The sequence below is a fragment of the Pan troglodytes genome, chromosome 9 (genome assembly GCF_028858775.2).
Source record: "Pan troglodytes isolate AG18354 chromosome 9, NHGRI_mPanTro3-v2.0_pri, whole genome shotgun sequence".
Taxonomy (NCBI): Eukaryota; Metazoa; Chordata; class Mammalia; order Primates; family Hominidae; genus Pan; species Pan troglodytes.
In genome coordinates, this window is record NC_072407.2 from 51796964 (window position 1) to 51941142 (window position 144179).

The following is a 144179-nucleotide window of genomic DNA, read 5'->3' on the forward strand; positions in this document are numbered from 1 at the left end:
TCAAGTGTACAATACAGTATGATTAACTGTAGTAACCATACTTATGTAAGTGAGTGCAGGTCTGGTGGCTCGCCACTTGGAGAGCCCCGAAACAAGAGCAAGGTATGGTGGAAAGAAATTTACCAAAACCAGCAATGGGGAAGTGGCTAGATTCACATCCAAAGCAACCACTTCAAATTTCTGGGGAGAAGGCAAGGGTTTAAAAAGGGAAACGATATTGGTGGCATGCAGGAGCTGTGCTGAGTACAAGGTCCATGTGTCTCGTTTTGGTGGCTATCTTGGGTCTGTCACCTGGAGTGCAGGCACTGGTGTCATCTCAACAATGGCCAGGTGGTATTGTAGACTAACTACCTCGAGGTAATCTCTGGATTTTTGCAGCTGGGTCTCCATACTCCGTCTGTCTCGAGATTAGCCCGTGGGTAAGCACATAATTAGATACAAGCATGCAAAGTTAGATAAATGTGCATGGTATAATGGAGTGTATGGTGAGAAAGGGAGGAACATGATATTTCAAAGAAAGTACATTTCAAGGCTAATATTTTAAGACTAAGGAGAAGAAAAAAAGATTTCTGCAGTAAGCTTCAAGGTTACATATTGAAACTAGGGAAAAAAGAGAAAAAATGAAATAAAATGCATTTTCAGGCTAGACTGGTTATGAAACTGTCTTTGCAAAAATCATTAACTCAGAAAATTATGACAGTGAAAGGTGTCAGAACTAACTGACCCTATCGTGCTTCTAACCTCTAAACTGTCCTTGTTCATTCCTAGGCATAGGCCAAACTACCTTTGGGAAGGAATTTAGTGTATAGTTTATGTAACAGTCCTTCCCAAAAAGCTAAACTGTTCTTGTAAAACAAATGAAAGGCCACCAGCCACGAAGTCAAGATGAGAGGGGCTAGATTTCTAAATATTACCAGCCATTATTCTGGAGGTCATAAGATTTGCAACTTTCCTAATTATTCTTGAAGGTAACATCACTATTGTCAACCTAAGATGGGCCTTTTGAGATGTCTTTTCAGGTTTTTCATTTCTCACAACCAGACGGCGCCACCTGGACCTGCCAACCAGTTCTGTGCCCCCACCCAGGAATTGACTCAGCAGAAGACAACAGCTTCGACTCCCTATGAGTTCATCCCCAAGCCAACCAATCAGCACTCCTGATTCACTGGCCCCCTACCCACCAAATTATCCTTAAAAACTCTGATCCCTGAATTTTCAGGGAAACTGATTTGAGTAATAATAAAACTCCAGTCTCCCGCACAGCTGGCTCTGCGTGAATTACTCTTTCTCTTTTTTTTTTTTGAGACAGAATTTCACTGTTGTTCCATGCTGGAGTGCAATGGCGCGATCTCGGCTCACTGCAACCTCTGCCTCCCAAGTTCAAGCGATTCTTCTGCCTCAGCCTCCTGAGTAGCTGGGATTACAGGTGCACGCCACCACACCTGGCTAATTTTTGCATTTTTTTTTTTTTTAGTAAAGACGGGATTTCACCATGTTGGTCAAGCTAGTCTCAAACTCCTGACCTCGTGATCTGCCCGCCTCGGCCTCCCAAAGTGCTGGGATTACAGGCGTGAGCCACTGCGCCCGGACATGAATTACTTTCTCTGTTGCAATTCCCCTGTAATCCCAGCACTTTGGGAGACTGAGGTGGGCAGATCACATGAGGTTGGGAGTTCAAGACCAGTCTGCCCAACATGGAAAAACCTTGTCTCTACTAAAAATACAAAATTAGCTGGGCGTGGTGGCGCATGCCTGTAATCCCAGCTCCTCGGGAGGCTGAGGCAGAGAATCACTTGAACAAGGGAGGCGGAAGGTGCAGTGAGTGGAGATCACGCCACTGCACTCCAGCATGGGTAACAAGAGTGAAACTCCGTCTGAAAAAAAAAAAAAGCAGACTCAAAGCTGTGAGAAAAGTGAAGTGGAAGTATGGGGGCATGCTCTGTTCTGGTCGGGACTCAAAATGAGGAGGGTAGAATACAATGGACAGAAGAGCTGGGCTGGGTTGAGCATGGGTTCTAGGCCTTGAACCTAAACAACAAGCACAGGAAAAGTTGGTCAGCATCTTGTGAACTGCCACCATGGAAACCACTGCATTGATCAGCAACACAAATGGGGGGAGTGGGGGTTTCTGGAATAGGGCTAGTCTCTCACTACTTCTTGCCCTCCAGAGATGGCTACAATAGGGTTTGGTCTCATTGTCGCCCAGGCTGGAGTGCAGTGGCATGCTCAAGGCTCACTGCAACCTCTACCTCCCAGATTCAAGCCATCTTTCCGCCTCAGCCCCTCTAGTAGCTGGGACTACAGGTACGTACCACTGTGACCAGCTAATTTTTTTTTTTTTTTTTTGAAAGATGTGGTTTTGCCATGTTGGTCTTGAACTCCTGATCTCAAGTGATCCGCCTGCCTCAGCTTCCCAAAGTGCTGAGATTATAGGAGTTAGCCACCACGCCTGGCCCTTGATGTTTTCATACTATGGGTTATGATCCATTAGTCACTCATGAAAACATCAGGATACACTGTAGGTGAGGATACAAATTTTGTGAAACTTTTCTTTTGGTTATATATGTGTATGTAGGTCAAAATGTCTTTCTTACTGTCATTGAAAGCCACAGGTTTAGAGAGCTGGGAGGACAGGGGCTCTCCCAGTCCCTAATTGCACCAAATGCCTCGTATTAATCATAGTAGAGCTAAAATGAAAAAAAAAAAAAAAAAACAACAGAAACACACACCTCAGTATCTATCAACAACAGTACCACAGAGAAACTCACATTGTTAATTAAAGTATATAATGTAAATATGGTATTGAAAGTATAAAAATTAAAGGCTTCTGAAAAACTCAAGAAGGGTCAAAAGGCTATACAAGTAAGTAGTATACAGATTGTTTCCTTAAAAGATAAATTTTAATATACAGAATAAAATCCAAGATGATTTTATTATTTTTCACTTTCCCAAAACTTGTGAGCATGAATGCTTCTGAATCTGACCAATGAAGTTTACATTTTGGTCCAATACATTATGAGACTAACTTGTATGATCAAGTCCAGCTTGATTATCATAAATCATAGAAGTTAACAATTTACTCTGAGAATCTGTTGCTAATATAGATGATGGATTTCCAATTTTTTCTTAGCTAAGAATTTACTCAACTTTAGCTCAGAACCAGATTCAAAATATCTTCTTTAATTAGCTGGTCATCATTTTAGGCTTAATCTAGGCAAATTATTTAATACTCAATTGAAGATCATATAAAACCTCCAAAATAAATAAAAAGTACACAAAATTATTAGCTTTTGTGTACAATACAGAAAATACAGGTCAGTTCTGGACCAAAATAATTGCATTAAAATACAAAAGGTGATAGGGAAGAATTAAAAGATTTGCAGTGACTGCTTTTGGTGGTCAGCTACAACAAGCCAACAACCCTCAGCTATTTTGGAAAGTGAAGGTGGGTCTTAATTTGCAGATAATGAATGTCTTCGGTAGTTTAAAAAAATATAAACTCTAAAAAAGCTTGTGAATCATATACAAAAGCAGCTATTTGAGACCAAGGTTGAACACCAGAAATTGTGTTAGCACCACCAGCAAGCACAGGGTCCTCTGACTCTTCCACCCTCCTATCTTGTGCAGAATGCAGACTTGAATGTTGTACACATCATTTACAGTTACAAAAATCAGCCTTGAGTACAGGGTTCCTGTAGGGTAGTCTTAAGCCCTAAGAGGCACCAAGCGGTTACAAAGGCTAGGTGACAATCCGGATCACAAGGTCCGACGATATAATAAATCCCGTGTTGCCTTATCAACTTTTTGCTGGTAGTCCTCCAATTTGTCAAGTATTTTCTGGGACAGCTATAAGAGAAAAGAAGGAAAATATTACATAACAGCTCAACAATGGAAAAATATTGAAGTTATTAATAACTTTGACTTCACCAAGTAGATTCCACCTTATAAAGATGTTAGCCACTCTGCTTCATAAAATCACCATTTGTTATAGGAGTCTCCTCTGTGACTCTACTGATAAAACTAGGCCTCTCTGTTATATACATTTCAGTCTCATTTTCTGAATGAATTTTCTAAGTATGGAAATCGTACCAGTATTTCTAATAAAAGGATCACTAACTCTTTTCTCAGAACCAGAAATGCTGCATCTGATATAACTAGTTATTAGCTGCCAAGTGAAATATAGAACTAATATTTTAGATAGGCTCAGGAGGCACTCTATCTCACTGGTAAACAAAATAAGCCATCACTATAATGACTCAAGGAAACACTATTGTTTTTTATGTTAAGGCAAGCAGGGCGAATATATGACTCCTGAGAAATGTTGTCTTATATGCCAACTTCCCTCAGGACAGTGATAATTTATCACACTGTATTTCTTTCTTTTTCAGGGTGGGGGAATGGAGTCTCACTCTGCTGTCTAGGATGGAGTGCGGTGGTGCGATCTTGGCTCACTGGAACCTCCGCCTCCTGGTTTCAAGCAATTCTCCTGCCTCAGCCTCCCGAGTAGCTGGGATTACAGGTGCCCGCCACCATGCCTGGCTAGTTTTTGTATATTTAGTAGAGATGGGGTTTCACCATGTTGGCAAAGCTGATCTCGAACTCCTGACCTCTCAGGTAATCTGCCCGTCTCAGCCTTCCAAAGTGCTGGGATTATAGGCGTGAGCCACTGCGCCCGGCCTATCATTGCTGTATTTCAAGTACCTGTTTACCTTGTAGGGTCTGCCCTACCAAATTAAAAGCTTTAAAGGATGGACCGACTGCTTGCCATTTGTCTCTGTATAATTAACACTTACACAGTTCCTCATTATGTTTTCTTGATCCTGTTACTTAGATCCTCTGCCTTATCTATAAAGGGACTGGGCAGTTTGTTAAGGGCCAAAAATAGGCTTTTGTCTTCCCTTTCTAATCCCGGAGAACTGAAGATCAAGCTGTAAGGTGTAACTGCTAGTGCAGGGGCTTACACAAGACGTCTCATGAAAGGGCTGACTTACTGCGATGTTGTGACTGTTGGCACTGTTCTCTCCCAGAGCTTGGAGAAGCTGATCAATAGAGGAGTATGGAAGCCACACCATTGGGGCTGTTGCGGACAGTGGAAACTAAAAGGAAAATGTTTATTTGAAAACAGTCTGCAAAGTGTACCATTTCTTCTGGGTAGTTGCTTTCATAGGACTCTGTAGAATAAAATACCCTTTTTTTTTTGAGATGGTCTTGTTCTGTCGCCCAGGCTGAGTGCAGTGGCACAATCTCAGCTCACTGCAATCTCCGCCTCCTGGGCTCAAGCAATTCTTGTGCCTCAGCCTCTTGAGTAGCTGGACTACAGATGTGCACCACCATGCCTAGCTAATTTTTTTATGTTTATTTTTAGTAGAGATGGGGTTTCACCATGTTGGCCAGGCTGGTCTCAAACTCCTGGCCTCAAGTGATCCACCTGCCTTGGCCTCCGAAAGTGAGCCACTGTGCCTGGCAAAATAAAATGCATTTTTCCCCCCACCACAAGAAACTGTGTGTATACATGTGCATGCACACAATGGGAACCCTCTTTTCTCCAACTGGGAAACTTGTCATTTTTTCGGTTAAATATATTTAAAAATTCATGTCGGCTGGGCCTGTAATTCCAACGTTTTGGGAGGCTGAGGTGGGCGGATCACAAGGTCAGGAGTTCGAGACCAGCCTGGCCAATATGGTGAAACCCCGTCTCTACTAAAAATACAAAAACTAGCCAGGTGTGGTGGCACACATGTAGTCCCAGCTGCTCGGGAGGCTGAGGCTGAAGAATTGCTTGAACCCGGGAGGCGGAGGTTACAGTGAGCCGAGATCATGCCACTGCACTCAAGCCTGGGCGACAGAGCGAGACTCCGTCTTGGAAAAAAAAAAAAAAAAAAAAAAAAAAAATTTCATGTCAACTTTCTTTTTTTTTTCAAACAGGGTCTCACTCTGTCACTCAGGCTGGAGTGTAGTGGCATGATCATAGCTCACTGTACCCTCAACCTCCAGGGCTCATGTGATCCTCCCACCTCAGCTTCCCACATAGCTGGGACTATAGGCACGCACCACCATGACCAGCTAATTTTTTTCTATTTTTTGTAGATAAAGGTTCTCACTATGTTGCCAAGGCTGGTCTTAAACCTCTGGGTTTAAACAATCCTCACACCTTGACCTCCGAAAGTGCTAGGATTACAGGTGTGAGCTATTGCACCTGGCTGATTTCATGAGGGTTGAAGCTGTAGTTAACTACACCTATTTAGACCTGGCTCTTCTATTATATTTACCATCTGTATGAGCCTGTGATAACCTCTGAGCCTGTTCCCTCATGGGTTAAAAAATAGAAAATTAAAACATTCCTTCATAAGGCTGCTATAAGGATTAAATAAAAAAATGCTTGTAGAGACTTAACACAGTCCCGGCACACACACAATACCATTTTGTTTATCTCTCTCCACTGAATCCTAACTAATGCCATATTATTTTGATAGAGAAAGATGAAATTCCTATTTTATAAACAGGAGACTAGAGATTCCTAGAGTGTCAATATTTAGTTGTATAACTACAGATAGTAAAGGTTAAATACACTAACATATAGTTGAATTTACTCTCAGATTCTCACCTTACATAGCATGATAATAAAAAGAAATGCCTAGGCCGGGCATGGTGGCTCACATGGGTAATCCCAGCACTTTGGGAGGCCGAGGTGGGTGGATCACTTGAGGTTAGGAGTTCCGAGACCAGCCTGGCCAACATGGTGAAGCCCCATCTCTACTAAAAATATTAAAAAATTAGCTGGATGTGGTGGCAGGTGCCTGTAATCCCAGCTTCTCAGGAGGCTGAGGCAGGAGAATCACTTGAACCCGGGAGGCGGAGGCTGCAGTGAGGGAGTAAGCGGAGGCTGCATCACTGCACTCCAGCTTGGGCGACAGAGCAAAACTCAGTTTAAAAAAAAAAAAAAAAAAAAAAAAAATATATATATATATATATATATATATATATATATATGCGCCTATACCGATGTTCCTCAACTTATGGTGGGTTTGTTTTCCAATAAACCCACTATCAGTTGAAAATATCATAGGTTGAAAATACATATAATACATCTAACCTAATGAACATCACGGCTTAGCCTAGCCTACTTAACCATGCTCAGGACACTTAATGTTAACCTATAAAGTTGGGCAAAATCATCTAACAGAAAGCCTACTTTATAATACACTGTTGAATATCTTGTGTAATTTATTGAATACTGTACTGCAAGTGAAAAACTGAACGGTTGTATGAGTATTTTATTTATTTATTATTTATTTATTTATTTATTTTTGAGATGGAGTCTCGCTCTGTTGCCCAGGCTGGAGTGCAGTGGCATGATCTCGGCTCACTGCAACCTCTGCCTCCCAGGTTCAAGCGATTCTCCTGCCTCAGCCTCCTGAGTAGCTGGGATTACAGGTGCGTGCCACTGCATCTGGCTAATTTCTGTATTTTTAGTAGAGACGGGGCTTCACCACGTTGGCCAAACTGGTTTCGAACTCCTGACCTCAGGTGATCTGTCTGCCTCGGCCTCCCAAAGTGCTGGGATTATAGGCATGAGTCACTGTGCCCGGCCATGAGTATTTTAAAGTATGGTTTCTCATAAATGTTCATCACTTTCAAACCACTGTAAAGTTGAAAAATCGTAAGTCAAACCATTGTAAATTGGGGACCATTTGTATATGCCTACCTCAATTCCGAAGTATTGATGTCCTTTTCCCAATACAGCATCCACATATTCTGACACCAAATCCACAGCTTCTTCTAAAAGGTCATAGTTTAAGTATAAACGAAGCAATTCAGCAGCATCAACCTTCTGTGAAAAGTCAGTGATTAAGAATATGTACCTATTTCCCTCCTACTAGGAGTACTGACCAAAGAATGTTGAGTGGCTGATTCCCTAACATTTATATTTCTCAATATAATTAAACCAGTGGCTTGGTTTACTCATCTGTATCTTAGGATAAGAGCTGATAACAAATCTGGGGAGTTAGGAAAAAAAAAAAAGTTAAATCCCTAAGAGCTGTTACCTCTAGGCAGTTTGGGAGGCCCTTATCTGTTAAATAGCCTTCTTCCCCTGTTTTATGACCTAAGACATATTTTAACTTCTCTCCACTTCAGTTTCCACAGTTGTAAAGTCAACAAGCTTTTCCTGAACACTAAAGTGACAATATATTCACATAATAAGAAATATATGAATGACAAATGCAAAAGAAGTTCAAAGAATCACCAGCTTTAAATCTGAAGTCTCTATTTGGAAGAGCTCTATTAATTAAGCATGCTTTCTATATTCCCATTTGATCACAATCTTACCTTTACCATCTTAGCTGGCTTCCCTACTTTCCTATTTATTTATTTTTTTTGAGACAGAGTCTTGCTCTGTCGCCCAGGCTTGGGGGCAGTGGTGCAACCTCAGATCACTGTAACCTCTGCCTCCGGAGTAGCTGAGATTACAGGCACGCACCATCACATCCAGATAATTTTTGTATTTTTAGTGGAGATGGGGTTTCACCATGTTGGCCAGGTTGGTCTCGAATTCCTGACCTCAGGTGATCTGCCTGCCTTGGCCTCCCAAAGCGCTGGGTTTACAGGCGTGAGTCACCGTGCCCGGCCTCCTTTCTACCTTAAAAAAAAACAAAAACAAAAACCAAAAAAACAAAACAAAACAAAAAAAACAAAAAAAAAACTTTCCTGATTTTAAGCTTTAGATTTTCTCTTTCCTTATCCTACTAAAGGTGGTTCAGATGCAGAAGTTCTCAAACTTTAGCATGCATCAAAATCAAATTAGGAGCTTCTTAAAGTGTAGATTTCTGGCTCCTAGCCTGAGATAATCTGATTCTGTAAGTCTAGGATGAGGAATCTGTATTTTGAAGAAGACTGCCATCTGAATAATTCTGATGCAGACAGTCTAAGAACCCGTTTTTGATTTTTAATAGGTGAAATAGTGGGAGTGGAGAAGGAACCAATCGGAAACTGGTTGTGCTCAATTAGTTGTACACTCAGACCAGCCATAGTGTTATATTATTTGAAAAGTACTCCACCGACTCCTGTGAGTTTTTTGAGGTATGAAGAGTAAATCCTGTGTCATGCATATGCTCATTGTTCTAAATATAAACTCATTGTTCAGTGAATATAATAGTAGTCATTAACCTAATTACTAACCTATGAAACTTCAAATCTAAATACACAGTAGTACTGTGGAAATGAATTTGAATTGTTCTTATGGTTTTAGCTATGATGAAAAGCTTCCCAAAGTACGTAAGTCAATATGTTCCCATAAGTTATCACCCCATCTTTTTCTTTTTCTTTATATATTTTTAAATTTAAATAGAGATGGGGTCTCCCTGTGTTGCCCAAGCTGGTCTCAAACTCCTGGGCTCAAGCCATCCTCCCCTGTTGGCCTACCAATGTGCGGGCATGACAGGTATGAGCCACTGCAATCAGTCCATATTTTTAATCATCTCATGAAGTTATCCAGAATGATAAAGAGTGGGTTCTTACTCTGTACAAGTTATAATCCGTTTACCTTGTAACTGTTTATAAGCCAATTAGGCAGAGGCACTCCATGAGACAAGAGCTTGTTGATTACACAGTGGTGATACAAGTTATTCTGGACTTTGTACCTCTCCAGGTAAGTGGATAATAGTCGCCATGCTTCATCTGTAGCACTTGAAAAAAACAAAAATGACGAATGAGTTTCAGATTCTTAATAGCTATTTAGAGTACCATTCAAAGCATGTATTTACAAGGAAAACTTTTTTTTGAGACAGGGTCTTGCTCTGTCACCCAGGCTAGAGTGGAGTGGTGTGATCTCAGCTCACTGCAGCCTCAGCCCCAGATTCTCCCATTTCAGCTTCCTAAATAGCTGGGAATACAGGCATGCACCACTATGCCCAGCTAATTTTGTTTATGTTTTGTAGAGACAAGGACTTGCTATGTTGTCCACGCTGGTATTAAACTCCAGAGCTAAAGTGATCCTCCGACCTTGTCCTCCCTAAGTGTTGGGATTACAGGCAGGAGTCACCATGCCCAGCCTTACAAGGAAAACTTTAGAAATTAACAACTGAATCAATAATATAGCTAAATGGGAACAAATATTATTTGGGCTAATGTGACTTATGGGGATAGCACTAGAAACTAGATGTCTTGGGTTCGTATATTCCTCTCCCACTAACGTATTTAGTATTTAGTAAACAAACGTATTTAGTAAATGAACGTTATTTGTTTGGCTATTAATGCATAATTCATTTAACTCCTTTGTTTCTGCATTTCTAAAACAAGAAACTGGTTCAGAACACTGGTTCTCAAACCTGATCAAGCATTAGAATCATGCAGAAGTTCTAACTTAGAAGACTAGGGTGATTTCTCATAATCTGTATTTTAATAAGTTATTCTGATGTGCTAATTTAGGGGTTGAAAACTAATGTCAGAGAACTTCCAAATTCTAAAGTGCTATCACTCTAAAGTGCTAAGCTGTATAATACCAAGTGCAAATGCAGTTCAGAAAGGGAAGTTTACTGAGGGTTAGGAATGTTAGAGAAGGTTTCTGAAGAAGCTGAAGTACATTTACGTGGACACAAAGTGGATGCACTGGGGAAGTATACGAACAGAGGAGATCTGAAGAAGGTATAGTGGATGATGGGGGCTGATGGGTGACAGACTGCTGAACAGCAGCTGGAGACAAGATATAAGAGGACACTGTGATGAAACCATGCAGTGACTGCTCAATGGAAGAAATGGGGGAAAAAAGGAGGATAACACTCCGAAACAAGTAAATACAGATTTTTGCCTGTAAGAGTACCCTTTCCTGATATGAAACAGTAAGTCTTTGAGGAGGGGGATATGGAGAAGGAGACATTTCATAGGCAAAGACATCCTAGTTTGGACAATAAATGACATGATGTCACCTTAATTATAAACTTTCCAGCCCCTATAAAAACTTAGCCAAAAAGAAAGAAAAAAGTGAAATGATCTATGTAGGACAATTTAGTCAGAGAAAGACAGTTACAGCTTTTAGAAAGGCAAAACCACCCAGGGCTGAACACCAGGGTTGTACCTAGACTCCTTAGTAGTGATGACAGATGAGAGCTGATTGGCTGCTAGCCAGGCCCAGGCTTCTGCTTGTGCTGCCTCTCCTCCAAATTGCAATTTGATGCATCTGGAATGAAAATGGTTCCACACTTGAAAACTGAACGCTGAAACGTACCACTTTAATTTGATACTAAAACTAGAGAGATAGATGACAACTTCATCTCTAGTCTTTTGCTGAATTCACTACTGGAATATTGGCTCATCTCTTCCTCAAGTTACACAACTGGATACCTACAAGAACATGAGTAAGCATTAAGAGACAATTTACTTCCAAGATAAAATTAATGATGAAAAATTCTTTTTTCTTTTCTTTTTTTTTGAGATGGAGTCTTGCTCTGTCACCCAGGCTGCAGTGCAGTGGCACAATCTCAGCTCACTGCAACCTCTGCCTCCCAGGTTCAAGTGATTCTCCTGTCTCAGCCTCCTGAGTAGCTGGGACTACAGGCCCATGCCACCATGCCTGGCTAATTTTTTGTATATTTAGTAGAGACGGGGTTTCACTGTGTTAGCCAGGATGGTCTTGATCTCCTGACCTCATGATCCGCCCGCCTAGGTCTCCCAAAGTCCTGGGATAACAGGCATGAGCCACCGCACCTGGCTTTTTTTTTTTTTTTTTTTTTAAATTAAGATGGAGTCCCGCTCTATTGCCCAGGCTGGAGTGCAGTGGCGCAATCTCAACTCACTGTAACCTCCGTCTCCGAGGCTCAAGCGATTCTCCTGCCTTAGCCACCCAAGTAGCTGGGATTACAGGCACACGCCACCTCTCCTGGCTAACTTTTGTATTTTTAGTAGAGATGGGGTTTCGTCATGTTGGCCAGGCAGGTCTTGAACTCCTGACCTCAAGTGATCTGCCCACCTTGGCCTCCCAACGTGATGGCATTACAGGCGTAAGCCACTGCACCTGGCTGAAAAATTCTGAAAGTTCAAAATTATTTCTAATTCACAAACTTTTTTTTTTTTTTGAAACAGAGTCTTGCTTTGTTGCCCAGGCTTGAGTGCAGAGGCGCGATCTCAGCTCACTGCAACCTCCGCCTCCCAAGTTCAAGAGATTCTTGTGCCTAAGCCTCCTGAGAGGCTGAAATTACTGTTGTGTGCCACACCCTCATTTTTGTATTTTTAGTAGAGACAGGGTTTCACCATGTTGGCCAGGCTGGTCCCAAGTGATCCACCCGCCACAGCCTCCCAAAGTATTAGTAGGATTACAGATGTGAGCCACCGTGCCTGGCCAAGAAATTCTTCTTCTTTTTTTTGAGACAGAGTCTCGCTCTGTCGCCCAGGCTGGAGTGCAGTGGCGCGATCTCGGCTCATTGCAAGCTCTGCCTCCCAGGTTCACGCCATTCTCCTGCCTCAGCCTCCCGAGTAGCTGGGACTACAGGCGCCCGCCACCACGCCCGGCTAATTTTTTTTGTATTATTTTTAGTAGAGACAGGGTTTCACCGTGTTAGCCAGGATGGTCTTGATCTCCTGGCCTCGTGATCCGCCCACCTCGGCCTCCCAAAGTGCTGGGATTACAGGCGTGAGCCACTGCGCTCAGCCTGAAATTCTTTTTAAGAATGCTTGGATGGATTAAACAAAACACTTCTTCGAATCATAAATGATATATGGGCTACTTGGCTTATGACGACTGTTTCACACTGAGCAAGAGGATAATATATTTGCATTAGAAAAGACTATAAAAAAATAATTTTATACATACTTGAAGGCAAGCCCTTCAAAGACTGGCGTTAAGGGAAGCTTAAAAGTCTGACAGAGTGATATGGCAGTGTCAAAGAGGCCCGCCTGAACCAAGAGAGTGACCATTTCCTCTGCTGATGAACTTCCTGTGAAAATGGAAAAAGATTATTTCGTGTAGCCAAGGTATACACAAATGAAACCAAAGATTTTGTTTTGTTGATGAGTATCTCTGAGTAATAACCCATGCTTTATACCCATCTACCATGCTACATACACTGCCTGGACCTAAAATGTGCTCGTGGTGCTGACAAGTCAGAGGCTTTAACTCTTGAATTCCTACCAGCAACTGCAACCGCTGATGGATCATGCTGAGCCAAAGTGAGGCGGATGCGAGCCAAGGAACACTCTTTCTCCAGATCTTCCAGTTCCAGGATTTCAATTTGTCGATTTGCTATACATCAAAGAAAAATATTTTGAACTCCCAAAATACAAAGAAGTATCCATCAGATTAACGTAACCTGTCAATTTCCACTGAACATTAAGTAACATTCAGTCTAATTTCCAAATGCTTGAAGGAGAAAATAGGGCACTAAATAAATGCTAACTTAAACAAATTATGCAATATCCCATGTCAAATCAAAGTATTTTAACGACTGCAGTTGAGGAGGTGCTTACAAGGTACTACATGTAATTTCATTTAACTCTTTAAACTTTTTTTTTTTTTTAAGGAAACAAATCTCAATCTGTCACCCAGGCTGGAGTGCAGTGGCATGATCTCGGCTCACTGCAACCTCTGCCTCTTGGGTTCATGTGATTCTCCTGCCTCAGCCTTCCGAGTAGCTGGGATTACAGGCGTGCACCACCATGCCCAGCTAATTTTTGTATTTTTAGTAGACACAGGGTTTTACCATGTTGGCCAGGCTGTTCTTAAACTCCTGACCTCAGGTGATCCAGCCACCTCAGCCTCCCAACGTGCTGGGATTACAGGCATCAGCCACTGTGCCCGGCCTAAAAAATTTTTTTTCTACAGGGTCTTGCTATGTTGCCCAGGCTGGTCTTGAACTCCTGAGCTCAAATGACCCTCCTGCCTTGGCCTCCCAAAATGCTGGGATTACAAGGCGTGAGCCACTGCACCTGGCCTCATTTAACTATTATAATTGTGAAATACTGTCTGTCATCTCTATCAATAAGAAAGAAATATGACCAAACTGTGAGAGGCAGAAATAAAACCAGGTGTGTCCAAATCTAGAGCCTCGGCTCTTTATGGAAGGATATCATGCCTCTGTGGAAATAGCAAAAGAACCTGATTAAAAAAAGCTTGGAACTAAGCTGATTTAAATACAACATACAAAAAAAAAAACCACACTCTTATTTAAGCATTTTCATTTCTCTTACTGTTGTACAACATTTTCGAAGTGCTACCAGACAACCTTTAGCAGATTAGAATGCTGAAAATAAACTAAAAAGAAGGAACTTTACAATATTTTTACAGCAATGTAATTATTATATATAATATATAGTATATAACGTTACTACTATGTATAGTATATAACAATGTAACTGTATATGTTACAATATAACTACTGTCTAAATTACATGTATAGTTGACCCTTGAACAATGCAGGGGTTAGGGATGCTGGCTCCTGAGCAGTTGAAACTCTGCATATAACATTTCATTACCCAAAAACTTAGCTACTAATAGCCTACTACTGACCAGAAGCCTTACTGACAACCTAAACAGTCAATTCACACATATTTTGTATTTTATATACTGTACTTTTTTTTTTTTTTTTGAGACAGAGTTTTGCCCTTATTGCCCAGACTGGAGTGCAATGGCGCGATCTCGGCTCACTGCAACCTCTCCCTCCTGGGTACAAGTGGTGTTTCTGCCTCAGCCTCCCAAGTAGCTAGGATTACAGGAATGCGCCACCACGCCCAGCTAATTTTTTATTTTTAGTAGAGACAGGGTTTCTCCATGTTGGTCAGGCTGGTCTCAAACTCCCAACCTCAGGTGATCTGTCTGCCTTGGCCTCCCAATGTGCTGGGATTACAGGCGTGAGTCACTGTGCCTGGCCTATATACTGTACTCTTGATTGTGGTTGTTTTGAGACGGAGTCTTGCTCTTGTTGCCCAGGCTGGAGTGCAGTGGCGCGATCTCAGCCCACTGCAACCTCAGCCTCCCGAGTTCAAGCAATTCTCCTGCCTCAGCTGCCTGAGTAGCTGGGATTACAGGCACCCGCCACCACACCCAGCTGATTTTTTGTATTTTTACTAGAGACGGGGTTTCATCATGTTGGCCAGGCTGGTCTTGAACTCCTGACCTGAGGTGATCCACCCGCCTCAGCCTCCCAAAGTACAGGGATTACAGGCATGAGCCACCGCACCTGGCCTATACTGTACTCTTAAAATAAAATATTAAGAAAATCATAGGGAAGGCAGGCACAGTGGCTCATCCCTGTAGTCCCAGCACTGTGGGAGTCCGAGGTAGGAGGATTGCTTGAGTCCAGGAGTTTGAGGCTGCAGTGAGCCATGATTGTGCCACTGCATTGCAGCCTAGGCAACACAGTGAGACCCTGTTTCAAAAACAAAAACAAACAGGTTTAGGCAAGTGTCCTTTCCCCTCAGTGATTTTCCTTAATGGTGTCTGGGAACTCTTCTGCTGCTCCTTGGTCAGCAGAAGCTGCTTCTCCTGTATCTTGACATTTTAAAAGCCATATCTCTTTCTTAAATTGTCAAACCATCCTTTGCTGGCATTAAATTCTCCAGCTTTAGATCTTTTACCTTCCTTTTGCTTTAAGTTGTTGTATAATAACCTTTTTTTTGCAAATCATGTTAGAGTCTATAGATATGCCTTTTTTTATAGCAATACTGTACCCACATAAAAGCTGGATTTTCAATATGAGATAAAAATGTATTTTGCAAAAAGCACAAGGTTTTTGTACCTACTGGCGAAGCTGAAGCAACAGCTTCACAAATTTTCTCTTCTTTTTTTTACAATGTTCCTTACACTGGATTCATTTTTCTTGAAATGGCAGGCAACCTCAGCTGCCGGCCTCAATCTGCAGTAGACATCAAGCAGTTCAACTCTTTCTTGTCATGTTATGACTTTTTTCTGCTCTTTGGGAGCACTTCCAGCGTCACTAGTGACACTTCGTATGGGTCCCACTAAACATTATTTTTTTTGAGGCGGAGTCTTACTCTGTTGCCCAGGCTGAAGTGCAGTGGCATGATGTGTGCTCACGGCAACCTCTGCTTCCTGGATTCAAGCAATTCTCCTGCCTCAGCCTCCTGAGTAGCTGGGATTACAGGTGAGGGCCACTACTGCCCAGCTAATTTTTGTATTTTTAGTAGAGATGGGGTTTCGCCACACTGACCAGGCTGGTCTTGAACACCTGACCTCAGGTGATCCACCTGCCTCGGCCTCCCAAGGTGCTGGGATTACAGGTGTGAGCCACCACACCCGGCTTCCTTAACTTTTTCAATATTTCTAGGCTATGTGGTTCAACTGGGAGTTTTTTCAAATTGTGACAATCTCCAGAAAAAGAATCCAATATACTTATTGAAAACAAAAATCTGTGTATAATAGGTGCCTGCAGTTAAAACTTGTGTTTTACAAGGGCAACTGTTACTACTATAACATTTATATATTACTATTATATGTAGCTTATTTAACTACATATTTCTATCATAATACAACTAACAATAACAATATTACTACTGTCTAGCAAAGAACCAGTGTGAGACTCCTGACTCACTGGGGGCAGCTGTGCATTCTCCATCATGATTCCTCTTAGGGGATGCTCCAGGGCGATCATACTGATAAAACAAAACAAGCAATTTAACTGTGAAAATCAGTATTTTATTTTGATATCATTAACGGTGATTCAGAGCTTTTATGCTTAAATTTTCTCAATGGAAATTATTTTTGTTTCGACCAGCAGAGCTCTTCTTACAGAGGTACTGTAACTATGCGACAAAGAAAGAAGTTCTTTGCCAAGTTGTTAACTTAACCATAACATGTTACTGAGTCCAAGGACAGGGATTTGATCTCCATGTAAATCAACTAATTTTTCTCAGTTCCAGAGTTATATATAACAGAAACAGCTGCATGTATCTGACCCATCAGTATGATAGGAAAAACTCAAAGTGTGTGTGCTTTAAAACAGTAACTGTAGACTGCATTAACAAACACAATAGAAATAAAAGCAGCTACCATTTACTGAGCACAGTTTGTGGGCCAGGCACTGTTACTGTTCTAAGCAATCGACTTGAATTATCTCATTAATACCCAAACAATCCTATAAAGTAGATATTATCCGTATTTTATGCCAGAGAATGACAAAAGATTAAGTAACTTGTCTGAATTGGGTCAGGTCTAACTCCAAAACCACTCTGCAATATTTCTTCCTACAATAATTCTGAACTTGAGAACTAAAGGGGTAGTAATATACAACAATTGAATTGTAAACATAGATTTTTTTCACAAATATCCCAGTAGAAATTGTAAATCAAAAGAAGCAAAATGACACCATAGTTTTGAAAGGACCAAAACAAGTAGATTTACTTGTTCCAGGATGAACCCCAAAATTCCAGGATGAAATGTTTTCATACCACTGCACCAGACACTGGCTGCACAATCCACGCATATTCTGGACGAATAAGTCGTAAACAATTGAGAGCAGCCAGATAACAGTTGCCTTGTTTCTCAAGTCCCTGGAGAGTTCGAACTTCTCTGCCAAGCCGCATTCCATACTCAAACATCACTGTGCCAGCTATGAGGAGATAATAAATTAGACTTTAGAACTTCCAAATTTTTTTTTCTTTTTTTTGGAGACAGAGTCTTGCTCTGTCGCCCAGGCTGGAGTGCAATGGCTTGATCTCAGCTCACTGCAACCTCCGCCTCCCTGGTTCAAGCGATTCTCCTGCCTCAGCCTCCTGAGTAGCTGGGATTATAGGCACACGACCACCACGCCTGGCTAATTTTTGTATTTTTGGTAGAGAGTTTAGTAGAGAGTTTCACCATGTTGGTCTCGAATTTGTGGCCTCGTGATCCGCCCACCTCGGCCTCCCAAAGTGCTGGGATTACAGGTGTGAGCCACCACGCCCAGCCTTCCAAAATTTGTTTCTCTAGAGATAGGCAGGGAGAATGCTATCCCTAATTGAATGTTAAAATTTAAAACAAAATTGGGTTTGATGTAACCCCTGCCCCCACTCCCCAAAATCAAATGTTGGTGAGGATGTGGAGAAACTGGAACCCTTTTGTACTGTTGCTGGGAATGTCAAATGGTGCAGCTGCTATGGAAAACAGTATGGCAGTTCCTCAAAAAATTAAAAGTGAAATTATCATATCATTCAGTAATTCCACTTTTGGGTATATACCCCAAAGAATGAAAAGAGGGGTCTCAAAGAGATATTTCTACACCCATGTTCATAGCAGCATTATCCACAATAGCCAAAGGTGAAAGCAATCCAAGTGTCCATTGATGGATGAACAAAATTTGACATATAAATACAACAGAAAATCATTTAATTATCTGTAAGATATCTGTTTTTTTTTTTTTTTTTTTTTGAGACGGAGTTTTGTTCTTGTTGCCAAAGGTGGCATGCAATGGTGCGGTCTCAGCTCATTGCAACCTCTGCTTCCTGGGTTCAAGCGATTCTCCTGCCTCAGCCCCACAAGTAGCCATGATTACTACAGGCACCCACCACCACACCTGGCTAATTTTTAAAGACATTTTTAAAGAAGAAAATTCTGACGCCACTACAAGGATGAACCTTGAAGACATTATGCTAGGTGAAATAAGACAGTCACAAAAAGACACATACTATATGATTCAAGCAGCCAAATTCATAGAGATGGGCGGTAAAATGGTGGTTGCCAGGGAATCAGGGTTGGGAGGAACAAGTAGTTGTTTAATGGGTATATAGCTTCAGTTTTGCAAGATGAAAAGTGTTCTGGAGATTGGTTACACAATATTGTGAATGCACTTAACACTCCTGAACTGTACACTTAAAAATGGTCAAGATAGCGGGTGCGGTGGCTCATGCCTGTGATTCCAGCACTCTGGGAGGCCAAGACGGGCGGATCATGAGGTCAGGAGATCGAGACCATCCTGGCCAACAGGGTGAAACCCCGTCTCTACTAAAAATACAAAAAAATAGCCAGGCATGGTGGCAGCCTCAGGAGGCTGAGGCAGGAGAATGGCGTGAACCCGGGAGGCGGAGTTTGCAGTGAGCCGAGATTGCGCCACTGCACTCCAGCCTGGGCGACAGAGCGAGACTCCGTCTCAAAAACAAAAAAAGTTGGGCACAGTGGCTCACGCCTGTAATCCCAGCACTTTGGGAGGCAGAGGTGGGCAGATAACCCGAGTCCAGAAATTCAAGACCAGCCTGACCAACGTGGTGAAATGTCGTCTCTACTAAAAATACAAAAATTAGGGGCTGGGTGTGGTGACTCATGCCTGTAATCCCAGCACTTTGGGAAGCTGAGGCAGGTGGATCATTTTGAGGTCAGGAGTTCAAGACCAGCCTGACCAACACATGGTGAAACCCTCTCTCTACTAAAAATGCAAAAAAAATTGTCGGGCGTGGTGGTGCATGCCTGCAGTCCCAGCTACTCAGGAGTCTGAGGCAGGAGAATCGCTTGAACCTGGGAAGGCGGAGGTTGCAGTGAGCCGAGATTATGCCACTGAACTCCAGCCTAGGCGACAGAGCGGGACTCTGTCTCAAAAACAAACAAACAAACAAAAACAAAACAAAACAAAAACTAGCTGGGCATGGTGGTAGGTGCCTGTAATCCCAGCTACTCGAGAGGCTGAGGCAGGAGAATTGCTTGAACCTGGAAGTGGAGGTTGCTGTGAGCCGAGATCGAGACACTGCACTCCAGGCTGATCGATAGAGTAAGACTGTCTCAAAAAAAAAGAACATAGATTCTCATTTTTATAGTACTTTAGTTGCACATATTCAATAAGATTCTGAAAAGTCCATTGTTCTGGAACAGCATGGGACTCCAGAAATTAAAATATCATTAAAAATTCTTTTAGTTTTCAAATAAAGCTATTTTTCATTTCAACAAATATTTTTGAATACCTGCAATATGTAAGGCGCTTTCAGAAGAACAGCCTTGCTCTAGAAAAACCTGAACATTAATCTTGCTAAACTGGTACTAAGCAGGTTGATATAATGTTATTGTGAAAGCAGATACTGAGAGATCTTTAATAATTTTTATTTCCCTTCCTATATGATTCAAGAAAATAAAGAATATGCAAATATGTTTTACTATTAGGAATGTTAAGAACCTGCCTATGAATAAACCCCGTCTATTTTTTTCCAATGAAAATCAGCAAGAAACCAAAGAAAATTCTAAGTAAAAATGGTACAAAACTGTTAGACATTCCACAGTGATTATATTGTAAAATATAATCTTAAAACAATCTCACATTCCGCTCACATTCCGTTCATTTTAGCTGTTCTGATAAATAATTCATTGTTAATATAAGTCCAAATTAAGATACATTCTACAAAAATGACTGACCTATATGCTTCAAAAATATCAATGTCATCAAAGGCAAAGTGAGGCTCCAGATTAAAGGAGCCTAAAGACATCGCACAACTAAATGCAGTGTGTATTCTAGATCCAGGGTGAGGGCAGTATGTGAGGGATGCGCTATAAAAAACATTATTGGCCAGGCGCAGTGGCTCACGGCTGTAATTCCAGCACTTTGGGAAATGGAGGTGGGTGGATCACCTGAGGTCAGGAGTTCAAGACCAGCCTGACCAACAAGGTGAAACCCCGTCTCTAATAAAAATATAAAAAAATTAACCGGGCGTGGTGGTAGGCACCTGTAATCCCAGCTACTCAGGAGGCTGAGGCAGGAGAATAATTTGAACCTGGGAGGTGGAGGTTGCAGTGAGCAGACACGGTGCCACTGCACTCTACCCTGGGCAACGAAGTGAGACTTCATCTTAAAAAAAAAAAAAAAAAAAAAAAGGAGCAGCTGCGGAAGCCCAGACACCAGGAAGGTGAGATCTTCCACACAGAAAAAGAGAAATACGAGATTACAGAGCACAGTAGGATCAATCAGAAAGCTGTGGACTCACAAATTTTACCAAAAATCAAAGCTATTCCTTAGCTCCAGGGCTACCTGTGATCTGTGTTTGCCCTGACAAATGGAATTTATCCTTACAAATTGCTGTTCTAAATGTCTTAAGAAGAACCTAATTAAATAACTGATGACATTAAAAAAAATCATGATGTCTTTAACTTCCTCCCAGAAGGACCAGCAAAAACAAACAAGTAAGTAAATAAATAAATAGGTATTGAGAGAGAGAGGAAGGAAGGGGGAAGAAAGGAAAGGAGGGAAGAGGAGATAAGAAAATGATGTAAAATATTAACAGTTGGGGAATTTGGATGAAAGGTATATAGGGTGATATTCACTGCGTTAATGTTTTAACTTTTCTGTAGACTTGACAAATTTTACATTAAAAAGTTGAATGAAGAAAAAAGAATTCACCAGGATATCATTTGATAACTTCTAAATGTAATTTTTTTTGAGACAGGGTCTCGCTCTGTCACCTAGGCTGGAGTGCAGTGACATGATTTTGGCTCACTGCAACCTCCACCTTCTGGGTTCAAGAGTAGCTGAGATTACAGGCATCCGCCACCATGCCCGGCTATTTTTTGTATTTTCAGTAGAGAGGGGATTTCACCATGTCGGCCAGGCTGGTCTTGAACTCCTGACATTAAGCGATCCACCTGCCTCAGCCTCCTCAAGTACTGGGATTACAGGCGTGGGCCACCGCGCCCAACCCTAAATGTAAATTTTAGTCCCCTCTTTAAGGACTTTGCATTTAATTGAGGGGATGTGGGACAATCTAACCACAGCTAATGCGGAATATCATCTATTATACTCATAACCTAAGCACATTTAAGCAGTCAGAATTTTGCTCTAAGAACTGAAATGTGGAAAGGGAGAAGGCTAATGGTGAAATAGCACAGGAACTCAAACCCAGTCTCAAAAATTCATGCTGTCTCTAGTGAAAAAGCTAATTTCCTTTATTTATTTATGAGACGGAGTTTTGCTTTTCGCCCAGGATGGAGTGAAGTGGCATGATCTTGGCTCACTGTAACCTCCGCCCCCCGCCCCACCCTGTTCAAGCAATTCTCCTGCCTCAGCCTCCTGAGTAGCTGGGATTACAGGTGCCCACCACCACATATGGCTAATTTTTGTATTTTTAGTAGAGAAGGGGTTTCGCCATGTTGGCCAGGCTGGTCTCGAACTCCTGACCTCAGGTGATCCACCTGCCTTGGCCTCCCAAAGTGCTAGGATTACAGGTGTAAGCCACTGCGCCCAGTGCTAATTTCCTTTATAATTGTACAGAAGATGCACACAGAATGCCATTTTAGTGGCAACGCCTTGAGAAAGTTCTAGAATGGAAGCAAGGGCCTATCTTCAAGGTAATCTTCACAAGGTTTAAGCTAATCTTGTACTTAAACACATATTAAAAATTACCTAAGTCCAACACACAATATTTTGGTAAAACATGATTAAACTAATAAGGCTGTCTGCAAGATACTGTCTGGTTACATTGCTCACCCTTGCGGTAATTGTGGCGATAGATGTGAAAGGCATACAGAAGTTCATAGTAATTGTGAGTCATAAGGTCCACAGCTCTAGCACGTGACTCAATTATTCCCACAACCTAGGGAGGGGGAAGCAATCAGATAACTAAGTCAGTAGCAATCATGGCAACCACCATACTTGTTGAAAGCCATCACTGGATAAGTAAAATTACCTCATTATGCAGATTCACATAGGGAAACTCTACAAGATCCTGTAGCTGTGAGCGTTCACAAAGAACTACCACCAACTGCCGTAAACAATCTAATTGCCTAGAAGGAAAGAAAGGAATATGAGGGCAAACTATCTTAGTAGGTTAAACAGAGTTGGTAAATTGTCTTCTCTAAAAAAGGCCATGAAATTACCTGCTGGAATCAGGAATTTGGGTTAAGGCTTCATATGCTTGGCTATTGTGACCCAAATCCAAATGATGTTTGAAAATACATGTCCTTAGAGTAGCCTAAATATCAAATGTAGATCAAATATCAAAAAGAGCAATAGAAATGAACATACCACACCCACAACAAACCTTAAAGAAAACAACCAAATTGCAGCCAATTCTTACCTGACTTTTCCAGTCATCACCTGCTTCAGTTATGGCTGATGTAGCCAACTGAATAACCAGTTCAGGCAAACCAATGACATCTAGTAGTCGTAAAACCTAACGAGAAATAGAAGAAATTTCCATTAAAATTAATATTGTAATGTACTTCAAACTCAATTATGGTTTAAAATTATTGAGAAAGGTTAAGTAGGCCGGCATGGTGGCTCACACCTCCAATCCCAGTACTCTGGGAGGCTGAAGCAGCAGGATTGCTCAAGGCCAGCCTGGGCAATATGGCAAGACCCCCATCTCTACAAAAAAATTTTTTTAAAAATTAGCTGCGTGTGGTGGCATGTGCCTGTAGTTGTAGCGACTTGGGAGGCTGAGGTGGAAAGACTGCTTGAACCCAGGAGTTCAAGGTTGCAGTGAACTTTAATCCTGCCACTGCATTTCAGCCTGGGTGGCATAGCACGACCCTGTCTCTATCCTCAGTGCCTAGTATACAGTAGTCTCTCCATAAATACTTGTTGAGGCTGGGTCTGGTGGCTCACACCTGTCATTCTGACCAACATGGCGAGACCCCATCTCTATTATTAAAAAAAAAAAAAAAAAAAAAGCAACCTTGTTGAATGAAAGAATAAATACAATTTCACTACTAACTGTTCAAGTCACAGATGAATGTAAAGAATAGTAAATAAACACCATAGTTTTATAAAAACCCTAAAGATAATTTACTAAATGACTGACATAATCCTTTTTTTTTTTTGAGACAGGGTCTCTGTCAATCAGACTGGAGCACAATGGTGTGATCTCGGCTCACTGCAACCCCCACCTCCTGGGTTCAAGTGATTCTCCTGCCTCAGCCTCCTGTGTAGCTGGGATTACAGGCATGCCCCACCACGTTCAGCTAATTTTTGTGTTTTTAGTAGAGATGGGGTTTCACCATGGTGGTCAGAGTGGTTTTGATCCCCTGACCTCAGGTGATCTGCCTGCCTCAGCTTCCCAAAGTGCTAAGGTTACAGGCGTGAGCCACTGTGCCCGGCCTGACAAACATTTTTGATTGTCCACCCTGTCAACGTCTGCCCGCTACCCTAACCATGCACATTTCCCTATCTCATATACGTGCAATTCTCTAATACATATGTATGATACATCCAAAATACGCATTTATAAAGGATGAAGATAAAATAAAAAGTTTTAAAATTATTTTTATTAATTTTTTGAGACAGGGTCCTGCTCTGTTGCCCAGGCTGGAGTGCGGTGGCATGATCATAGCTCAGTGTAGCCTTGACCTCCTGGGCTCAAGTGATCACCCCATCTCAGCCACCTGAGCAGCTGGGACCACAGGCATGCACCACCATGCCCAGGTAATTTTTTAATTTTTTGTAGAGATGGGGTCTTCCTATGTTGTCTGGGCTAATCTCAAACTCCTAGGCTCCAGTGATCCTCCTGCCTTAGCCTCTCAAAGTGTTGGGATTACAGGCGTGAGCCACTACACCCACTATAATGGACCTGGAAAATTCTTATCTTCTAGTGACATCATAGCCACCGCATGTATTGCTCACATGTTTGTGGTGATGCTGGTGTAAACAAACCTACTGTGCTGCCAGTCATATAAAAAGTATAGCATGGCCAGGCACTGTGGCTCATGCCTATAATCCCAGCACTTTGGGAGGCCGAAGCAGGTGGATCACTAGAGGCCAGGAGTTCGAGACCAGCCTGGCCAACATGGTGAAACCCTGTCCCTACCAAAAATACAAAAATTAGTGGGGTGTGGTGGTGCACACCTGTAATCCCAGCTACCTGGGACACAGAGGCAGGAGAATCGCTTCAACCTGGGAGACGGAGGTTGCAGTGAGCCCAGATCGCACTACTGCACTGGGCAACAGACTCCGTCTCAAAAAAAAAGGAAAAAAAAAAATATAGTATATACGATTATATAAAGCATGTAATACTTTTTTTAAATTTTGAGACAGGGTCTCATTCTGTCACCCAGGCTGTACTGGAATTCAAAAGAATTGTCATTAGTAGGAAAGTAGAGGGTGTTTTTTTTTTTTTTTTTTGAGGTGGAGTCTTGTTTTGTCATCCAGGCTGGAGTGCAGTGGCATGATCTCAGCTCACTGCAACCTCCGCCGCCTCCTGGGTTCAAGTGATTCTCCTGCCTCAGGCTCCTAAGTAGCTGGGATTACAGGCGCACACCACCATGCCCGGCTAATTTTTGTACTTTTAGTAGAGATGGGTTTCACCATGTTGGTCAGGCTGGTCTCGAACTCCTGACCTCGTGATCCGCCCACCTCAGCCTCCCAAAGTGCTGGGATTACAGGTGTGAGCCATCGCGTCCGGCCAAGGGTTATTAAGAGCTACAAATCTACTTCAGTGTAAATTCATTTATCTAATAAGCAATTAACAAAACAGTGAAGACTGCTTCTGTGGCATTTACTTTCTGGTGGGAAATCCAGATAAATTCTAGTCTAAAATATAAAATCAAGTATGGTGAAATGTTATACAATCTGGAAGTGTGCACAACAGGATGAATAAAAAGCTTTTCTGCACAGGCCAGGCAGAGGGCACTATCTGAGGAGGTGACAGATAAGCAGAGACCTGAATGGAATGAGGGTGTGAGGAAGGGCATTTCAGGCTGACAGAACAGCAGGCAGAAAGGCCCTAAGAGAATAGAGCATGCGCTTGACTTGAATGAGACAGTAAGAAGGTCACCATTGTTACAATGGAGTGACCAGAGGAAAGAGGGGCAGGAAACAGGTCAAGAGGACCCTCAAGTCCAAATTATAAACTAAGGCTAAATACAGCATTACTAGTCAATTCCCAGAAATATCAGCAAGACTAGTAAAGTGCAAATTAAATAATAAAATTCTAATGGCAACTGGGCTAATAAAATACCATGACGAAAATTTCATTTCAGTTAAAAGTATTTATCACATTTCACCATTTAACCCTAATTATAGATCCTGGGAAAAAATTTTAACTTAAAATATGTTTCTTTAATTTCTTTTTGTTTTTTTTGGAGACGGAGTCTCGCTCTGTCACCCAGGCTAGAGTGCAGTGGCACGATCTTGGCTCACTACAACCTCCACCTCAAAGTTCAAGTGATTCTCCTGCCTCAGCCTCCCAAGTAGGTGGCATTACAGGCACCCGCCACCACGCCAGGCTAATTTTTGTATTTTTAGTAGAGGCAGGGTTTTGGCATGTTGGCCAGGCTGGTCTCAAACTCCTGACCTCAGGTGATCTGCCTGCCTTGGCCTCCCAAAGTGCTGGGATTACAGTCATGAGCCACCGTGCCCGGCCATGTTTCTTTAATTTCTCTAGGCAAATTCATTTTTTTTAAATTTGGAAGTTCAGGGAGCAACTAAATTTTTATAGTATTTTTCTCCAAAAATAGCAAAGCAATGTATTTCAGATGTGTTTTTACACAGGGTGGTATAAGGCCAAACCAAGACATGATGTACCTTGTCATAATACTGCAGCCTGGGGGTAGACACGATCTCCCCATCCTCTGAGCGAATCAAGCGATCCAAGAATTCCTCTTTGCCTACTTCAGATGCTGCCTGACAAAAACATTCCAGAGCCTGGAGAAATAAAATATAAAATGACTTGTAACAGATCATTCAAATTCTAGGTGCTATGAATCAGGGGTTCACATGTAAGGGAAAGCAAAAAAAGAAACAAGATTACTTAACATGGTCTACTCTATGTATAGTTTCTGACACATATGAATTCTATGTGATGCATTCATATTTTTAAAAACGTATCTCACACTTAACTTAAGTGCTACCAATTAAAAAGTAAACATTGGCCGGGTGGGGTGGCTCACGCCTGTAATCCCAGCACTTCGGGAGGCTGAGGCGGGTGGATCACGAGGTGAGGAGTTTGAGACCAGCCTGACCAACACGGTGAAACTCCATATCTACTAAAAACACAAAAATTAGCCGGGCGTGGTGGCGTGCACCTATAATCCCAGCTACTCAGGAGGCTGAGGCAGCAGAATCGCTTGAACCTGGTGGGCGGAGGTTGCAGTGAGCTAAGATCATGCCACTGCAGTCTAGCCTTCCAGCCTGGGTGACAGAGCAAGACTGTCTCCAAAAAAAAAAAAAGAAAGTAAACCTTAATAAGATGATTGACACATACATACATAATAAGGCAACTGTAGCAATATGTTAACAATTGTAGAATTTGAGTGATAGGTATATACTGTTCACTGTAAAAAGTCTTTAAACTTTCCTGTCTGTTTGAAAATTTATGTAATAGAACATCAGGGAAAAAATTAAAACTTTAAACTACATAATGAGAAAAAAGCAGCATAAAACAATAAAAAAATGTAATTAATAAGTAAATTTAGGCTGTGTGCAGTGGCTCATGCCTGTAGTCCCAACACTTTGGGAGGCTGAGGTGGGCAGATCACTTGAGCCCAGGAGTTCGTGACCAGCCTGGGCAACATGGGAAAACCCCATCTCTACAAAAAATTAAAAAATTAGCCAGGAATGGTGGCTCACGCCTGTAGCCTCCAAGTACCTCAGCTACTTGAGAGGCTGAGGTAGGAGAATCACTTGAGCCCAGGAGGTTGAGGCAGCAGTGAGCTGTTGATTACACCACTGCACTCCAGTCTGGGTGACAGAGCAAGACCCTGTCTAAAAGAAATAACAAAATAAGTAAATAAGTTTGATTTATAAAAATGTATCCTGGCCAAACGCGGTGGCTTATGCCTGTAATCCCAGCACTGGGGGAGGCCAAGGTGGGAGGATCGCTTGAGTCCAGCCTGTGCAACATAGTGAGACCCTGATTTTACAAAATAATAATAATAATAATAAAAGGAATCTCTAAAAACACACAGGGGCAGGAGAGTTCTAATATTTTCTTATGTTCCTGAGTCCTATCTAAATTGCAGAATACAAGAAAGTAGTCCTTACATGTATATAATGCCTTTGACTGGCATTAGTACAGTCTTCTTTAACTTTATCTAGAGGATTCTATGTCTCCCATCCCCTAAAACCTAGTCAAATGGAAGCTAAGCAACTTCCTTGCGTTAAAGTTTATAAAGTTTATTTGCCATTCAAATGTAGTTTACCTTCTGTCCTTCTCCTGTAACTAGGTAACACCTTCCCAGCATAAATCGACAGGAACCAACATTGACTTGACACCAGGGATGTAGCAGTTGAATATAATCCTTAAAGGCATAAAAGGTGCTTTCTGATTAGAAAATAAATGTTACTTAAGGAGATACTCATTCCCAAGTTCTTCGTCACAGAGGATGAAAAGACAGTGTTTGAACAAATGTTTTATTTCCTGACATAATTCTGATATTAAAACCTACCCCTGTTGCCTTCCTTCTTCATCCATTCCCCCTTTCCTTACACAAACAGGAGTCCAGTAACACACATACACATACTTTACATCTCAGCAATTTTCCAATTTTTGGTATTTATTGGTTCAATGACTAGATTCCAGTAAAGGATTTATATGAAAACAATAGTACATTTGTATTACTATGAAGAAAACCTAGCAGAGACAATTTCTTAAAAAGACACTCTAGAGGCCAGGCACGGTGGCTCATGCCTGTAATCCCAGCACTTTGGGGAGACGGGTGGATCACCTGAGGTCAGGAGTTCGAGACCAGCCTCGCCAACATAGTGAAACCCAGTCACTACTAAAAATACAAAAATTAGCTGGGCGCGGTGGCATGTGCCTATAATCCCAGCTACTCGGGAGGCTGAGACAGGAGAATTGCTTGAACCCAGGAGGTGGAGGCTGCAGTGAGCCAAGATCATGCCACTGCACTCCAGCCTGGGCAACAGAGTGAGACTCCGTTTCAGGAAAAAAAAAAAAAGATACTCTAGAAAAAATCATGTTAGGAATTATACTGTCCAGAGAGAAGTAGAGAAAAATCTCTCTCTTTAAAAGTTTATTTTATTACTTTCTTTAAAAGCCTTTAGAACCAGGTATTCTCTCAGCCAAGTACTAACCATGTCCAACCCTATTTAGCTTCGTAGATCAGACAAGATCAAGCAAGTTCACGATGGTATAGAAATAGAGAACAATCTCTTTGGGGTATGTCTTCACATAATCGAGTTTAAATTATTGTGGTTCTTTAAAATGCAGTTAACATTTACAACGAAAAAAATTCAGCAATCCCATGCTTTACAAGAATGTGTAGACATGAAATGTTCAAAGGAACTCACCTGCAATTGTACGTATTGGCAATTTCCCATCAAACATTCTAGAAAGAGACAACCAGGATTGCTAGGCCATCTAGTCATTGGTTAAGGATATTTCTTAATTTTTGTTGGCAAATCTTAAACATATACATTGGGCATCAAATTCAGAAAAGTCCATAAAATAGCTTAATTTACAAAAACAAGGCAGAGAAGTTGGCCAACCACATGTTCTTTCATCATCACTAGAATACAGTTAAACAGTTACTTTTATACCAGGAGACTTGTTATAGTGCTTAGAACTCAGATAACTATGGAATAAAGCATCTATTTCACCAGGCACAGTGGCTCACTCCTGCAATCCCTGTACTTTGGAAGGGCAAGGTGGGAGGACTGCTTGAGCCCAGGAAATCAAGACCAGCCTGGGCAACACATAAGAGTCCTGTCTTTAAAAATAAATAAATTTTTAAAAGCCTGTATTTCATTCCTGGGTGTTCATTTTCAATTCCAGCTGGTGTACCGCAGAACACAGTATTGGTGCCAGTGGACATCCAGCACATAACATGGTACCTGGCATATAGAGCCATTCAATAAATATTTGTTGAATGAATGTTTTTTTTTTTGAGACAGAGTCTCACTCTGTCGCCCGGGCTGGAGTGCAGGGGCATGATCTCAGCTCACTGCAACCTCTGCCTCCAAGGTTCAAGTGATTCTCCTCCCTCAGCCTCCTGAGTAGCTGGGACTACAGACGCATGCCACCAAGCCCAGCTAATTTTTGTATTTTTTTGTAGAGGCGAGGTTTCACCATGTTGGTCAGGCTGGTCTTGAACTGCTGGCCTCAAGTGATCTGCCCGCCTTGGCCTCCCAAAGTGCTGGGATTATAGGCATGAGCCATTGCAGCACCCAGCCAAATGAATAATGTCTTTTTTTTTTTTTTTTTTTTGAGATGGAGTCTCACTCTGTTGCCCAGGCTGGAGTGCAGTGGCGCAATCTCGGCTCACTGCAAGCTCCGCCTCCTGGGTTCATGCCATTCTCCTGCCTCAGCTTCCCAAGTAGCTGGGACTACAGGCGCCTGCCACCACGCCTGGCTAATTTTTTTTTGTATTTTTAGTAGAGACAGGGTTTCACCGTGTTATCCAGGATGGTCTCGATCTCCTGACCTCGTGATCTGCCCACTTCTGCCTCCCAAAGTACTGGGATTACAGGCATGAGCCACTGCGCCTGGCCGAATAATGTCTTAAAACAGACCTAGGTATTTCATTACATAGGCAGAATAAGAACCTTAGACTATTTAGATAGAAGAGAGCTGCTTTTTTTTTTTTTTGAGGAGTCTTGCTCTGCCGCCCAGGCTGGAGTGTGGTAGCGCGAGCTTGGCTCACTGCAACCTCCACCTCCCAAGTTCAAGCGAGTCTCAGCCTTCCGAGTAGCTGGGATTACAGGTGCAGGCCACCACGCCTGACTAATTTTTGTATTTTTAGTAGAGGTGGGGTTTCACCATGTTGGCCAGGCTGGTCTCGAACTCCTGGCCGTAAGTGATAAACCCGCCTCTACCTCCCAAAGTGCTGGGATTACAGGTGTGAGCCAACATGCCCGGCCAGAAGAGAGCTTTTCACTGGCTTCTAAATAAAAGGATACAAAAGCTGCAATAAATAACTGGTAATTGCAGTAATCATTTCAGGCCAGTTCAATCCAGTTTGACTCAGAGGTGCCTTTGGCTGACAGAAGAGGTGAGATATAATGTGTTTTCTTGCAACTTCTTGGAAGAATAACTCCACAATAGTCTGAGGACTAGATACTTAAAAAGAAAAAGTTATGACAGTTTTGTGTAGTGGTAATTATCAATTTTCAATTAAAATAGTCTATCAATTCATTTTATGCTTGTAACAAACAATTTAGCACTTCAAAACAGAAAATGTATCACGGGTATATATCCAGTGGCAATATAAATAAAAGTAGTCTGTAAATTGTGAGGCACTATAAAAATGCAATAAAAACACCATTCACATCAAAGTTATAGTCATTTCTTTTCACTGATCTCACAAGACTTAAGTGCCTTCCCTAGAAATTCTTCATGATAAATACAATTAGCCCCAGGATTTCAACTTTTATACCAGAACAATACAAAATAAATTCTCCAGAATAATGGTTTTCAAACATGAGGGATACTTTTAAATATCTGTTGACTAAGATTACAAAAGTTACCATGAACGAATAAATTTTTAAATGATTTTGTTAATCACTGGAGCATCAAAACAGAATGGGAAAGCAGCTATATATATATATATATATATATATATATATATATATATACACACACACACACACACACACACACACACACACACACACACACACACATATATACCATATCCTTAACATATGCCTGATCTGGTACTACAGTTTCACAGACCCCATGCCACAAACGGAGATCTCAGGCCACAGCTTACTCATGCCTTCTGAAAGCAAAGAGCCTAGCCAACCTTTCTATGGCAAAGGTGGCAAAAGACCACTTTAATGAATATGCAATAAATCCCCAGTTTAAAATGAAATGTGTACATAGTCCACTCCTTACCAAACCTATTTGCCATTAAAGCACCAGAGTCTGTTAATTCCAGTACTGATAAGTGTTGGAGATTAGACTCCCTGTGAGAAAAGGGGAAAAGACAGCTTAGTAAATTCTCCTATGCTAAACATTACTTCTACAAGCTCTTCTACGAAGAACACTGTCAATTTAATTAATAAATTGCACATAAAAGCTCCACTGAAAGCACAAAAAAAATTGGAAATCATTATAATATAGATTGTTGCCCATAATATCACTTCGTGACCCTTCAATGAGGAGCCAGAGCAAACAGGATGGTTTATCTTATTGAAAATGTGAATCTCGGCGGGGTGTGGTGGCTCATGCCTGTAATCCCAGCACTATGGGAGGCTGAGGCGGGTGGATCACCTGAGGTCAGGAGTTCAAGACCAGCCTGGCCAACATGGTGAAATGCCACCTCTACTAAAAATACCAAAAATTAGCCAGGTGTGATGGCAGGCGCCTCTGAACTCAGCTACTCTGGAAGCTGAGGCAGCAATATTGTTTGAATCAGGGAGGTGGAGGTTGCAGTGAGCCGAGATCGCACCATTGCACTCCAGCATGGGCAACAAGAGCGAAACTCCATCTCCAAGAAAAAAAAAAAAAAGTCAATCTTGTAATTCTTGAATTTGGCTATAAAGAAGCTCAGCCTACCTAAAGTAACAAGCGTAACATTTTGTGTATGGTCTTTCCTTCTGGTTTCATCGTATTTTATATTCAACATAATTTATATGTACATACAAACGTGTAGTACATAAGTATATATAATCTAATACATAATTTATTTGTACACATACATACAGTCTATGATTACATGTGACTTATTTTCATTCTTACAAGTTGCCTTCAACCTGTAACAAATAAAGGCACCAAAAAGCTCTCTGAATCTTAATGGCATATAATTTTACGGCATCCTGTTAAAAATCTTTTTCCCGGCTGGCGTGGTGGCCCACGCCTGTAATCCCAGCACTTTGGGAGGCCAAGGCAGGCAAATCACCTGAGGTCAGGAGTTTGAGACCAGCCTGGCCAACATGGTGAAACCCCATCTCTACAAAAGTACAAAATTAGCTGGGCATGATGGCAGGTGCCTGAAATCTCAGTTACTTGGGAGGCTGAGGCAGAAGAATCACTTGAACCTGGGAGGCGGAGGTTGCAGTGAGCCGAGATCATGCCACTGCACTCCGGCCTGGGTGAGAGAGAGTGAGACTCTGTCTCAAAACAAAAACAAAAACAAAAACAAAACACTAAAACTTTTTCCCTTTAAGACAAGGGGAAAAATAATTAAACTCACAATTTACATTTTAAATAATTGGGATAATGAAACTCACAGTGTGTCAAGTGGAACATCAGTTGCCAAGCACTCACTTCCCCATTTAATGAGGTAATAAGATAAGAGTAGGGGAGCTGTTCGATGTAGTAGGTCTTGCTGAGCTTGAAAGAGCTGACCAGTTCCCCAAATCACCTATACATTATGGGTAGGTGGACCAGACAAGAAATTATAGCAATTAGTAATGGTAACTCTTACGGCTCAGGTGGAGGTAAAATAAAATAACAAATACAAAGGTCACAATACTGTAACAGCAACACGTTTTACATTTTACGGTAGCAAGTGGCAAAATATCTTCCCAAACATTAACAGTCAAAAAATAATCAAAAACAGCTCACCAAGTAACGGAAGCTGATGATGAAAAGAAACCAACAATAAAAAGCTTAACTTTCATTAAATCTGTGGGTTCAGAATTAAAGAAGAGGGCCAGGCACAGTGGCTCACACCTGTAATCCCAGCACTTTGGGAGGCTGAAGCAGGCAGATCACTTGACCCAAAATTTCGAGACCAGACTGGACAACACAGTGAAACCCCGTCTCTAGTAAAAATTACAAAAATTAGCCAGGCATGGGGGTGGGCGCCTGTATTCCCAACTACTTGGGAGGCTGAGGCAGGAGAGTCGCTTGAACCCAGGAGGCGGACGTTGCAGTGAGCTGAGATCGCGCCACTGCACTCCAGCCTGGGTGACAGAGCAAGACTCCGTCTTAAAAAAAAAAAAAAAAAAAAAATTAGCCTGAGTGGTGGTATGTGCCTGTAGTCCCAGGTACTCAGGAGGCTGAACTGAGCCCAGGAAATCAAGGCTGCAGTGGGCCGAGATCGAGCCACTGCACTTCAGCCTGGGCACAACAGAAGTGAGAACTTGTCTCAAAAAAAAAAAAAAAAGAATTGAAGAGACACAGGGAAATCTAAATTCTCTCATATACTGCTGGTGCTGGGTAAAAAAACAGGTATGACCATTATTATAAGCAAATTTGGCAGTACTACCAAAAGCCTTAAAATGTGCATTACCTGTAGACCAAATTCTAGTTTTTAGAACTTATTCTAGAGATATAATTAAAGATGTACAGAAAGCGGCCAGGCACGGTGGTTCACACCTGTAATCCCAGCACTTTGTGAGGCTGAGGCAGGCAGATCACTTGAGGCCAGGAGTTCGAGACCAGTCTGGCCAATATGGCGAAACCCCATCTCTATTAAAAATATAAAAATTAGCTGGTGTAGTGGTACGCATCTGTAATCCCAGCTACCTGGGAGGCTGAGATATGAGAATTTCTTGAACCCAGGAGGCGGAGGTTGCAGATTGCACCACTGCACTACAGCCTGGGCTACAGAGCAAGACTCTCAAAAAAAAAAAAAAAAAAAAAAAAGATGTGCAGAAAATTATGGACATAAAGGAAAAACTGGCAACAAAAAGAAAAACGTTGAGATTTATAAAGTGGAAGAACAGAACAACCAGATTACAAAAAATACTATGTAGTTTATTTAAATTTTACAAACAAACCAAAAAGAATGTGCATGGAAAAAACGTATATAGCAAAATTTAAGTAGTAATCACTGGGTAGAAAATTATAAATTTTTAAATTTTTGCTGATATATATTTTGTAAAGGTTCTACAATGAATATCTTATTACTTCTGTGTTCAGAAAAATTGACAAAAGTTATAATTTAAAAAACAAAAAACCTGAAAAAAATGGAAGAATCTACATAGATCAAAAAGAACTTAGTAAAGGCTAACCAACCTAACAGACTTTCAGGAAAGGTTCATTTTTCAACTTGGTGATCTTAAACAAATTATCTTCCCAATTTTTTTTTTCTTTTTTTTGAGATAGAGTCTCACTCTGTCATGCAGGCAGAAGTGCAATGGCGCAATCACAGCTCACTGCAGCCTCAACCTCCCAGGCTCAGGTAATTCTCCCATCTCAGCCTCCCAAGTAGCAAGGACTACAGGCTTGCTGCACCATGCCCGGCTAATTTTTGTATTTTTTTGTAGAGATGAGGGTTTGCCCAGACTGGTCTCAAACTTCTAGGCTCAAGCAACCAGGCCACCTTGGCCTCCCAAAGTGCTGGGACTATAGGTATGAGCCACCACATCTGGCCTTTTTCTTACTCTTGCTTGAAATTCTACCATTAGCGATGTATCTGGGTTAATAATTTCTTTTCTTTTTTTTTTTTGGAGACAGAATCTCGCTCTGTCACCCACGCTGGAGTGCAGTGGTGCAATCTTGCCTCACTGCAAACTCTGCCTCCTGGGTTCAAGTAATTCTCATGCCTTAGCCTCCTGAATGGCTGGGATTACAGGAGTGTGCCACCAGACCCCGCTAACTTTTTTGTTTTAATAGACATGGAGTTTGGCCATGTTGGCCAGGCTGGTCTCGAACTCCTGGCCTCAAGTGATCTGCCCACCTCAGCCTCGCAAAGTGCTGGGATTACAGGTGTGAGCCACTGTGCCCAGCCTGAGTTAATACATTCTGACTTAAAATGTATAAGTACATTTATACATTTTAAGTCAGAATTAAAATGGGAGCCCCAAAGGACTTTTGGCTATTTACACATTAATATGAATTGCTTTAATTAGATTGCTTCTTTGACAGGCTCAAATGAGATTACTGACTTAGAAAAAAATGGGACGTCTGACTGTGGGGAGAAAAATAATTTCTTAGCATGGGACATTCAGTAGGGTGGGTGATTAGGACTATATATTAGCAACAAGAGTCTGGTGGTCTAAGAAGAACAGAATGAAAAAGCAAGCACAGAATAGAGTTAGGAGGACCACAAAGATAAACCTGCATCTCAAAACTGTGTTTAGGGTAAGCCTTGCACTGTAGAGAGTTCTTAGGTTGGGCGAGGTGGCTCATGCCTGTAATCCCAGCACTTTGGGAGGCCGAGGTAGGTGGATCACCTGATGTCAGGAGTTTAAGATCAGCCTGGTCAACATGGTGAAACCCTGTCTCTACTAAAAATACAAAAATTAGCCGGACACGGTGGCACGCACCTGTAATCCCAGCTACTCAGGAGGCTGAGGCAGGAGAATTGCTTGAGCTGAGATAAGGCCACCGCACTCCAGCCTGGGCAACAGAGCAAGATTGTCTCAAGAAAAAAAAAAAAAGAGAGAGAGACAGGAAAAAAAAGAGAGTTTTCTTCCTCCATACTAAAGGGTACGCTTACCACATTCATAGTTACTAATAATACTACATTTTAGGAGAGCCAACTTGGGAAAATTTTCCACTACTACACATACAAAGGTTAAGAGTAAAGCAATCTGCCTCATATATGTTTTTTTAAATCTACTGTTAAGTTCCAGGGTACATGTGCAGGATGTGCAGGTTTGTTACGTAGGTAAACGTGTGCCATGATGGTTTGCTGCACAGATCAACCCATCACCTAAGTATTAGGCCCAGGATCCATTAGCTATTCTTTCTGATGTTCTCCCTCCCCACCGTCCCCTCCATATATGCTCTTAATCTATACTCTCACAAGGATTACAATGCTTATTTATTCTTAATTCAAAAATATTTATAGAGCATCTCATAAGGCCAAGCTTGGGGGAATAAAGCAGTGAACCAAGACAAAAGTATCTGTGCTAGTAGGGCTGACATTTTGCTCCTAAGTGCTTGTAGGCCTATAACAGGTTTTAGATTTTACAAGTTTTCCCTCAAGCAGTACTTACAGCATCTCCAAGCCTCATTAACAGCTGCTGTAAGATCAAAAGATCTCTGCAGATCAGGAAACGAGTACTGGCGATTTTATGCACCCCTCTGCACACAATATACCCTGCTGTGTTACTACCATAGAGCTGGGAAAGATTCATTCGAATATTCAAAGGCTGAGCTGTAAAAAGAAGAAAAATGGAGTTGAATGCATCATTGTTTTAATCAAAGAGGCACATTTGTTGTTCTGTCATTTACCTGGATTGAATCCCTTTTCCATTTCCACTTCTGTTTCATAATCCATTTCCCGTATAAGTAGTCCAATTGCATGGATTGGGTTCCTAATCTCTTGCAGTTTACTACAAATATCCTCCAACACATTTTCTCTATAAGGACAATTACAAAACTCTTATTACTACCGAGAATACGTAAGGCAAGTTCTATATGTCCTATAAGCTAAATACAATATGAAACAAGAGGACCAGATAAAGGAATGAAGATAATCACTCTGGCATATAAGATACAGTCCCTATACATAGCAAATTTCCTCTCAGTTTTTCATAAACAACACACAAAACAAACATGAGAAGAACACTTTTGCTTTTTAGAATTTTTAGCTCGGTTAATTGTTAAAGCATATTTTATAAGTCTATTTCTAGACTTGAAGTCGTGTTAAATTTTCTGTTAAAAGTAGAAATATGTACTTAGAATCATGGCACATCAGTTTGACTTTAAGCTACTATTCTGTACGCTCTGGAACATACATTAAAATTCTAACTTTGGCGCTAAAAATGCTGAATTTCCATTAGGAAATGCACTTTTCCCTAATTCTCCTTACACATCAATAGTGATCATATCTTCCAGAATCTGCTCTGCAGCCTTTTCCGGAGACTGTAGGTTATAACAACTCATTTCCATTATAACTGACATATCCACAGTTACTGACTCTTCAATCAGCCGGAGGCATTTTATAAGACACATGACATCCCGAGCGATATCCACATCTACAAATAAGAGAAAGTTAACATTTATGTCTTAAGCCAATGACAATCTATTGATTGATATTACATTAAAATGTTAATAATTAAATGACAAGAAATCTATCTGAGGTCTCAGAGATGCTTTGGTCTCTTAAGTGTTCATTAAAATATTTGTGGTGTGGTAAAGTGACCAAGACAGGTGTGGCAATCGATATTTTTTGTATCCATGTGAAACGAAGCATAGGGTTTATATAGGAAGGGGATTAAATATGGACATAACAATTACTATTACCATCAGATATGGTTGTCTCATCTTCTGTCAAAAGGTTCTCATAAGGCAGGAGATACAAATGATCCACTAAGGACGAGGGAATAAGGAAAGACAGGTACCCCTGGAAATACAAATTTTCCAGTTACATTTTTTTCAGTAAAATTTTAAAGGTATAAAATAATTGAGATGTGCATCTTATCATGAGGCAAACCCAAGTTGCAATACACTCTATAAAATAATAGGTGTAGTCTTGGCTGGGCACAGTGGCTCACATCTGTGATCCCAGCAGTTTGGGAGGCTGAGGTGGGAGGATCACTTGAGCCAAGGAGTTCAAGACCAGCCTGGGCATCATGATGAAACCCCATCTCTAAAAAAAAAAAATTAGCCAAGTGTGGTGGCACACAGCTTTAATTCTAGCTGCTAGGGAGGCTGGGGTGGGAGGATCACCTGAGTTTGGGAGGTTGAAGCTGCAGTGAGCCTTAAGAGTGCCACTGGGCCGGGCGCAGTGGCTCACGCCTGTAATCCCAGCACTTTGGGAGGCCAAGGTGGGTGGATCACGAGGTCAGGGGATCGAGACCATCCTGGCTAACACGGTGAAACCCCGTCTCTACTAAAAATACAAAAAATTAGCCAGGTGTGGTGGTGGGCGCCTGTAGTCCCAGCTACTGGGGAGGCTGAGGCAGGAGAATGGCATAAACCCAGGAGGCAGAGGTTGCAGTGTGTTGAGATCGTGCCACTGCACTCCAGCCTGGGCGACAGAGTGAGACTCTGTCTCAAAAAAAAAAAAAAAAAAAGAGTGCCACTGTACTGCAGCCTGGGTGACACAGCAAGACCCTGCCTCAAACAAACAAACAAACAAACAAACAAAAGAAACAAGCATAGTCTTCAAATAACATCATTCTCATGAAAGACAAAGAAACGCTGATAACAGTTTGAGGTTAAGCTAAAGAGACACAATAACTAAATACATATATTAGATTGGATCCTGGACTTTGGGAGGCCAAGGTGGGCGGATCACCTGAGCCCAGGAATTTGAGACCAGCCTGGTCACAACATGGCGAAACTCCGTCTCTATTAAAAATACAAAACTAGCCAGGTGTGGTGGCGCGTGCCTGTAATCCCAGCTACTCTGGAGGATAGGCAGGAGAATCGCTTGAACTCAGTAGGCGGAGGTTGCAGTGAGCCGAGATTGCACCACTGGACTCTAGCCTGGGCGACAGAGCAAGACTCTGTCTCAAAAAAAAAAAAAAGATTGGATCCTGGATCAGGAAAAAAAATTATGGGCACAATTGGCAAAATCTGAATATAAACTATATATATATGTTATATTTGGCAAAATTTGAATATAAGCTGTATAATATTATGTCAATATCAAATAACCTGATTTTTAAGTTGGGCTGTGGTTATTTAATATCTGTGTTCTTAGATACATGCCGAAATATTTAAGGATATTTAAGGATAAAGGAGCATGATATCTACAACTAACTTCTCAGTAGTTCAGGAAAAACTGTTTAGAGAAAGAAGAAAAGCATATGGAAGTTAACAAATGATGAATCCAGATGAAGGGTATACAGGAATTCTTTGTGCTATTCTTGTAACTCTTACCTTAAGTTGGAAATTACTTCAATATAAAAAGTAAATAGGCCGGGTGTGGTGGCTCACGCCTGTAATCCCAACACTTTGGGAGGCTGAGGCGGGTGAATCACCTAAGGACAGGAGTTCAAGACCCGCCTGACCAATATGATGAAACCCCACCTCTACTAAAAATACAAAAATTAGCCGGGTGTGATGGTGTACACCTGTAGTCCCAGCTACTCAGGAGAATTGCTTGAATCCCGGAGGCGGAGGTTGCAGTGAGCTGAGATCACACCACTGCACTCCAGCCTGGGTGACAGAGCAAGACTCCAACTCAAAAAAAGAGAAAAAAAGAAAAAGAAATAAATACAATAAAATACAAAAAAAGTATAGAGAATAACACAGAAAACTATTTAAATGAATGAATCACAATTTTAGGGGAAAAAATACAAATGCAAAGTCCTAAATGCTAACCGCAACATTCACCAGACTAACATTCGGCAAGAGCCACTGAACTTTTTGTTTTCTGAAGGCATTTTGTTATAACAGCCACTGAACTGTCTCAAGAAGGTCTTCTCTATGCTTTAGCTCACTTACTTTTTTCAGCAGGCACACCATGTTTGTGTGTGGATTCAAATGTAGGGCAAGAGGGTGAGAGAGGGCTTCTTGATACTGAAGACAACAGGCATAGAACTTGCACCAGAATTCTTGTTGTAAATTTCGAAACTCCTCCTGGGAGAATTCATACTCTGTTACACTTCCTTGAAGCTGGCAAAGAAGAAATGAAAGAAATTAAACTTTTGATGCCATTCAGGATCTTTGTCCACAAAAAACATAATTGTCCAATATCATTATACTAAGCTACAGCCAAATGAATATTCCTTACGTATTAAAGGCCATAGACTATGCAAATGTGTATCTGATTCTCTAAGTTAAAAGGTTTAAACATTTATATGTTCCAACAAACAAGGTCAAGTGAAGAATTCCAGTAATTCCTCGGTCAGTACCAATCTGCCCTATATCAAGATGGAAGGAATTCTTATTCTTTCTCTACCCAAGCCTCACCTCATTTTCAACAGCTAAAGTAACTTCTTTCTTCAGTTCACTCCAGGAAAGATCCAAATTCCTCTCAGTTCCTCGGCAGAAAATCTAACATTAAAAGACATTTTAGACTTCTATATAATAGGCAAAACTGAATGAAAAACATTTCAGTTTAGAAGACATAGAGGCAATATAAAACTATATAATAGAGATTTGGCATACCTGGAACACACATCACCTGAGAGAAAGTTAAGAAACTGGGTGTATTTAGTCTGGAGAAAGGTGACCTGGAAAGATTCTTAAAATACCTGAAGGGTTGATTTACAGAAGAGAGGCTTCCTTTTCAATGACACAGTTTGGGAATAATAACTCCCACAAGAGGTAGTGACAAAGTGGTCAGTGGAGGTAGAGACAATTAAAGGCTGAATAACTATCACAAAAGCCTCAGAAGGCATTTCTGTTTTATGTGGGAGGTCAGTCTAAAATATTCTAATATAATTTTCAATTATATGAGTTATTGTATTTTAAATCCATCCATGAAGCTAAGTAGTAATTTAAAGAAGCCTATGCAAGCTGGGTGTGGTGGCTCATGCCTATAATCCCAGCACTTTGGGAGGCTGAGGCGGGTGGATCATTTGAGGCCAGGAGTTCGAGACAAGCTTGGCCAATATGGCAAAACCTTGTCTCTACTAAAAACTACAAAAATTAGCCGGGTGTGGTGGCATGCGTCTGTAGTCCCAGCTACTTGGGAGGCTGAGGCAGGAGAATCACTTGAACCCAGGAGGCGGAGGTTGCAGTGAGCCAAGATCGTGCCACCGCACTCCAGCCTGGGCAACAGAGCGAGACCCTGCCTCAAAGGGGAAAAAAAAAAAAAGTCTATGTAACTTTTTTGTTGTTGTTTTAATAGAGATGGGAATCTTGCCATGTTACCCAGGCTGGTCTTGAACTCCTGAGCTCAAGCAATCCACCCCCTTGGCCTCCCAAAGTGCTGAGATTACAGGTGTGAGCCACTGCACCCAGCCAGAAGCCTTTGTAACCTTAAAAAATCCTTTCAGTTTTTTTTTTTTTTTTTTTTTTAAGATAGGGTGTCACTCTGTTTCCCAGGCTGGAATGCAGTGGCATGATCAAGGCTCACCACACCCTTTACCTCCTGGGCTAAAGCAGTCCTCCAACCTAGGGCTCCTGAGTAGCTGGGACCACAGGTGCATGCATGCCACCACACCTGGCTATTTTTCTATTATTATTATTATTTTTTTAGAGATGGGGTCTCCCTCTGTTGCCCAGGCTGCTCTCAAACTCCTGGGCTCAAGTGATCTTCCCTCTTCAGCCTCCCAAAATTTGGGGATTACAGGTGTGAGTCACTACCGTTGGCCAAAGAATCCTTTTGTAAAGCACTGGGCTTCTCTTATACAATGAATTTGAAGCCAAAAACTTTTTTTTTTTTTTTTTTTTGAGACAGAGTCTCACTCTGCCGCCAGTTTGGAGTGCAGTGGCACAATCTTGGCTCACTGCAACCTCTGCCTCCCGGGTTCAAGAGATTCATTCTCCTGCCTCAGCCTCCCGAGTAGCTGGGACTATAGGTGTGTGCCACCACGCCCGGCTAATTTTTGTATTTTTAGTAGACACGGGGTTTCACCATGTTGGCCAGGATGGTCTCGATCTCTTGACCCCGTGATCCATCTGCCTCAGCCTCCCGAAGTGCTGGGATTACAGGCGTGAGCCACCACGCCCGGCCTAGAGTTTTCTTGAATCTGAACCAAGTCAGACCTTCACTGTCCTAATAAAAAGGTTAAAACAGTATAACCAAAACTAAACAAAAAACCACTTTAAGTTTCTCTCAAGTACAGAGATTCTATGCAGTGCAGTATGGTATCTTTTTACAGTACTGTAGGTAGAGGTTTCTCTTTCTAACTCTGGCATGTGTCACTGATTACTGGGAAAGTGGTCCCCCCTCCAACCTCTCCACCATGAATACTGTATTTAATGGAAAGAACATTAAAAAAATTATAAAAGTATTTACAATCACACATATGTATGAATACAGAAGTACATTCAGTGTTTAATATATGCAAAAACTTAATAGTAATTATATACAGTAATAAAATAAGAAATAGTCTTAAACAAACAGTAAATTTTTTTTGCTGACCTGTAAAGCCTTACATAAAGCTTCATTTGTGAATTGTCCTGGTGTAAAAAGACTTTGCAGATACATCTCCTATTAGAACATTAAAACAAAAGTTACTATTGTCCTAAACAAAATTTGGAATTCAATACATAACACCAAAGTTTGAGTTTCTACTATATGAACATTGCCATTTTGCCCTTCTATATGTGGGCGATAACAGTAGTGCGGTTACATGTTTTCACACTGAAAGTGAAGACTGCAATGTCTTTGAGTCAACTAGAGGTACTATACTTAAAATGGTGTGCTCCTCACGGAGAGCTTCATTGGGTTCCGGCAGAAAACAAGCTTTGTCAAATGCCAATCTTAAATGGAAGAAGTAAATCTAATTGGTGATATACATTGGTAAGAGAACAAGTAAACGAAGCTGGTTTCTACACCATCTATGGTATTCATTTTATGACTCACATGTAAAAGAAATGGAACCAGTAATAATAGGTATTATATGCAAACAAAACAAAACAAAACAAAACAAACAGCAATAAACTCTCACAAGTAGGGAAATGAAGTAGAGAGAACAACATGGAAAAATCTCATATTGCCTAATGATTTTGACCAACTCTCCTAAACCAGATTTGCCCCCAAGTAGTAAATCTGACTAACAGTCATTCAAGTTTCCTTCCTTCTACTGAGCTTTTGGTAGATGATAAAATGACCAAATGAAGGAGAAAAACAACAGTTTTAGTAATCAGCATATGATTTTGGCTTTTAGACAAAAGCCAAGTGCCAGTAGTTAACTGGAACAATAAATAACTACCACCAATAAACTCTTGGGATTAAGAGTGCAGTAATATTCAATTTAAGATTTTTGAAGTATGTTTTCTACTCCTGCAAATAGTCATTGTTTCAGATCCCAAGCCCATAATCTTTAATGTCATTGTAATACTAAGGCATCAACTGAAAGCTTTTTTATTTATCCTGAGGGTGTCCCTTAAAAATGTGGAGATTTGGCCGGGCATGGTGGCTCACGACTGTAATCCCACCACTTTGGGAGGCTGAGGTGGGTGGATCACCTGAGGTCAGGAGTTGGAGACCAGCCTGAACAACATGGTGAAACCCCGTCTCTACAAAAGTACAAAAATTAGCTGGGTGTGGTGGTACATGACTGTAGTCCCAGCTACTCGGGAGGCTGAGGCAAGAGAAATGCTTGAACCTGGGAGGCAGAGGTTGCAGTGAGCCAAGATCATGCCACTGTACCCCAGCCTGGGCCACAGAGCGAGACTCTGTCTCAAAAAAAAAAAAAAAGATCAAAGTAAATCATTCCCTTATATAACATTTGAGCATCTACTTACTCTGGGGTCTTGATCATCTCTGATGACAATCTCTTCCTCTGGCAGAGGCTGCATAAAAACTGGATTCCACTGACCTGCAACATTACTAGAGACAAAAAAGTCCACCCGTTTATACAGAAATGATCACTAAAAATGAAATGTATGCTGTTGGCAGTATCTGGGCAGGGAGGACCCCATCACGGAACCCGGCAATGACTGCTTCATCAATTCTATTAAAAACATTTTTTTTTAAATAAGAAAGAAAGAAACATTTTTAGCAGAGCCTAGTTTTTATACAAGTTTGCTTACCATGTTTTAATAAGTATCTTCCTAAAATTGAAACTCATTGTTTTAGATCTCAAGCCCATAATCTTTAATGTCATTTTAACACTAAGGCATCAAATACAAAGAATAGCTAACTTTTATTCTGCATTTATTATTTGCTAGATATTATGCTAGATGCAGTTTTAGACATTATTCATGTATGCCTTATAATTCTTTGGATATAGTACTCCCATTTCACAGATGTACACAGTGAGGCTGAGGGTATATCACAGCTAGTAAGTTGCACAACTAGGATTCCAACCCTGCTCCAACTCTGCAGCCTGTGCTTTCTGACTACTTTGCTCAAATGCCATCTACAAGGAGTACTTTTTTTATCTTCCCAGGTATGGCTTGAGGTCAACCTGGAGGGCAATCATTCCCAGAATTCTACCTTAGGCTCTAGGGTTATCAGGGACCCAGAGGGTTCAATTAGTTCAGTGGTCTTCAAGCTCTGTCCCAAGGGAGCCTCTACAGATGTTTCAGGGGTTAGACAAGTGTTTGCTTCAAAATGGTTTGTTTTTTATTTTTGGCCAAATTTAGCAGTGGAGGGCTGTATGCCAACTTTAGTGACACTAATGTTAAGTTCTGACAATCCATTATCATGGGACCAGCCAAAAATTGTTTTGTAAAATGTATTTTTAACTACCTAAAGCTTGCAAACTAATATCATCTACATTAAAAAATATTAGATACCAAATATATCTAACATTAGGTATAATCAACATTAAATTGTGTTATAATTTTATACTCATAAAATACTACACATTCATAGCTCACTGAAGCCTGAACTCTGAGGCTCAAGTAATCCTCCTGCCTCAGTCTAAGGTGCATGGTGCCACCACACCTGGCTAGTTTATTTTATTTATTTATATTTATTTATTTATTTTTGAGATGGAGTCTCACTTTGTCGCCTAGGCTGGAGTGAATGGCATGATCTTGGCTCACTGCAACCTCCGTCTCCTGGGTTCAAGAGATTCTCCTGCCTCAGCCTCCTGAGTAGCTGGGATTACAGGCACATGCCACCACGCCCGGCTAATTTTTGTATTTTTAGTAGAGATGGGGTTTCACCATGTTGGCCAGGCTGGTCTCAAACTTCCAACCTTGTGATCTGCCCACTTCAGCCTCCCAAAGTACTGGGATTACAGGCATGAGCCACCGCACCCGGCCACTAGTTTATTTTTTATAGAGACAAGGTCTTGCTATGTTGCCTGGACAGGTCTTGAACCATGGCCTCAGGCAATCCTCCCACCTTAGCCTCACAAAGTGCTTGGATTACAGGTATGAGCCACTGTGCCCAGCCCTGTTTTAAAATAAATTTGAGAAGCACTGCACTTGTCCAATCTATTTCTCATCTCATGATGAGAAAATTGAAAACACAAAGGCTATAGTATCCTAAGGAAGTTGCAGGAATCAGGAATAGTCTTAGCTTAGAAACAAAGAAAACTCCCAGATTAGAGGTATTTTGGATATGTGCTATCTCTCCCAAGAAATATGACATTTTATCTTAGTCCAACCCCCAAAATTCTCATTTTGTCCTAAAACAAAAATGTAAAAAATAACACAAAATGCACAAGAGGTATTTCAGGAAGACAGTAACAAGACGAAAACCCAGGGCTGAATTATTCGAATGAAAACCCTTGACTTGGTTCTACATAAAAAGCTCCCTTGTCTTTTTTTTTTTTTTTTTTTTTGAGATAGAGTCTTACTCTGTTGCCCAGGCTGGAGTGCAGTGGAGCAATGTTGGCTCACTGCAATCTCCGCCTCCTGGGTTCAAGCGATTCTCATGCTACAGCCTTGCCTCCCGAGTAGCTGGGATTATAGGCACCTGCCACCAGGCCCAGCTAATTTTTTGTGTTTTTAGTAGAGACGGGGTTTCACCATGTTGCCCAGCCTGGTCTCGAACTCCTGAGCTTAAGTGATTTGCCTGCCTCGGCCTCTCAAAGTGTTAGGATTACAGGCATGAGACACGGCGCCCGGCCTCTCGTCTTCTTAGCATGAAATTGCTTGGGGTGAGGTAGGATGACAGAATTAAGTGACCCATACTGTTCAAAGTTGATGTATTTCACTACTGTTTGGTTCTCAGCATCATGCCACAGGGCCCAGATATCCGTGGAAGTTAAGGCAAAGTCAATCAGTGTCTCCTAGGAGGAAATGTGGGAAAAAAAGGGATAAAATAAGAAAGAAAGTAGTAGTTCACGGTGACTTACTTTTTCATCAGTAGGAGAGGTAAATGTATGAAAACAAAACATGGTACCACATGAATTTGGTAAAGTCTAAATGAAATTTTGTTCCATATATCATGAAATAATTCCATTTTAAGACTACAATCCCATTATACCATAACAGAGTTAGCCAATACTTCTTTTTCTTGTACTTATGTGATATGCAAAGGATGAATCAACCTACCTGAGAAGTGAACAGTGAAGAAATATGATCGAGACTATAGCGATTACTCTCAGTGCTCACCAACTGGAAAATGCAGAACTGTTAAAACACAAGATGATCATTTATTACCTGAAATAATCAACATGTTACTTTTCGAAGCAAGGGCTATTACCATTCAGAAACCTTTAAAAAAAAAATTTTTTTTTTTTTTGAAAGAAGAATCTTGCTCTGTCGCCCAGGCTGGAGTGCAATGGCACGATCTCAGCTCACTGCAACCTCCGCCTCCTAAGTTCAAGCTATTCTCCTGCCTCAGCCTCCCGAGTAGTTGGGATTACAGGTGCCCGCCACCATGCCCGGCTAATTTTTGTATTTTTAGTAGAGATGGGGTTTCACCGTGTTGGCCAGGCTAGTCTCGAACTCCTGACTTCATGATGTGCCTGCCTCGGCCTCCCAAAGAACTGGGATTACAGGTGTGAGCCACTGCACCCGGCCAAAAAATTTTTTTCTTTTCTTTCTTTTTTTTTTAATACTTTAAGTTCTAGGTTACATGTGCACAACGTGCAGGTTTGTTACATATGTATACATGTGCCATGTTGGTGTGCTGCACCCATTAATTCATTTACATTACGTATATCTCCTAATGTTATCCCTCCCCACTCCCCCTACCCCAGAACAGGTGCCAGTGTGTGACGTTCCCCACCCTGTGGCCAAGTGTTCTCATTGTTCAATTCCCACCTATGAGTGAGAACACGTGGTGTTTGGTTTTCTGTCCTTGTGATAGTTTTCTCAGAATGATGGTTTCCAGCTTCATCCGTGTCCCTACAAAGGACATGAACTCATCCTTTTTTATGGCTGCATAGTATTCCATGGTGTATATGTGCCACATTTTCTTAATCCAGTCTATCATTGATGGACACTTGGGTTGGTTCCAAGTCTTTGCAATTGTGAATAGTGCCACAATAAATATACGTGTGCATGTGTCTTTATAGCAGCATGATTTATAATCCTTTGGGTATATACCCAGCAATGGGATGGCTGGGTCAAATGGTATTTACTGCAGAAATGATCCCTGAAAGTATAGTCTTCAAAAATTTTTTTCTTTTTCACCCACACAGGCCAGGTAGAACCACTTTATTTTAATGTAGTAAAATACACATAATGTCAAATTTACCATTTTAACTATTTTTAGCAGTGTTAAGTATATTCACACTGTTGTACAACCAATCTATAGAACTCCTTTCATCTTCACCTTGCATAACTAAAACTCTATACTCAATAAACAATTTCCCATTTCCCTTCAATTCCTAGCCCCTGGTAACACCACTTTACTTTGTCCCTATAAATTTGACTACTCTAGGTACTCCATGTAAGTGGAAGGGTCATATATTATTTGTGTTTTTGTGACTGGTTTATGTCGTTTAGCATAATGTCTTCAAGGCTCGCCCATGTAGTAGCATGTGTCAGCATTTCCTTCCTTTTTTCTTTTTTTTTGATAAGGAGCCTCGCTCTATCGCCCAGGCTGGAGTGCAGTGGTGCGATCTCGGCTCACTGCAAGCTCTGCCTCCCAGGTTCCTGCCATTCTCCTGCCTCAGCCTACCGAGTAGCTGGGACTACAGGCGCCTGTCACCACGCCTGGCTAATTTTTTTGTATTTTTAGTAGAGTCGGGGTTTCACCGTGTTATCCAGGATGGTCTTGATCTCCTGACCTTGTGATCCATCCGCCTCGGCCTCCTAAAGTGCTGGGATTACAGGTGTGAGCCACTGCTCCTGGCCTTCCTTCCTTTTAAAAACTGAAATATTCAACTGTACGTACATGCAACAGGTTGTTTACCTATTTGTTGTGGATGGACACTTGGGCTGCTTTAACTTATTGCCTATTGTGAGTAATGCTACTATGTATATGGTTGTACAAATATACCTTTGAGACCCTGCTTTCAATTCTTTTGGGTATATATATATATATATACACATAGAAGTGGAATTTCTGGAATATATGGTAATTCTATGTTTAATTTTTTGAGGAACCACTATATTGTTTTTCATAATGGCTGCAGCATTTTACATTCCCACTAGCAATGTACAAGAGTTCTGATTTCTCAACAACAAAAGAGTTCTAATTTCTCCATATCCTCGCCAAGACATTTATTTATTTATTCATTCATTCAATTGTAGATATCCTAATAGGTGTGAGGTGATTATCTCACTGTGGTAAAAAAAATTATTTGTTGGCTGGGTGCGATGGCTCACACCTGTAATCTCAGCACTTTGGGAGGCCGAGACAGGTGGATCATGAGGTCAGGAGATCGAGACCATCCTGACTAACATGGTGAAATGCCATCTCTACTAAAAAAAATACAAAAAAATTTAGCCGGGCGCAGTGGCACGTACCTGTAGTCCCAGCTATTCGAGAGGCTGAGGTAGGAGAATGGTGTGAACCCAGGAGGCGGAGCTTGCAGTGAGTCAAGATCGCCCCACTGTACTCCAGCCTGGGCGACAGAGCGACTCTATCTCAAAAAAAAAAAAAACAAAAAAAACCCAAACTTATTTATTTTTATTTTTAGAGACAGGTCTTGCTCTGTTACCCAAGCTGCAGTGCAGTGACATGATCGTAGCTCAACGTTAACCTCCAACTCTTGGGCTCAAGCTATCTTCCTACCTCAGCCTCCCTAATAGCTAGTAATGCAGGCATGTTCTACCCGACCCAGCTTTTTCTTTTGTTTTTTTTTTTTTTTTCACGTTAATTTAATTTAATTTATTTTTTGAGATGGAGTCTCGCACTGTCGCCCAGGCTGGAGTGCAGTGGTGTGATCTCAGCTCACTGCGAGCCCCACCTCCTGGGTTCACGCCATTCTCCTGCCTCAGCCTCCCGAGTAGCTGGGACTACAGGCGCCTGCCACCACGCCCGGCTAAGTTTTTGTATTTTTAGTAGAGACGGGGTTTCCCTGTGTTAGACAGGATAGTCTCGATCTTCTGACCTCGTGATCTGCCCGCCTCGGCCTCCCAAAGTGCTGGGATTACAGGCATGAGCCAACCGCGCCCGGCTGGACTTTTATTTTTTGTAGGGACGGAGTCTCACCATGTTGCCCGAGCTAGTCACAAACTCCTGGTATCAAGTGATCCTTCTGCCTTGGCCTCCCAAATTGCTGGGACTGCAGGAGTGAGTTACAGTGCCTGGCTCGATGAACTTTTTAAATAACTTTTTTTTTTTGGAGACGAGTCTCACTCTGTTGCCTAGGTTGAAGTGCAGTGGTGTGATCTCGGCTCACTGCAACCTCTGCCTCCCAGGTTCAAGCAATTTTGCCTCAGCCTCCCAAGTAGCTGGGATTATACGTCCCCACCACCATGCTCAGCTAATTTTTGCCTTTTTTTTTTTTTTTTTTGAGATGGAGTATCGCTCTGTCACCCAGGCTGGAGTGCAGTGGTACGATCTCGGCTCACTGCAACCTCTGCCTCCTGGGTTCAAGCAATTCTCCTGCCTCAGCCTCGCGAGTAGTTGGGATTTACAGGCACGCACTACCATGCCCAGCTAGTTTTCGTATTTTAGTAGAGACAGGGTTTCACCATGTTGGTCAGGCTGGTCTCAAACTCCTGACCTCAAGTGATCCACCCACCTCGGCCTCCCAAAATGTTGGGATTACAGGCATGAGCCATACAGCCTAATTTTTGTATTTTTAGTAGAGACAGCGTTTTACCATGTTGGCCAGGCTGGTCTTGAACTCCTGACCTCAGGTGATCTGCCCACCTCGGCCTTCTAAAGTGCTGGGATTACAGGCGTGAGCCACCAAGTCCAGCCTAAATTAACTGTTTTTATAAAGAAAATTTACTGTAAATTGATAAGAGTGATGATGACCCTTATATGCAGCTGTTCACAAAAAAGTATTAAAGAAAAAAAAGCAGCAAAATTCCCTTTTGAGAAACATAGTGTATGAAATATGAAAAAAAATATGTAGTGCTTATATCCATTGTAGCCTGAACCTGTGTTTTAAAACCTACAAATCTCAATCCATTAGTGGGACATAAAATCAATTTAGCAGGTCTCAAACAGCATTAAACAAACAAACAAACAAACAAAAACCCAACAGTCCAAGCTGGTCTTAAATTCCTGAACTCAAATGATCCTCCTGCATCAGCCCCGAGTAGCGGGAACTATACATGTGCACCATCAGGCCCAGCCGAAGATCAGTTTTTGTGAAGAAAAAAGAAATAAAATACTACAAGTTCACTATAATCTGGATAGGCTAACAGTGTTACATAGCTGTCAAAAAAGTTATTCTGATTTTAGGCTTCAATGAAGAATCATAATGCTCAAAACAAAGGAAGTAATAGCTCTGCTCAATTTGACACACTCCTGAACTACTACATTCATTCCAGATCTGACCTTTAGAGCAGTGGTTCTCAAAATGTGGTCCACAGATTCCTAGAGGTCCCTGAGACCATTTCAGGGGGTCAGTGAGGTAAAAATCCCCCCCCCCCTTTTTTTTTGAGACAGAGTCTCTCTCTGTCACTTAGGCTGGAGTGCTATGGCACAATCTCCGCTCACTGCAACATCTGCCTCCTGGGTTCAAGCAGTTCTCCTGCCTCAGTCTCCCGAGTAGCTGGGATTAAAGATGCCCGCCACCACGCTTGGCTAATTTTTGTATTTTTAGTACAGTCGGGGTTTCACCATGTTGGCCAGGCTGGTCTCGAACTCCTGACCTCAGGTGATCTGCCCGCCTTGGCCTCCCAAAGTGTTGGGATTACAGGTGTGAGCCACTGCACCCAGCCCCAAACCCTTTGCATAATAACACTGCATTATTTGCCTTTTTCACTTTGTTGATATTTGCATCAATGATGCAAAATCAGTGGTGGGTAAAATTACTGGTGTCTTAACATAAATCAAGGCAGTGGGACCAAACTGAACACCCTTTCAAGAGAAAACCACTCAAGAAACTAGGAAGAAAGGGGAACCTCCTCAACACAATATAAAGGGCACTTACGAAAAATTCAGGCTGGGTGCTGTGGTTCACACTTGTAATCCCAGCACATTGGGAAGCCGAGGTGGGTGGACTGCTTGAACTCAGGAGTTTGAGACCAGGCAACATGGCGAAACCCCGTCTCTACCAAAAATACAAAAAAATTAGCCATGCGTGGTGGCACACACCTGTGGTCCCAGCTACCTGGGAGGCTGAGGTGGGAGGATCGCTTGAACCTGAGAGGTGGAGGTTGCAGTGAGCTGAGATTGCGCCACTGCACTCCAACTTGGGTGAGAGAGAGACACTGTCTCAAAAAAAAAAAAAAAAAAAAAATTCACAGCTTACTGTTGCATCACAATGAAAAAAAAGAAAAATTCACAGCTAGCATTATACTTAATGGTGAAACACTGGTAACTTCTCCCTTAGCAATACAAATCAGGAATGAGGCAAAGATGCATAGCATGGCCAACATGGTGAAACCTCGTCTCTACCAAAAAATAACAACAATATAAAAATTAGCTGGGCATGGTGGCACATGCCCGTGGTCCCGGCAACTCTACTCAGAAGGCTGAGGTGGGAGAATCGCTTGAACCAGGAGGTTGCAATGAGCTGAGAGTGCATTCACTGCGCTCCAGCCTGAGTGACAGAGAGTGAAAAAAAAAAAAGACGACAAAAAAGATGTAGGTTCTTGCCACTTCTATTCAACATTGTACTAGAGGATCTAGCCAGGACAATTAGTACCCACCTCCCTCCAAAAAAATTTTTTAAAACCCTACAAGAAAGAAGGAAAAGAAAAAAAGAAAATGCATCTAGTTTAGAAAGGAAGTAATAAAACTAACTTTTTTGTGAGACAGGGTTCCGCTCTGTTGCTCAGGTTGAAGTACAGTAAGGCAATCAGGAATACTGCAGCCTCAACCATCCAGGCTCAAGTGATACTGCCATCTCAGCCCCTCAAATAGCTGGTACTATAGGAATGAGCCACCATGCTCAGCTAATTTTTGCTATTTTGTAGAGACAGGGTTTCGCCATGTTGCCCAGGCTGGTCTGGAACTCCTGAGCTCAAGCAATCCGCCCACCTTGGCCTCCCAAAGTGCTGGGATTACAGGTGTGAGCCATTGTAATCAAAAGTTTATTTGCAAGTGACATTATCTTGTATAAAGAAAATCCTAATGAATCCATTACAAAATCTATCAGAACTAATAAATGAGTTCAGCAAAGTTGCAAGATACAATTATGAATATACAAAAATCAACTGTATTTCTATCAACTTCCAATGAGCACTCTGAAAATGAAATTAAGAAAATAATTTCGTTTATAATAGCATCAAGAAAATTTCATTTACAATAGCATCAAAAAGAATCAAATATTTAAGAAGAAATTGAACCAAAGTATAAAACTTACACTCTGAAAACTAAAGCATCCCATGTTCATGGATCAGAAGACTTAATATTGCTAAGATGGCAATATTTTATAATATCATCTATAGAGGCAACACAATTTTTATCAGAATCTCAGCTAACTTCTTTGTAGAAACTGACAAGCTGATTCTAAAACTCATATGGAATTGAATGGGACCCAGAATAGCCAAAACAAGATGACAAGGTCAGATATATAGATCAATGGAACAGAATTGAGAGCCTAGAAATAAAACCATGTGTCTAAGGTCAAATGATTTTGAGAAGGGTGCCAAGACCATTCAATGTGTTAAGAACTATCTTTTCAACAAATGGTGCTGAGAAAACTGAATATCTACAAGCAAAAGAATGAAGTTGAATGCTTACCTCACACTATTAAAAAAAACCCCACAAAACTAAAAAAATGAATCAAAGTCCTAAATATAAAAGCTAAAAGTATAAAACTCTGAGAAGAAAACATAAGAGTAAATCGTTATGACCTTAGGTTTGGCAAAGGATTCTTAAGGTATGACACTATGAACAAAAGCAACAAAAGAAAAAATAGATAATCTGGACTTTATCAAAATTAAAAACATGTGCTTCATGGGACACCATCAAGAAAGTGAAAAGACAGCTCACGTGGTAGAAAATACTACTTGCAAGTCATAAATCTGATTAGAGATTTAGATCCAGAATAATACAGTTACATACTATATAATGATGCTTTGGTATATGGACCACATATACAATGGTGACTCCATAAGATTAAGTTTATAATACCATTTTGTTTGTTTCTTTGTTTTTGAGACAGAATCTTGCTCTGTTGTCCAGGCTGGATGGTGCGATCCCGGCTCACTGCAACCTCCACCACCAGGTTTCAAGCAATTCTCGTGCCTCAGCCTCACAAGTAACTGGGATTACAGGCACGTGCCACCATGCCCGGCTAATTTTTTGTATTTTTATTAGAGATGGGGTTTCACCATATTGGCCAGGCTGGTCTCAAATACCTGGCCTCAAGTGATCTACCCACCTTGGCCTCCCAAAGTGCTAGGATTACAGGCATGAGCCACCGCACTGGCCTGTTTACAGAATTCTTACAATTCAATAACAAAAAAGACAAACTAATTAAAAAATGGGCACATGAGAAGACTGAAGCTGGATCCCTTCCTTACACGATATACAAAAATCAACTCAAGATGGATTAAAGACTTAAACATAACACGCAAAACTATAAAAACCCTGGAAGACAACCATAGGCAATACCATCCTGAACATACGAACGGGCAAAGATTTCAAGACGAAGACACTAAAAGCAATCTCAACAAAAGCAAAAATTGACAAGTGGGATCTAATTAAACTTAAAAGCTTCTGCACAGTAAAAGAAACTTTCAACAGAGTAAACAGACAACTTACAGAATGGGAGAAAATATTTGCAAACTATGCATCTGACGAGGGTCTGATTTCCAACCTCTATAAGGAACTTAAATTTACAAATGAAAGGCAAACAACCTCATTAAAAAGTGGGCAAAGGACATGAACAGACACTTTTCAAAAAAGAAGTATGCAGCTAACAAGCATATGAATAAAAGTTCACTATCACTGATCATTAGAGAAATGCAAATCAAAACCACAATGAGATACCATCGCACAGCAGTCAGAATGGCTATTAAAAAGTCAAAAAATAACAGATGCTGGTGAGGTTGCAGAGAAAAGGGAACATTTATACAATGTTGGTGGGACTGTAAATTACTTCAACCATTGGGGAAAGCAGTGTGGTGATTCCTCTAAGAACTAAAAACAGAACTACCATTCCACTCAGCAATCCCATTACTGGGTATATAACCCAAAGGAATACAAATCATTCTACCATAAAGACAAATGCACATGAATGTTCATTACAGCACTGTTCACAATAGCAAAGACATAGAATCAACCTAAATGCCCATCAATGACAGACTGAATAAAACATGGTACATATACATCATGGAATATATGCAGCCACAAAAAAGAACGAGATCATGTCTTTTGTGGAAACATGGATGGAAGTGGAGGTCATTATCCTCAGCAAAATAATGCAGGAACAGAAAACCAAATACCACGTTCTCACTTATAAATGGGAGCTAAATGATGGGAACTTATGAACACGAAGAAGGAAACAACAGACATTAGGGTCTACTTGAGGGTGGAGGTTGGGAGGAGGGAGTGGAGCAGAAAAGATAGCTATTAGGTGCTGGGCTTAATTCCTGGGTGATGAGAAAATCTGTACAACAAAGTCCCATGACATGAGTTCACCTATGTAATAAAGCTTCACATGTACCCTCAAACCTAAAACAAAAGTTAAAAAAAAAAAAGGGCAGCCGGGCGTGGTGGCTCATGCCTGTAATCCCAGCACTTTGGGAGGCTGAGGCTGGTGGATCACCTGAGGTCAGGAGTTCGAGACCAGCCTGGCCAACATGGTGAAACCCCGTCTCTACAAAAACACAAAAATTAGCCAGGCATGATGGCGTGAGCCTGTAATCCCAGCTACTTGGGGGGCTGAGGCAGGAGAATCACTTGAACCTGGGAGGCGGAGGTTGCAGTGAGCCGAGATCACGCCACTGCACTCCAGCCTGGGCGACAGAGCAAGATTCCATCTCAACAACAACAACAACAATAAAAAAGCAAATGATGTGAATAAACATTTCTCCAAGGAAGATACACAAATAACCAATAAGCACTAAAAAGATGCTTGGCATCATTAGTTATCAGGAAATTAAAACAAAAACCATAATGAGATAATACTTCATACCCACTAGGATATCTAGAATTAAAAAGTCAGATAACAACAAGTGTTGACAAGTATATAGCAGCAGTATTCATAATAGACAAAGGGTAGAAACAACAAAAATGTCCAACACAAATGAAAAAATTCCAACACAAATGAATAAATAAATGGTGGTATACAACTGAAAATTATTCAGCTATAAAAGGAATTGAAACCACCTTCGCAAAAATCATAACAGTGAGAAAATTATGACAATGAAAGAGGTCTGGGCCAGGTGCAGTGGCTCACGCCTGTAATCCCAGCACTTTGGGAGGCCGAGGCAGGCGGATTACCTGAGATCAGGAGAGACCAGCCTGGCCAATATGGCAAAACCCCACCTCTACTAAAAAAATACAAAAACTTAGCCAGGCATGGTGGCATGCGCCTGTAATCCCAGCAACTTGGGAAGCTGAGGCAGGAGAACTGCTTGAACCTGGGAGGCAGAGGTTGCAGTGAGCTGAGATCGCGCCACTGTATTCCAGCCTTAGTGACAAAGCGAGACTCTCTCTCAAAAAAAAAAAAAAAAAAAAAAAAAAAAAAAGAGAGACAGATCTGATCTAATAAATTCCTTTTTTTTTTTTTTTTTTGAGACAGAATCTTGGTCTGTCACCAGGCTGGAGTGCAGTGGTGCAATCTCTGCTCACTGCAACCTCCGCCTCCCAGGTTCAAACCATTCTCCTGCCTCAGCCTCCTGAGCAGCTGGGACTACAGGCATGCACCACTACGCCCAGCTAATTTTTGTATTTTTAGTAGAGAAGGAGTTTCACCATATTGGCCAGGAGGGTCTCGATCTCCTGACCTCATGATCCGCCCGCCTCAGCCTCCCAAAGTGTTGGGATTACAGGCGTGAGCCACTGTGCTGGCCCACAAATTCCATCTTGTCTTTAATCTCCAAACTGCCTCTGGTCATTCCTGAGCATGGGCAAGGCTCACCTTGGGAGAAATTTAATTTATAGTTGAAATAATAATAGCCCTTCCCCAAAACCAAACCACCTTGGTAAAACTAATGAAAGCCCACCAGGTTAGGAAGATGAGAGGGGCCCGAATTCATAGTTAAATGATTATCAGTCATTATTCCGGAGGTCATAAGATTTGCAACTTCCCCAATTACTTCTGTAAATAACATCACCATTGTAGCACCTTACACTGGCCTTTTAAAATGTGTTTTCGGTTTTTTACATTTCTGGCCCCAGCCAGATGAGCAACTCTTCTGTGGCCCCGACCCAGAAGCAGACTCAGCGCATAGGATGGTTTTCCACACTCCTACAATTGCATCTCCAACCAGTCAGCAGCACTCATAGCCTCGCCCTGCCTGGCAAACTATCTTTGAAAAACCCTAGCCTCTAAATTTTCAGGGGGGCTGATTTGAGTTAACAGTAAAACTCCGGTCTCCTGTTTAGCTGGCTCTATGTGTATTAAACTCTCTCTATTCCAATTCCTGTCTTGATAAATCAGCTGTATGTATTGGGCACTTACAGAATGAAGTGCTGACAACACATGCTACATGGATGAACCTTGAAAATATTAAGCTAAGTGAAAGAAGCCAGTCACAGAAAACCACTTATATGATTCTACTGACATAATATGACCAGAATAAGTAACTTTATAGAGACAGAAAATAGATTAGCAGTTGTGTAGAGCTGGGAAGAAATGGGGGAAGGGAAGAATGATAGCTAAAAGGTATGGGGTTTCTTTTTGAGGTGATGGAAATGTTCTAAAGTTGACTATGGTAATGGTTGCTCGTATCTGTGGATATACTAAAACTCATTGAATGGTATACTTTAAATGGGTGAGTGAATTACATCTCAAGAAAGCTGTTTAAATAAATGAATAGGCTGGGCGTGGTGGCTCACACCTGTAATCCCAGCACTTTGGGAGGCTGAGGCGGGTGGATCACCTGAGGTCAGGAGTTCAAGACCAGACTGGCCCACATGGTGAAACCCCATCTCTATTAAAAATACAAAAAATTAGCCGGGCATGGTGGCAGGTACCTGTAATCCCAGCTACTGTGGAGGCTGATGCAGGAGAATTGCTTGAACCCAGGAGGCAGAGGTTGCAGTCAGTTGAGGTCACGCTACTGCACTCCAGCCTGGGTGACAAGAGCGCCAAACTCCATCACAAAAGAAAGAAAAAAAAAAAGAATAAAGTGAACCTGTCATTTCAGGGAAAACAAATGACAGTATTTGTTGCCAATGATACATTTCAAGTTTTAAAGTGAAAACTATGATTTCAGAAAACTTCGTATCCACTAACATGAACTCCAGAGCTTCTCAAGGCTCTTCTGAGAGATCACCAATGATAATATCATCAATGATAATAGTTGTGCAGAAAGGGTTAACATAGCAGGCCTGAGGCTGCTCTCCTTAGAAAGTCTTGCTTGTACTCTGGGAGGCCGAAGTGGGCAGATCACAAGGTCAGGAGTTCGAGACCAGCCTGGCCAATATGGTGGGCGCTGTGCCTCTAGCAAGCTTTCCTGGGAAACAACATTTTACACACATCATCACAATTCAGTGCTGGAAGAATTAAGCATGTCCTGTGAGACTCTACTGGGAGGGGACTCTTAGACGATTGTGTCTGGCTTCAGACTTCACTCCATGTGCCTTTTCCCTTTTTTCACTTTGCTTTGTATCTTTTCACTGTAATACATTTTAGCTGTCAGCACAACTACATACTGAGCCCTATGAGTCCTTTCAGAGTATTACTGGACATGGAGGTGAGGTGGTCTTGGGGATTACCCCCCAAAACAGTAATTTAGATACTGCATAATAAAATGTGTCAATCCACATCCAGCCAGTTTTAATTTCTAATAAATTATAGATATAACCCACATAAACAAAAGCTCTTTGCAGTTCTCGGTAAGAGTATAATAGGGTCCCGAGACCAAAAGTTTGAGAACCACTATTTTAGTGTGACAAACTAATTGTAACATGTCGAGGAGACTGATCAACAGGATGTTACATGAATAACAATGGAAGGAACTAAGGAAGTTAGAGCAGGGTCAATTCTCCTACCACCCACAACCTACATGCAGAGAAGAGTGTACTTAGAGGAGATAGATAGGTATGTTCAAATAGTTCAAGGGTTGTCCTCCAGAAGAGAGAATAGAACAATTATGTGCAATCAAGATAAATGTCCAGATAGCATGATACTTTTGGGCCATATTAGGAAAAAACTGCAAGAATGAGCTCTTCCTCTTCCCTTCCATTCTGTTCCTGAGCAATCCAATCTAAAAACCTAGAGCAAGGTAGATATCCTTGCTGGCCAGAAGGTAAGGGTCGGGGACCTGGGGGGTTGGGGTTCGGCATAAGGAGTCAGTCTGAACAGGTTGAAGAGAACATCGGTGCAGGCATGTCCCAGCACAGGAGTGAGAACACTAGTGAGTGAGAAGGGCGTGCATGCAGGGGTGATATGGCCAGGTGTGATGAGGCAAGAGCCTAGGGACCTAAGAAGACTGTCCACATTTGGGACTGCCTGACTTCAGGGGGAGGAGCAGGAACAGTTTGAGATGGCTTCCACATGGACAGAAAGCTTGGTGCAGGATGGAAACTCAGGTTGGGTGAGGAGGAGGTCCATTGCATGGGGGCAGTCTGGTGGTCTCAGGGCCCAAACAGGGTAAGGAGGGCACCCACATTGGAGGAGCAATGTGGAGTGGGCTATGAGATCCCAACAGAAGTGAGAAGGGCATCCAGGAAGGGCAGTGGCCTAGTGTGGGGACTCAGTGGGGGAATCAGAGCTCCTGCATAGTAAGGGAGACAGACCCTACCTCACTGGGCTGTTATTAGGATTAAATGGATAAAACGCATATAGCATATGAGCCCAGAGTAAGCATGATCCCAGTGTCTGCTATTATTAATGTGCATAAAGGGACTGGCACAGCACCAAACACACAATACTCAACAAATGGCTGTTTATTAAATGATTACACTATTACATCACATCCTACGTATCTCATCTACAGACAGCAGCTACTGTCTGGATGCTAAGCAAATTTATTTAGAAAAATTAACTTAACACCACATAACACCTACATCCCTTTCAGGAATTCTGTTTTTTCACCTAGAACTCCTAATTTGCTCTTCTTGTTTAGTTTCTGTTAACTTTTCCTTTCATGTTACTTTAAACTCTCTACTTCCTTTCATACTGACCCCTCCTTCAAGATCTTCTAATTCGCATAGTAGCATGAAACCCAACCATCACCTCAGAAACACATCTAGGTCGGTGAAAAGAGCTTGAACAGACTCACTGAGTCTACAGCCATTTCTCCACATCAGTACACACAGAATAACTTGGTATGTATCTTATTTGTTTCATACCTGTCCTCGTTTTGGTGCATGCATGTATATCCCCAGGTAGAGTCCCATGGTGGGGGAATAAGCAAGCCGTAATTTGTGTCCAGTTCCAGCAGTAAGCCGAAGGTCTTTCTTCACAGGGACATACTCCAGCATGTCAGCTACCATTAGGCACATTTGCTCCTGTCCAAGAAAATAGTTAATAGGTGATATTCAAGGGATATTCAGGCTAGAAGAACATACCTTTTGAAAGGATGGACCTTTCATTATATCTACCGCTCTATCTAGTTTATCTGCTAAAAGACCTTACAGGTTTTTGTTTTAAAAGGGCTAACACAGGCTGGGCGCAGTGGCTCACGTCTGTAATCCCAGCACTCTGGGAGGCCGAGGTGGGTGGATAACCTGAGGTCAGGAGTTCGAGACCAGCCTGGCCAACATAGTGAAACCCCATCTCTACTAAAAAATACAAAAATTAGCCAGGCGCAGTGGTGCATGCCTGTTATCCCAGCTACTTGGGAAGCTGAGGCAGGAGAATCACTTGAACCTGGGAGGCGGAGGTTGCAGTGAAGTGAGACTGTGCCATTGCATTCCAGCCTGAGTGACACAGCGAGACTCTGTTTTGGGGGAAAATAAAAAGAGGGAGGGAGGGGCTAACATGAAAAACATCTCTTCAGTCTGAAACATAAGATCAGACTTATATAAAATATAAGCTGTATTTTTTAGATGAATCTTGAAAACCATTTTACCAACTTACATTTTAAAAACATATTTGTTGCTCTTAAATGAAAGGTCCAGTCTGGGTAACATGGCAAAACCCTGTCTACAAAAAATACAAAAATTAGCCAGGTATGGTAGCGTGCCCCTGTAGTCCCAGCTATTTGAGCAGCTGAGGTGGGGAATTGCTTGAGCCCGGGAGGCAGAGGCTGCAGTGAGCTATATTCATGCCACTGTACTCCAGCCTGGGTGACAAAGTGAGACTGTTTCAAAAAACTAAAAAATTTAAAAAATAGTGAAAGGTGTACTTTGTACTACTCTTTCAGTGTTCCTGTTAGGTTGATAATTTTTCCAAATAAAAAGACAGTAAGTTAGGAGGAAAATATATGCAAAATAAAGCTAAATGAAACTGTCTGAATCTGGCAGTGACCAATAAGTTCCAAACCAATTGATCTAATAATCTTTAGAGAAACAGCAAAATTTACTTCAATTCTCATGATTCACAATCCTGTTTTAACTTACAGCAACTATAAATGTAGCACTTACCTTGTAAGACCACATTCGTAGTTTATGATCCTGACACAAAGCAAAGATGAAGGCATCATGCTCCACACAATGAACAGCAAGACTGAGGGGACGATCTGAAGGCGACTGGTCACCCCTAAAACATAAGACCCAGTTTTAGAGTTTTACTGCTGCAAAGAATCTGATCATTAGAATTTGCAATTCAAGAAATATAATAAAATTATAAATGTACACTCTTAGCAGAAGGACCAAGAGCTTATATGCTGGTATAAGACAACTACATTTCTATTTGGTTTATCGCCAATTACTATAATAAAATTTAAAAGGCTCTACATAACAACGGAAGACTGTTTCCTTTTATATTGTTTTCCTGTAACCATCAAAAACTTTCTATTTCTAATAATTTTACACGAAACTGGATTTGGGTAAGTCAGGGCAGAGCACTGAACTGGATATTGTGAGAATATAAACAAGCCGATTTATGCTGACAAGGCATCCAATTGCAGATGAAAGGGACTTGGGAGTGTGGCTTTCCTCAGATGGAATTTAATGTTATTCTGACCGTTCTCCTTTCCAGTATAATGTTTGCCTTGGAATAAGACTGGAAACAATAACTGCCGACCAGTGCAAAAAGATTAAATTCTTGGGCCCTTTGATTTACCTGCCAGACACCACTCACCTGATAGCTGTTGGCATCCAGCCTGTAAGCAATCGTTGCATTACTGAACTCTGTTTCAGTTCCACAACTGACACCATACCTGCAATGATATCCAAGGCACCTCTTGAACACACTTAGAGAAACCCAAAGGCAAGAATGATGTAACCATGAACAAGGTCTTTATAATAGGCAACAGACTTCCGTATTTCTGTACTAACAAAGGTTTAGGATGTAACTTTCCTGCATATATCACACCTAAAATATTTTGAATCATTATTAGATCCATAAAAATAGCATTTTTATACTTCTCGTGGAAATTTTTGCCTTTTACAGACAGTAACCCATATTGCCACCCAGCAGAATCACTTCATTCTTTCTAAAACAATCACTAGGTACCTTTCATGTGCCAGGCACAGTTCTAGATGGTAGTGACATAGCAGTAAACAAAACAAATTTTAAAACTCCTGTCCTCCTGGAACTTATATTCCTTTGGGGGAAGGGGAGAAGCAGAGACAGTTAAATTAAGTAGAATGGTAGTAAGTCAGAAAAATAAGACACAAAAGGAGTACAGAGAGTGCCAGGATATAGGGAGGGCAGGCAGGGGCACTGCAATTTTGAAAAGGATGGTCAGGGAAGGCCTCAACAAGGTGACATTGAGTAAAGACCTAAAGGAGCTGAGGGAATGAGCCAAGCTAGTAGCTGACAATACCAAACAAATGCCTTGTTGAAGTAGGGGTGTTCCTGGCATATTCAAGGAATTACAAGAAGGCATGTGGCTGGTGAAGAGGGGAAGAGTGAACAGATGAAGTTGGAGACAGCAGTGGGTCACTCTAGGCCAGTGTAAGGACTCTGGGTTTATTCAGCATAACATGATATATTTGAATCCCACCTTGGGTCATGTTGGCCAGGTGCGGTGGCTCACACCTGTAATCCCAGCACTTTGGGAAGCTGAGGCAGGCAGATCACTTGAGGTCAGGAGTTCGAGACCAGCCTAGTCAATGTGGCAAAACCCCATCTCTACTAAAAATTCAAAAATTAGCCAGCTGTGGTGGTGGGCACCTGTAATTCCAGCTACTTGGGAGGCTGAGACATGAGAATCACTTGAACCTGGGGGGGCGGAGGTTGCAGTGAGCCAAGATGGCACCACTGCATTCCAGCCTGGGTGACAGTGAGACTCTGTCTCAAAAGAAAGAAAGGAGGCCAGGTGCGGTGGCTCAAGCCTGTAATCCCAACACTTTGGGAGGCCGAGGTGGGCAGATCACAAGGTCAGGAGTTCGAGACCAGCCTGGCCAACATGGTGAAACCCTGTCTCTACTAAAAATACAAAAATTAGCCGGGCATGGTGGCAAATGCCTGTAATCCCAGCTGCTCAGGAGACTGATGCAGGAGAATCGCTTGAACCCAGGAGGTGGAGGTTGCAGTGAGCTGAGATCATGCCACTGTACTACAGCCTGGGCGACAGAGAGAAATCCCATCTCAAAAAAAAAAAAAAAAGAATAAAAGAAAAGTTGCGTCATGTCACTGCACTACATAAAGGACGGCTTTACACAGTGCAGTGACATGACCCAACTTGGGTTTTTCTTTTTGAGATGGAGTTTCGCTCTTGTTGCCCAGGCTGGAGTGCAATGGCACGATCTTGGCTTATCGCAACCTCCACCTCTTGGGTTCAAGCGATTCTCTTGCCTCAGCCTCCCGAGTAGCTGGGATTACAGGCATGGGCCACCACGCCCAGCTAATTTTGTATTTTTAGTAGAGACGGGGTTTCTCCATGTTGGTCAGGTTGATCTCCAACTCCCAACCTCAGGTGACCCACCTGCCTTGGCCTCCCACAGTGCTGGGATTACAGACGTGAGCCACAGCGCCTGGCCCTTGGGTTTTAAATATATCAGTCCACCTGAGAAGTTTCTGAAGAGGGTTAAGACAGATCTGGGGAGATATATAGAAAGCTAATACAATAATCCAGGCAAGACACAGTGGCAACTTGGTGCAGGGTATTTAATGTCTTTGTTTCAATTAATTTAATTATAATGTTATAATGCCTCCATCTCAGGGCAGACAATTAGGCAACTCATCTCTACTACAAGATTTAGAATAGGCTGTCTTATACTTGTCTATTTGTTTTTCCGTGCTCCAATACGCTTTATAGTTCCTTATCCACTGTATAAAAGTAAAGCATTAGGGACTCATTAGGCAAGCAATAATGAATGACCAGTTCCGGGGCAGTAGAGATGCAATCCCTGCATTGGATGACGAGGTTGAACTGTTTCAATGTTAACATTCCCTGTTTAAAGTTAAATCCATGCTCAGTTCCCATTCTTACCAGGTATGTCATAAGGAGGTAGCTTAAGAACAAAGATTCCCCCAGAAGCACATGGTAAGGCAAACAGGGCCTCCCCATCACTGCTGAGCCAGGCTGTAGAGGCGGTGGAATTAGGAGATATTCCAGGTACTGCTGGAATTAACTGATAGTTGCAAGGATCTGTGAAATCAACTTTTCCAATGTCAGTGAATATTGACTGCATCTGACTGTCAACTACCAACTCCTGTTGAGTAATTAAAAAGAAAAATCTATTAAATCAAAATAACCAGAATTTTGCTCAGTTCCTCTCTATTGCTAAAAAAGTTTTTAAAGTAAAAAACTGTCAAGTTTAAGAAGAAAGCTATTCTTCTTAATGAAAACTAATTCTCAACTTAAAATGTATGCCTGATCATTTTAAGCGGTAGCTATCAAAGTATGCTTGGTGAGGGATAACGAGAATCCAAATTTCCTTCAATTCCAAAAGATATCGCTCCAGCACTACATTTGTGACACCCAGAGTAATTTGGGAAATAAAAGATATTGCACTTAGCCAACTTACACTCTTATACATCCGAGAGGGGTGTGGTAAAAGTAACCTGTGCACTGTTCGATTGGTTAACATCAAGATTATCACACGATTCTGAGTCTCAGAGACATAAACCCCTCCAGGTAAAACACTGCAATTTTGGAATTTTAGGCGAATGGCATTATTCAACAGATTTATGTCCAGTGACTCCTCCATCAGCTCCAATGTATCTCCAGAGGTCTTCCTGTTGAAAAAGAGACATTTGTTTGAAAAGTTTATGCTCTTCTCACTGACTGTTGTACTGAAATATATGAGAACAGTGTCCAAGTGAACTCACCAAATTTGAAAATTTTGGATAAACAGATTTGGACCACTTTTGCATGCCAAATCACATTATGTACATTTATAAAAAACAGCATAACAAAATTCAAATTTCACTGTGATTCTGTTACATAGAGACATTTCCAAACTTGATAGGCCATTTATTTAGGACAATATTTTATGCAATTAACTCTACTATAATAAAAATTAACACAATACCCCAGCCATTGCTTGTAGTGGAATGTGGCCTCCATATATACTACAGCATCAAACAAAACTGACCTTAATAATTGCGGTTATTTCCTGTTTCTGTTACTTCTTAACCTGCAATAGCATGCATGCGCACACATATACACACACACACAGAATAGCAATTTTATACATGCGCTTACATATATGTGCAAAAATATTACAAAAATAAATATTTTAATATAAAAATACCTTCGCAAATTGAACATATCAGGGTTAGTTTCTATACTGATAAGCTATTCTAACTTTCATTATTACTCCTCAAAAGGAGCTTGTTTATTTATTTCTTTTTTCCCCCACCCTCCCTAAAAGGAGCTTGTTTATTAATCCCAGCTGAGGAGCAAGGAGCCACTGGCAGCCACAGATCTCACCGCTGCACAGGGTTTTTAGAACTTCAGCCATAAAAATGGGCAGAATTTTCCTTGATCATACTCGTGGTACCTGTCCATTTTCTTATGCAAACTGTGATACAATCCTGACCAACCGCTCAGAATTCATCTCCACTTGGTTCACAGGCGCCACTGGCAGAGCATTTCTTTTTAACAAGGTAGTGAACCTGCAGTACAATGAAGCTCTAGATTGGGTCATGCTCACTGGCCACCACATGGTTCAACATGTGAGCTGAAAAACTGCAGCAGCAAACTGGGATGGATCTATGAGTTTGCCACCGAAGACAGCCAGTGTTACAAGGAAGGCCATGTGATCCTGGAACGTGCTCTAGTTCGAGAGATTGAGGGCTCTAAGGAGCATGTACCATCTGATAATTTTTGTTTGTTTGTTTGTTTGTTTTTGAGACAGGGTCTCACTCTGTCAGGCTGGGGTGCAGTGGTGCAATCATAGCTCACTACAGCCTCGAACTCCTGGGCTCAGGCAATCCTCCCACCTCAACCTCCTCAGCAGCTGGGACTACAGGTGTGCACCACCACACCTGGCTAATTTTTGTATTTTTTAGTAGAGACGGGGTTTCACCATGTTGGCCAGGCTGATCTTGAACTCCTGACCTCAAGTGATCCACCCACCTCAGCCTCTGAAAGGGCTGGGATTACAGACTATCTGATAACTCTTGAAGAAAAAGAGATAAATCCATCTTTTCCCAGGTCTCCTTCGCTGCAAACAAAAATCTACTTACATATATCGTCACCTTAGCATCACAGTCAGATTCATGAATGGCGTAACAAGAGGTTGTGAGAATCTAAGATGGAACCTTTTTTTTCAAGTTTTGTATTTTCCATCCAATAGCAGTGTGTACAGAGAATATTATGCAGATGCTGTTAATTTTTTCCCCTATGTTTACACCTTGAGGCAGAAGAGTCTATCTGCAGCTACATGGTAGGCTATGTAAGAAAAAAATTGGGGCTATTAGAGTGGACAAGTGTGCTTTATGTAAATTTTGAAAGGAAAATATGTCAGAAGTATAGTTTTTAAACTCACTTGGGCTCGTTTTAAACTTTTTTTTAAAACCCCGTTATTCACTTGATTTGCTAGCATCAGAGAAGAGATCCAATCAGTGCCCAGCGCTAAAGACTCAGTGTTAAATTAACATGGCTTGTGCTGGCCAATGTGCCATTTTCTTCTTGGAAATGAACCATAGCGCTAGAGCCCATTCTTCCTTGTCAGTCTTGACACAAAGATGTCACAATTTCTAATTATTTGTCACTACATAATCGGTGTTGATTGGAAACTTTTTCTGAAATGGGGCAGAACTGCTGTCTTTTTCCATTAACTTAAGCATAGTAATATAAATAAAGTAATAATTGGGAAAAAAAATAAAAAAGGAGCTTGTTATTTAACAATGATGGTAAGTTCTGTGAGTGTAGAGACAGCCCCCATGTTCTTACAGCCCAAGTATTAATACTTTTCCTCTAGGGAAAGTATGTGCGTATACACTTGGATATCCTTAGACCCAGCAAAGTGCCTAGGACAGAGCTAGCATTCAATAAATGCTTTTGATAAAATGCATGCAAACTAAAAACAAAAACAAAAACAAAAACTTTATTCAAACTCAAGTTGCAACAGAGGAGATAAAGCATTTTGCCCAAGGCCATTAGGTCTGACTTTAAATTCAGATTTAAATTCTTAACAACCCTCCATCCAATGTCTACCAGACTCAGCACAGAAGCTGTCATGTTACTTTACTCTAACAAGGATATTTCTTACTTTTGACTTCTAAGTATTTGTCATCTTTAAAAATCACTAGTACATATTTACTTGTCTATGTCCTTGACTCAGTAGGTATGATCTGTCAAAGCCTGTTGCTTTCTTCTTCCTGACTCTGCTCCTTCTCTTCCATCTCTATGATTAAACTAGTACCCACTTTGTGAACTACTGCAGGTTTATCCTTAGTACCTCTTCCTCAGCAGCACCAGCTGATACTTAGTGATTGTCAAAGGAGATGGCTCTACTTCTTGCTGGGGTCACATCTTTCCTAGAATGATGAAATGAACTCTTTCTTGCTGAACAAACCAAGATTAAAAATTTAACCAACTAGTTTTATTTTTCCTCTTTTTAAATTTTTATTTTTTTAGAGGTGGGGGTCTCACTATGTTGCCCAGGCTGGTCTTGAACTCCTGGGCTCAAGTGATCCTCCCGCCTGTCTCCTAAAGTGCTGGGGTTACAGACGTGAGCCACCATGCCCAGCTAGTTTATTTTTCTTCACTTCCAGCTCCTAGTTTTATCGGCTTTGCTCCTCTCAAGTACATATATTCTTATATTTTATTAAAATTATTCTAGGCCAAGCGCGTTGGCTCACGCCTATAATCCCAGCACTTTGGGAAGCCAAGGAGGGTGGATGATGAGGTCAGGGGATTGAGACCATCCTGGCTAACACAGTGAAACCCCGTCTCTACTAAACATACAAAAAAACTAGCTAGGCATGGTGGCAGGTGCCTATAGTCCCAGCTACTCGGGAGGCTGAGGCAGGAGAACTGCTTGAACCCGGGAGGTGGAGCTTGCAGTGAGCTGAGATGGTGCCACTACACTCCAGCCTGGGCGACAGAACAAGACTCAGTTAAAAAAAAAAAAAAAAAAAAAAAAAAAAATATATATATATATATATATATATATATTCTGACTATGCTTTTTTCCAAGCATCTCATCATCTCAAATTCCCTTCCTTTTAATTAACTTCCTTTTTTCAAGTAGTTTTCTAAAGTATTTTTCCTCTCCCTCCATTTTTTGAGACAGGGTCTTGCTCTGTCACCCATGCTGGAGTGCAGCAGCACCATCTCGACTCACTACAACCTCCACCTACCAGGCTCAAGTGATCCTGCTACCTCAGCCTCCCGAGTAGCTGGGATTACAGGTGGGACTATGGGCTCGCACCATCATGTTCAGCTATTTTTCAAATGTTTTATATAGGGCCCCACTGTGTTAACGAGACTGGTCTTGAACTTCTGGGCTCAAGTGATCTTCCTGCCTCAGCCTCCCAAAAGTGAGCCATCACACCAGGCCTTTTTTCCTTCCTTTTTAGAGAATGTTCCCTTGACTAATGACAGGAGAAATCTTACCCAAAAAGTATCCCACCACAAATTCTTCTTTTACTGAAACTCAGCCTTTACTCCCAGAACTGTTATCTTTGACATATGTAACTATTTTGGTTGCTTTTGATTCAGTTGACTGTTTTATCTTACCCATAACTGAGGAGAAAAAATATCTATGTTATGAATAAATCCAGGCTTTTCTTTTCATAGAGCTAAAAGAGTTTTTTTGTTTGTTTTTTGAGACTGATTCTCGCTCTGTCGCCCAGGCTGGAGTGCAGTGGTGCGATCTCGGCTCACTGCAAGCCCACCTCCCGGGGTTCAAGCAATTCTCCCGCCTCAGCCTCCCGAGTAGCTGGGATTACAGGTGCCCGCCATCACACCCGGCTAATTTTTGTATTTTTAGTAGAGACAGGGTTTCACCATGTTGGCCAGGCTGCTCTTGAACTCCTGACATCAAGCCTCCCAAAGTGCTGGGATTACAGGTGTGAGCCACCACACCTGGCCCTCTTACTTGACTCTTAGCAGCATTCCACATGATTACAGGTGTTAGCCACCATGCCTGGCCCTCTTACTTGATCTCTTAGCAGCATTCCACATATGTGACCTTGCCTTCCTTTTTAAACAGTCTCTTCTCATGAATCCTATGATACTACCCTCTCCCAGTTTTCCTCCCACATTCCTGTCCATTTCTTCCCCTTCTCCTTGACCTGACCCCTATATGCTAGATTTCCTCAAACCTTGATCCTGGACCATCTTCTCTCACTGTACACTTTCTCCCAAGGCACATCTTATCTACTCCCAAGGATGTAAGTACCTTTTCAGCGCTGATGATTTCCCAGAGCTACTTTGCTTCTGGTAACTCATGGCATCAGCACAATTTTCTGGATCCTCAACCTCATCTCTGAATAATTCCTTCGCTTTCCTGCCTTACGGTTAAAGTTGGATCCTGGATCTCCCGTGAGGACAGTGACCCCAGAGTTTTCTCTACCATGCCCTTTGGGGTGGGGCCTCAAGGAAAACATACAGATGTCCTTGTTCCCCACTGGCATTCTAGGCCACTGTTCCTCCTCTGCTACCCGAATCACTCAGCTCTGAAGCTCATGGAATCAGATACCACCTGCTACCCATGCTCACTGCAGTTGATTTTAGCTCCTGGCCCACTGTCACTCTCTCCCACACTACTTTCACCATAATTCTTAATGATTTCAGTATCAGGGCCAGGTACAATAGCTCATGCCTATGATCCCAGCATTTTGGGAGGCCAAGACAGGAGGATTTCTTCAGCCCAGGAGTACGAGATCAGCCTGGGCAACACAGCAAAACCCTATCTCTACAAAATAAAAAAATTAGCCAGGCATGGTGATGCCCGCCTGTAATCTCAGCCACTTGGGAGGCTGAGATGGGAGGATCGATTGAGCCTAGGAGTTCAGGCTGCAGTAGGCCATGACTGTGCTATTTTACTCCAGCCTGGGTGACAGAGTGAAACTCTGACTCTAAAACAAACAAACAAAACAAACAAATGAATAAACAATATCCAATTATCCTAACACTCTACCTTCTCAGTTCCCCAAATTCCTTTCCTCTAGTGATTGCTCTCAACTGCATCTACTAGGTCATTCCCAACTGCACATAGATATATTATTATATTTTCTCTGTTCCTCCCTTGCTCTCTGGTTACCATGTGATTTCTCTGCTTCCCTTATAGCAATACACCTTGGAAGGGCTATTCTATACTCACAATTCCTCTCCTCCCTTTCCCTCTTGAACCCACTCCACTGAGGCTTTTGTACGACTACTGCAGCAATTCCTGACCAGGTCATCAATGACCTCCATGATCCAAAGGCCAATTTTCGTTTCTCATCTTGCCTGGCTTAAATGCAACACTGACAGTTTTTCACTCTCCTCCTCCTTGAAACATTTCCCTTAGCTTCTGGGATGCCATGTTCTTTGTTCAGCTCTCACTTCAGTTACTCCTTCTTGGGCTCCTTTGTTGGTTCGTCATTTTTCTAAATGTTGGTGTGCCCCAGGGTTCAGTCCCAGACTGCTCTACTCAAGTGGCTCTCAACTGGGGGCGATTCTTCCTCATTCACCAGGATATTAAGCAATATCTAGAGATATTTTTGGTTATTGTAACTGGGGTAGAAGTGGCGGTATAGATGTGCTATTGCTATGCAGAGGGTAGAAGGCAGGAATGCTGCTTAACACCCTATAGTGTACAGGACAGCCTTCCACAATGAAGACTTAGCTGACAATAATAGTGCAGAAGGTGAAAAATCCTAATTTATTCTCACTTTCTAGGTGATCTCATTTAGTAGAACAGCTTTAAGCACGATCTAATGCCAACAATTTCACAATCTGTATCTTTAGCCCAACTTCTCCACTCAACTCCTGACTACTGTCTCAACACTCACTTGGATATCTATCAGGCATCTCAGATTACACCTGTCCAAAACAGAACTCCTGGACTCACTGAACCTGAAGAAAACAAAAGTACCTGCTTCACCTATACGTTTTTCCATCGCAATTAATGACATCTCCCTAACTTCCAATTGCTCAAGCCAAAAATCTAGGGCTCACCTGTGACTCTTTTCTTTCTGTATACTCCCCATCCAATGCAACAGTAATTCTAACAAATTCACCTTGAAAACATATCCACAATCACAACATTTCTCACTGCCTCTGTCACTACCACTCTGATCTAAGCCACCATCATGTGTGAATTGTGGCACCAGCCTCCTAACTGGTCTCCCTGCACCCATCCTTTCCCCCACCACGCTCTATTCTCAAGACAGCAGTCAAAGCAATCCTTTAGAAGCCCAGATCTTAGATCACGTCATTCCTCCACTTTAACCTTCCACAGCTTCTTCTCATCTTACTCAGAGCAAAAGCCAAAGCTTAAAATAACCAACAAAGCCCTGATCTGGCCCTCAACTATCTTTCTTATTATTCTACCCTTTGTTCACTCAGCTGCAGACTCCTGGCTCCTTTCCACTCTTTGAACACAACAGGCTCCTGTTTCAGGGTTCTTTGCACTTTTTATTCCTTTTTCTTGGAAGGCTCCACCTGAAATACTCATTCCCCAAATATCCTTTCTTCTGCTCAAATGTCAGCTTACCCCTGGCTCTTGCCCAACCACCCTACATAAAACATTAACTCCCACAGGTATTCCTCTTCCCTCTTATGCTGTTCCCTTTTCCCTATTCCATTTATCAACTGACAAACTGTCAGAGGCATGTGAACCAGAACAACTCCATCTTGAATAGGAGTTGGGTAAAACAAGACTGAAACCTACTGGGATGCATTCCCAGACAGTTAAGGCATTCTAAGTCACAGGATGAGATAGGAGGTCAGCACAAAATACAGGTCATAAAGACCTTGCTGATAAAACAGGTTGCAATAAAGGAGCAAGCCAAAACCCACCAAAACCAAAATGGCGACAAGGGTGACCTCCAGTCATCCTCACTGCTACACTCCCATCAACGCCATGACAGTTTACAAATGCCATGGCAACATCAGGAAGTTACATCAGGAGTCTAAAAAGTGGGGGCATGAATAATCCACCCCTGTTTAGCATATCTTCAAGAAATAACCATAAAAATGGGCAACCAGCAGCCCTCGGGGCTACTCTGTCTATGGAGTAGCCATTCTTTTATTTACATTTTTTTTTGAGATGCAGTTTTGCTCTTGTTGCCCAGGCTGGAGTGCAATGGTGTGATCTCAGCTCACTGCACCCTCCACCTCCTGGGTTCAAGCTATTCTCCTGCCTCAGCCTCCCAAGTAGCTGGGATTACAGGCATGTGCCATCATGACCAGCTAATTTTGTATTTTTAGTAGAGACACGGTTTCACCATGTTGGTCAGGCTGGTCTCGAACTCCTGACCTCAGGTGATCCACCTGCCTCGGCCTCCTAAAGTACTGGGATTACAGGTGTGAGCCACCATGCCTGGCCTCCTTTACTTTCTTAATAAACTTGCTTTCACTTTGCACTGCGGACTTGCCCTGAATTCTTTCTTGTGCGAGATCCAAGAACCCTCCCTTGGGGTCTGGATCGGCACCCTTTTCCTGTAACAAAACTGCATGTACTTGGGGTTTTTTGGTTATTGTTGTTGTTGCCTATCTTCCTCCATAAGAGTAGGGACTTTGTTTTGTTTCCTGCTATATCCCTGTTCCCTAAAAACGGACTGAAATACATTAGGCAAGCAAATTTTCTTTCTTTCTTCCTGTTTTCTTAAAAGAGATGGGGTCTTACCCTTTTTCCCACCTGGAGTGCAGTGGCATGATCGGATCCTCCCACCTCAGCCTCCTGAGTAGTTAAGATGAAAGGCACACGCTACTCCACCTGGCTTATTTTAAAAAATCAGGCTGGACACGGTGGCTTACGCCTGTAATCCTAGCAAGTTGGGAGGCCGAGAACGGGGCACTGCTTGAGTCTGGCAGTTCAAGACCAGTCTGGACAACAAGGCAAAACCCCATCTCTACAAAAACAAATAGAAAAATTAGCTGGGCATGGTGGTGCATACTTGTAATTCCAGCTACTTGGGAGGCTGAGGTGGGAGGGTCACTTGAACCCAGGAGGCAGAGATTGCAGTAAGCCATAATTGCACCAATGCACTCCAGCCTGGACAATGGAGCCAGACTGTCTCTCAAAAAGAAAAAAAAAAAAAAAAGCAGAAAGAAAAAAAAAATTTTTTTGTAGAAATGGGGTCTTGAACTCCCGGCCTCAAGAGATCCTCCCACCTCAGCCCCCCAAAGTGCTGGGATTACAGGTGTGAGCCACTGTGCCCAGCCAAAATATTTAATTAAATGAAATTTGTATCTCTAACATAAAGTCACTCTTTTGAGCCTCAGACCTGTAAACTTCAGTGCCTACTTGACATTTCCAAAGGGCTGCTCCCCAGGTACTTCAAATTTACTATGTCCAATAGAATTATTCATATCTATCCAAAATCCATCTTCCATGTATCTCTGTAAATGGCAACCCCTTCCCACTCACATCTGGTTAGTCACATGAGACACCAGGGAGCTGTCCTTGTTCTCTCTTCTTTTACCATCCCTTACCCCATATTCAATCCACCACCAAGCCCTAGTGAATCTATCTTCCAAAGGTATCTTGAATCCATCTACTTTTCTATTTCTAGTCATTCCCACAATTGAGCCACCAGCAACCCTTACTTGGGCCATGATAAAAGCAAAATTTTTTTGTATTATACCCATCTAATCCAAATCCACTTTCCACAAAGTAGACTGAGATCTTCTAAAAATACATTAAAAAAAATTTAGATTCAGGGGTACATGTGCAGGTTTGTTACATGAGTATATTGTGTGTATATTCCTATATACATGAGGTTTGGGCTTCTAATGATCCTGCCGCCCAAGTTGTGAACACAGTATCCGATAGGTTTTCCAACCTTTGCTCCCCTCCCTCCCTCCTTTTGGAATCCCTAGTGTTAACTGTTCCCATCCAAAAATGCAATTTTGATGTTAGTAACTCTTTAAAAATCTTTCAATTATTACTCAATGTACTTAGGATAAAATCCAAAAATCCTTAAAAATGGCCTAAGGGTCCCTCATGGTCCGAGTCCTGCCTACCTCTCCAGCCTCAGTATCTCACATCACTTTCTGTTTTACCCACTGCACTTAAGCCACACAGATCTTTGGTCAGTTCCAAACCCGCCACATTCTTTCCACTTCATGACCTTTGCATATGGTGATCCTACTTGCTGGACTCCTCTCTGTCCACTCCCCATGCCTGGCTAACCTCGTGTCCTTTAGATCTCAGGGTAACTGTGAATTCCTTAAAGCCTTTCCCTGCCCCACTAATTATATTTGGTCCTCTTATTAGCCTCTCATAACCCCTATATTTTTCCTCTAGGGCAAGTTTTCCTCCAAAAAATTTCCCCATGAAAAGTGGGTCTACATCTATTCTGACATTGCTACAACGTCTTGCATGATGAAAATTGCAGTTTTGTTCATTTCGTCCTGGTACCTAGCACAATGCCTGACATATTGAAGCTCGAACGTATTTGTACAATGAAGGAAGCTGTAAAGCACTATAAAAACATAACGGGTTCATGTTTAAAACTGGTCTTATGGGCTTTATTCCCCTAAGCTACATTTCCTCTGCTTCTGGTGTTGCTTGGTGTATGTGTGTGTGTGTGGGGGGGGGGGGGGCGGGGGAGGGGGAGAGGTATCTCTTCTAGAACTCTGGGTCTCAGTTTTCCCGATTCTGATACGAACTGAAAAAACAATCTTTCTCTTTCCCTAAGTGTCAATTACCGCTTCTAGAATAGCACTTTGGGTACAGCGACGAAAATTTATACACCAAACCCTACCTTCCAGGGGAGATTGGCGAACCACAACACTTACCAATGAATGAACCTGTTTCTGGTCACGGAGAACAACTTGCCACTCTCCACATAGTAAAAGCCTCCCGCGCTTTCACTGTATTTTACGGCGCCAGCCACGGCATTTGCAGTCCCTGCAAAATGAACGTGGTCAGCCTGCCCACGCGTCTTCTGAGAAATGACAGGGACTAAGGGAGCTGACAAAGCAGAGAGTGACAGACTGACAACCCATACAAAGAAAAGAGGAAAACGTCGGACATCAAGGAATCTCTGATCCCGGGGCTAGAGGCATGTGGACTCAGGAGGATGAAACAGGGAGTCAGGGACCCTGGGACCCATGAGAGGAGCCCGAGGGGGCAGATGGGATCGCACCCTCCCTGGCCATTTCCGTACCAATGCTGCAGACTGTGAATTCCCGAAAGTGCCTCGGCCTTTCGCGCTCAGCTCCGCTTAGCTCCACGAAGCTCCGTTCCAGGGCTCCCGCCGCCGCCATCTTGCCGCCGTTGCCGCGACGCCCAACGGAACAAAGGCCGGGCCGCGCGGTCGCCGTCACTTCCGGGGGTGGGGCGGGCGGAGCTGCGGACAGGTGAAGCATCCCGGGAGCAGAAAGGCGGCTCCGGCCCTTCGTTGCGGGGCTTCCACCGGGAGAATGAGGGTGGGCAGCGAGGAATCCAGAAGAGAAGTGGGCAGGGGAGGCAGACTCTATCTGCGGGAACCTTCCAGTGGCCGGCTGGAACGCCTCCGGAGGGCGGTGCTCTTTTCTCAGCGGCCGCAGGGCAGGGGGCGGGGCCGGGTTTGTTTCTGTTTCTAAAACGCGGGGCTCAGTCGACCAGGAGGGGCGAGGTCCGGGGAGTCCCGGCCTTTCGGCGTCCTCTGCCGGATCCCGGGTTTATGGTCACCTCTCCCTCGGTTAGGGTGTCCGTCTGTAAATCTTTGGCGATCCTCCCTTCGCTCTTCAGTGGCGACACTTGGGATGGCGGGGTGAGGAAGGGGTAGTGAGGGAAAGGCCTTTGGTTTTGGTCTTTTTCCCCCCCAAGAGACTGTATTCGTGTATTCCTGTATAATGAAACGTAATGTGGTAAACCTTGGTGCTGCCACTTGCTGAGGTTACCTGAGTGCTACTCACTTGGATACGTGAAAGGAATTTGCCATTCCTTCCACCCGTGATCTTGCACTTGGCTTTAGATCAAGGGCCCATAGTGGGTGTTTAGAAGATATTGTGGGAGTAGATGTTCAAAATCGAGGAAAATGCTAATCTCCAGCGGGGAAGGTTTTGTTCCTTAGTGATAGCCAATAGAAGTTAAAGCACTTCTATTACCAGTGACCACAACCATTCCCTGTCATTCTCCGTTTCATTTATCTGGTTCCGACCATCATTTTCTATCTTTCCACTGCACTCCCTCTGGGACACCAACTTTGGCAGTGCAGTCCCCTCATTCTACCTGGAATCCATTGTTCTACAAAATCTTCACTGTCCCACACTTCTTTGGTGTTTCTTTCTTATCCTGAATACCATTAAATTACTTCATTGCCTAACTCTTCATCGGTAAAAACTACAACTTCGACTACATTCAAATCTGTAGCTGAACATGACTGGAGAAAACTATACACCCGGGTCGGGCGTGGTGGCTCACGCCTGTGATCCCAGCACTTTGGGAGGCCAAGGCGTGAGGATCACTTGAGGTCAGGAGTCCGAGACCAGCCTGGCCAACATGGTGAAACCCGGTCTCTACCAAAAATAGAAAAATTAGCCGGGCGCGGTGGCTCACGCCTGTAATCCCAGCGCTCTGGGAGGCAGAGGTGGGTGGATCACGAGGTAAGGAGTTTCAGACCAACCTGGCCAACATGGTGAAACCCTGTCTCTATTAAAGATACAAAAAATTAGCCGGGCATCGTGGTGCACGCCTGTAATCCCAGCTACTCGGGAGGCTGAGGCAGGAGAATCGCTTGAACCTGGGAGGCGGAGGTTGCAGCGAGCCAAGATCGCGCCACTGCACTCCAGCCTGGGTGACAAAGCGAGACTGTCTCAAAAAAAAAAAAAGAAAAAAAGAAAAAAAGAAAAATTAGCCGGGCATGATGGTGCGCTCATGTAATCCCGGCTACTTGGGAAGCTGAGGCAGGAGAATCGCTTGAACCCGGAAGGTGGAGGTTACAGCGAGCCAAGATCTCGCCGTTGCACTCCAGCCTGGGCAACAAGAGCGAAACTCCGTCTCAAAAAAAGAAAAGAAAGAAAACAGGAAACTATACACCCATACTGACATGCCTCCCTGTAACTCCATCAGGACCATGTACCTTGAGTGGGCCCATAATGCTGCCCAGCAAACACATTGTATTTGCCTTCTCCATTTACTGTTCTAAATGAATATTTCATAACTCCTATAACCTCCATTGCCTCCTTTGTCATCCTGACTGTCAGCTTGCTTCTTCATTTAGAAAATTAAAGCAATCAGAGGCTGAGATGGAAGGATGGCTTGAGGCCAGGAGTTCAAGACAAGCCTGGGCAACATACCCCCATCTCTAATAAAAATTTTAAAAAAATTAGCCAGGCATAGTGGTGTGCCTCTGTAGTCCCAGCTATAGGAGGTTTCTTGAGCCCAGGAGTTGGAGGATACAGTGAGCTACAATCCTGCCACTGTGCTCCAGCATGGCCAGAAAGACACCCATCTGGAAAGAAGGAAGGAGGAAGGGAGGACTTCCTCTACAATGACATCTCCCCACCTACCAGCATCTGTAACCACATATTTTGCCTTCCCTTCCTGTTACTATAAACTGTCTCTGAGCTTATGCAGAGACAACCTTTCTACTTCCTTAGAACACCTGCTCAAGGACATCATTCTAGCAATTCAATTATTTCCATTTTCAGTCTTTTTCCCTTTTTTCTTAGTACTGTATGTACTAAGCATACAAACATTCCCTCGACCTCCACTCTCTGCAGCTACTACTCCATATCTCTTCTCCTCTCACCCACAGCAAAACTCAAGAGTGTTTTAATTCCTTCTCTCTCATTCTCATATATATATATATATATATATATATATATATATATATATATATATATTTTTTATTGAGATGGAGTTTCGCTATTGTTGGCCAGGCTGGAGTGCAATGGCACAATCTCGGCTCACTGCAACCTCCGCCTCCTGGGTTCAAGAGATTCTCCTGCCTCAGCCTCCCAAGTAGCTGTGATTACAGGCGTGTGCTGCCCTGCCTGGGTAATGTTTTTTGTATTTTTAGTAGAGACAGGGTTTCACCATGTTGGTCAGGCTGGTCTCGAACTCCTTACCTCAAGTGATACACTTGCCTCGGCCTCCCAAAGTGCTGGGATTACAGGCGTGAGCCACTGTGTCTGGCCTCATTAAATCCATGTTTTTCAGGCTTTTGCTCCTACTGCCTTGCTGAAACTGCTTTTTTCCGGGTTATCAATGGCATCCACATTATCTGTCTAATACTAAACTGCTATTTCTTTTTTCTGAACACATAATCTTGCTCTGTTATCCAGGCTGGGGTGCAGTGATGTGATCCCAGCTCATTGCAGCCTCAAACTCCTGGGCTGAGGTGATCCTCCTGCCTCAGCCTCTCGAGTAGCTGGGGCCACAGGCTTGTGCCACCATGCCCTGCCAAATTTTTTATTTTTTGTAGAGACAAGGTCTTCCTATGTTGCCCAGGCTGGTCTCAAACTCCAGGCCTCAAGCGATCCTCCTACCTCTGCCTCCCAAAGTGCTGGGATTACAGGCGTGAGCCACAGCACCTGGCCTGAACTGTTATTTCTAAGCTTATTTGACTACTTGTAGAATTTGACCAATTGCTTGCTCCTTCCTCGTGGAAACACATTCTTCATGTGGCATCAAGGACGCCACTCTCTTGATTCTACCTATTTCACTAACCGTTCCTTTTCAGACTCCTTTCCTAGATGCTCCTCTTTTCCCCAACCTCTTGATGTTGGAGTGTCCAGAGTTCAGTTCTTGGTCCTTTCCATCTACAAACACTCCCCTGAGAATCTCACCCAGTCTTCTGGCTTTAAATACTGCATTGTTATATGCCGATCATCCCCAAATGTATACCTCCAGTCTAAGCTTCTCCCCCGAAGTCCAGGTTTATATATTCAACTGCCTATTTTGTATCTTAGATTTAACATGTCTGAAACTGAAGTCCTAACCTCTCTCCCCACACTTACTTTCCCCATCGCAGTTACCAGCACTGTTCCAGTTGCTTAGCCTCCTGAGTAGCTGGGATTACAGGTGCTTGCCACTACGCCTGGCTTATTTTTTTTGTATGTTTAGTAGAGATGAGGTTTCACAGTGTTAGCCAGGATGGTCTCAATCTCCTGACCTCATGATCTGCCTGCCTCGGCCTCCCAAAGTGCTGGGATTACAGGTGTGAGTCACCGCGCCTGGCCACACTTCAACTGTTATTATTTACAAATTCCTGGTTATCTAAGTTATAACTGCTCATGACACTGATGTGCCACAGTAGAGAGAACTATTCCGAAGACTGATTATTTCCACTTTCATATCTAGAGGTCAGACCTCTTTTGCTGAGTTCTCAGCCTTTTATATTCAGTTGCCTCCTTGATGCCCCTTGGATTTCCCATGGACATCTCAAATTCAACATATCCAAAATGTTACCCCTCTCTATATACTCTCACTATATACTCTCACATGTAGTCTATATCTGTGTGGACATCACCACTGTGGCCCAGTCTAGAAATCTAGTAATTACCCTGGACTTTTCTCTTTTAATCCCAACACCCAAATCTCATATATCCATATGGCAAAAGAAAGATGGCCACAAATTCTTTGACATTGTTCCCATCCAGAAGTGTAGCCTTCTTTGTCCCCTCCCCTTAAATCTGGAGGGTTCTGTAACTGCTATAAGGAATATAATACAGCAAAAGTGATGCTGTGCCAGCCTAGCTTAAGAGAGTCTACATCTCTCTTTGAAGACTGGCTATAGGGGAAGCAAGCTGCCATGTAAGAAATTTGGCTACGCCGGGGCCATCCTAGGCAGATTGCAGGGAGAGACCACACACAGAGACTCTAATTCTACTTGAAGTGAGAGATGCCTGGTAAGTCCCCAGGTCCCAGATATTTTGTAGAGCACAGATGAGTCATGACCACTGAGCCCTGTCCAAATTGCATATTAATGAGCTAAATACATGATTGCTATTTTTATTTTTATTAAATTAAATTAATTAATTAATTAATTTTGAGACAGAATCTCACTCTGTCACCCAGGCTGGAGTGCAGTGGCTCAATCTTGGCTCACTGCAACCTCCAGCTCCTGGGTTCAAGTAGAGGTGGGGTTTTACCATGTTGGTCAGGCTGGTCTCGAACTCCTGACCTCAAGTGATCCACCCGTCTCAGCCTCCCAAAGTGCTAGGATTACAGGCATGAGCCACCGCGCCCGGCCTCAACGTACATATTTAATGTAGTCATGTTTTTTCATTTTTTTCTCAGAAAAAAATGTTAAATTGATGAGGCATGTTTCAGTTTTATAGGAATCTAGGAATTACATTTTTTGACAGTGAACACTTTTTAGCTTTAGATCACTGTCTTATCTCCAACATCCATCAGAATTCCGGGAACTTCACGTTACCTAATAAATGTTTGAGGAATAATTAAATGAATGAATAAGTGCATATATGCATTTTTGGAAAACTCAAATACCCTTTGAACTATTAATGTTCTGGGGGATGGTTATAACATAAATTGAATCATATTGCCATCTAGTGGTTAGGTAGTGACTTCGTTTAGAAACAAAATGCAGAATGTTACCAATATTGTGCAGCAAGTTTTATTTAAATACTTTTTTTTTTTTTTCAGATGGAGTCTCGCTCTGTTGCTCACACTGGAGTGAAGTGGCGCGATCTCTGCTCACTGCAACCTCTACCTCCCAGGTTCAAGTGATTCTCCTGCCTCAGTCTCCTGAGTAGCTGGGATTCCAGGCACGCACCACCACACCTGGCTAATTTTTGTACTTTTAGTAGAGATGGGGTTTCACCATGTTGGTGAGGCTGGTCTTGAACATCCGACCTTGTGATCCGCCCGCCTCGGCCTCCCAAAGTGCTGGGATTCCCGAAGGCGTGAGCCACCGCGCCCGGACTTTTTCTTTCTTTTTTTTTTTTTGAGACGGAGTTTCGCTCTGTTGCCCGGGCTAGAGTGCAGTGGGGCATGATCTCAGCTGACTGCAATCTCTGCCTGCTGAGTTCAAGTGATTATCCTGCCTCAGCCTCCTGAGTACCTGGGATTACAGGTGCCCGACACCACGCCCAGCTAATTGTTGTATTTTTAGTAGAAACAGGGTTTCACCATCTTGGCCAGGCTGGTCTTGAACTCCTGACCTCATGATCCACCCACTTTGGCCTCCCAAAGTGCTGGGATTACAGGTGTGAGCCACTGCGCTCAGCTGAACAATACTGTTAATTGAACTTTAAGCAGATTTTCATAACCAACTTGATAGCTACTCCTTGAAAGAAGAATTTGGTGGTTTAAACAAGTGTGGGAAATGATGATAAATAAAGTTAAACATATTTCTTTCTTGAAGAACTTTTCAAAGACATTAATATAATAGCTTTGTGAAGTTCCAAGAAGGCCTTATGCATGATATTGCTTTCCAGACTCTTTGACATACAGAATACTCTTTTCAAGGAGCAACTCATTGGACCATTGTTCTTTGAGAATATATTTTGGAAAACATGGCTTTACTTTCATTTTGCCCATAGGTTAAAAATATCAGCTGGGCATGGTGGCTCACACCTACAATCCCAGCATTTTGGGAGGCTGAAGCAGGAGGATTGGTTGAGCCCAGGAGTTTGAGACCACCCTGGGCAACATAGTGAGACTCCATCTCTACAAAAAAAAAAAAAAAAAATTATCCAAGTATGGTAGTGTACACCTGTAGCTTCAGCTACTTGGGAGGCTGGGGCAGGAGGATCCCTTGAGCCCAGAAGTTCAAGGTTATAATGAGCTATGACTGTGCCGCTGCACTCCAGCCTGGGTGACAGAACGAGACTCTGTTTCTAAAAAAAAAAGCAGAATTGTGGAATAAATGAAGTATGTCAGTGACTTCTCAATTCCGTTTTCAGTATTCTTTCTACCCACTTAGGAAACCACCATGACTTTAGACTCCAGGGCCTTTGAGGGGCCCTGAAAGCCCAGGGCTCCCACCTAGACTTGACCCTCCTGTGCTTTGGACTTATCCTTGGGAACTATACACCTTGGATTGTTTTCACCTTTCAGGCAATATTTTCTATAAATTTCTCTTTTTTTACTTTTTTTTTTTTTTTTTTCTGAGACAGGGTGTCACTCTGTCGCCCAGGTTGGAGTGTAGTGGCCTGATCTCTGCTCACTGCAACCTCCGCCTCCCAGGTTCACGTGATTCTCCTGCCTCAGCCTCCCAAGTAGCTGGGACTACAGGCGTGCACCACCACGCCCAGCTAATTTTTATATTTTTAGTAGAGACGGGGTTTCACCATGTTGGCCAGGCTGGTCTCAAACTCCTGACCTCAGGTGATCCTCCCATCTCGGCCTCCCAACCTTTTAAAAATTTTTTTTTAAATTTTTTGAGACAGAGTCTTACTCTGTCACACAGGCTGGAGTATAAGGTGCAATCTTGGTTCATTGCAACCTCCACCTCCCAGGTTCAAGCAATTCTCATGCCTCATCCTCCTAGTAGCTGGGATTTCAGGCGTGTACCTCTAACAACATTTTTGTATTTTTAGTAGAGATAGGGTTTCGCCATGTTGGCCAGGCTGGTCTCGAACTCCTGGCCTCAAGTGATCCCCCACCTTGGTCTCCCAAAGTGCTGGGATTACAGGCGTAAGCCACTGTGCCCAGCCAATTTTCTGTAAATTTCAATTATGATTCATTATATGATTAGTTAAATGTTACTTCTGTATCTTTGTAGGAGCTTACATGTAATTTAATTCACAAAATGAAAACAAACTCTTGCTAGGGTGGGCGAGGTGGCTCACGCCTGTAATCCCAGCAGTTTGGGAGGCTGAGGCGACAGATCACTTGAGGTCAGGAGTTCAAGACCAGCCTAGCCAACATGGTGAAACCCCATGTCTACTAAAAATATAAAAAAAATTAGCCAGGCATGATGGCATGCACCTGTAATCCCAGCTACTAGGGAGGCTGAGGCAGGAGAATCGCTTGAACCTGGGTGGTGGAGGTTGCAGTGGTGCCATAATGAGCCAAGGTGGCACCACTGCACTCCAGCCTGGGCGACAAAGCAAGACTCCATCTCAAAAAAAAAAAAAAAAAAAAAATCCTCACTTGAACCATATGTTCTGAGTTTTACTTCTGAAAATATGAATGCCTTACCTATTAAAACTAGCTCTGGTATAACTGGAAATGAGTTGACATTATAGTAATTCACACTGAGGTGCTGATGACTATAAAAGCTTCATAAATTGCCTTTCCCAGAGGTAAGTCATGGCAACATACACTACCTTAACTGGTAGGGCATTGCCCCTCCTCCCTCTCTTGCTAATCAGTTGTGGGAGTCCTTTTCTACTGCCTCGGTATCATTTTCAACAGAGTGATTCAGAGAGCTATCAGCTGACTGGAATTGGCACGTTATCTATATACTCCACTTACCATCTCATTCAAAGGGATTAAACTCTAGTGGTGGAATTGGAGGCATCAACAAAGAACCAGATGTGCAGGTAGCCTCAGTAGGGGCAGTTAAGTTCATCTCAGTAAAATATGTTTAATATTAGTCTTTTTTTTTTCTTTTTTAAGATAGAGTCTCACTCTGTTGCCCAGGCTGGAGTGAAGTGGCACCATCTCCACTCACTGCAGCCTCTGTCTTTTGGGTTCAAGCATTGTCCTGCCTCAGCCTCCCGAGTAGCTAGGATTACAGGTGCTCACCACCATGCCCAGCGAATTTTTGTATTTTTAGTAGAGACAGGGTTTCACCATGTTGGCCAGGCTGGTCTTGAACTCCTGACCTCAGGTGATCCACCTGCCTTGGCCTCCCAAAGTGCTGGGATTACAGGCGTGAGCCACCGCGCCTGGCCAATATTAGTCTTAAAAAACAACATGGGCCAAGCATGGTCTCGCCATGTTAGCCAGGCTGGTCTCGAACTCGAGGTGGGCACAGGAGTTTGAGACAAGCCTGGGCAACATGGCGAAACCCCATCTCTACATAAAGTACAAAAATTAGCCAGGTGTGGTGGTACACGCCTGTAGTATCAGCTACTCTGGAGGCTGAGGTGGGAGGGAGGATGACCTGAGCCCAGGGAGGTTGAGGCTGCAGTGAGCTAGCTGAGATCACATCACTGGGCAACAGAGACCCTGTTTAAAAAAAAAAAAATCAAGATCAAAAGTTGATCCAGTAAAAAGGGTTATTTGCATGTATAGAGTCCAAAAGTGCTTTTTTTTCTAGACAGGGTCTTACTCTGTTACCCAGGGTGGAGTGCAGTGGCATGATCAAGTCTCGCTGCAACCTCTGCCTCCCAGGTTCAAGTGATTCTCCTGCCTCAGCCTCCCAAGTAGCTGGGATTACAGGCTCGCACCACCACGGCTGGCTCATTGTTTTGTATTTTTAGTAAAGACAGAGTTTTACCATGTTGGTCAGGCTGGTCTTGAACTCCTGACCTCAAGTGATCTGCCTGCCTCGGCCTCCCAAAGTGCTGGCATTACAGGTGTGAGCCACTGTGCCTGGCCTCAGAAGTGCTTTTTAATATAAAAGTGTACAATACAATTAAGAGGCTAGAAATTCAGATATTTGAGTAGAGATTCTCACCTATATCTAGACCCTCTTGAAGTTGCACCCACTTCAAACCCTCCCTTCTCATTCGGTTCTGTCTTAAAACCTCAGGGCTATCACTTCCTTTGTTGCTGCATGATCATGGGCAATGCCAATCAACGTGCTCACGTCTTTATGTCTTTCTCTGCAAAATAATGGTGGCAATAAATATCAGTTGAGAGATTTTTGCAGTCTGTTTCATTCTTTTCTCTTTTCATCTGCTCCTGAGAGTTTTTTTTTAATATCCGTCTCCTGTGCTACCCCTACAAAGAATAAAAAGCTTCAAATCATAAAAATAGGATGAGTTTTTAGAAGTATCACTCCTTCCTCATTTTGCCTGCCAAGTTTCAATTTGGTGCAGGTGCTGAAAGATGTTTATAGGCAAATAAAATAAGTCACTTCCACGTCTCAGAGCAAGGATGCTCAGTGACCCGAATAGGGGTTAGAACTTTGATGAGAGGCTCCAGTTTGAGGTCAGAGGCCAATGCTTTTCCAAACCCCCAGACTTTAGTCTTGTTTTGGCTTGCATTTGTCACTGCCCAAATCTTGCAAGAATTTCTGGCAATTAAATTAGTCAAAATGTGTGACTACAATTTCAGAGCTGGCAAAGCCTCTATGGGCAGCCACAGGTCCACACCCAGTGATTGTTTATATTTCTCTCGCATCCTCCAGGATCTTGCTTACGCACCAGTTTCTCTTGAGTAACGGTATGTGGAGCCAAGTCAGTAACGGTAATATTCCTTGTCTGCCTCCTTGGGCTGGTCCTGACGCTGGCCTCGACAATGCCAGGCTCGGGAACTATTTGTTTCTGAATTCCAGCCAAGAAGTCTAACAATTCTCTCCTTTCCTTTCCATCGCCCTCTTCTTCCTTACTAATGCCAAGTCTGGGATTTTCCTTGTCTAAAGACCACAGGGGCAAGGAAATGAACTTTCTTGGGATACCACAGACCACTTAACAGAAAATGTGCCCTTTGTTCTCATTCAAATGTCTTTTCCTTAAATGATATTTCTTTTCTTTTTTTTGAGACAGAGTCTTGCTCTGTCACCTAGGCTGGAGTGCAGTGGCATGATCTCAGCTCACTGCAACCTCCGCCTCCCAGGTTCAAGCGATTCTCCTGCCTCAGCCTCCCGAGTAGCTGGGATTACAGGCGTCCACCACCATGCCTGGCTAATTTTTGTGTTTTTAGTAGAGGCAGGGTTTCACCATGTTGGCCAGGCTAGTCTCCAACTCCTGACCTCAGGTGATCCCCCCCACCTTGGGCTCCCAAAATGCTGGGATTACAGGCATGAGCCACCGTGCCTGGCCTCCTTAAATGATATTTCTAAGGTTTCCTCAGATCTATCTGCACTAACTACTTGATTTTTCCTAGGTGCCTGTCAGAAGACTAAAAGGAGGCATTGGAATTCTGAATTTTCTGATTAGAAAGCAGTAGCTCACCGTAATCCCAGCACTTTGGGAGGCTGAGGTGGGTGGATCATTTGAGGTCAGGAGTTTGAGACCAGCCTGGCCAAAATGGTGAAACCCCATCTCTACTAAAAATACAAAAAATAGCCGGGTGTGATGGCAGGCACCTGTAATCCCAGCTACTTGGGAGGCTGAGGCAGGAGAATCTCTTGAATCTGGGAGATGGAGGTTACAGTGAGCCAAGATCATGCCACTGCACTCCAGCCTGGGTGACAAAGCAAGACTCTGACTCAAAAAAAAAAAAAAAGGCCAGGTGCGGGGGCTCACCCTTGTAATCCCAGCACTTTGGGAGGCCAAGGTGGGTGGATCATGAGGTCAGGAGTTCAAGACCAGCCTGACCAACATGGTGAAACCCAGTCTCTACTAAAAATACAAAAATTAGCCAGGTGTAGTGGTGTGTGCCTGTAATCCCAGCTACTTAGTAAGCTGAGTCAGGAGAATTGCTTGAACCCGGGAGGCGGAGGTTGCAATGAGCTGAGATCATGCCACTGCACTCCAGCCTGGGCGACAGAGTGAGACTCTGTCTCAAAAAAAAAAAAAAAAAAAAAAGAAAGGAGTACCTCAAAAAGAAAAAGTGATTTGCCCAGGCAAATTGTCAGGCAATTCTATTAGTTGTGTCTGAATCCATTCTTTAAACATTTTAAAATGCTTTTAGCTCCTAGCAACCATATCCAAAACAAAGGAAGCAAACCCTTGTATTTACCTACAGGAAATAGAAAGATGCAGGTCTGGCTGTTGATCACTGATTCCACTATGAGCCAGAAAATTTTACTTCATTTGGCCAAACCCTGGGACAGTTCAGTAGGGATTGCCGTTGACACAAATAGGGGTTCCAGTTCCCACTGTTAACTAACCACTTGGCCTTGGCAAGTCACTTCATTTCTCTGGGCCTCAGTTTCCTCATCTGTAAAATGAGGCCTCTGGGCTTCATGATCTCTTAGGTTTCCTGGTTCACAACTAGGAAAATGCTAAGATAAAGGTATAGGTATAAACATCTTTAAAAAGTCAGAAAAACATCTATAACATTTCAAAAGAACAATCTCTAGTGGATAAAAATATGTGTACAGTACAGTTTGACTCAGCAATTTCACTCAGAGTTTTATCCTAAGGAAACAATCACAGATATGCTTCAAGATACAAGGATTGACGGGCGTGGTGGCTCATGCCTATAATCCCAGCACTTTGGGAGGCCAAGGCGGGTGGATCACCTGAGGTCAGGAGTTCGAGACTAGGCTGGCCAACATGGTGAAACCCCGTCTCTACTAAAAATACAAAAAAATTAGCCGGGTGTGGTGGCACGTGTCTGTGATCCCAGCTACTCAGGAGGCTGAGGCAGGAGAATCGCTTAAACCTGGGAGGCGGAGGTTGCAATGAGCTGAAATCGCGCCACTACACTCCAGCCTGGGCAACAGAGCGAGACTCAAAAACAAACAAAAAACAAGGATGACTGTCACAGTGTTTGCTTTTTTTCCCAAAATAAACATTTAATTTTAGAATAGGTTTAGATTTACAAAGAAATTGTAAAGGTAGTACAGAGATTTCCCGTATACTCCATCTATTCTCTCTCCCCAGCTCCCCTATTGTTAACAGTTTATGTTAGTATTGTCAGAGGCGTTTGAACCAGAGCGACTCCATTTTGAGTGAGGGCTGGAAAAATGAGGCCAGGACTTGCTGAGCTACATTCTCAGAAAGTTAGGCATTCCTAACCTCTAGATGTTTACGGCTAAGGGGACAAATTAATAATGCTTACTGAACAGACCCAGACTTGGGAGTGTCCAGATATCCCGACATCTGGAGAACAAAGGCATTCCTAATTTTGCTTTAAAGATAATAATATTGATTTTTGAAAAATATAGTAATAAAAAAACTTAATCCTTTATCACAAACCCTTGTAGCAGAGCACATCTCCCCATATATACAAGCTTTGTACCTAGGGTGGATGCGTTCCTCCTCTTACTTTTGGGAACATCCTACTCTGTCTATGGAGTAGCTGTCCTTTCACCACTTTACTTTCCTAATACACTTGTTTTTGCTTTGCACTGCGGACTCACCCTGAATTCTTTCTTGTGTGAGATCCAAGAACCCTCTCTTGGGGTCTGGATCAGGACCCCTTTCCTATCTGTAACAGTATGAAACATTGGTCACAACTAATGAACCAATACATATATATATTTTTTTGAGACAGAGTCTCGCTCTGTCACCCAGGCTGGAGTGCAGTGGCCTGATCTCGGCTCAGTGCAATCTCCACCTCCCTGATTCAAGCAATTCTCCTGCCTCAGTCTCCAGAATAGCTGGGATTACAGATGCCTGCCACCATGCCTGGCTAGTTTTTGTATTTTTAGTAGAGATGGGGTTTCACCATTTTGGCCAGGCTGGTCTTGAATTCTTGACCTCAAGTGATCTGCCCACCTCAGCTTCCCAAGGTGCTGGGATTACAGGCATGAGCCACCACACCCAAACTAATAAACCAATATTGATACATTATTATTAACTAAAATCCATACTTTTTTCCCCCCAATTTTAAGAGACAAGGTCTCATTCTGTCGCTCAGACTGGAGTGCAGTGGCATGATCATAGCTCACTGCAGCCTCAATCTCCCAGGCTCAAGTGATCCTCCCGCCTCAGCCTCCTGGGTAGCTGGGACTACAGGCACATGCCACCATGCCTGGCTAATTTTTAAATGTTTTGTAGAGATGGAATCTCTCTATGTTGCCCAAGCTAGTCAGGAATTCCCCTTGACAGTTTTGAGAAGTACTGAACAAGTATTTTGTAGAATGTCTTTTGTCTGATTTTTCTCTTAAAAAATCATGATTAGATTAGGGTTATGAGAGGAAGACCACAGAGGTAAAGTGCCATTCTTGTCCCAGCACAGCAGCAGGGGTACATGCTGTCTACGTGACTTTTCGCTGATTATGTTAAGCTTAGTCACTTAGCTGAGGTAGTGTTTGCCAGATTTCACTGAGCTTTTTTTTTTTTGAGGCGGAGTCTCACTCAGTCTGTCACCCAGGCTGGAGTGCAGTGGTGCGATCTCAGCTCACTGCAACCTCTGCCTCCTGGGTTCCAGCGATTCTTCTGCCTCAACGTCCTGAGTAGCTGGGATTAAAGGTGTGTGCCACCACACCTGGCTAATTTTTGTATTTTTAGTAGAGACGGGGTTTCACCATGTTGGCCAGGCTGGTCTCGAACTCCTGACCTTGTGATCCGCCTGCCTCGGCCTCCCAAAGTGCTGGGATTACAGGTTTGAGCCACCGCGCCCAGCCTCACTGTGCTATTTTTTTAAAATAAAAAAAGTTCTCAAGCAAACTATAGGTCAATAGAGGACTTTAAACTCCATGGGGGCAAGATCTTTGCCTGCTTTGCTCACCACTGTGTATCCAATGCTGAGCACATTTCTGACAAATAGTAGGTGTTAATTAGAATTTGTTGAAAGAGGGTCAGGCATGGTGGCTCACGCCTGTAATCCCAGCACTTTAAGAGGCCGAGGCGGGTGGATCACCTGAGGTTAAGAGTTTGAGACCAGTTGGCCAACATGGTGAAACCCCGTCTCTACTAAAAGTACAAAAATTAGCTGGGCGTGGTGGTGCATGCCTGTAATCCCAGCTACTTGGGAGGCTGAGGCAGGAGAATCGCTTGAACCTAGGAGGCAGAAGTTGCAGTGAGTTGAGATCATGCCACTACACTCCAGCATGGGCCACAGAGCGGGACTCGTCTCAAAAAAAAATAAAAGAATTTGTTGAATGAAAAAGTGGGGAGATAAATAAATTAACTTCTCCAATATGATGGAATACTGGCAATTATCATAAACATTTGATGACGTGAAAAAATGTAAAGTATTTATTGCTCAGTGAACAAAACAATTAGAAAACAATTTCTATACATTCAATTTTCTATGAAGTGTGTTTGTGTGTGCAGAAAAATAACTAGAAGAATGTTGTCAACATGTTAACAGTGGTCGTTGGTTATTGCTGGGTGGGAAGGGAATGGGGATTTTTATTTTTTTCTTTGTTCCATATTTTTAAAAATTGTCACAATAAAAAGGAATTACTTTTTGAGTCAGAAAAAGGAATAAAAATGGAGAAAAGTTTTAAACTTCAAAAAGATTCCCGAGCAAGGAAAACAGATATTCCAATACAATACTCAGCAACCACGTTATTTAGCCATGTATTAGTATCTGTGAAGGAACTGAAATCAGTGGTGCAGTGCAGAGAGGGTGTTGTCCTCAAAGTTCTGCAGTTTCTAGGAAACAGGGTACACTAGGCACCATCTGTTTCTGATTTAGAGCATTAGAGTTACAAGATCATAAGCCGTATCTTTGTTACTCTCATAACAAATTGTTTAAAGTTAAAAAAAAAGAGTAAAGAGCAAAACCAAATGCACAGGATGCCAGAGTGAATGGCATTATTGTATCATTTGCTTTCTCTTCCCAGGGGCTTTGCATTTTAAAAACACATGTTGTGGTTTTTCTGTGATTATCTTTCCACTTCCTGTGTTGTATCTCCTTACTGTAAATATCCTTTTGTATAGTCATGCTTTTTTTCCCTTGCGTCTTACATGTGTGTCTTTCTTAATATTCACTTTCTCCAGTCTTCTACTGTTTATTTTCCCTAATACTAATTTGTATGAGTCCATTGGTATTTTTATTCTCCAACAAGATTTTTTTAGAACCCTGGTTTCAAATCCTAGTCCCATCTTTTATTAACTGTATGGTCTGGGGGAAATTGCATAATTTCTCTGAATGTTTCCCTCTGAAAATAAGGACAATATTAGGTAACCAATGGGAGTATTGCAAGGATTAAATGAGTTTAATATAAATACGTAGAGGATCTAGCCTAGGGATGGGCACAAACATGGCACTTAACCCTTGGTATCTTTTCCTTCCTTCTCTCCTTCTGTGTATCCTCTAATACTATGTCTCGAGTTATCTTTCTAAAACACCAACACATACTAAAGGATCAAGTCTAACCTTAGCAGGTTTTCAGGGTCCTCCTCAAATAAGCCCCAACCCATCTTTGTGGTCTTACTACCTTCTGGGCACATTCCTTATACACATTACTCTCCAACCACACAAATTACTAGCTGTTGCCTAAATATATGTTACTGTTTCTTCTCTCCCTGACTTTGCAAGTGCCATTTTCTGTGTCTGCAAGTCTTTCCTGCTCCTATCTGACAAACTCCTTTGCAAAGCCTTCTCTGACAGCTTGAGGCCCCCATGCTTCCCTCTGACCATAGTAATTTGTTCAAATCTTTACGAATACAATTCCTTATTCAAGTGTCTGTATCATTCACTCACGTATTCGACAAATACTTACCCAGCTGCTACTATGTGCCAGGCAAATTCTGGTGGGAGTGCAAATTCTGGTGGAATTGTGAGATTCCATAAAGGCAGGGGTCCTGTCCTGTCTTGGTGTTTAGCACTGGCGAAAAGCAAGCACTCAGTATTTGTTTGTTGAATGTTGAATAAAATGAGAGCTTTTTTCTTCAATAGTCAAACTGAAAATTATAATGCTACCAAACACTTCCTCAAAGATAAAGGGCACATTTTCTTTTACATGTAACATATTATTGTGTTTATTAACACTTCCAGGGGGCTCAGAAATATTCCTTTGCTTCAAATGTTCTCCATCTGGAAGAGTTTAGCTAATTAAACCAAAGACTACAGATGAGTTGGCCCAATTTATCTCCAGGATGAAATCCTTTTTTTCCTCCAGAGAATTCCTCAGATAAATATCAAGGGTCAATGTTACTTTTAGTAACATACAGTTTTTGAAAGTCTTAAAAATGTTTTAAATTTCTAAATTCGGTTTAAAAATACTTTTGAAAATCTTATTTTTAGTTTAAATTTACCAGTGAACTTTAGTCTACACAAAAGCATTTGTTTTGACTCGAAATGATGCCAAATCACCAACTGGTGAATAAATTGGTAATTAATCTACAAAAGGGAAGTTAGAAAAAAATTCTTTCTCTTCCCCTCCGCCTTTTTTTTTTTTTTGGTAAGTTTAGATCCCTGTTAGCGATGATATTCTGTGCAGATTGAAAGCTGACTCAGAGAAAGCTATTATTATCCTTCCTTTTTCAGGGTTTAAAGTTTTCATTATTAACATTTGCCGACATTTTTTAGCTTTCATTCTCGTCCTTACCCTGTTCCCTTCTCCATTCCCGTCTAATGTGTAGAAACATGTGAGCCCTGTTTTCTTGGATTCATTTGGATCCCCCTTTGTGCACTTAACAGGACAATTATGAAAATTCATGTGCTGATTACATGCTGATTTTTTTGAGCTTCAGAATGAAAACACTAGGCCAGTCGTGATGGATCATGCTTGTAACCCCAGCACTTTGGGATGCCAAGGCAGGCGGATCACCCGAGGTCAGGAGTTTGAGACCAACCTGGCCAACATGGTGAAACCCCATCTCTATTAAAAATACAAAAATTAGCTGGGTGTGGTGGTGGGCGCCTGTAATCCCAGCTACTCAGAAGGCTGAGGCAGGAGAATCACTTGAACCTGGGAGGCGGAGGTTGCAGTGAGCTGAGATCACGCCACTGCACTCCAGTCTGGGCAACAACAGTGAGACTCTGCCTCAAAAAAAAAGAAAAAAAGGAAAAGAAAAAGAAAACACTGTATAACTTCAAATTAACATCAATTAAATAATGTCCACAATAGCTGAGTTTTATTTATGTAAATTTAATTATTCAGCTAAGCTGAATTTTTTTTCTCTAGTTGGAGACAATTTATCCATCTCCTGGGTTATATCATGAGATTTAAACTGATGGGCCCTGATAGGAAGAAGCTAAATTAGATTTTAATCAAAGAGATACTATGCAAAACTTGGTAGTGAAGAAAGGAAATCTAATGTCCAATACTGCCATCCTTGCCAGGCAATGTCCTTGTATGTAGAACTGACTCAACAGAATTTTCTTTTTTTTTTTGAGACAGAGTTTCATTCTTGTTGCCCAGGCTGGAGTGCAGTGGCGTGATCTCAGCTCACTGCAACCTCCGCCTCCCGGGTTCAAGCGATTTTCCCACCTCAGCCTCCCTAGTAGCTAGGATTACAGGCATGCACCGCCACCCCTGGCTAATTTTGTATTTTTAGTAGAGACAGGGTTTCTCCATGTTTGTCAGACTGCTCTCGAACTCCTGACATCAGGTGATCCACCTGTCTCAGCCTCCCAAAATGCTGGGATTACAGGCATGAGCCACCGTGCCTGGCCGGAATTTTCTTTTTCCTTTTTTTTTTTTTTTGAGATGGAGTCTCGCTCTTGTTGCCCAGGCTGGAGTGCAGTGGTGCGATCTCGGCTCACTGCAACCTCTGCCTCCCGGGTTCAAGGGATTTCCCTGCCTCAGCCTCTCGAGTAGCTGGGACTACAGGCATGCGCCACCAGGCTTGGCTAATTTTTTGTATTTTAGTAGAGACAGGGTTTCACCATGTTGGTCAGGATGGTCTTGATCTCCTGACCTCGTGATCAACCCACCTCGGCCTCCCAAAGTGCTTGGATTACAGGCGTGAGCCACTGTGCTCAGCCCAGAATTTTCTTAAAAGCTAAAAGCACACAGGGGTAGGTTGGAGAGAGAATTTTTGAGAGTGAAACAGAACACAGAATTTTTTAGAGTGAAACTACTCTGTATGATGCTATGATGGTAGATACATGTCAAAACTCACAGAATATTCCACTTGAGGCCATGAGTTCAAGATCAGCCTGGCCAGCATGGTGAAACCCCGTCTCTACTACAAATACAAAAATTAGCTGAATGTGGTGGCGTGCACCTGTAATCCTAGCTACTTGGGAGGCTGAGGCAGGAGAATCGCCTGAACCTGGGAGGCAGAGGTTGCAGTGAGCCGAGATTGTGCCACTTCAACCTGGGCTATAGAGCAAGACTGCGTCAAAAAAAAAAAAAAAAAAAAAAAAAAAAAAAAAAGCTAAAGTCAGTATGGGGCCAAAGAACCTACAGAAGTTCATCTGGCTCCATTTAAATGAGGCCTTCTTTGAGTGCTCGTTCACATCCTATTCAACCCTCTTTTACATGCCCTCCTGGGACTATCTCTCAGCCTTTCCCAAGACTGTCTTCCTCCTTCCAAATTCTTCTTTTTTTTGAGACGGAGTCTCGCTCTGTTGCCAGGCTGGAGTGCAGTGGTGCAATCTCGGCTCACTGCAACCTCCACCTCCCAGCTTCAAGTGATTCTCCTGCCTCAGCCTCCTGAATAGCTGGGACTACAGGCATATGCCACCATGCCCAGCTAATTTTTGTATTGTTAGTAGAGATGGGGTTTCGCCATGTTGGCCAGGATGGTCTTGATCTCTTGATCTTGTGATCCGCCCACCTTGACCTCTCAAAGTATTGGGGGGATTACAGCATGAGCCACCGTGCCCTGCCCTCTTTTTTTTTTTTTTTTGGGGCAGGGTCTTGCTCTGTTGCCCAGGCTGAAGTGTGGTGGTGCAATCTCAGCTCACTGCAACCTATGCCTCTCAGGCTCAAGCCATCCTTCTACCTCAGTCTCCTGAGTAGCTGGGGCTACAGGCATGCACCACCGCACCTGGCTAATTTTCATATTTTTTGTAGAGATGGGGTTTCACCATGTTGCCCAGGCTGGTCTCGAACCCCTGAGCTCAAGTGATTCACCTGCCTCGGCCTCCCAAAGTGCTGGGATTACAGGTGTGAGCCACTGCACCCAGCCCCCATTCTTCTTTGTGGGGACAAAAAGGTCAAACAAGGACAAGGGTTAGGGAATGGCTGGGGAATTCAGATAATTGAGTTAAAGAAAAACAGATAGGTTCTTTGGTCACCATAGCTTCAAATAATAGATTTGATCAAATCTTGAATGGTGTTTGGCATTTTATAGGACCTCAAAAGTTTGGATAGCTGTCACCACACACTTTTCTCATTCCTCTTCTCTAAGGCCCCCATAGCATTTCCTCGGAAATCATTCTATTCATCCTTTATTCCCTGGTAGTGTCAGAGGAGATTAGTCACGTTTTCCAGCCTCTGGCAGAAATGCTTCTGCTAACTTGTGCCTTGGTATTATAAGGAAGGTCCATGAAATTCATCACTGTGCTTTGAGAAAGATGTTATTGACCGGGCACCATGGCTCATGACTATAATCCCTTTGAGATCAGCCTGGACAACATGGCAAGACCCCGTTCTCTACAAAAAATACAAAAATTAGCCGGGTGTGGTGGTCCTGTAGTCCCAGCTACTTGGGTGGCTGAGGTGGGAGGATGGAAGCCCAGGAGGCAGAGGTTGCAGTGAGCCGAGATTGAGTCACTGCACTCCATCCTGGATGATAGAGCCAGACCCTTTCTCAAAAAAAAAAAAAAAAAAAAAAAAAAGCTGGGGTGCAGTGGCTCAAGCCTGTAATCACAGCATTTTGGGAGGCCGAAGCAGGTGGATCACCTGAGGTTGGGAGTTTGAGACCAGCCTGACCAACATGGAGAAACCCTATCTCTATAAAAATACAAAATTAGCTGGGTGTGGTGGCACATACCTATAATCCCAGCTACTCAGGAGGCTGAGGCAGGAGAATCGCTTGAACCTGGCAGGCAGAGGTTGCGGTGAGTTGAGATCACGCCTATGCACTCCAGCCTGGGCAACAAGAGGGAAACTCCGTCTCAAAAAAAAAAAAAAGAGAAAAAAAGGTATTAGGGAAATTCCTTTGGGAGGACTCATGGGAAAGATTATAGCTCTAGAAGAATTGTGCTGCACCTATGCAACTGATATGTTTATCCTTTAGAGACTATGCATTTTGTACCTCATCTGATTTCTCCCTTTGTGTTGATTACCAGGAGTTTCTTTTCTTCTTGTTATATTTTTTTGAGATGGAGTCTTGCCCTGTCACCCAGGCTGGAGTGCAGTGGGTGCAATCTCAGCTCACTGCAACTTCCGTCTCCCCAGTTTAAGCCGTTCTCCTGCCTCAGCCTCCCTAGTAGCTGAGATTACAGGCATGCATCACAATGCCCAGCTAATTTTTATATTTTCTGGTAGAGATGGGGTTTCACCATGTTGGCCAGGTTGGTCTCAAACTCCTGACCTCAAGTGATCCACCTGCCTCGGCCTCCCGAAGTGCTGGGATTACAGGCATGAGCCATTGCACCTGGCCTTACCAGGAGTTTCCGAGTCAACTTTTATGCCATCTATAGCAAAAACTTCATGACTTGCATCTTACCTCTATACCTTTACTTTCCCTTTGCTATGTGGTTTCTGTTTCAAATTTATTTTATCTTGCTATAGTGTTTGTATATTTATAAGTGGCCTTTAGATTATTCTTGTAAGAAGATAGGGTATAGATAAATAAGTAAAATAGACATTTGTAGATAAGAAAATCCAGAGAAAAGTGAGTTCTTTAAGGCAGCAGATAGCTCCATTGATAAAACCTAGGCTTGCCACAGATTACCCACAGTACAGTGAAGATTGTATTAGAAAATGCAATGCCCTTTTAAGCGCCATGTCAATCCTTATAATATAGATAAATAAAGCAGCGGGTGTGTGAATTGCATTCAAGTCATGGAGCCCAGGAACCATTGAATGAATGGTAAAGCAGTACTCTAGGAAGGTCTTTTTCAACTTGGTTGTTAGTGCAGATTAGATTCTTCTACAGGAGAAAAGTCTCAAGTGACCCAAAGGAAGTGATTCATAGGGGACAAAAGCAGAGGGTGGTGACAGAAGCCTAAGATGGTGTCCCAGAGGGAAAGTGGGCAGTGCCAAGCAGAAACTACAAAAAAATAAATAAGCATTTGTTGAAAGGCAAGTTCATAAGCCATCCAAACCAGGGTCACAAGCTCCCAACAGAGTGGCTAGAATCTCTGCTGATGAATTGAAGGAAATTTGCAATAAGGAAAAATACACCCATTTGAAAAGAAATCCAGTTCATAAGGTCAGCCCAACCCAAAACATCAGTGAACAGGAATTTGGTTCACTGAACAATACCAGTCTTGGTCCTACAGTGGCCAACTCATTCCTTTACAAAGTGAATACAGTTCACACCTATTTTTGTACTGAAAATTCTACAGAATAGCTTTAAGAAAAATCCTGGACAGTCAGGAACTCTAAAAAAATTTGACCTTCTTTTCTAGCACAGCTGGGTGGCAGTTTGTGTCCCTTTTACGATGTTAGCAATTGCCAGTTTCACTCAACTGCCACAAATGGGGGTAGTAAAATTCCAATTACCTCATACATGGAAACTCTATTAGGAGAGACAGACAATGTCACATTTATGATATTTTACATTTAAATACCAGCAAGTAACAAATGCCCACAGGCTATGCCAAGGACAAGTAAATAATATCAATCTCTTGTAGATATGATGACCATAATAATTATAATCGCTCATACTTACATAGTATTTGCTATGAGGCAGGCATGGTGCTAAACATTAACACACATTAACTCATTTAATTTTATCCTCACAACAATCTCCTTTAAGGTAGTCACATAAGGTAGCTACATATAGGCTTGGCCATTTCCTTCTGTTCTCCCCTCCCCTCCCCTCCCCTTCTCTATCTGTCTCTCTCTTTCTTTCCTTCCTTCCTTCCTTCTCTCTCTCTCCTTCTCTCTTTCTCTCATTCTTTCTCTCTTTCTCCCTTCCTTTCTTCCTTCCTTTCTCTCTCTCTCTTTCTTTCTTTCTTTTTTCTTTCTTTCCTTTCTTGACAGAGTCTCATTCTGTCACCCAGGCTGGAGTTCACTGACATCATCATGGCTCACTGCAGCCTCAACCTCCCGGGCTCAATACATTCTCCCACCTCAGCCTCCCGAGTACCTGGACTATAGGCATGTGCCACCATGCCTGGCTAACTTTTGTATTTTTTTTTGTAGATACAAGAGACAAGGTTTCACCTTATTGCATAGGATGGTTTTGTTAAACTCCTGGGCTCAAGCAATCTGCCTGCCTCAGCCTCCCAAAGTGCTGGGATTACAGGAGTAAGGCACCGAGCCCGGCCTGGCTTTGCCGTTTTCAATGTGTCTATACTTATACATCTCACTGTCATACACTAGGTCAAAATTACCCCAATCTTGAATATTTACTGCCCCCTTCAAATTCTTTGGGCAAGTGGGGTAAGGAGTACCAGATCTACCATTCATTGAATCCCTGCACTGTGCCCAGCTCTGTGCTAGGTGCACACATCCATCACAACCCCCCACTTTTTTTTTTTTTGAGACAGAGTTTCCCTATTTTTGCCCAGGCTGGAGGGCAGTGGTGTGATTTTGGTTCACTGCAACTTCTGCCTCCCAGGTTCAAGTGATTCTCGTGCCTCAGCCTCCCGAATAGCTGGGATTACAGGTGCCCACAACCACCCCGGGCTAATTTTGTATTTTTAGTAGAGACGGGGTTTCACCATGTTGGCCAGGCTGGTCTCAAACTCCTGACCACCTCAAGTGATCTGTTTGCCTCCACCTCCCAAAGTGCTAGGATTACAGGTGTGAGTCACTGCACCTGCCCAGAATTTGCATCCTTAACTATGATTCTATACTGTCACTGTGCCAGACTCCATTTGAGGGGCTGGGTGTCCCAACTGCTTTTGGGTTTAAGATTTTGAAATATGTTGGAACATCTAATTTTTGAGCTTCTATAACTGGTCTTAAGTCATGGAGTTGGGGACATTTGCAGTTCTTTTCACGGGGATAAAGTAAACTTGGGTACATCCCAACAAGTGAGATGCACTGATTCCACCATAAGAACCATGTGGTGAGGGCCATGCCTTAGGGGTGGGGGAGCTACAAGACAGAAGAGCTGGGCCTCTGATGGCATTGAGGAATGAGCTGCTTCACCGTGGAGGGGGACAGACTTGTTTTGTTTAAACCACTCTATTGGGTCTTTGATACCTGCACATGCACCTTACTAATAGACCTCTGAATTTTTTTTTTTTTTGAGACAGAGTCATTCTGTGCTCAGGCTGGAGTGCAGTGGGGGTAATCTTGGCTCACTGCAACCTCTGCCTCGCAGGTTCAAGTGATTCTCATGCCTCAGCCTTCTGAATAGCTGGGATTACAGGCATGTGCCACCACACCCAGCTAATTTTTGTATTTTTAGTAAAGATGGGATTTCACCATGTTGTCCAGGCTGGTCTCGAACTCCTGGCCTCAAGTTATCAGCCTGCCTCAGTCTCCCAAAGCGCTGAGAGTACAGGCGTGAACCACTGCACCTGGCCGATATACCCTCTAAAAATTAAACTACTTGTTTTGATCACCTCCTACTTATCTGTCGGGAAGAGAGGGATGCTTGCCCTAGAATTATGGAGATGGCCAAACCCGTGACACCCAATACTGGGCAGATGAGATCCACAGCAGTTTATTAGTCACATAGATTCAGGCAGGGGAGGACTCTGCCCCTCACAGAGCCACATGGCGGTTACACCCGGGAAAAGAGTGAACTGTCAGGGGCTGGAAGGGTCAAGCTTTGCAGTATCAAGAGGGTGAGGGGCTTCCTGATTTCTTAAGGAGGATGTGATTGGCTTGTTTGAATAATTCCATGGGAACTGAAACCTGCTACTCAGGAATAAGCAGGAATTGCACCTAGTCCATTTGATAGTGAGGGTTATCTGGCTAGAGGATCTTATCCACCGGAGCAGAGTGGGGAGGAAAACTTGCTGTCAGGCCACTCAAGGCCCCCCACACCCAGTTCTACCAGATGTCAAGACAGCACATAATATTGATTTTAGGGTGGGGTGTGGTGGCTCATGCCTGTAATCCCAGCACTTTGGGAGGCCGAGGCGGTGGATCATGAGGTCAGGAGATCGAGACCATCCTGGTCAGCATGGTGAAACCCAGTCTGTACTAAAAATACAAAAAATTAGCTGGGCGTGGTGGCGGGCACATGTGGTCCCAGCTACTCGGGAGGCTGAGGCAGGAGAATGGTGTGAAACCGGGAGATGGAGCTTGCAGTGAGCTGAGATTGCACCACTGCACTCCAGCCTGGGCGACAGAGCCAGACTCCATCTCAAAAAAAAAAAAATTGATTTTAGGCCTTACATCACACTACTGACACATGCAGGGAATCAGAGTCAGGTTATGTAGCCCCTCTGGAAACAATAATGTGACTCCAAGGACATAAATGTAAGTTGATTAGAAGTCTTTTTTTTTTTTTTTTCCGAGACAGAGTTTCCCTCTTGCTGCCCAGGCTGGAGTGCAATGGCGTGATCTCAGCTCACCACAACCTCTCCCTTCCAGGTTCAAGCAATTCTCCTGCTTCAGCCTTCTGAGCAGCTGGGACTACAGGCACCTGCCCCCAAGCCCAGCTAATTTTTGTATTTTTAGTAGAGACAGGGTTTCACCATGTTGGTCAGGCTGGTCTCAAATTCCTGACCTCATGATCTGCCCGCCTTGGCCTCCCAAAGTGCTGGGATTACAGCCGTGAGCCACTGTGCCTGGCCAGAAGTCTTAAATAGAAAGAAAGAATGTATTCATTAAATAAGGATTTGATCAAACCAGAAGATGGAACATTTCCTGTTCTTTCAAGCACTGACCAGGAAGACTCAGCCAACATACTTGTAGGATTTCTGGTCCCATTGACTAGTCACCCTTGTTGTGGAGATGGAAGCATCTGATTAGGAGAGTCCAATGCCATTCGCCTTTAAGTTCTTGTTCTCCGCAGCAAGCACCTTCTCATTCATTCATTTGCATTCAACAGATTTATTCAAAGCTGACTTTTTTTTTTTTTTTTTGAGATGGAGTCTTGCTCTGTCGCCCAGGCTGGAGTGCAGTAGCGCAATTTCAGCTCACTGCAGCCTCCACCTTCCAGTTTCAAGGAGGCTCCCTGCCTCAGCCTCCCGAGTAGCTGGGATTGCAGGCACCTGCCACCACAGCTGGCTAATTTTTGTATTTTTAGTAGAGACGGGGTTTTGCCATGTTGGCCAGGCTGGTCTCGAACTCCTGACCTCAGATGATCCGCCTGCCTTGGCCTCCCAAAGCGCTGGGATTACAGGCATGAGCCACCGCGCCCAGCCAAAACTGACTTTTTGATTTGCTGAAGGCCTAGGAGGCCCCAGGCATTGTGCTAAGGTACTAGGTATGTCAGGGAGAACAAGAACTGGTTGGCCCTTGATTTCATAGGGCTGCAAGTCTTGGCAGGGAGACAGATAATAAAGCAATTAAGGACACACATAAATAAATACCATAAAAGAAAACAAAACATAAGGTCTTCGAGGAAAGTAACAAGACCTGCATGACTCAGCTCCTGTTCTTCCCTCCAGGGTTCGCTCATGCCACCGTCCCCTCCATCCCTAAGTCCCAGCCCCAGTGGTCTTGTACTCACTCTTGCTCGGCCGCTTGTCTGTTTCTTATGTACACCTGTTATAGTTTATAATTACAATGAATGTTGGGGGTTTTGTTGTTGTTGTTTTGAAGACAGGGTCTTGCTCTGTTGCCCAGGCTGGAATGCTGTGGCACAATCATGGTGAATTTTTTAACAGTCACTCTTGTTTGAATGTAAGTTCCAGGAGGTCAGTAATTATATCTATTTGTACTCTTGTGTCACCATCATTCATATACTCATAGGCTCCTAGTGGGCATTCAGAAGTTATTTGAGGCTGGGTGTGGTGGCTCACGCCTGTAATCTCAGCACTTTGGGAGGCCGAGGCAGGCAGACCACTTGAGGTCGGGAGTTCAAGATTAGCCTGGCCAACATGGCGAAACCCTGTCTCTACTAAAAATACAAAAATTAGTGGGGCTGGCTGTGGTGGCTCACGCCTGTAATCCCAGCACTTTGGGAGGCCAAGGCGGGAGGATCACCTGAGGTCAGGAGTTCAAGACCAGCCTGGCCAACATGGCAAAACCCCGTCTCTACTAAAAACACAAAAATTAGCCAGGCATGTTGGCGGGCGCCTGTAATCCCACCTACTCTGGAGGCTGAGGCAGGAGAATTGCTTGAACCTAGGAGGCAGAGGTTACAGTGAGCCAAGATCATGTCATTGCACTCTAGCCTGGGCAACAAGAGTGAAACTCTGTCTTAAAAAAAAAAAAATTAGCCAGGCATGGTGGCAGGCACCTGTAATTCCAACTACTCTGGAGGCTGAGGCAGGAGAATTGCTTGAACCTGGGAGGCGGAGGTTGCAGCGATCCGAGATCATGCCATTGTACTCCAGCCTGGGCGACAAGAGAGAAACTCCATCTGAAAAATATAAATAAATAAATAAATAAAATAAAATACAAAATAAAAATACAAAATAATTAGCTGGGTGTGGTGACACATGCCTGTGATCCCAGCTACTTGGGAGGCTGAGGCCAAGAATCGCTTGAACCCAGGAGGCAGAGGTTTTGTAGTGAGCCGAGATCACGCCACTGCGCTTGGGTGACAGAGTAAGACTCTGTCTCAAAAAAAAAAAAAAATTAATTGATTGTTCAAAGAATGCATGTACAGGGTGACCTGGATGGAGTTGGGGCAGGTCAGGGAAGGTGTCCCATCGTTTTTATGCTCCACTTTCAATCTGCTCAGCTTCACCTGTCTCTTGCTCCAGCTCTGCAGGGGTTCTGCCTGATTTCATCCAGGTGCAACCTGACAGCACATTGCTTCCTGCCTGTACCTCACGTTTCTGTTTTCTGTTCTGGCGCTGGCCTGTTGATGCTACCAGGGGGCCTTCTCAGTGCCCACGCCCACACATACACAGCCTGGAAATGCAGTGGAGTTCACATCCATGGGTGAGGCTTTGAGCAATGGGAGACAGGAGCCAGAGGGTAATATTTTCCCTTTGCTCTCCTCTGAAGGAGGGTCCCAAGGCAGATTCTATTAGATTCCTTGCGGATGTGGTCCTGCAGATGAAGCAATCAGTTGCATTGGGAGATGGCCCATGCATCCTTGCATTGGCTGTTCCTCCTTCTCTGCTTTTCTCCCTGTGTATTCCTCTCTCCTGCTCCCTGTGTTTGTCTTCCCTATTGAAACAGTAGCCAACAGCACTTTGCCTTGGGCTTCACTTACTGGGGAACCCAGAAGAACACGGCAACTTCTTTCAGAATCTGATATTTGAGCTGAGACCTGTCAGATGAGTGAGTTAGGCAAACAAAACAAAACAAAACAAAAAACAAAAACAAAACAAACAAAACAAAAGAAAAAAGAGAGAGAGAGAGAAAAAAATGATGAAGGGGCCCAGGCGTGGTGGCTCATGCCTGTAACCCCAGCACTTTGGGAGGCCAAGGCAGGTGGATCACCTGAGGTCTGAAGTTCGAAACCAGCCTGGCCAACATGGTGAAATCCCATCTCTACTAAAAATACAAAAATTGGATGGGTTTGGTGGTGCGCGCCTATAATCCCAGCTACTCGGGAGGCTGAGGCAGGAGAGTCACTTGAACCCGGGAGGCAGAGGTTGCAGTGAGCCAAGATCATGCCACTGTACGCCAGCCTGTGCCACAGAGCGAGACTCCATCTCAGAAAAAAAAAAAAAGCTGAAGGAAGGTGGGAGTTGGCTTCCAGGCAGGCAGCGTGCTTTCTAAGCCAGGGGAGAGGCCAGTGCCTGGGGGAACTAAAAGGCCTCTGTGCCATCTGGGGGAGGGGAAGGATGTAAGGGAGAGATGAAGGGGCAGTGAGAGGTCAGTTCACACAGGGCCTTCCTTGTAGGAGTTTGGGTTTTATTCTAACGTAAGGAGAGCCACTGGAAGGCTGATGCAGGAGCATGACAGAATCACATTATGATTTATTTTATTTTATTTTATTTGAGGTGGGGTTTTGCTCTTGTTGCCCAGGCTGGAGTGCAGTGGCACAATCTCAGCTCACTGTAACTTCCACCTCCCGGGTTCAAATGATTCCCCTGCCTCAGCCTTCTGAGTAGCTGGGATTACAGGTGCCTGCCCCCACACCTGGCTAATTTTTGTATTTTTATTAGAGATGGGGTTTTGCCATGTTGGCCAGGCTGGTCTTAAACTCCTGACCTCAGGTGATCTGCCACCCTCAGCTTCTCAAAGTGCTGGGATTACAGGCATGAGCCATCGTGCCTGGGCACATTATTATTTATTTTAAAAGAGCACTTAGATGTCATATGGAAAATAACCATTTTTAGCTTTGAGGAAGGAGCCAGAGTAAGGTAGGGACACCAGCTAGGAGTTTCTACAGGAGTCCAGATGAGAAATGATAGTTGCTTAGAACAGGGTAGCTGACTGGAGAGAAGTGGACGAATCTGAAACATACTTTTGAAGTACAATCCTTCTGACTTGTTGGTGGGTTGGATGGGGTAGGAGAGAATGGGGGAAAGAGGAGGAAAGTATGGCTCCCAGGTTTCTGGTTGGAATGGTGGGCGAGAATGATGGAGTAAAGATTAGAGGAGTAGATTAAGAACTAAGTTTTGGGCCAGGCGCAGTGGCTCACACCTGTAACCCCAGCACTTTGGGAGGCCGAGGTGGGTGGATCACCTGAGGTGAGGAGTTCAAGACCAGCCTGACCAACATGGTGAAACCCTGTCTCTACTAAATACAAAAAATTAGCCAGGCATGGTGGCAGGTGCCTGTAATCCCAGTTACTTGGGAGGCTGAGGCAGGAAAATCACTTGAACCTGGGAGGCGAAGGTTGCAGTGAGCTAAGATTGTGCCACTGCACTCCAGCCTGGGCAACAAGAGCAAAACTCTGTCTCAAAAAAAATAAAATAAAAAAAGAAGAACTTACTTTTGGATATGTTGATATGTTAGTTTTTTGTTTTGTTTGTTTTTTGATATGTTAAAGATATCTTTTTTTAAAATTTATTTTTATTATTTATTTAGTTATTCATTTGAGACAAGATGGTGCAATCTTGGCTCACTGGTACCTCCGCCTCCTGGACTCAAGCAATCCTCTTGGCTCAGCCTCCCAAGTAGCTGGGATTACAGGCACATGCCGCCATGACCACCTAATTTAGTAGAGATGGGGTTTTACCATGTTGACCAGGCTGGTCTCAAACTCCTGACCTCAAGTGATAGGCCCACCTTGGCCACCCAAAATCCTGGGATTATAGGCATGAGCCACTGCGCCTGGTTGAGTTCAATGTGACCTTGAACTTCTGGGCTCAAACAATCCTCCTGAGTAGCTGGGACCACAGTCACGTGCCACTGCACCCAGCTGATTTAAAAAAACGTTTTGTATAGGTGGAGTCTTGCTTTGTCATCAAGGCTGGTCTCAAGCTTCAATCTATCCTCTCACCTTGGCCTCCCAAAGTGCTGGGATTACAGGCATGAGCCACTGTGCCCAGTCTGGTATTGGGGGAACCCACCCCCAATATTTCAACGTAGGTTCTTTCTATTTTCTGTAAGAGTCAGCCAGCTGAGAAATAAAGAGAAAGAGAAAGAGTACAAAGAGAGGAATTTTTTTTTTTTTGAGACGGAGTCTTGCACTCTTGCCCAGGCTGGAGTGCAGTGGTGTCATCTTGGCTCACTGCAAGCTCCGCCTCCCGGGTTCATGCCATTCTCCTGCCTCAGCCTCCCGAGTAGCTGGGACTAAAGGCACCCACCACTACGCCTGGCAAATTTTTTGTATTTTTAGTAGAGATGAGGTTTCACCGTGTTAGTAAGGATGGTCTCAATCTCCTGACCTTGTGATCCACCCACCTCAGCCTCCCAAAGTGCTGGGATTACAGGCGTGAGCCACCGCACCTGGCCCAAAGAGAGGAATTTTACAGCTGGGCTGCCGGGGGTGACATCACATATTGGTAGGACTGTGATGCCTACCTGAGCCACAAAACCAGGAGTTTTATTAAGGATTTCAAAAGTGGAGGGGGTGCAAGAACAGGCAGTAGGTCACAAGATCACATGCTTCAAAGGGCAAAAAGAACAAAGATCACATGCTTCTGAGGAAACAGGACAAGGGCAAAATCAGAAACTCCTGATAAGGGTCCAGCAAAGATCACAAGGCAAAGGGCAAAAGCGGAATTACTGATAAGGGTCTATGTTCAGCGGTGCACGTATTTTCTTGATAAACATCTTAAACAACAGAAAACAGGGTTCAAGAGCAGAGAACCAGTCTGACATCAAATTTACCAGGGCGGGGTGTTTCCCCACCCTAGTAAGCCTGAGGGTACTGCGGGAGACCAGGGCGTATTTCAGTCCTTATCTCAACCGCATAAGACAGACACTCCCAGAGCGGCAGTTTATAGACCTCCCCCAGAAATGCATTCCTTTCCCACAGTATTAATCCTTGCTAGGAAAAGAATTTAGCAATATCTTCCCTACTTGCATGTCTGTTTATAGGCTCTCTGCAAGAGGAAAAATATGGCTCTATTTTGCCCGAACCTGCAGGCAGTCAGACTTTATGTTTGTCTTCCCTTGTTCCCTGAAAATCGCTGTTATTCTGTTGTTTTTCAAGGTGCACTGATTTCATATTGTTCAAACATATATGTTTTACAATCACTTTGTACAGTTAACACAATTATCATAGTGGCCCTGAGGTGACGTACATCCTCAGCTTACAAAGATAACAGGATTAAGAGATTAAAGTAAGACAGGTGTAAGAAATTATGAAAGTATTATTTGGGAACGGGTAAATGTCCATGAAATCTTCACAATTTATGTTCCTCTGCCGCGGCTCCAGCTGGTCCCTCCATTCAGGGTCCCTGACTTCCCACAACAGCCTGGCATGTCTTTAAATCATTCAAGTGGAGATATCAAGTAGACATCTGGGTATATGAGACAAGCGCTCAGAAGAGTAGTCCAGGGTAAAGTTACACATTTGGGAGCAGGACTGGTTACATAATTTGTGGGACCCAGCGCAAAATGAAGATAAATAGCCTCATGTTAAAAAATTATTAATAACTTCCAGACATCAAGAGGATAACATCAAACCAAGCACAGAGACCTACAGGTAACGGCACAGGTCACTTGCCCATGAAGCCTATATGTGATATTTAATTTGGAAATTGATCAGATTATTTATGGAGAGAGAGTTATCAGGAGAAGGAATGGGGACCCCAAATAGGACCTTGAAACCTGTTTATATGCTGGTAGTCACAATGAGACAATACTGTACGATCTCACTTATGTGAGATACCTAGAATAGTCAAATGCATAGAGAAGGAAAGCAAAATGGCAGTTGCCAAGAGCTGGAGGGAGGTGGGAATGGGGAGTTCATGCTTAATGGGTACAGAGTTTCACTGTGGGAAGAAAAAGTTCTGGAGATGGATGGTGGTGATGGTTGCACAACAATATGAATGTATTTAGTGCCACAGAGCCATACACTTAATTAAAATGGTTAAAAATGTTAAATTTTGTTATGTATATTTCACCATAACAAAAAAATGCTGGCCAGGCATGGTGGCTCACACCTGTAATCCCAGCACTTTGGGGGGCCTAGGCAGGAGGATCAACTGAGGTTAGGAGTTTGAGACCAGCCTGGCCAACATGGGGAAACCCCGTCTCTACTAAAAATACAAAAATTAGCTGAGTGTGGTGGTGTGCACCTGTAATGTGAGCTACTCGGGAGTCTGAGGCAGGAGAATTGCTTGAATCTGGGAGGTGGAGGTTGCGGTGAGCTGAATTGCGCCACTGCACTCCAGCCTGGGCGACAAGAGCAAGACTCCCTCTCAAAAAAAAAAAAAATTGCTTTTCTCTCTACACTTCTATTATCCTTCATGTGCCTGGCTTTTCTTTTCCTACCTCTCTGGCCACTTCTCAGTCTCCTCAATTCCTTCTCTACCTGAATGAGAAATGCTGCAGTTCTTCCTTTCTTCCTCTATTCCTTCCTCCCTTCCTCCCCTTCTCTCCGTCCCTTTCTTCTTCTCTTCCCTCCCCTCCCCTCCCCCTCCCTCCCTCCCTTCCTTCCTTTCTTCCTTCCTTCCTTCCTTCCTTCCTCTTTCTCCACAAATATTTGTCTACTGCGTGCTAGGAATAAACAGGGAACAAAAGATACAAACTCTCTCCCTCATGGAGCATATATTCTACTGATTGAGAGATGGTCTATAAACAAATAAACAAGTAAACATGTAGTATTTTAGATGGTCATAGAGCTACAGGAAAAAAAAAAGCAGATTAAGGGGAATTGGAAGAACCAAGGATGGGAAAAGGGTTGCTATTTTTTTTTTTTGAGACAGAGTCTTGCTCTCTTGCCTAGGCTGGAGTTCAGTGGCGCAATCTCGGCTCACTGCAACCTCCACCTCCCTGGTTCAAGCAATTCTCCTGTCTCAGCCTCCCAGGTAGCTGGGACTACAGGCATGTGCCACCACGCCTGGCTACTTTTTTTCTATTTTTAGTAGAGATGGGGTTTCACCATGTTGGCCAGGCTGGTCTCGAACTCCTGACCTCAAGTGATCCGCCTTCCTTGGCCTCCAAAAGTGCTGGGATTACAGACGTCAGCCACCACGCCTGGCCAGGGTTGCTATTTTTTACAAGATGATCTGCTAAAGTTACATTCGAGTAAAGAACTGAAGACAGTGGGAGAGCAAGCAATGCTATTATCTGGAAGAGCCTTCTAAGAGGATCACAGCAAGTGCAAAGGCCCTGAGGAAGAATAGAGGTTCCCAAGATTGGAACAGGCAGAAGAAGGAATGGGTGGTAAGGAAGAAAGATGACTTGAGAAACTTGTCTGTGCTGAAGAGCAGAGAAATATTATTATTATTATTTTTAGAGAAAGGGTCCCACTCTGTTGCCCAGGCTGGAGTGCAGTGGCGTGATCATAGCTCACTGCAACCTTGAACTCCTGGACTCAAGACTCAAGTGATCCTCCTGCCCCAGCCTCCTGAGTAGCTAGGACTATAGGCATGCACAATCATGTCTGGCTAATTTTTTTTTTAAGTGAAAGCAAATTTATTAGAGAAGTAAATAAACGAGCAGGGCATGGTGGCTCATGCCTGTAATCCCAGCACTTTGGGAGGCTGAGATAGGTGGATCACCTAAGGTCAGGAGTTCAAAACCAGCCTGGCCATCATGGTGAAACCCCATCTCTACTAAAAAATAGAAAAATAGAAAAATTAGCCGGGAGTGGTGGTGGGTGCCTATAATCCCAGCTACTTGGGAGGCTGAGGAAGGAGAATTGCTTGAACCCAGGGGGTGGAGGTTGCAGTGAGTTGAGATCGTACCACTGCACTCCAGCCTGGGTGACAGAGTGAGACTCCATCTCAAGAAAAAAACAAAGTAAATAAACAAAAGAATGGCTACTCCATAAGCAAAGCAGCCTAATTTTTTTTTAATCTATTTTTTTTTTTTTTGTAGAGACAGGGTCTCTCTATGTTTCCCAGGCTGGTCTCAAATAATCCTCCTGCCTCAGCCTCCCGAAGAGCTGGGATTACAGGTGTGAGCCACAGTGCCCAGCCAAGAAATATTGTTTATTGAAGGTTTGCTATGCTCTCACTTTGTGTGAAGTGCCAAGGTTAGAGCAGAGAACCGACAGAAGTGGTTCCTGACCTCATGGAGCTGACAGTCCAGCAGAGGAGAGACAGGTTTGACAAACAATGATTCAGCTCCACTTTCGATGAGTTCTCTGAGAGAGTGGTGGAGGGTGAAGGGAGTGTATTATAGTAAGACAACACCGAAAGAGGGGAAGGGAGGAGGGATCAGAGGGGGCGTCTTGGAGGAAGTGACACTTGACGGATTACGATTTGGTGTCCCCTGTGCCTCCACCTTCAGGGAGCAATGCCCTGGTTCTGGTGACATGGGCACTCAGGGTCCCCATGGCAGTTCCTTCTCATTGAGTGTCACCTCCGTCATTTGGCTTCAAGAACTGGAATATGCAAATGGAAGTCAGTTATGTATGATCAAATGACACTGGCTACATGCTCAAGAACGAATTTAGCATCTACCACCAGCATTCCCACAGTATTCCCAAATAACTTCTATATCCTCCCCACCTCCAGACACACATGTGTACACACACACGACCTCACACACATTCTCAAACCAGCCTGTCAGTCTACCTCACTCTCCTCTTCAGTTTCAGCTTCCACTGGTCTAGGTCCCTGGCCCATGAAGCCAGTTGATGGAGCCTCATGGTGGCCAAAGTTGAAGGGACTTAATGTGGGGACACCGAAGTGTGTGCCCAGGCCATCTCTCCAGCCTTCTAAAACCACCTGCCTTGGGGAGAGGAAGTGGGGAGAATGTCATCTGCTCTGTTTGTACTCCAGAGCAGCTCTGCTTGTGCCCCCACAAAGTCTCTCATCCAAGTTTTCTGTCAACTTTCTGTTCACAGAGTTTCACTTCCAGTTCAAGGGCTAGATGGGGAGTTGACATATGACCTTGGGCAAATTACTTACCTTCCTTGTGTTGCAATTTTCTCATCTGTAAATGAGGATAACAAAAGTACCTACTTCAGATTAAGTGAAAAAAATTCATGTAAGTGTTTAACATAGTGACTAGCACATATTAGGTGCCCAGTAAATGTTAGCTCTTATTATTACTTTCATCATTATGATTATTTACTGGAGAATTTGGCTACATTAAATGTCTGAGCTCCAGCTCAGCTAGCCAAAGTCTACAGTTCAAAGTCTACTGTTATAACTGTAATCCCAGCACTTTGGGAGGCTGAGGCAGGTGGATCACTTGAGGTCAGGAGTTCAAGACCAGCCTGGCCAACATGGTGAAACCCTGTCTCTACTAAAAATACAAAAATTAGCCAAGTGTGATGGTGCACACCTGTAATCCCAGCTATAAGGGAGGCTGAGGCATGAGAATAGCTGGAACCCAGGAGGCAGAGGTTGCAGTGAGCCAAGATTGTGCCACCACTCTACTCCAGCCTGGGTGACACAGCAAGAGTCTGTCTCAAAAAACAAAACAAACCAAACAAACAAACAAACAAACAAAGTCTACTGTTAAATAAATTGGCATTCCAGTTTCATCCAATCGGGTTTATGAGCTTAGCTAATGTGTGTCTGCCCCTAAGAGCTAAAGCTGCCCTGGGGCCTCCCAGTCTCTTCCTTAGCCAGGCAGTGTGGTTCTGAGTACCAGAAAGCTCCTGAGGAAAACCCTCTGCCAAAATGTAACACCAAGGGAAAAGGATAAAAGCAGCAATTTTGGACCAGGCTGGCATGAACTGTGATCCCAGTCTGCCATACTTATTTTTTTATTCTAAAATAACAGAGATAACATACACAATGGGCTTTCTAACTTGCCACTTTTCCCTTATCTTTTTTCCCTTTGTGAACCTAAAACATCATGTTCTTTCATGCAGTCTTTCAAAAAGAAGGAAAGAAAAAAAAAAGAAAACAACAACAACAACAAAAATCCTTGGACATTCCAGTTCTCTGCTGGCCCAGAGAAGAACAGACTATCTGATATTTCAGCTGGAAGGCAGGGTGGCAGATTCTTTCCAATGGGGTGGCGACTTCCTCCTTACTTTCAGAACACACCCCTTCCCAAAAATACGCCCTCTTGGGCAAGTAGCACAAAGGGAGCAGACCCGGCTCTGGGCGTCAGCAAATGCCCACATCCCTTCCTTTTCCTTTTATACCCAGTGGCCTGGGAATGGCACAAGAGCTTGGGGAATTTGCCCCACCAGTCTGTGTGTGGCGTGGTCAGGCCCGGGAGTGGCCTCTCTCTCATCTCTTACCCTCTTGATCCATCTTCCAAAACAACTGCTAGAAGTAATTTTCCTGAAACCCAAATCGGATCATTATTTCATTCCACCTGCTTATGCTTGTTAACTTGTCATGGCCTTTTGTGCCCCCCAAAAGGGTTCTCAATCTCTAGCCTGGGGTCTATGCATGGTTAGCTACAGAAGAATGATCTTATTCAGATGCAGATTCTAGGCGGTGACTCACGCCTGTAATCCCAGCACTTTGGGAGGCTGAGGAGGGCAGATCACTTGAGGTCAGGAGTTTGAGACCCGCCTGGCCAGCATGGTGAAACCCCATCCCTACTAAAAATACAAAAAAAAAAAAAAAAAAAAAAAAAAAAAAAATTTAGCCGGGAATGGTGGCGCATGCCTGTAATCCCAGCACTCGGAAGGCTGAGGCAGGAGGATCCCTTGAACCCAGGAGGTGGAGGTTACAGTGAGCCGAGATCATGCCACTGCACTCCAGCCTGGGGGACAGAGCGAGACGCCATCTTAAAAGAAAAAAAAGTGTAGATTCTAGAGTTTGAGATAGAACCTGTGGATATGTAGGTATTAGTCTGGATTCTTTAAGTTGCAAGTGACTGAAACTTCAAATTAGCTTTGGTCAAAAAAGAAATTCAGACTGGTGTGGTGGCTGATCCTTGTAATCTTAGGACTTTGGGAGGCCCCTGCAGGAGGATCCCTTGAGCCCAGGAATTCGAGACCAGCCTGGGCAACATAACAAGACCCCATCTCTACAAACAAACAAACAAACCCACTATTTCCTTTGAATAGGAAATTCAAGTCTCAATTATATCTGCAGGATTTTTTTTTTTTTGAGATGGAGTCTCGCTGTGTCGCCCAAGCTGGAGTGTAGTGGTGCGATCTCGGCTCACCGCAAGCTCCGCCTCCCGGGTTCACGCCATTCTCCTGCCTCAGCCTCCCAAGTAGCTGGGACTACAGGCGCCTGCCATCACGCCCAGCTAATTTTTTTTTTTTTTTTGTATTTTTAGTAGAGACAGGGTTTCACCGTGTTAGCCAGGATGGTCTCTCTCGATTTGCTGACCTCGTGATCCGCCCGCCTTGGCCTCTCAAAGTGCTGGGATTACAAGCATGAGCCACCTCGCCCGGCCTACCTGCAGAATTTTTTAACTTATGGAGGTGACTGCATGATGACATGGAGAAGTCCATGCCATTGAAAGAATAATTAATTTATTATTATTTATTAATTAATTTATTTATTTTGAGATGGAGTCTCACTCTGTCACCAAGGCTGGAGTGCAGTGGCCAGATCTTGGCTCACTGCAACCTCCGCCTCCTGGGTTCAAGCGATTCTTCTGCCTCAGCCTCCTGAGCAGCTGGGACTACAAGCACGCATCACCACACCCAGCTAATTTTTGAAACCCCATCTCTACGGGGTTTCACCATATTGGCCAGGCTGGTCTTGAACTCCTGGCCTCGTGATCCACCCACTTATGCCTCCCAAAGTGCTGGGATTACAGGCGTGAGCCACCACGCCCAGCCAAAAGAATAATTTATTACTTACATTTCCCCAGAGAAGGGGGCATGGCACGCCTCACATACAGACCCAAATGGAGAAACACCAGGTTTGATCAGGAGGCAGAAAGGAGTGAGGGGAAGGCATAGGCCACAGCCTTTATTGGGGTTTCAGCAGAAAAATCAAAGCATGGTTGGGTAAACTGTTTAGATCAGTTGGATACATTAAATATGAATAGGAAAAAAAAAAAAAAAAAGCAGACCAGGCACGGTGGCTCACGCCTGTAATCCCAGCACTTTTGGAGGCCTAGGCGGGTGGATCACCTGAAGTCAGGAGTTCCAGACCAGCCTGGCCAACATGGTGAAACCCCATGTCCACTAAAAATACAAAAATTAGCTGGGTGTGGTGGCGGGTACCTGTAATCCCAGGTACTCAGGAAGCTGAGGCAGGAGAATCTCTTGAACCCAGGAGGTGGAGGTTGCAATAAGCCGAGATTGCGCCACTGCACTCCAGCCTGGGTGACAGAAAAAAAAAGAAAGAAAGAAAAAAGGAAAAAAAAAAGCAGTTTAGGATTGGCTAGTTTGAATAATTCCAGCAGGTAGCTGGGTGTGGTGGTGTATATCTGTTGTCCTACAGGAGGATCTGAGACAGGAGGATTGCTGCGCCTAGGAGTTTGAGTTTATAGTGAGCAATGATTACACCACTGCACTCCAGCTTGGGCAAAAGAGCAAGACCCTGTCTCTAAATAAATATATAAATACATACATATGTTTTAAAAAGTATATCATTCAGCCATAAAAAGGAATTAAGATACATGATACATGCTATTATACAACTTGGATGAATCTTAGAAACATGCTAAGTGAAGGAAGCCAGACACAAAAGGCTACATATTGTATGATTCCATATATCATACAATACACGTATGTCTGAAATGTCCAGAATAGGCAAATCCATAGAGAGAGAAGCAGATTAGCCAGGGGCTGGGGGAAGTGGAGAATGGGGAGTCACTGCCTAATGGCTATGGAGTTTCCTTTTGGGGCAATGAAAATGTTCTAGAGCTAGACAGTGGTAATGGCTGCACGACCGTGTAGGAATGTGCTAAATGCCACTGAATTGCACACTTTAAAATAATTTAAAGGGCGATTTTTTTTTTGAGGCAGAGTTTTGCTCTTCTTGCCCAGGCTAGAGTGCAATGGCGAGGTCTCAGCTCAATGCAACCTCTGCCTCCCAGGTTCAAGCGATTCTCCTGTCTCAGCCTCCTGAATAGCTGGGACTATAGGCGTGCGCCACCACACCTGGCTAATTTTTTGTATTTTTAGTTGAGATGGGGTTTCACCATATTAGCCAGGCTGGTCTCGAACTCCTGACCTCAGGTGATCCACCTGTCTTGGCCTCCCAAAGTGCTGGGATTACAGGCGTGAGCCACTATGCCTGGCCTTTTTTTTTTTTTTTTAGAGAGAGATAAGATCTCACTATGTTGCCTCGGCTGGTCTTGAATTCCTGAGCCCAAGTGTTCCTCTCACCTCAGCCTCCCAAAGTGCTGGGTTTACAGGTGTGAGCCACCGCACCTGGCTGAAAGGGTGAATTTTATGTTATGCTAATTTTACCACAACAAAAGCATCTTAATCATAACACTTATTGCCCTTTATTGTAATTTTTCGGTTTTCATCTCTGCCTCCTCTACTCAACATGAGTAGGTTCTGTCTCCAGTTCTTGAATTCTGCCCCAATACAATAGTGTGCTCATTAAAACACTGGCAGAAGGAAGATGAACCTGTTGATGGCAAGCAATGGCTACAGGCTGAGTGTTGATTATCTGCTTTATATTATGTATTGGTTTTCTACACTTGATCTTAGCCAAAAGGCTGAGAAGACATATGTATTGGTTTTCTATTGCTGTGTAACTAATGACCACAAATCTAGAGGCTGAACACAACACATAGATTGTCTCACAGCCCTGTGTGTCAGGAGCCTGGGCATGGCCTTGCTGGGTCTTCCACTCAGGGTCTCACAAAGCTTCAATCAAGGCGGCTGCATTCTAACCTCGAGGCTCCACTATGAATTAATTAACTTCCAGGCTCATTCAGGCTGTTGGGAGGATTCATTTTCTTTTTCCCTTTTTCTTTTTTTTTGAGATGGAGTTTCACTCTTGTCGCCCAGGTTAGAGTGCAATGGCACGATCTCGGCTCACTGCAACCTCCGCCTCCCGGGTTCAAGTGATTCTCCTACCTTAGCCTCCTGAATAGCTGAGATTACAGGCACGTGCCACCACGCCTGGCTAATTTTTTGTATTTTTAGTACAGACAGGGTTTCTCCATGTTGGTCAGGCTGGTCTCGAACTCCCGACCTCAGGTGATTTGCCCGCCTCGGCCTCCCAAAGTGCTGGGATTACAGGCGTGAGCCACGGTGCCTGGCCTCATTTTTTTATGGTTGTGTGACTGAGGTCTCTGTTTTCTTGCTGGCTGCAGGTGGGCTGTTCTTAGCTACCAGAGACTGCCCACAGTTCCTTGCCATGGGACCCTCTCCATGGGCCCCCTCTCATAGCATGGCAGCTTACTTCTTTCAAGCCAGCAATGGAGTGACAGTCTCTCTAGCATGTATGCTAGCAGGATGGACCCTTACATATATGATCATAACTTTAAACATCTTTATCACATTCTATTGGTTACAAGCAAGTCAAAGGTCCTACTCACACCCATGCAGGGTGTGAGTGTAGCTAATTGTAGAGAAGGCCACCCTAGAACTCCTCCTCTACAATTAGCTATGATTTATTGAGAATCTGCTGTGTACCAGACACTATACTCAGCACTTTTCATTAATTATTTCATTTCATCCTCAAACAACCTTAAGAGATAAATACTAGATAATACTAAACAACCTTAAGAGTTAAACAACTAGAGTTGTTTTACAGATTTGGAAATTGAAGCTCAGAGAAACTGGTGTTTGACTTGTTCAAAGTTCCACAACCAATAAGTTTAACTTATTCAAACTTCAAAGTTCCACTTATTCAAACTTCAAAGTTCCACAACCAATAAGTGACAAATTGGGAACTCAAACCCAAGACTATTTGATCTTAAAACCACTCCTGTGCTTTGATTCTCTCCTTTTAAATAGTTTGTCCAGAAAACTTGTTTAAAAATCGTCCCCTTCTTCCTCTTTCTAAAGGGTAACGACAGAAGTAGGAAACACACATTCTTTGCTTTGCTTTTCTTGAAAGCCCTTAGTTGAGAGATTCTTAGTTGAGATTCTTGAATTCATATTTTCAAGCATAGTCAGAATGGATACTTCCTGCTAAGAAGAAGCCAGCGCTTCTAGGAAATGTTATGTTGCAGAATTATGGCAGCCTGCCACAGCACGAGACAAAACCTGACCTGGATTTTATCAACACCATTAGAAAATAATTGTAGTGATGCCTCATAGTTATGTAGTAAGTTATAAATTAATTTCTCAGCCGGGCACGGTGGCTCAGGCCTGTAATCCCAGCATTTTAGGAGGCTGAGGTGGGTGGATCACCTGAAGTCAGGAGTTCGAGACCAGCCTGGCCAACATGCTGAAATCCAGTCTCTACTAAAAATACAAAAAAAAAATTAACCAGGTGTGGTGGTGCATGCCTGTAGTCCCAGCTACTTGAGAGGCTGAGGCAGGAGAATTGCTTGAACCTGGGAGGCGGAGGTTGCAGTGAGCTGAGATCTGGTCATTGCACTCCAGGATGGGCAACAGAGTGAGACTTTGTCTCAAAAAAAAAATAAATAAATAAAATAATGTCTCATTTTATTCTCAGTGTTCCTGTGAGTGAGCCAGGCCAGGGATTTTATATATTTAGTGTGGTGGTTGTGGTTATTCTATGGATACAGCCAATTTTGTATTTTGGCTTAAAAAATTTATGTTGGCCAGGCACAGTGGCTCACGCCTGTAATCCCGGCACGTTGGGAGGCTGAGGCGGGTGGATCACCTGAGGTCAGGAGTTCGAGACCAGCCTGGCCAACACGGCGACACCCCATCTCTACTAACAAAATACAAAAAAAAAAAAAAAATTAGCCAGGTGTGGTGGTGCACACCTTTAATCCCAGCTACTCAGGAGGCTGAGTCAGGAGAATCACTTGAACCTGGGAGGTGGAGGTTACAGTAAGCCGAGATGGCACCACTGTACTCCAGCCTGGGTGACAGAGACTCTGCCTCAAAAAACAAAACAAAACAAAACAAACACAAAAACTAGCCAGGCATGGTGGTGGGCGCCTATAATCCCAGCTACTTGGGAGGCTGAGGAAGGAGAATTGCTTGAACCCGGGAGGCAGAGGTTGCAGTGAACCAAGATCGCGCCATTGCACTCCAGCCTGGGTGACAGAGCAAGACTCCGTCTCGAAAAAAGAAAAAATTTGTTATCTCATGAGCATTTTTCGATGTACTTCTCCTTAGACATGATTTTAAATAGCTGCTTAATATTCCATGTATATTCATAGTATTCTGTGTATATCTTCTCCCTAGACAAGATTGGAAATGACTGCCTAATATTCAATTTAATGGATATATTTTAGCTTACTAAAATATTTTACCTTCTGATTCCATGGTGAGTAGAAAAAAAAAAAAGAAAGAAAATGTTTTCCTGATCTTCGTTATTTAGGTTGCTTCTTTTTTATCACTATTACAAAAGTATTGAGGGCTAGGCATGGTGGCCCATGCCTGTAATCCCAGCAATTTGGGAGGCTGAGGCGGGTGGATCACTTGAGGCCAGGAATTCGAGACCAGCCTGGCCAATATGGTGAAACCCTGTTTCTACTAAAAATACAACAATTAGCCAGGCATGGTGGCACGTGCCTGTAGTTTCAGTTACTCAGGAGGCTGAGGCATGAGAATCGCTTGAACCCACGAGGTGGAGGTTGCAATGAGCCAAGATCACACCACTGCACTCCAGCCTGGGTGACAGAGTGAGACTCTGTCTCAAAAAAAAAAAAGAAAAGAAAAATGAAAAAAAAAAAGTATTGTGATGAACATGTTTGCTAAAAAATGCTCCCACACATACATCTGTACACATGTTTAGGATGGAGTACTAGGAAAGGAATGGTGGACAACAGTCTCAAGGCTCTTGGTGCATATAGAGATATGATTATAAACCTATTTTACAGGTAAGGAAACAGACTCAGAGTGAAATCTGACCAAGTTCACAGGACTCATCAACGCACAACTGAAACTTGGGTCTAAGTCTTACGCTTCCAACTCTGATGTTCTTTCGTTACAACTTGCTGCCTGTGGTGTGGTCCATGGACCAGCAGCCTTGGCAAATCTTGGAAGCTTGTTAGGAATGCATAATCTCGGGCCCTACCCAAGACCTTGAGAATCAGAATCTGCATTTACCATGATCCTGAGATGCCTCTATACATATCAGTGTTTGAGAAGCAAGCACTGCTTACAACATATCCTGCCCTGTGAAGGATGCCTCTGAAGTGCTTTGAAATAAGGCAAAACATCACTGGCTTTGGTGTTACTGGTTAATTCTCAGCTTCAAAACATCTCTAACATTTCCTTGTTAAGGGCTGTATGGATTGTGCCCACTTCAAGAAACGATTTGCTAATTTCATTGTAAACATCGGAATCTTTAACTTACTTCTATATTATCCCTGGATATGGCCATCACTTCTGCTCAAAATTGTACAAATAGTATTTCAGAAGAATTTTCAATAAGAAAGTATCAGGGTGAGGGATAAAGTGCATTCCACCAGGAGTTCTGGCCTAAGTTCCACCATTAACAAGCTGGTGACCTGGACGAATTATCCTTGATGAATGACCTTTAAGCCACTGAGTTATCCCTTATTGAGTTAGAAACTGTAAGGAGGACAATTTTATAAACCATAAAGCACTGGACGCATCTGTGGGGAGCATATATTTAGATATCATTTTCCTCAAATGAAGGTGTTTACACCACATGATCCTTGGGGAAGGTATTCACAGGACCAAACCCTTCTAAGGAAAGCTATTTTGGATTGGATTCCACCTGTGCTCTCCAGGAATATAATGACAGAGAGATATGAATCAAATCAGGATATGGGTAGAGTGAAAGCTTGGATTTTCAAAGGGTCTTCAAAGTCCCTTTTAAATCTCAAAACTTATGATCTTATGCCATTCTAACATGAAAAAAAGAATCAGAGAATTCTAACATCGCTAGTCATTCTGCACAGCTCCCTGCTTCCAGGAAAGAGAGCAGCTCTTCTATTCTTTAAAAGTGTTGATTTATAGAAGAATAGATTTTAAATGTTTTCACCACAAAAAAAAAGATTACTATATGAGGTGATGAATTTGTTAAGTAGCAGGATTGAATCATTCCACATTGTGAACATATAGCAAAACATCACATTGTACCCCATAAATATATACAATTGTTATTTGTCAATTAAAAATAAAATAATGAGGCCAGACATGGTGGCTCACACCTATAATCCCAGCACTTTGGGAAGCTGAGGTGGACAGATCACCTGAGGTCAGGAGTTCAAGACCAGCCTGGCCAACATGGTAAAACTGTGTATCTACTAAAAATACAAAAATTAGCTGGGCATGGTGGTGCACACCTGTAATCCCAGCTACTCTGAGGCTTGAACTCAGAGGCAGAGGTTGCAGTGAGCCAAGATCATGCCACTGCACTCCAGCCTGCGTGACAGAGTGAGACTGCACCTTTAAAAAAACAAACAAACAAACAAACAAAAAACATATATATATATATGTATAAAAGATACTAATTTTCCCTAAGGGGTTACAGAAAGCTTCTTAGAATAGATGTCCCTTGGGCTGAAGAGGAGATAGCCAGGGGGAAAAGGGAGTGAAGGGTATTTCAAGCAGAGGAAACAGCAAATGCTCAGGGAACAGCAAATGCAAAGATGCCATGGGAACTGAGAACATGACAAAGAGTTAAGCATGGCTCGTGGCAGGTATGTGGAAGACTGGGTAAGATGCAGGAGTGGGTGGCAAGATTCAATGTAGCTCTTGCAGACAGACTGAGCCAAAGCCTCCGTTGCATAACTGTTTCAGAGAGGAGTTAGCATGCAGGTATTGTAGAAAAATACCTGTTTGGAATGATCTTTAGTCTAGAGAAGGTACCATATCAAGAAATCCATTGGCATCATCCTGAACCAGAACTTATATTTCTCCTCTTGCCTGGGTTTACTCTTTTCCCCTCTCTCTTTAGCATAGCTGCTTCATCTTTCTCTGAAAGAAAATGAAGTCTCGGCATTGGCAGCTTTTGATCCAGTGTTCATTTGATCTGGTTGATTCAGGAAACAGATGCATCCTCTTGGTCTCAGCACAAATCACTGGGGTTTCTTTCTTTATTATTTTTTTTGTTTGGCGAAAGCCAGATCTATGTCTCAATCAGCATAGAGGAAAAAAGTAATTACTGAAGTATTAGTGTTATTATTATTTCCTGATATGAGCTGCTGCATTCCTTACTTGTATCTGGTTTTCTCCCTAGGCTGAGGTCAAAAAGTTTAAAACAAATCCTTCTTGGATAAAGCCTGTATTAATTATTTTTAACCTTGTTTGCATTGGAGACCTCTTTGAGACGTTAATGAAAAAGATAAACCCTCTCCTCAAAACAAATTCACCTTTTCCTATACCCACAAGATGTAACATGGTTTCAAGAGATTCGCAAACCTCTTAAAGCCCCTGAGGACCCTTAAAGAATCCATAGACCTTGGTTAAGAAGCTCTAAACAGTTAAAAATAACATAGAAGAGGGCCTGGCGCGGTAGCTCATGCCTGCGTGGTGGCTCATGCCTGCTATCCCAGCACTTTGGGAGGCTGGGGCGGGGTTGGGGGGGCGGTGGATCACCTGAGGTCAGGAGTTCGAGACCAGCCTGGCCAACATGGCAAAACCCTGTCTCTACTAAAAATACAAAAAATTAGCCAGGCCTGGTGGCAGGTACCTGTAATCCCAACTACTTGGGAGGCTGAGGCAGGAAAATCACTTGAACCAGGGAGGTGGAGGTTGCAGTGAGCCAAGATTGTGCCATTGCACTCCAGCCTGGGCAACAAGAGCAAAAATTCATCTAAAAAAAGTATATATATATATAAAATATATAGAACTGCTTGTTGAAATTGGACTGTGCCAGGTGCCTGCTAATTCTGGTGGTATATTTTGGAAAGTCAAAATAAATCTGAATTGTATTGGCCATATAGTTGTTGAAGCCTCTGCTATAGATTAGATTCAGTGGGCAGAGTTCAGTACTGCCAATGCCCCCACCGCCATGAAAACCCAAACATGAGTAAAGGTCCCAGAGAGAGAAGGAAGAGGAGCAGAAAATAACTTGAGACTTTTCATTTTCTAAAGTTAAGTCCTTAGCCTTGGCGTCAGAAGACTTTGTTTTATTTTTTAATTAATTAGTTTATTTATTTTGAGATGGAGTCTCGCTCAGTTGCCCAGGATGGAGTGCAGTGGCGCAATCTTGGCTCACTGCAACCTACACCTCCCAGGTTCAAGCGATTCTCCTGCCTCAGCCTCCAGAGTAGCTGGGACTACAGGCCAGCGCCACCACGCCCAGCTAATTTTTATATTTTTAGTAGAGATGGGGTTTCACCATATTGGCCACGCTGGTCATGAACTCCCGACCACAGGTGATCCACCCGCCTCAGCCGCCCAAAAAAAACCTTGTTTTAATATTAGCTTTACCAGTTTCTACCTTTGTAAATTTTTTTTTTTTTTTTGAGATGGAGTTTTGCTTTTGTTGCCCAGGCTGGAGTGCAATGGCGCGATCTCAGCTCACTGCAACCTTTGCTTCCCGGGTTCAAGCGATTCTCCTGCCTCAGCCTCCCCAGCAGCTGGGATTACAGGCATGCACCACCACGCCCGGCTAATGTTGTATTTTTAGGAGAGACAGGGTTTCTCTATGTTGGTCATGGACCTCATGTGATCTGCCCACCTCGGCCTCCCAAAGTGCTGAGATTACAGGCATGAGCCACTGAGCCCGGCCTTCTACCTTTATAATTTTGTCAAGTCATTTTAGTTTTCTGAATATCAGCTTTCTCACCTGTAAAATGGGGATGATAATAATAATACCCACCTCTCAGGGCTGTTGTGAGGACTTAATGAAGCAATGCGTGTGAAAGTATTTACTAGACATCTGGCTCACAGATGGTGCTTGACAGATGTTAACTAAAATCCAATTCTACCCGGGTGGAGGAAGCCCTTTTAGAGATCTTATGTACCAGAATAATTTTGGTGAGGGACTTCTGGTTTCCAGTCTGGCATGTAAGGAGCTTAGAAGTCACCTCTCTGTCCTTAAAATAAGTAAAAAGCTGAACAAACTTAAAAATCAACAGCTCCCTCTCCCTCCCCCTCCCCCTCCCCCTCTCCCCTTTGCACGGTCTCCCTCTGATGCCGAGCGGAGGCTGGACTGTACTGCCGCCATCTCGGCTCACTGCAGCCTCCCTTCCTGATTCTCCTGCCTCAGCCTGCCGAGTGCCTGGGATTGCAGGCGCGTGCTGCCACACCTGACTGGTTTTCATATTTTTTGGTGGAGACGGGGTTTCGCCGTGTTGGCCGGGCTGGTCTGCAGCTCCTGACTGTGAGTGGTCTGCCAGCCTCGGCCTCCCGAGGTGCCGGGATTGCAGACGGAGTCCCGTTCACTCAGTGCTCAACGTTGCCCAGGCTGGAGTGCAGTGGCGTGATCTCGGATCGCTACAACCTCCACCTCCCAGCCGCCTGCCTTGGCCTCCCAAAGGGCCGAGATTGCAGCCTCTGCCCGGCCGCCACCCCGTCTGGGAAGTGAGTAGTGTCTCTGCCTGGCCGCCCATCGTCTGGGATGTGAGGAGCCCCTCTGCCTGGCCGCCCAGTCTGGGAAGTGAGGAGCGCCTCTTCCCGGCCGTCATCCCGTCTAGGAAGTGAGGAGCGTCTCTGCCTGGCTGCCCATCATCTGGGATGTGGGGAGCGCCTCTGCCCCGCCACCCCGTCTGAGATGTGAAGAGTTCCTCTGCCCGGCCACGACCCCGTCTGGGAACTGAGGAGTGTCTCTGCCCCGCCGCCACTCCGTCTGGGAGGTGAGGAGCGTCTCTGACCGGCCCCCCCGTCTGAGAAGTGAGGAGCCCCTCCGCCCGGCAGCTGCCCCATCTGGGAAGTGGGGAGCCCCTCCACCCGGCAGCCGCCCCGTCTGGGAAGTGAGGAGCGTCTCCACCCGGCAGCCGCCCCGTCCGGGATGGAGGTGGGGGGTCAGCCCCCGCCCTGCCAGCCACCCCGTCCGGGAGGGAGGTGGGGGGTCAGCCCCCACCCGGCCAGCCGCCCCATCCGGGAGGGAGGTGGGGGGTCAGACCCCACCCGGCCAGCCGCCCCATCCGGGAGGGAGGTGGGGGGTCAGACCCCGCCCGGCCAGCTGCCCCGTCCGGGAGGGAGGTGGGGGGCGCCTCTGCCCGGCCACCCCTTCTGGGAAGTGAGGAGCCCCTCTGCCCGGCCACCACCCCGTCTGGGAGGTGTACCCAACAGCTCATTGAGAACGGGCCATGATGACGATGGCGGTTTTGTAGAATAGAAAAGGGGGAAAGGTGGGGAAAAGATAGAGAAATCAGATTGTTGCTGTGTCTGTGTAGAAAGAAGTAGACATGGGAGACTTCATTTTGTTCTGTACTAAGAAAAATTCTTCTGCCTTGGGAAAAAAAAAAAAAAAGAAATGAAGGAGAAATAAGCAGTTTCTCAGATAAACAAAAACTACAGGAATTTGTCATCAGTATGTCTGCCTTTCAAGCAAGGTTAAAAGAAGTTTGAAAAACCAGATCTACATGAAGAAAGGAAGACAGGCTAGGCACAGTGGTACATGCCTGTAGTCCCAGCTACTTGGGAAGCTGAGGCAGGAGGATCGCTTGAGCCCAGGGGTTCAAGTCCAGAGTCCAGCCTGGGCAACATAGCAAGACTCCATCTCTAAAAAATAAGAAAAAAAATTTTTCTAAGTGAGAAAGGAAGAGCATTGGATCAGAGAATGAATAAATGAAGAATAAAATATTTTTCTTATTTTGTTTTAAATAGAGACGGGGGTGTCCCTTGTTGTCTAGGCTGGTTTCAAACTCCTAGGTTCAAGTGATCCTCCCACCTCAGCCCCGCAAAGTGCTGAGATTACAGATATGATCCACTATGCCCGCCGCTTTTCTTATTCTTAACTGATCTAACAGATAACAGTTTCTTCAAAATAATAGCAACAATGTCATTGATTATGTATGGTTACATGTATATATATGTATGTGTGTGTTGGTATGTTTGTGTATGGTTGAAATAAATGACAGTAATGATACAAGGGATGGGAGAGAGGAATTTAAAAAATATTTTGTTATTATAAGATGCTTGCACTACCCATGAAGTGGTATAGTGTTATTTGAAAGTAGACTTCGATTAATTGTCAATGTATATTGCAAACTCTAAGGCAGCCACTAAAAAACAGTAATAAAAGAAGTGTAATTGATATGCTAAGAAAGGAGAGAATATAAAATAATTAAAACCACAAAAGGCAGAAAAAGTATGGAAAACAAAAATAAGAACAGAGAACCAGGGCAAAAAATGGAAAACAGTAACAAATACAGTAGATATTATCCAACTAGACCAATAACATCTTAAACATCAATGATCTAAATACACCAACAAAAAGAGATTTTCACAGTGAATTTTAAAAAAGACTCTCTGATTGCTGTGGTTGATATGTTAAAAAAGAAAAAAGAAAAAAATCTCAACTACATGTTGCCTATGAGAAACCCACTTTAAATATAAAGATACATATAGAGTAAATGTAAAGTGATGGAGAAAGATATTGCATGGTAACACTAATCAAAGCAGACAGTAGCTATAATTAATTTCGGACAGAGCAGTCTTCAGAGCAAGAAAGTCGTCAGAGATAAAGAGAGGCATAACATAATGACAAAGGGGCTAATTCCCCAAGAAGACATAACAATCCTTAATGTGTATGCACTAACAATAGAGCATCGAAATACGTGAGGCAAAACTGATAAAACTATAAAGAGAAATAGATGAGTCCACTATCATGGTTGGAGATTTTAACACCCCTCTACCAGAAATAAATAGCAGGCAGAGAATCAGTAAGGATGTAGTTGAACTCAATAGCGCCATCAATCAACTGAATATAATTGACATCTATAGATTACTTCATCCAATAAAAGCAGATTACATGTTCTTCTCAAGCTCACATGGAACATTCATCAAGATAGACCACAATCTGAGCCATAAAAAACACTTTAGCAAATTTAAATAGAAACCATACAATGTCTACTGTCAGACCACAATGGAATTAAACTAGAATCCCATAACAGAAAAACAGCTGAAAAATCCCCAAACAACACATTCCTAAACAACATATAGCTCAGGGAAGAAATTTCAAGAGACGGCTGAAACTATTTTGGGCTGGGCACGATGGCTCACACCTGTAATACCAGCACTTTGGGAAGACAAGGCAGGCGGATCACTTGAGGTCAGGAGTTCAAGACCAGCCTGACCAACATGGGACAACCCCATCTCTACTAAAAAATATCAAAAATTAGCCAGGTGTGGTGGTGTGTGCCTGTAATCCAAGCTACTTGGGAGGCTGAGGCAGGAGAATCGCCTGAACCCGGGAGGCAAAGGTTATAGTGAGCCACGATCATGCCACTGTACTCCAGCGTGGGCAATGGAGCAAGACTCCATCTAAAAAAAAAAAAAAGCGATTTCGAACTAAATGAAAATACAACTTAACAAAATTTATGGATGCATTAAAAACAGCACTTAGAGGAAGATTTATAGCATTGAAAGCATATAGTAGAAAAGAAAAAAGGTCTAAAATCAATAATGTAAACTTCCGCCTTAGAAAACTAAAAAAAAAGCAAATTAAATCCAAAGTCAGTATAAGAAGAAAAATAATTAAAATCAGAGCAGAAGTCAATGAAGTTGGCAGCTGGGCATGGTAGCTCATGCCTGTAATCCCAGCACTTTAGGAGGCCAAGGCAGGCGGATCACCTGCAGTTAGGAGTTCGAGACCAGCCTGGCCAACTTGGTGAAACCCTGTCTTTACTAAAAAATACAAAAACTAGCTGGGTGTGGTGGCACATGCCTGTAGTCCCAGCTATTCAGAAGGCTGAGGCAGGAAAATCGCTTGAACCTGGGAGGCGAAGGTTGCAGTGAGCTGAGATCGCACCACTGCATCACTCCAGCCTGGGTAATGGAGCGAGACTCTGTCTTGAAAATAAATAAATAAATCAATGAAGTTGAAAACAGGAAATTAAGAGAGAAAATCAACAAAACCAAAAGCTGGCTCTTTGAAAAGATCAATAAAATCAATAAGCCTCTAGCCAGTCTAGGAAAAAAAAAAAAAAGACACAAATTACTAACATAAGAAATGAAAGTGGAGATATTATTACAGACCCCATTGTCATTAAAAGCATAACAAAGAAATATTATGAGCCACTCTATGCCAACTCTCTTAGTCCACTTTCTACTGCTATAACAGAAAACCACAGGCTAGGTAATTTATAAAGAACAGAAGTTTATTTGGCTCATGGTTCTGGAGGCTGGGAAGTCCAAGAGCATGGTGCCAGGATCTGGTGAGGGTTATCCCATGGTTATTCCATGGCAGAAGGTATCACATGGTGAGAGAGTATGCGAGAGAGAGACAGAGACAGAGACAGAGAAAGACAGAGAGAGAGAGAGAGAGAACGGGGGCTGAACTTTCTTTTTTTTTTTAAAAAAATAAGTAACCTGCTCCTGCAATAGCAGCCTTAATTCATTCATGAGGGTGGTTTCCCCTTGACCTAACACCTCTTAAAAGTCCCACCTCTCAACATCATCACAATGGCAAATAAATTTCAACATGAGTTTTGGAGGGGACTTCAAATCATATCATCCATGAATTTGATAACCTAGATGAAATGGACCAATTTCTTGAAAGAAACAATCTGCCAAAACTCACATAAGAAGAAATAGACAATCTGAATAGGCCTATATCTATTAACCCTTTTCTCGCTTAGAAGGAAAAAAAAAAAACCAGCTCACTGCCTGTGCTCATTTAATTTTACATAAACATGCTCTTTCAGACTGAAGCAAATCTGACTGATTTTCAATGTGAAAATAAAATATAAAAACTGTTCTTGCAGTTATTTCCAAACGGAATTAACATAAGAATCTGAATAATCAGAATTGTCTATTTTGGAAAAATTGGATTCATCAAATGAATCTTCAGCCAACAACTGTTCGAGAATAATGTTAACATCATACGTATGAATGTTACATTTTCTAGGATTTGGCATTTTCAGCAATCGAGAATTACTATATTTTCTAAATGGAAATACGAGTACTAAAAACAGAATGCTATAAGTAGAATGATATCTTTTGTTGCCAAAGTCAGTATACTAGAGTGAGGCGAAAATAATAATAAAAGCAAGATATTTTGTGGCAAAGTTATCTTGGGGGTAAATACTGCAGTCACAAGTGCCACTGGTGAGTATTCTCGGGGCAAATGGGAAAAGGGTTAAGGAAATTGAATCAATAATAACTTTCCAAAACAGCACCAGGCCCAGATGGGTTCACTGATTAATTGTACCAAAAATTCAAGGGAGAAATTTTACCAATTCTCTACAATCTCTTCTAGAGATAGAAGCAGAGAGACCAATCCTAATTCATTCTATGAGGCCAGTATTACCCTAATACCAAAACCAGACAAAGACATTAGAAGAAAAGAAAACTACAGACCAATATCTCTCATGAACATAGATGCAAAAATCTTCAGTAAAATATTAGCAAATCAAATCCAATAATGTCAGAAAAGAATTATACACCATAACCAAGTGGGATTTATCCCAGGTATGCAAGACTAGTTCAACATTTGAATATTAATTAATATAATCTATCACATCAGTAATTGCGCCACTGCACTCCAGCCTGGGCAACAGAGCAAGACTCCGTCTCAAAAAAAAAAAAAAAAAGAAAAGAAAAACTCTCAGCAGGCTAGGAATAAAGGGAAACTTCCTTAACTTAAATAAGAACATCTATAGGCCCGGCACAGTGGCTCATGCCTGTAATCCTAGCACTTTGGGAGGTTGAGGCGTAGGATTACTTGAGGTCAGGAGTTTGAGATCAGCCTGGCTAACATGGTGAAACCCTGTCTCTACTAAAAATACAAAAATTAGCCAGGCATGGTGGGGGGCAATTCCAGCTACTCGGGAGGCTGAGGTAGGAGAATTGCTTGAACCCTGGAGGCGGAGTTTGTAGTGAACCAAATGTGCCACTGCACTCCAGCCTGGGAAACAGAGTGAGACTCAATCTCAAAAATTAAATAAATAAATAAATAAATAAATAAATAAATAAATAAAAGAACATCTGTAAAAACCCCCCAACCAGCATCATACTGAGTGGTGAAAAACTTGAAACTTTCCTGCTAAGATCAGGAATGAGGCAAGGCTGTCCGCTCTCACCACTGTTTTTCAACATTGTACCAGAAGTCCTAGCTAATGCAACAAGACAAGAAGAGGAGATAAAAGCTATGCAGATTGGGAAGGAAGAAATATAAATGCCTTTGTTTGCAGATGACATGATTGTCTATGTAGAAAATCCAAAAGAAGCAACAACAGCAAAAACCTCCTGGAACTAATAAGTGATTACAGCAATGTTTCAGGATGCAAGGTTAAAAACAAAAGCCAGTCACTTTCCTAAGTAGCAGCAATGAACAAGTAAATTTTTTTTTTTTTTTTTGAGACAGGGACTTGATCTGTCACTCAGGCTGGAGTGCAGTGGCATGAATGTGGACCACTGCAACCTTTACCTCCTGGCTCAGGTCATCCTCCTGCCTCAGCCTCCTGAGTAGCTGGGTCTGTAGGCACATGCCACCATGCATGGCTAATGTTTTAATTTTTTGTAGAGATGGGGTCTCACCGTGTTGCTCAGACTGGTCTCAGACTCCTGGGCTCATGAACCACTGCCTGTAATCCCAGCCCTTTGGAAAGCTAAGGCAGGAGAATCACATTGTCACCTAGCCCACAAATGGAATTTGAAATTAAAAACACATTACCATTTACATTAGCATCTCAAAAATGAAATCCTTAGGTGTAAATCTAGCAAAGCATGTACAAGATCTACATGAGATCTGGGTGCAGTGGTTCATGCCTGTAATCCCAGCACTTTGGGAGGCCGAGGTGGGCGGATCACCTGAGGTCAGGAGTTCGAGACCAGCCTGGCCAACATGGAGAAACCCCATCTCTACTAAAAAATACAAAAACTAGCTGGGTGTGGTGGTAGGCACCTGTAATCCCAGCTACTTGGAGGCCGAGGCAGGAGAATCACTTGAACCTGGGAGGCAGAGGTTACAGTGAGCCGAGATCAAGCCACTGCACTCCAGTGTGGTGTGGGCCACAGAGCGAGATTCCATCTCAAAAAAAAAAAAAAAAAAAAGATCTACATGAGAAAAGCTACAGAACTCTGATGAAAGAAATCAAAGAAGTATGATAGGTAGATAGATATTCCATGTTCATAGATAGGAAAACTCTGCTGCAAGCCACACTGGTGCCCTAGGAACATACTTCATCCTTCAACTGAATAAGGCAGCACTGAATTCCCCAAATACACATCCCAAAGTCATAATCAAGGAAGTCAGGAAGAGTCTTTTGGTGGGCATGAGCATCATAGTCAGGTTCTCAGACACCAGACTGGTTTCCTCTGAGGGTTTGTTATCAGAATTCCTGCTCACAGGCCACTGTCCTGGCCAGGCTGCACCTTCCTCTCTTTGCATCCTGGCAGCAGCCACATCAGTGGGTGCAAGAGGCTCATATGACCCCATGTAACCTGCCCCTTGGATGTGTCGGCCATCGCAGGTCTCAGGTGCCTTTTGTCTTTCTAAAGCAGAACTGAAATTTCACCTGGGCAGTCCGCTTTAGAGACCACAGAACTTTCATTTCCTTTTTATTCTAGGGAGAAAGTACTGAACACTATTATCTCACCAAGAGAAAGTGGGTACTGGGTGAGTAGAGGCTGGGTGGGGCTTGGTTCACACCTGTGGTTCCTAGCCCAGCAAATCACTGAAATCACCTAGAGGAACTTATTATGATGCAGACTCCTAGTCTCTGCCTCAGACCTGCTCTGGGATAGGCGTAGAGGGCAGGGGTCTGTAATTTTTTAAGTGCCCACCGAATGATTCTGATGACCCTGTAGACTTGGGAACCACTGGGGTAGAGAAATAAGGCCACTTGCTCCTTTCTGCTCAAGGGTATTCATGTTTTCATGCTTCCTTATTTTTGATGACATTTTCGTCTCAATGCTAACTCCTATAATGTTCAAACATACCTTTATTATGTCATATGATATCATATATATTTCCATATTTATTTCCTTGACCAGTTGAGCTCCTCAAGTGTGAAAGGTGTTATTCACCTTTGTTTCCTGCACTCAGGGTTACCACATACAGTTGAGCAGGTTATTCACTGTACAAAGGAGCTTATCATGGAAGGTAGGTTGGGCTGTAAATGGGGCTAAAATCTAGCCTGATTCACCAAGCATGAGCCCTGATTTTGGCCTCTGAAAGTCTAGAGGGAGGCCAGGCGGGGTGGCTCACGCCTGTAATCCCAGCACTTTGGGAGGCAGAGGTGGGCGGATCACCTGAGGTCAGGAGTTTGAGACCAGCCTGGCCAACACGGCGAAACCCCATCTCTACGAAAAAGATAAAAAATTAGCCGGGTGTGGTGGCAGTTACCTGTAATCCCAGCTACTTGGGAAACTGAGGCAGGAGAATTGCTTGAACCTGGGAGGCGGAGGTTGCAGTCAGCTGAGATCATGCCACTGCACTCCAGCCTGGGCGACAGAGCAAGACTCTGTCTAAAAAAAAAAAAGAAAGTCTAAAGGGAAAGATAGATAGATAGATAGATAGATAGATAGATAGATAGATAGATGTATATATCTATACACACACACACACACACACATATATAGATATAGATATAGATAAAGATATAGATATAGATTTTTTTTTAAGAGACAAGGTCTTGCTGTGCCACCCAGCCAGGATGGATTGCAGTGGCAATCATAGCTCACTGCAGCCTTGACCTCCTGGGCTCAAGTGATCCTCCGACCTCAGCCTCCCGAGTATCTAAGACAACACATGTGCACCACCATATCCAGCTAATTATTCTTGTTATTTTTTATTTTAAAATTTTTTTGTAGAGACAGAGTCTTGCTATGTTGCCCAGGATTTTGAACTCTTGGCCTTAAGTGATTCTCCTGCCTCAGCCTCCCAAAGTGCTAGAATTACAGGCATGAGCCACCATGCTTGGCAGATACCTTTTCTAATTGAACAAAGGTGCTATATGTCTAGGGCTGGCTCTGTCTGCACCCGGATCACCTGAGGTCAGGAGTTCGAGACCAGCCTGACTAACATGGAGAAACCCCGTCTCTACTAAAAACACAAAATTAGCCGGGTGTGGTGGCGCATGCCTGTAATCCCAGCTACTTGGGAGGCCGAGGCAGGAGAATTGCTTGAACCCAGGAGGCGGAGGTTGTGGTGAGCCGAGATCATGCCGTTGCACTCCAGCCTGGGCAACAAGAGCAAAACTCCATCTCAAAATAAATAAATAAATAAAATAAAATAAAATTTAAAAAACAGACGACTGGCATACAATCCTGCTGGTTGCTGACTGATGATAATATTTGAGTCTGTGCAATATTTGAGTCTGTCACAAAAACTGAGCATCTATTCAAGGAAGGCACAGAGTTTAGTGCCTTTAGTAGAAGGTAGGTGATTAAAGACTGTTTGTTAAATTGAACAGAAAGCCTTTTCCCCCTTCTCTGTCTCTCAGAATCTTCTCATTCTTCAAGGCCTAGCCCCAATATTAATTTTTCTAGGAGAAGTCTTCTTCCAGCTTCAATCCATTGCTTCTTTCTTGGAGGTACAGCAATGCCTGGTTTATATCTCTAGAACAGCACTTTTGTGGTCTGACTTATATTGGAGTTGGTCTGTGCCATTGATCTGTGAATCCCTCATAGGCAGAGCCACCATATTCAGCTCTTTCAGTCTTGAGTGTTTAGGCAGCCCAGTGAAAATTTATTAAATGAATGTATACCCAACTCTAAATGACCCTTCAGACTCTGGCTTTCACCAGATCCTGTAAAAAGATGCAATAGCTTTCATCTCTGTTACCTGAAACTGGAAGTGCAATTTCAGAAATCAGTGCTAATTCAATTACATACATATATGTGTGTGTCTTTATGTATATATGTATATGTGAATACATGCATGTGCATGTATGTATACATATAAACATATATGTTAACATCACATATATTAATAACAGCTTTGTAGGCAGCACTGGGCCTAGTTAGATAGATGATTCAGGCCGGGTGCAATGGCTCATGCCTATAATCACAGCACTTTGGGAGGCTGAGGCGGGTGGATCACCTGAGGTCAGGAGTTCGTGACCAGCCTGACCAACATGGAGAAACCCCGTCTCTACTAAAAACACAAAATTAGCCGGGTGTGGTGGTGCATGCCTGTAATCCCAGCTACTTGGGAGGCCGAGGCAGGAGAATTGCTTGAACCCAGGAGGCAGAGGTTGTGATGAGCCGAGATCATGCCATTGCACTCCAGCCTGGGCAACAAGAGCAAAACTCCATCTCAAAATAAATAAATAAATAAAATAAAAAAAATTTTAAAAAACAGGCGATTGGCATACAATCCTGTTGGTTGCTGACTGATGATAATATTTGAGTCTGTGCAATACTGGGTTACAGCTGTGTGTGATGGAGTCTGCATATTGGTTCCATTGATGCAGTAGATAGTTCTCGGGTGGCCTCGTATCTGAAAATTTTAAATAAGTCCTGCTCCAGGGCTAATTTTTCTCCTTTCTTTCCAGGAAGGAGATGTAGGAGAGGGGATGACCCCCATAATGGCAGGAGAGCCTCATTGGCCTATGTGGATCCTGAGATGAACAAATAATGTGAGACATGGTAGTGGGAAGTAAAACATACCCAACTATGGCCAAACTTTGGTACGTTGTTAGGAAAGATCAATGCTTTTTTTTTTTTTTTTTTTTTTTTGAGACAGAGTCTCGCTCTATTGCCTAGGCTGGAGTGCAGTGGCTCCATCACCTCTCACTGCAACCTCCGCCTCCCAGATTCAAGTGATTCTCCTGTCTCAGCCTCCCGAGTAGCTGGGATTACAGGTGCCTGCCACCATGCCTGGCTAATTTTTGTAGTTTTAGTAGAGATGAGGTTTCACCATGATGGCCAGGCTGGTCTTGAACTGCTGGCCTCAAGTGATCCTCCCACCTCAGCCTCCTGAGTAGCTGCAACTACAGGTGCGCACCACCATGTTTGGCTAATTTTTTATTTTTTGGTAGAGATAGGGGTCTCATTATGTTGCCCAGGCTTGTCTTAAACTCCTGAACTCCCATCTTGGCTTCCCAAAGTGGTGGGATTACAGGCATGAGCCACTGCACCTGGCCCAAGTTAATATTTTTTGCCACAAAAGTAAAAATGTAATTTTATTATGTTGCTATGGTTTGAATGTTGGTGTTTCTCCAAAATTCATATGTTAGAACCTAATACCCAATGCTACAGTCTTAAGAGATGGGGTCTTTGGGGAAGTGATTAAGTCATGTGGGCTCTGCCCTCATGAATGTGATTAGTGCTCTTATAAAAGCAGCTGAGTCCAGGCACGGTGGCTCATGCCTATAATCCCAGCACTTTGGGAGGCCAAGGCAGGCGAATCACTGGAGGTCAGGAGTTCGAGACCAGCCTGGCCAACATTGTGAAACCCTGTCTCTACTAAAAATACAAAAAATTAGCCAAGTGTGGTGGCACACGCCTGTAGTCCCAGCTACTCAGGAGGCTGAGGCAGGAGAATCGCTTGAACCTGGGAAGTGGAGATTGCAATGAGCCAAGATGGCACCACTGCACTCCAGCCTGGACAACAGAGCAAGACTCTGTCTCAAAAAAAAAAAAAAAAGAAAAAGAAAGAAAAAGAAAAAGAAAGTGATTGGAGGAAGCTGCCCTCCACCTCCATCATGTGAAGATGCCACAAGAAGATGTCATCTTTGAAGTGGAGAGCCCTCATCAGACATCACATCTGCCGGCATCTTGATCTTGGCCTTCCCTGCCCTCCAAATGTGAGTAATAAATTCTGTTGTTAATAAATTACCCAGTCTAAGGTATTTTGTTATAGCAACCCAAATGGACTAAGTCAAATGCTATTCACAAACAATTGCAAAAGTTCAACAGCAATATCAATTGAGTCTAAAGTGGACTCTAAGTGACGTGGTCCATTATTGAATTTAATCCTACCAGTGTAGCAGGGTGAATCTACGTGTAAGTTCTTTCATAGATGATGCCCAAAGCCTGAATTTGAGGTCTTTTTCCATGTGAAGGCTAGATTAAATGACTCTCATCTCCTCCCCTAAACCATATTAGACTTGCCTAGCAACAAAGAGAGAACTTCATTAGGATGTGTTCAGTAATGGGAGCTGAGGGCGTCAGGTGAAGAGGCTCTCACTGATGGAATCAAATTGCTGGGAGCGGCTGGGTGCAGTGGCTCAGGCCTGTAATCCTAACACTTTGGGAGGCCAAGGCGGGTGGAGCACCTGAGGTCAGGAGTTCGAGACCAGCCTGACCAATATGGTGAAACCCTGTCTCTACTAAAAATACAAAAATTAGTCGGGCATGGTGGCGGGCGCCTGTAATCCCAGCTACTTGGGAGGCTGAGAAACGAGAATTCTTGAACGCAAGAGGTGGAGGTTGCGGTGAGCCGAGATCGCACCACTGCACTCCAGCCTGGATGACACAGTGAGACTCCATCTCAAAAACAAAAAACTGAAAAATGCAAATTGCCGGGAGGGTATCTCAAATGGCACATTGGGCAAAAAAGCATGGACAGTGTGACAGGAAACCTTGACCATTCAAATATGCAAATTGTGGGGATTGCGTGGGCTCCGATTGGTAGTACAAAGTAAAGAGAAAGTGTTTCAAATTCGGGCACAATTAGAAAAGCACAATTGGAAAAACAGGATTGTTCTTTTTTTTTGTTGTAAGTGAATTAAAAAGTTTATTAGCCATAGAAAAAAACTGACTCCTCTAAATCAATTATTGATAAATCCCCTGTAAAACAGCAAGCTTACAGAAAATTTCTCTCATGAACAGATAGTCACTATACTTTTGGTCCAAGAAATGATGGGTTTTTTCCTCCTTCTTCAGATGACAGATGGATGTAACTGAATCTACAAACGAGTGTACTTGCCCCAAATGTGCAACATAAATACAGAAGAGATGAACAGAAGGCTCATAACCAATACTGGAACAGGACCAACTTTGAGCCCAGGTGAATCTTCTGTGTAGAATCGCCACATCCGCCATGTGCCTGCCGAGGTCGTGCGGCCTGCGCTCCTTGTCCCACAGCTGGCATTTTTCCTCTGCCGGACAGTGGATCTTGCCGCCCGGGCGGCCACGGCTTTGCTGGGAGAGTGTCCTGAGGATCCCACATTAGTGCCACTGGGGGTCGGACCAGGCATGCTGGAGATGAGGGTGGCAAGGAGCTGACACTGACGGAAGGAAAGTTGCGGAGCCCCCGAAGGACCCGCAGCTGGCGAGACTGCCAGGAATGTTCTTAGAGAGTCATTTTGGCTTTCAGACCAAGTGAGTTCTTGGGCAGCCTCCTCTTGAGTTGGATGTTACGTACGGCAAATGGAATGTGCCATGGTTATAGGATAGGGTCAATGAGGGCAGTTTTCCAGCAAATCAAGTTCTTGTTTATGAACATTCTTCCTCCTTTGGATATGAAGTCATATGCTCTTCTGGGGGCCCTCTCTAAGTCATACCGGAAGAGGTGGAGACACATGGCAATCTTTGAGGTCAGGCAGATGGAGAAAAGCCCTAGGCAAGGTAGAATTTGTGCAACTGTAATCTTTGATAGCCTCACAACGAACTCTGATCCTGGTCTCAGACTGACCCATAATCCTAAACAAAGGGAGTAATCAAGGGGAGGGCAAGTTACGTTTATGTTGTAGACCAGGGGTCAGCAAACTCTTTTATAAAAGGCCAGAAATAATATTTTAGGCTTTGTGGGGCATATAGTCTTGATCACAGCTGCTCAACTTTGCTGTTGTAGTACAAAACCACCACAGGCAGTAAATAAATGAGTGAGTGTGGCTGTGTCCTAATAAAATCTTATTTGCAAAAACAGGTGGCAGCAGGCTGGGCATGGTGGCTTGTACCTGTAATCTCAGCACTTTAGGAGGCTGAGGGGGGTGGGTCGCTTGAGCCCAGGAGTTTGAGATGAGCCTGGACAACATGGCGAAATTCCGTCTCTACAAAAGAAAAAAAAGCAAAAATTAGCTGGGCATGGTGGTGCACTCCTGTAGTCCCAGCTACTCAGAAGGCTTAGATGGGAGGATCACTTCATCCCAGGATGTTGAAGCTGCAGTGAGCCAGTGATCATGCCACTGCACTCCAGCCTGGGCAACAGAGTGAGACCCTGTCTCGAAAACACAAACAAACAAACAAACAAACAAATGCAGATGGCAGCAGGTTTGGCCCACAGGTCATAGGTTGCTAAACCTTACTCTGTAATACCACAAGCAGAAAACTATGCATCTCCAAGAAATACCAAATCTGAAATAAGATGACAGAGCTTGCAACTCCATAAAAGGGAACCCCCAGATTAAGCAGTCTTAAATCTCAGATCTGACTGTGTGTGTATGGTGGCTCACACCTGTAATCCCAGCACTTTGAGAGGCTGAGGTGGGTGGATCACTTGAGCTCAGGAGTTCGAGACCAGCCTAGGTAACACGGAAAAACCCCGTCTCTACAAAAAATACAAAAATTAGCCACTGTGGTGGTGGGCACCTGTAGTCCCAGCTACTTGGGAGGCTGAAGTGGGAGGATTGCTTGAGCCCAGGAGGCAGAGGTTGTAGTCAGCTGAGATCGCACCACTGCACTCCAGCCTGGGCCACAGAGCAAGATCCTGTCTCAGAAAAAAAAAAAAAATCTCAGATCTATTAATTACAAGTTGTGAAACTTTGGAAAAAAGCCATAACTTCTCTCATGCTCAGGCTTTTCATTTGTAATATGGAGATTATAAGACCTACCCTGCCCACCCCAGAATGATGGTGAAGTGCAAATGGATGATCGTGCATCAACAGCAAGCAGCTCTCATTACTATTGTGGAACTGCAGAAACACCCTTATGAATTAAAGACTAAAGCTCTTCGTGGACAAGATGGTGCTTATTCACTATTGAATCAATAGTGCCTCCCACATATTAGCACTCAGAATAAATTTATTGACTTTATAAATGAAATACATATTTCCTTCTTTCAAATCAAGGTGCCATTATTTGAACAGACCAGAGCAGTAGCAGCTGATAGTGAAACAATTTGAAAAAAGGACATGGACCATTGAATTTTTGCAGTTTTAGCTATATTCAGGGAATGTTTCTGGACCAAGGTGCTTACACAACTTTGGGCATGCAAATATGAGCTCCCATCAGGACATTACATGCACGTTTCCAACTCCCTTCAGATGTACTGGAAACATTCCGTCATTGAGGGGGATTTTCCCTCGGGCCTTTATTTCTCATCAGTAATATCCTCATTGCAAAAGAATCCTCAGCCATTTGACTGACTACTCCTGGGGCTTGCTCCAACACTATGTCTTCCCATAGATGGACACGGCCATGTGTACAGACTCCCCAGACGCATCATGCTAGCTTGTTAAGGATTTGTCTGGTGTTTTACGGGGCATTATTGCCAAAATGAAGGTTAAAGATACCAGTGTAATGAATATTACTAATGCCAGCTGGGTGCAGTGGCTCATGCCTGTAATGCCAGCACTTTGGGAGGCCGAGGTGGGCGGATCACTTGAGGTCAGGAGTTTGAGACTAGCCTGGCCAACATGGTGAAACCCCGTCTCTACTTAAAAAAATATAAAAGTTAGCCGGGCATGGTGGCACATGCCTGTAATCCCAGCTACTCGGGAGGCTGAGGCACAAGAATCGCTTGAACCTGGGAGGTGGAGGTTGCAATGAGCTGAGATTGTGCCAATGCACTCCAGCCTAGGCAACAGGGGTGAGACTCTGTCTCAAAAAAAAAAAAAAAAAGCATGAATATTACTGATGCTAATAAAAGGAAAATGAAACAAAAACCTTGGCGATTGTTGTATATTAAGTCAAACCGAATAGCCCATTTGTCTGTCTATTTGGAGGCAGCAGGAAATAGTGGAAAGATCATGTGTGTTAGAGCCAGGCAGACCTGAGTTAAAGTCATTACTAGAGCTATGAAAGAGTTATGTGGTCTTGCACAATTTACTTAACCTTAATGTTATCATCTCAAGGTTGTTGTGAAACGAGCTACAACAGTGCTTCTGAAAACCACTCTTGGGCGAGAAAGGACAAATATTCTGATAGGTGGAGGTTGTTGTTGGCTGGGCAGTGTCCCCCAGAGGGGTCTACTACAGTGGCCTTTTCCCAGGGCTTTGCCTTCAACTTAGCACGTTTAGCAGCTATTATTACTATTATGGAACTGCAGAAACACCTTAGGAATTAAAGACTAAAGCTCTTCATGGAAGAGATATGGCTTATTCACTACTGAATCAGTGGCACTTGCCACATATTGGCTGAGACCACTCTTGGCTGAGAATAGATAAAAGGCACTCTTTTTCTTTTTCTTTTTTCTTTTTTGAGACAGAGTCTCTCTCTGTCACCCAGGCTGGAGTGCAGTGGCACCATCTTGGCTCACTGCAAGCTCCGCGGTTCACGCCATTCTCCTGCCTCAGCCTCCCAAGTAGCTGGGACTACAGGCGCCTGCCACCATGCCCTGCTAATTTTTTTGTGTTTTTGTAGAGACGGGTTTCACCGTGTTAGCCAGGATGGTCTCGGTCTCCTGACCTCGTGATCCACCCGCTTCGGCCTCCCAAAGTGCTGGGATTACAGGCGTGAGCCACTGCACCAGGCCCCTCTTTTTTTTTTTCTTTTTTTTTAAGACAGAGTCTCACTCTGTCACCCAGGCTGGCAGGCTGGAGTGCAGTGGTGTGATCTCAGCTCGCTGTAACTTCCACCTCCTGGGTTCAAGCAATTCTCCCAAGTAGCTGGGATTACAAGCATGCGTCTCCACAGCCAACTAATTTTTGTATTTTTGGTAGAGATGGAGTTTCACCATGATGGCCGGGCTGGTCTCGAACTCCTGGCCTCAAGTGATCCACCTGCCTCAGCCTCCGAAAGTGCTGGGATTACAGGTGTGAACCAACATGCCTGGCGATAAAAAGCACTCTTGATCGGGATATGGTATGGTGGGAAGGTTCCTGGTCAGTCTTGAAAGGAATGACCAAAAGACTAATGGGCCTGGGCCCATTGGCTCATGCCTGTAATCCCAGCACTTTGGGTGGCTGAGATGGCAGGATTGCTTGAGCCCAGGAGTTCAAAACCAGCCTGGGCAACATAGTGAAACCCCATTTCTACTAAAAAAGTAAAAATAAAAAAGATGAATGGGCCAGAAGAGAGGCTGTGTGTGACCATCCCAGGAAAAGGAGATAACTCTAATGACCCTATTTTTTTTTATTCCCTATTAACATGACCCCATACTAGCTTGTAAATAAGGAATTGTCTGCATCAAATGTAATGCAGTTGTTTTCGTTAGCAATTGGACAGTATGGTGCACTGGTCCAGAGGGTAAGCTTTAGAATTAGACAACCTAATTAGGCAGGTTAGGCAAGTGTTGGGCAAGTTAGTTAACTTCCCAGAGTCTCAGCTCCCTTCTTCCCAGGGATAATAATAGAATTCCTTCTCTGCTCACTTTGTCTTTTGCTTGCCTTGTGGCTTCTGCTTACTCAGAGGTTCTACCTGCTCCTCATGGCAGCTCACTCATGGCCTTCAGGGTCAATCACTGAGATCTCTGTTTGGTTAGAACCATTTCGGCCGGGCGTGATGGCTCATGCCTATAATCCCAGCACTTTGGGAGGCCGAGGCAGGCGGATCATGAGGTCATGAGATCGAGACCATCCTGGTCAACATGGTGAAACCCAGTCTCTACTAAAAATACAAGAAATTAGCCGGGCGTGGTGGTGCCTGTAGTCCCAGCTACTCAGGAGGCTGAGGCAGGAGAATGGTGTGAACCCAGGAGGCGGAGCTTGCAGTGAGCCGAGATTGTGCCACTGCACTCCAGCCTGGGCGACAGTGTGAGACTCTGTGTCAAAAAAAAAAAAAAGAAAAGTTTCTTTATTTTTTGAGGTGGAATCTTGCTCTGTCACCCAGGCTGGAGAGCAGTGGCGCAATCTCGATCTCAGCTCACTGCAACCTCCACCTCCCGGGTTCAAGCGATTCTCCTGCCCCAGCCTCTTGAGCAGCTGAGATTACAGGCATGTGCCACCAAGCCTAGCTAATGTTTGTATTTTTGGAGAGACGGGGTTCATCATGTTGGCCAGGCTCGTCTCAAACTCCTGACCTCAAGTAATCCACCCGCCTCAGCCTCCCAAAGTGCTGGGATTACAGGCATGAGTCGACATGCCCGGCCAGAACTGTTTCTTTCAGACCCCTCAGAAGCTGCTGGCCAGCCTCTGGTTGGTGGCCTTTGGTTCAGGTGTCCACCCCAGGTCTAATCAGCGTGGCCAGCAGGGAGACAGGATAGACAGGAGAACACAAAGGGCTGGCTGCTGAGTCAGGGACTGTGGACAGGGCCATTTCTCATAGGAGATTGTAGGTGTGGTGTGCACTACGATGGATGCCCAGGACACAGAGGTGAGACAGAGGCCTTTAACGCAAGGTAGACAGTGGTTCCTCCAATAAAAGAAATGCTCGTTGCCGGGTGCGGTGGCTCATGCCTGTTAATCCCAGCACTTTGGGAGGCTGAGGTGGGCGGATCATGGGGTCAGGAGATCGAGACCATCCTGGCTAACACGGTGAAACCCCGTCTCTACTGAAAATACAAAAATAATTAGCCGGGCATGGTGGCGGGCACCTGTAGTCCCAGCTGCTAGGGAGGCTGAGGCAGGAGAATGGCGTGAACCCGGGAGGTGGAGCTTGCAGTGAGCCGAGATCGCGCCACTGCACTCCAGCCTGGGCGACAGAGCGAGATTCCGTCTCAAAAAAAAAAAAAAAAAAAAAAAAAGAAAGGCTCGTAAAGAGCCTCACAAATTCAGAGAAAACATTGCTTTCTAGCTAAGGGGGTAAGGGAGAGGCTCCATGGAAGGTGGGGCCTCCAGAGTGTCTTCCCCCAACTACTCCAAGCCAATCAGGGCCTGTCCCCAGACTTGAAGCTGGGAGTCAGTCCTACCCAAACCTCATGACTGGGAAATTCAGGGAGTTTCTACAATCAGCCTCTCCCCTCCCTCTGCCACAGGCTTTGATTCAAAGATGGGGCCATATGACAAAAGTCAGGCCAGTCAGGACAAAGAGATTTCCCAGGAAGCAGAGGTTCTTTTCTCTGCTGCATTTGAACATGGAAGCGCATATCCTTAGAAGCCACGGGCAGTTACTTTGCAGGCACAAGGGGAGACTTCTGAGCATGGAGTCCTCACCAAGAAGGCAGAGCCTGGAGGGAAACAGAGAAAGAAGCAGAGACAGAGGCAGGAGAAACGGGGCCTGGACACATCATTCTGGGAAAGTACAGGGAGAAGAGGGCAACAGTGAAAGGTACAGTTTGATGGGGATGATGGAGCATGGATGTTAATATTGGGAAGGCAGGCCAGGCTTGGTGGCTTATGCCTGTGATCCCAGCACTTTGAGAGGCTGAGGCGGGTGGATCACTTAAGGCCAGGAGTTTAAGACCAGCCTGGCCACCATGGTGAAACCCCATCGCTACTAAAAATAACAAAAATTAGCCATGTATGGTGGTGCATGCCTGTAATCCCAGCTACTTGGGAGGCTGAGGCAGGAGAATTGCTTGAACCTGGGAGGCGGAGGTTGCAGTGAGCAAGAGATCACGCCACTGCACTCCAGCCTGGGTGACAGAGCGAGACTCCATCTAAAAAAAATATCTCTCTCTCTCTCTCTCTCTGTGTGTGTGTGTGTGTGTGTGTATGTGGAAGGAAGATTAGAAAGAAGACAAAATTTAAAAAAAGAAGGAAAAGAGGCTTTTTTTGTGTAGGGAACAGGAAGCTAATGAAAGTATTTAAGTACTGTGATATGAGCAGTGTAGTAGATAAATTAATCACCAATGTGTGTAAAATGATTAGAATGGAGAGGCCAGAGGTGAGAAGAACATCGAGAGCTTATCACAATAATCTGAAGACCTGACCCAGAGAAACTGCAGTGGGGCTGGAAAGAGAAGAAGGATGTGGAAAAATAAGACCACAGACTAAAGATTTTAGAGTAAGACTTTGTCATTTACTAAAGGTGGCAAGAAGGAAGGAGGGTGCAAGCCAGCCTGAAAGAGCACACTTTATTTATTTTTATTTTTGAGACGGGGGGGAGTCTCACGATATTGCCCAGGCTGGTCTCAAACTCCTGAGCTCAAGCAATCCTCCTGCCTCAGCCTCCCAAAATGTTGGGACTATAGGCATGAGCCACCATGCCTGGCCAGAGCACACTTTAAATTCTTGGATGATTCCTCTAGGCCAGTAGTCTATCACCATGAAAGACAGATGTAAAATATTAGGCAATTGGGCAGGGTGCCATGGCTCATGGGAGGCCGAGGCGAGCAGATCACCTGAGGTCAGGAGTTCGAAACCAGCCTGGCCAACATGGTGAAACCCCGTTTCTACTAAAAATACAAAAATTAGCCGGGTGTGGTGGTGCATGCCTGTAATCCCAGCTACTCAGGAGTCTGAGGCAGGAGAATCTCTTGAAGCTGGGAGGCGGAGGTTGCAGTGAGCCAAGATAGCGACAGTGCACTCCAGCCTGGTCGACAGAGTGAGACTCTGTCTCAAAACAAAACAAGACAAAACAAATGAACAAAAAAGATGAGGCAATTGATCAGAGAAAAATTTTCTTTAGGTACATTGTTGTAGTGCAAACAGATCATGGTGAAATTTTATAATATTGCATAATAGTCTGTGGTGTTGACATACAAGCAAAACGTCAGCAAACTACAGGGGCTGTTTATAAAGAATGCTAACAACCTACTTTTGAAAGGGGTGGCGCAAAACATATGTATCACTCTGTTGAGATTTTAACTTTTCCTCTAACTTGCTGTGTGACTCTGGGTAGGTCGCTTATGGTCTCTGAGCTCATTTTCTCAGCTGTAAAAAAGGGGGAGATAAAGCTTTCCCAGAGTTGTGGTCCTCACCTCATGATCTCACAGGAAAACTCCTTGCTAATTCCTAATAAATAAAAGGTAAATAATAAGTAGAAAAATGAATACATATATTTAAAAATTAGAAATAAAAGGTAAATATGTTTCAAACTTCCTTTCCTCTCTCCTTTCTTTTCTTCTTTCCTAAGTATGCTTTGCGTTTGCAGGCTGGCTTTCCACAGGTGGTTAGTGTTGTCACAGCTTGTTGATAGGTTTCACGTAGAAACCTATGGTTAAGTCACTCGTCTGGGTTGGGCGCAGTGCTTCACACCTGTAATCCCAGCACTTTGGGAGGCCGAAGAGGTAAGCTGAGGAGTTCAAGACCAGTCTGGGCAACATGGCAAAACCTCATCTCTACAAAAAATACAAAAATCAGCCAGGCGTGGTGGCATGTGCCTGTGGTCCCAGCTACTTGAGAAGCTGAGGTGGGAGGATCACCTGAGCCTGTGAGGCAGAGGTTGCAGTGAGCCGAGATCGCACCACTGGGATTCAACCTGGGTGACAGAGTGAGACCGCATCTCAAAAAAAAAAAAAAAAAAAAAAGTCAGTCTTCCAGGTTCTATCTAGTACAATACCTAGGTTCTCTGATTCTAGGTTCGTCTGCATTACAGAACCAGGATGGCCTTTCTTGGTCCTGTAT

The 144179-nt window shown here is 43.3% G+C and overlaps 2 protein-coding genes and 2 pseudogenes across 4 annotated transcripts; 1 reads left to right on the forward strand and 3 right to left on the reverse strand.

Moving 5' to 3' along the window:
• Positions 1-2769: 2769 nt before the first annotated feature.
• Positions 2770-77264, reverse strand: NUP160 (nucleoporin 160). Of its 3 annotated transcripts, XM_001170076.7 has the most exons (36): positions 75636-77264; positions 75265-75376; positions 64883-65093; positions 64345-64567; positions 62046-62124; positions 61388-61502; positions 60152-60310; positions 46711-46788; positions 46348-46445; positions 44002-44086; positions 42674-42742; positions 40552-40635; positions 40084-40254; positions 37933-38032; positions 37499-37664; positions 36919-37046; positions 36681-36841; positions 33018-33151; positions 31681-31751; positions 30744-30903; positions 29136-29205; positions 28025-28123; positions 26409-26528; positions 22966-23061; positions 22766-22860; positions 22576-22672; positions 22377-22482; positions 17392-17552; positions 16536-16596; positions 13121-13231; positions 12803-12926; positions 11072-11173; positions 9542-9683; positions 7706-7831; positions 4992-5096; positions 2770-3846 (listed from the first exon to the last, which is right to left on the reverse strand). In XM_001170076.7, the coding sequence occupies exons 1-36, from the start codon at positions 75835-75837 to the stop codon at positions 3757-3759; spliced, it is 4311 nt and encodes a 1436-aa protein (XP_001170076.3). In that variant the 5' UTR covers positions 75838-77264; the 3' UTR covers positions 2770-3756. The 3 variants fall into 3 exon arrangements, 1 of the variants encoding a protein (XP_001170076.3); XR_010147212.1 differs by lacking the exon at positions 16536-16596; XR_010147213.1 differs by lacking the exon at positions 16536-16596 and having other exon boundaries at positions 17345-17552.
• LOC129136298 (protein yippee-like 5) lies at positions 65789-74908 on the forward strand (annotated as a pseudogene).
• A 37790-nt stretch (positions 77265-115054) lies between the features above and the next one.
• On the reverse strand, positions 115055-115226 carry LOC112204948 (U2 spliceosomal RNA; annotated as a pseudogene).
• A 20040-nt stretch (positions 115227-135266) lies between these two features.
• On the reverse strand, positions 135267-135921 carry LOC107967332 (protein transport protein Sec61 subunit beta-like). The gene has a single exon (XM_054661725.2). The coding sequence runs from the start codon at positions 135828-135830 to the stop codon at positions 135540-135542; it is 291 nt and encodes a 96-aa protein (XP_054517700.1). The 5' UTR covers positions 135831-135921; the 3' UTR covers positions 135267-135539.
• Positions 135922-144179: the final 8258 nt, after the last annotated feature.

Excerpts from the sequence above, each read along its gene's own strand:
- LOC107967332 (XM_054661725.2), bottom strand. The coding sequence starts at position 135,830 with ATGCCTGGTCCGACCCCCAGTGGCACTAATGTGGGATCCTCAGGACAC.
- NUP160 (XM_001170076.7), bottom strand. The coding sequence starts at position 75,837 with ATGCTTCACCTGTCCGCAGCTCCGCCCGCCCCACCCCCGGAAGTGACG. Across the intron at positions 65,094-75,264 it reads AGAAACAGGTTCATTCATTG|GAAGACCTCTGGAGATACAT; the intron begins GTAAGTGTTGTG and ends CTTTTTCAACAG. Across the intron at positions 64,568-64,882 it reads CCTCTCGGATGTATAAGAGT|GAGTTGGTAGTTGACAGTCA; the intron begins GTAAGTTGGCTA and ends ATTACTCAACAG.